This window comes from Coffea eugenioides, chromosome 2 (assembly GCF_003713205.1).
Source record: "Coffea eugenioides isolate CCC68of chromosome 2, Ceug_1.0, whole genome shotgun sequence".
Classification (NCBI taxonomy): domain Eukaryota; kingdom Viridiplantae; phylum Streptophyta; class Magnoliopsida; order Gentianales; family Rubiaceae; genus Coffea; species Coffea eugenioides.
The window spans coordinates 24,750,108-24,854,927 of record NC_040036.1 but is presented as its reverse complement, the minus strand read 5'-3'; the positions used below and the strand labels follow the sequence as shown (position 1 = coordinate 24,854,927).

Sequence of the window (104,820 nt, the reverse complement as noted above, 5' to 3'; positions counted from 1 at the left end):
AATAATTATAAAATATATTATATATAATTATGTATTTAATTATGAGTTTGGGCTGGGTTTGATTTGAGCCCTAATCTCCTATAATAATGTGAGTTGAGTTTTGAGCTTTTAATTTGAGGCCGAACCCGAAAGTCAAAGCCAAAAATCCACATGAGCTGAGTTTGAATTTGCCAAAACTAGGTGACTCAATTGCACCTCTCATTTATACTTTTCTCAAAAATATATATGCAATGTAAAAGGTGATGTCAAAAATGCATGTAGGTAGACTTGTCAAGATTTCCTACCTTACAAATGTTTAGCTCCTTAACAAAATGAAGAAAAGATAATCTATTTTTTTTCCTAGTAGAAGAGGGGTGAGATTTAAGAAGTCCGGAGGGGCAAGGGGATTAGAATCTCGAACCCCTACGTTTTGAAGTATCAATTTTAACCACTGGACCAACACTTTCTCAACTGGAGAAAAGATAATCATTTGGAACTGAATTAATGTACGAGTCATCAGCATCTTTGCTCTATTTAGACTCCCTCGTGATTCATAACTCATAACACCTTCTGCTCAACCTCTAAAATTAGTATAGAGATCACTTTCTTTATGCTGAAACGGTATACATAATACATGCATGCTAGGGCTTGGTATCAATTCAATTGGTATGGTTTTGTCTTAATGTGGGCAAGGTTCACGTAAACAATAGGAATCCAATGGACGTCCATGTAAACTAAAACTCCTTAGGAAAGTAATTGTCATTAGAGATCCATTGTAATTTTGCTCTTTAAACATTGACTACTAGATTGTCACGCGTCTGAATTCGGAAAGTGTTGATTGATAAATACTAACATATTAACTTGCCTTAAATATCTTAGACCTGTTTCATATACGTCTAAAAGTTGTTGGGCCTTACACATATAATCTTGCGTATGAAAAGAAATAGGAGAAAAACAAGCCTTAGGCAAAATCTAAACAATTAGTTTCTCGATTTTCTTTCGTAGTTTTTTAGTCATACAAGTAGTTTAAGCAATTGCGGTTGAAATGTACTAGTAGCTGAATTATTTTGGTCTGGGTCGTTTTGAGTAGAAGTCCCTTGGATCTTAAAAAAAAAGAAGAAGAAGAAGAAGCTCTGGAAATCAATTCTAGGGGGACTAACTGAAAAGCAGCAAACGTATGCTTGCACAGAAAAAAATTGGAGAGACTTGAAAGGCTTTATAGAGCGCCAATAAAAACAAAAGAAAATAGAAAAGATAGGAAAAGGGTTGTAAACTCATGAAGAAGGAGATTAAAATTTTACGTGATCCGAGGAGAAAGAAAGCTAAGCTATTTATAGCCAATAAGCTGGGACATTGTACAGTACTACTGACAACTGAGACAGAAGGCAGCAGAGGAATTTTATTTCTTAAGAAAAGTTTTTGTGTAATTCTGATCGATTGTGTGAGTGAGTGAATGATAAAAAACACAGACACAGAGACTGGGATGGATCCCAACACCTAAAGATGATGGAATAAAGAGAGAGAGAAGAATGCGATGCAAAACAAAGAGAGAGAGCAACGCATGCATTATCCTACGTGCTTTTGCCTGACTCCTCCTGCACTCTACTTTGTACTAGTTACCGCTGAACTCATGCTGCAGCAGCACCAAATAAGCTCGGTCACCCAACTGGAAGCTTTTTCCTGCTATTGTGTTGTCGGGAGTTCCAGTTTTTACCCAGTTTTTCCGGGTTCTAACGTTTCTTTCAGGGAGCTACATTTCCTTTAATTTTTTCTCTTCATCATTTGGAACCAGACCTTGAAATTCTTATATATACCAGTATCACACAAAACACATCCATAAATTTGTCTATTTTGATCATGGGGTATTTTTTTAACTTCGATTTTGCTTCTGTAAAACCGACTACCTAACCTTGTTAACCCAAAAAAAAAAAAGATAAGTTCTTTTGACTATCATACCTCAGCTTTCTTTTACACGACTCCAAGTAAGAAAATCTTGGCATTTGATTAAATGACTTTAACTGAAAACCGCTTGGAACTTTTAAGTAATTAACTTTGCTATCATTTCATGATCAATGAAGAAGAAGCTGAGATCAGTAGCTTTGGCCGGCCGGGGACCATTTCGATCCGTGTGCTGTAAATGTGTAACGGAGAAGTAGGATGATTAACAGATGACTAATGTTAGCTGCCTCAAAGGCTCAAACATCGGAGAGGAGTTGTACTTTTTTACAGCTGCTTTGTGTCAGAGTTGAAGACTACTTTTCGATAGAATTAGTCCTTTCTTGTTTTTTTCCTTCGCTGAATATGGATAGCAGTAATCCAATTTCTTTGAGAGGAGAAAACATATGTTCAAGCATGATTAGTCCTCTAGTATCACATTCAATCATGGACCGAAAACAAAAAACCACATTGATTCTGAATTTTGTTTGTCCCTCGAGTTGGTAAAAATTTTCAGCTGTTTCCAGTTTATTTCGTGATTTCATGTCTGGTGTTCCGAAACATCAAACTATCCACAATCTTTGTGGGTTAAATGGGATCTCTAAAATACCACTTTTGTGGACTTGCAAAATTTTCAAGTCCGGATGAGCTTTACGATGAAGGAGTTCCATGGATAGCCAAATAGCCACCCAGCTACCCGTTCTTTTGTGCAATACAAGTCCGGGTCTAGTTGGAGTACAAGCTCATTTAGTTTTATACCTTAGATGCTTCCTACGGAAAGAGAAGATGAGCAAACAGAATCAAATCTTTGGTTTTATTTTTGGGCAAATTACATTTTAGCCCCTTGTGGTTTTCGCAAAAACCACATAACCCCCCATCGTTCAAAAAGCTATACATAAACCCCCTGTGGTTTGGGTTGAACTGGCAAATAGACGGAAAGCACCCACCGTAACGATTCGTGGGCAAAATGTCCAAATTACCCTAATATAAATACAAAAAGGAAGCAGATGAGTCAGATTCTTCCTTGTTCTGTCTTTGTCGTGAGAAAAGGAGAGAAAAACATGACCACCGAATGAAGGAGAGAAATTTAACCCACAAAGATCTACCATTGAAGACCAAAAAGTAGCTGTGAAAGAGCATCACGAAAGCTGTTGTTGCATCTGGTAAGTTTTTTGACATCATTTTAGCATATAAGATGCACTTGCATGGTTTTTGAACAGAAACTAGCGGGCATTGGAAAGTTAATAAATCAATGATTATTTTGCTTAAGCGTTGATTAATTTAAAATTTTGCTGCTTTGGGACAATCTGTATTATCATATTTAAGCATAGAGTATTTTATCGACTAGAATTGAATTTATGCATTAAGATTAGGGTAAAGAAAATTGCATTCGGGAGTTCTAAAATCACCGGAATTTCAACTAAACATGGGTAGAATACGACTTTGTTAGTTTGAGATTTGTTGATTAGTGTCAGATTTGGGTCAAATGTGGGTGGCTTGATTTTCAATAATATAGAGTGATTTGGCTGCTGATAAAGTTTTGACAATTTGGACATTGAATAATTTTTGCTTGTCGGCTTATTGGCCGTCATGTGGTCCATGGAAGTATGCGATATGCAATATGTCCTTTTCTTAATCAGATTGTATTTTTTTGTAATCATGTGTTTTCATTGAAGTGTGTAATCTATTAAATGTCCTTTTCTTAATCAGATTGTGTTTTTTTTTCTTATCATGTGTTTCACTATTTCTAATGCAGGCTTTTGGAAATTGGCTTTTGATGTGTGCTTTTTTGCTTTAGAACTTAGTCTGAACCTTTACTGCTCCTTATTTGTCTATACTTGAACTCTTGCCGCATAGCTATAATGGTAGTTAAATTAAGGGATAATTTCAGAGCAATGTGGTACATGTTTACAAGCAAGCAGGTTAAAATCCCGCCTGCATAATAACACTGAAACCCGCAAGCGGGATTCTGTGTTTTTTCTATTTCAAGGTTAGCTCGCATGCGGGTTAATGTTATATTTGAGCGCGAGAAGAAAAAATTGGTAATTAGGCTCTTTGGGCATTATAAGTAAATATTTAAATTAATGGCAGTTTTATTACACCAATATTATTGTATTATCATTATTATGATTATTGTATTATTTCTTATGCAAATATAACATTTAATTATTTAAATTTGATTTTATTTTTACAATTTATAAAATTTTTATCACTTATATAATATTTTTAAAACCCTAATACATCTAAATTTGATTTTATTTTTCAAATTTATAAGATTTTTATTTAAAAAAATGGGATACGGATAAGATATCCGGTTGGTTCGATTTGCATAGGTGCATATGAGAATATCCGAATACTCTTTAAACCCGCATGCGGGTTTAAGGAGATTATGGCAACTCTCTGACACACTAGTTACCCGTCCAACTCTCAGGGGAGGTTTCTGAAATTATCCCTTAAATTAATTGAGATACTTTCTTTTGCTTTCCTTTTGAAGGTTTGTCAGATTCAACAATTTTTACCGCTGCTTTTCTCCCACATGAACAAAATAGGTATTGGTACCTTAGATCTTCAGTACTTCCACCAGCACTGCTTGAGCATGACATCTATAGTTTATTGAAAAAAAATTAATAATCCATTCAAGTCATATTTCAGGAAAGGAAAAGACTGCACCTTGATGTTAGAACTCACCTTCAGATTTCCTTCGTTCTCTATCTTGGGTTCCTTCACCAACATTCAGTGCAAAGTCAGCTACAAAGTATTTCGGAAGATGGAAAGAGATGAGGAGCACCCATCTAGGCTTTATTGGGTACGTCAAATTGGTCAGGGGTAATATGGGTATGTTTCCTACTGCTACCAGAAGAACAGGCGCGTTTTGCCCACGAATCGTTACGGTGGATGCTTTCCGTCTATTTGCCAGTTCAACCCAAACCACAGGGGGTTTATGTATAGCTTTTTGAACGATGGGGGGTTATGTGGTTTTTTCGAAAACCACAGGGGGCTAAAATGTAATTTGCCCTTTATTTTTTTAATAAAAAGTAGGCAAAAATATTTGATAATATACAGTTGATCATAACGAGAAATTTGGAGAAAAAGAAAGAAACCCTTGATCATTAACAAGGAATGACACCCATTCCACTGCATTATTTTAAACACAAAGAGGTTCTCCTCTCACGCTTTGGGGCAAATTATCAGTTTCAGAGCCAATCTTTTTGAGGACACACCTGATCCTCGGATAAAAGAGTACCCTCATACCCAAAATGGAAACAAACAACTTTGCGTAAAATTTGCTGAAAGATAAGAGATGGAGAGATGAATGTACAATTTTGGATGTAATAATGATAGCAAAAGACTTGGCAAAATGCGCACAGCTGCTCATGGGTAGCTTCACTTGTCAAAATGGATGTGTAGGGGAGGTCATATTTGGCTGTCTTCATCTGATGATCTCTGATCAAGCTTCATCTGATGATCTCTGATCAAGCAAAGATATGACTCATCAGCACTGGTATGTACATCATCATTTCCAGGTCCTCTACTGTACTTTCCTGAATGTGATGCAAACTCAACCACCATTAATCTGAGTGAAGATATCTGCATTTAATGCAGCCAGCAAGAAAACAAGCAAAAGTTGGATAACCCCAAAAAACAAGGGGAAAAGAAGTTGCAGATGAGCTATTTTAAAGAATCACTGACAAAGCTCTGAATAATGCATGAGAGTTTGTTTAGCTAGTGTGCCAAGTTTATTAACTTTGTTATCTTGAACACAGTACTAAGCAAGCAAGAAACCATTACGCCATGGATTTACATAAAGAATCACCGATGTCTGTGACTGCAGATTTACTTGTGTCAGATTGGTTGTCCCGTGTAAGAAAGCTCCAAAGGAGAAATGGGATTTCAAATTCGGTGGTACACTGCAATTTTGTAACTTGCTGAAGTCATACTACTGTTGCACGGACATTGGTTTGGGTGGGTGATCTGATTACAACCGTTCGATATTTTCCACTGGTCCAAACTCTTGTAACTCAGGGTCACAGTCCTAATTCCAATGTAGATATGGCTCTCTTTTAAGCGTGGTTGGAGGTTTGATCGGATGAATTAAGGCCCTGTGGTTCACTAACTGTGCGATAGACTGGATTTTTCAAGTCATTCTCTGGTTAGAAATTCGGAAAAGATTATCTCACCTCTACAGTTAGATATGCAATTTGATCTCTGCATTTTCAGTCTAGGAAGATGCTACGATCCTTTTTTTTTTTTTTTTTGTCGGTATCATATTTTCACGTTAACATTCGAATTAGCATAAAAATTACCCAAAAAAAAAAGGAAAATATCGAAAGTTTGAACGTATCCATATCCCTATGTTTGATTATACCAACATATCTAAGTGGTACTACATATAAAATCAATCTAAACTTTAAATTTTGTTTATCATTTTCTCTATGCATCCTCGTCAGGAGTATTTAAATCAATCTTAAATATATTATATATTTAATTTCTGAGTTGGAAGTGTGTTCTCATTCAGTGAAAACAAAATTCTCTTCAATCGTCTCTCACCCGGGCCACTCTTCTATGCAGCCTTTACTGTTGTACCAGTAAAATATATTACAGTAAAAGCCAGTCTTCCTCCTCCCTATCAAATAAACTGGGAAGGAAATATGAAATACCTTAACCTAAAGGAAGAAAAAAAAAAAGAAAGGAAAAGGCCCATCAGAAATTCAGAATTGCCCCTTAGAAAGAATCAGATTCATTAATGGCAATACCAGCTCGGAAAAAATAAAAAGACAATAACAACCTTCAAACAGTTCATTCTTTATTTTCTTCAAAAATTTACCCGAAGGATAAAGAAATCCCAAGAATCAAGATCACCATTATATTGTCAAATACTTTAATTAAAAGCAACGGATACTCAGTTCAAAATGTACAGAAAATCGCATATGTAGATGTTAGAACTTGACTTGAAGACCGGGTAATCAAGATCACCATTGGATCTTTGAAAATCAAATCTACTCAAATGCGAGCCTCAATCCTCAATAAAAGAGAACAAAGAAAAAGATAAATGGGTTTTGACCATCTTACCCACATTGAACTGCTATAAACGCAAAACACCAGGCTCGACTTCGGACAAAATTCTTACACTCCAGTGAATTACGATTCTTAAAAAACACGAAATTCTGACCTTACTGAGAACAACAAATAGTATAATGTGCAATTCGAGGTTAACAAGAGATCCGATAACTCCAACAGGCCAGGTTTTTCCAAGAACAGAGCAGTTAAATCATGCACCTTTTTTGGTTTAAAGAACATTGAACTACTCAAGTTGAACAACCTGCTGATTTGATTTGTCCGATTAAAGAAACTTTCACTTGCATGCTAGCATAAACAGAGTTGTCAGCAAGGACTAAACCTATCGAGGAAAAAAAAAACTAATCTAAGAAAAATACCAAAGCTGGCATGATACAGGATATATACAGTCTCTTGAGTCTATTTTTTCAGAAACATCTTCCTGAACTCGTCATTAGATTTAGGCTTCTCATCTCCATCACCCTCTGTTCCCCCAGGCTTTTCACTGGACCAACCCAAGGGCCTCACAGCTCTTGGTACAGCGAATGTGTTTTTCCCTTTTAATTCCACTCTCTCATCCCGACTCTTTTGGCTGTTAACTTGTGCCTGAGATCCACTATGCTCCTTAGGTCTGGAAGCTGAATCTTTTGAGTCGGACTGTCCAGCATTGGCAGATTGATTGTCACCAACCCCTATCATTTCAAGTTCTCAGGTTGTCAAAGAAAATAAAAATGCTAAAAGAAGGCCAAAATGGGCAAGGCTTAATCAATGGGTGAATCAGCATTTGAATAACATGAACCCTGATTTACCATACGAGTACACATATAGCAAGGTGGAATTAAATGATTCCAGCAGAAGACGTAAAGCAAATCATCAGACTGACTTTCACTATAGAAAAGAGACAATAGCAGTGCAATGAAGAACTGTTCTTCCCGTTAAAAACTAGCAAAACAAAGATACAAATTAGTACTTTTCTTCAGTAAATATCAAAGGCAGGCCTTTTATTCCTGATAATCAAACTGAATCTCCTAATTGTTTAGCAAATATCCGAACCGAATTGCTCTGACAAGGTGCCAAAAAAATGTTTATGAATCATATACACCTAGGTAAGACAACAACTGATTCACAAGATCCACAGAGAACTTCTGAAACAAAAATTAATATTACCTAGGGACCAAAAATCACACCAAACCATAAACCGGTAAGATTATACACAATGGATAAGGCAGCAATTTGAGCAGTACAACCAAACACAGCTAAAGACTCATCCAACAAGAGCCATTAACACACTCAAAAGAATTGCACCTTCAACTGGTCAATCAAAATTTTCATAAGTAAAAGTTTTTCATAGTAGGGAACATTTGGTTTCTCGAAGTAAGTAACATGATGAAGGATATTGGCCTTGATAATTTAACAAACAAGAGAAAAGGATTTGTTACCGAGAGAGAGAGAGAGAGAGAGAGAGCTAAAACGCAAAATTTAATTTTATGAACTAAGCACCCTATCACCAGATTACATATTACAAGAAGTATAGGATAGTTCAGGTAAACTTGGATATAAAATTGGCATAAACCTACAACTACCTAACTTTTGCACAAAAGCTCCAGATTCTAGTAACTAAACCTTCTCAACGACTCTTCTGTCTCTAAGCCTCCAATAGTTTTTTAAATAACAGAAAAATAAACAAAAGGCCTCTAGTTTAGGTGGAGAACCAAAGGAAACATCTACTCCACCTGATAGCAAAGTTGATAATTCAGAACACAGAAAAAGGCAGGAGACACAATTAGAAACATGTGTAGCTATATAATCAAAGGTGTCAAAACATAGTGAAAGGACACTGCTGTTGGAACATGAGAATAAAATCATACCATGTTTTGATGTGGATTTAGGTCCAAATGTTCCTTTCTTTTTGCTTTGCTGAGGATCTGACCTAGCAATACTCACTTTCTTACCCAGTAAATTCTTCTTGTTCTTTGCCAAAGCGGCAGCAAGGTGTGCATCATCAGAGAAATCCACATAAGCCAAACCCTAAAAATTGAAGAATAAGCATGAGAAAAAGATGCTTTTCATCCAATAGAATCTCTAGGCACCCAAACATATGATATATTAGAAACCCAAATGTGGAACATGGAAATGGTAAATGTTTTCGTGGACGTCTATTTTTCTCATTTCAAATTTAGAATCATAATATGTGTGTGTGTGTGTGGATAGAGAGAGTGAGATATACCCTTGACTTTCCTGTGAACTTGTCTGTTAATATACGAATAGCAACCACCCCACCAACATCACTGAAAAAGGCACGCAGGTCTTCATATGTTGCCTGAGAGTCATTAACAACCATTAGCATTTACAATAAACACAGCAAAAAGGTTGTGTATGAGTCCACAATGCAAGTCAATAGAAAAATGAAATTCTAAATAAAGGAATGAAAAGCAAGGCAATAGGCAGCTTGCCTGAATACCAATGTTTGAAACAAAGGCAGTGCATTGATCATTGTAATGTTTCGGTTTTCTAGGGGACTGATCATTAGTTTCTCTCTTGCTTGCACTTTCAGGTTTGGTGGAAACTACTTCAACTTTACTTTTTTCAACCGATTCTGCTGCTTCAACTTGATCTTTTTCATTAGTCATCTTCAGGTTCTGAGACATGTTTTTCCGACGCTTTGCAGGAGACTGGTCCTCAGTCAAATCAGAATGCAGTTTTCTCTTTTCTCGTGGAGTCTTTTTCATGGTTTCTCTCTGATCAGATGATCCAGCAGATTTGGTCTCTTGTTGAGTCCTGAATAACTGTAGCTCTTCTAGACGAGGAGTCACCTATTTTTATTTGGGAGGGGTAGGAGTGGAGTTGAGGTGAGAAGGGAGAAAAGATGAGAACATGATTAACACATCTTCCAAGTACTAAAATGTACAAAAATTCAATCTTTCCAAAAGCTAATAATGCATACCTTTTGCACAGCAATATCAAAATCTTCCAAAGAACCATGCTCTCGCTCAAAGCGCAGCCACGAATGGCATATATCCTGAATGATTCTGTTTTTTTAGACAGAGAAGGTATCATACAATTCAAGATGTACCAAAAGTAATCCAAGTAAGAACAGTAAAGTTCGACAGCACTACAGGATCAACTACAGAGCTACACAATGCATTTTCAGTTTACTCAATCTAAAAATTCTTACATTACTAGTTCCAATAATGTTGAGATTCTGGAGCAAAGTTAACGACATCAAGTGAATGAAGGAAATGCTCAGCTTTCAGAAGGCACCAAATAGCCGCGTTCCATCAAAATTGACAAGCATAGAATGCAAAATAAGGTAACAATGATGATGTCAATTAAGAGTTCAAATGTTCAAACCGCAAATCACACTCATCCTGAAAGTTTTAACTCATTTCTCTGTAAGCTTTATAAAACCTATAAGAAATAGAAGTTCTACAAATATCCATTCTACACTAGCGCAATAATAGTAGTGTACAATTATTACTCTATAGACATCACTAGACAGTCAAACCACTTTAAGATAAATCAACAAAGCTTAAATCATGATTAAGGTCAATCAGCTAACATCTAGTTTCTCATTGATCCAAGATCAGGTACAAGTGCCTTGTTCACTGACAACAACTCATCCTTATCTTTCTTACTGATTTTTAAACTCTTCTCTAGCCTTAGTGTCAGCTGGAGTTTTGGACAAGTAGCATGCAAAAGAAGCACTATGTAAACCAAGTAATTTTGAGATAAGTGTTCCAGAACAGTAAATGACAAGCAAATACAGTAATAAGATTAAGGATGAAACCCTTCAATACATTACAGTTTACATGATGTTGACAACAGGGTGTTTTTCCACCCTTCTATTCCAGGACCCTTTCAAATGCTTTGTTCACATATGACACAAGTTGTATAATCAAGATCACCTAGACTCTGTGCAACATAATCACAGTTCATAGAGTAGAAGGATGGGATCGCAAAGATAAGGTATATTACATGCTACTACTTGTAATTATACAAGTACGAGATTAAAATTCACATTTTGCAGCACAAGCATGTACCTCTGAGCCTGTACCAGAGAATTTTTTAGTGTAGCATCTCTTGTAAAGAGATCTAGCTTCATTTATATGACCTTCTGCAACTTCCACAGCTATATAACCCTCCCAAGCTCCTAACATAGAACCACTGCAAAAAAAGCAAGCAGAAAAAAGGGCTAAGTTTAAGCCATTTTATGTGTATGCACGTGTCATGCATGCATGCATGGATGCATGTATGTATGTGTGTATATACATATTTATTTATTTATAGAAAACTTCTTATAAAAAGTCAAAAAAACCTGATTTTAAGCAAGTTCTCCCAGACACCACGAGCTGCAACAATGTCTTTACCCAACTTTGACTCCAGGCGAGCCCAATAACTGTACATCCTTAACAGACTGTCTGTGTTCTTTAGGTGTGGAGACAAGTAATCTGATGCACGCTGGCACAAGCACCAATATAGATGGTTTAACACCAGAGGAGGCACACTTTACCACATATTGATAGTTAAAAAGCCTTAAAATTGAGCATTACGAATATGATGTTCAAGAAACAAACCTTGAATACATCCCTTATCAGATCATAGTTCAAACAGTCCTCTGTTTTACTGGTTGAAGAAATTCTCCGCCTTAATCCATCAACTCTAGTGAGAAACAGATCCAGATACTGCAAAAAAGTGTCCCCTCTCATGTTAACATCACATGCACATTAGTGGAGATCAATTTACAATTGCAGGCACAAACTTTGAAGTGAAAAGAATCAGAATCATCGACCTGATTACAATCTATAGAGGATAATCAGATTAGTCAACAAACTGACACTGGGAAAGCACCAAACATCACAAAAAATGCACATTCTCCAACACCACTACCTAATTGACATTTTCCCTATTTGATAGTTTGATTGTGGAACCAGACGATCAATTAACTCGGATGGTTAGATCATAGGTTAGCAATAACTGACTCTCTACAGAAAATGTAAACTTGCACACATGGTTAGTGATGGACAAATTAATGGTACTCCAGCTAGAAGAATTTTCACCTCATCATAGCTGGAGAATGTACACTGCAGTGACTTCTCAAAAACCTGAAATGCAAGGAATTCAATAGATTAAAATTAGATCATCAGGTGCAATAATCCAATAATAAAGGATAAATTGATATGGATCATTAACAAATTCAAGAAGCATTATTCTAGCAGCAACTTCTTTTTCTTTTGTTTTCTTTTGCTGATTAAACAAGATTCCCACAATAAGAATTCACTCTCAAGTGCAATCTGAACTTTCAAAATCACAAAAGTAGGAAGATGGAATTTTGAAGCCCAAATAAAGATACCTTGTCCGAAGCAACAAAATGACAATAATTAAGAAATGAAAACTAGCAAAGATGCACCAAGATAGAAGCTCCAAGTGTACTTTAAGGACATCTTGAACACATAACGCATATAATGTTGTTAACGTTCAAAAACAAACAAGACATAAACCACCAAATAAGTGTTGCCTTCAAAGAAAGTATTTTTGGCCCAAAAAATTGCTTTCCTGGTGCCATGCATTTGCATATATTAGATGAATATATGAAGTGCACCCATCTGGTATTAATAGACTTCAATATTGAACAAGATATCAAGGCATTCCAGCACCATAGAATCTCAGATACCGAGTCAGAACATTAATAAATTCACTGAAGGGCTATAAGACAATAATAACCACCATACTAAATATCACAAGCAAGAAGAAGGCACTCCCCTCCTCATGTTTTACTGCACATGATGATAAGCACATATGAACTACAGTTTGAAGAAAACTGTATAACACTAGGGCACTATAATGAAGAGATCACTTGATGTCAACCCATTAGTTAAGTATGTAAAAGTAGACAGCATCTAAATATTCCCAATTTTCAGCATAAATGATAATCCAAGGTAGTCAATGCAAAATCCAATCGGATTTTGATGCTAACCAAATGAAAAGGTAAATAACTAATTCTAAGGGCCAAAGCTGGTAATCAGATGAAGAATCCAATAACTATCAACAAATAGATTAATAATGTGAAATTTCATCATTTTAGAAAACATAGCACATCATCAGACTTTAAATAGCAGATACATACAGTGGAAAGCTCTTCCTCAGAAGCATGCACACGTTCAAGGTGTAGCAAGTATCGAACCCATAGTTCACCAACCCAAGGACAATTCCTTGTTGCCCTAGAATAAACAGCCTTCACTGTACTTGACGTCTGAAATAAAGAATTAATCAACTTATAATGCCGGAACTTACCATAGAAAAAACAGAATAAGTAACTTAATGGAAAACCTTAATTGTTTTGTCCAGGTAGCGAGTATAATCAAGCCAGAGATCAGCATATATTGGAAAGTCAGTCATAGCACGTTCATACAAGATTTGAACGCGTGCTGGATCCCCCATTGACTGCTCAAAATTCAAATAGGTCTGCAAGAAACAGAAAACAAGTACGCCATAATTCATTGATTGTATAAGTGGGTTAACTGCCCTAGCAATATGATGTAACTGCACTAGTTATAGCTGCTTTAAATGCATTTAAGTTCAAATATAATAGGTACTTATTTTACAAAGGTTTATAGTTACTAGGTCAACAACAGATCCATTGAGTGCTGAACTAAGCATACTTTGACAAGCTTGAACCATAGCAAGGAAGGTAACAAAAAATGCAGGAAAAGTGAAGAGAAGGTATAATGCCTAGGTATTTTGTGTATTAAATTCACAGCAGTATAGCTTGATACAAGAAGTCAGTAACTAACCAATTTCCACCTAAAAAACCAGCAAACTTCTAACTTAACAACTAAATTTATTTGAAGAATTCTCCAGCTAAAAAAATGTACAAAGGATAGATACTAAAAATGAATGAACAACACGCTGAAGAATGTTGCACACACACACATTTTAGTAAGAACAATATCTTCCTTATTATCATGGACCATGCGATGAACCACCTTATAAGAGCAATTCGAAAAACAAACCAACAACATGTTGAAGAACATTGTACGTACAGACCATGAACTTTTGAAGTCTTTCATCATCAGGGATATCCTTTCTTGCAATCTGTTCTTCAAAATGAGTACGAGCATTCAAGAGATCCAAAGCCTTCTGGTATGCAGACGCAACATTCGAAGGAAGCCCGTCCAAGGAGTTAGGGTCAACTCCAAGAGTGCTCCCTTGTTCTGCTTCCCAAGTTTTGTAAGTAAGAAGAGTTGATCTCAGGTTAGCAAGGGGAACAGACAACTGACGGAAAAATAAGTTCCGAATAAGCTGGACCTGCTTTTCTCTGGACTGCATCAGAACAAAGACATAATGATAACATAATAGACTTGAAATTGCAAAAGAAAACACATCTAAAATGATGTGGTCACTTCAGAAAGAGAAAGAAAATAAGATAGCTAGGTACATGCACTAACGCGTGTGTATCATGTGGGGAGAGAGAGAGAGAGGAAAAGAAAATGTAAATGACCTCAATATCAGTTTCTCCAATGGTTAAAGCAATAGCTTGCTCAAATTCCCTATAGGCCTCATAAATCCTGCTACCTTCAGCAACATGCAGTCCAGCAGCTATTACAGCACGCTCAAAAAGATTTCTGGCCTTTGAGATACCATTAGCGGAACATTCGCGTACCAATGGATCATACTCTTGAACAAAATTTATGTAGTCACACCATAGATCAACAGACTGCAAAGTGAAATCATAATGAGACTAAATCTTAAACAAATCATTGTTCAAGCCAATGGCTCCAGGCTGGAGACAGATTCTGAAATTCAATATTGTGAAATCAATCAAAGATTAGGCAGTCATCCCAGTGCTAACCCTTGGTCTGGTAGTCAAAAAAAAAAAAAAAAATTCAAGCATTCTACATCCCATGTAGTACAACACAATGAGCCTATGAATTTCAACCTTCATAAAGCATCTCCATAATTAATGAATGCAGATAACCAGCTGTAATGATTATAACCAATATAAAGGGAGTGAGAGTACCATCTGAACATCGTCTAAGTAACAAAAGAATACTGGAAAACTTAGATACACTATTCAGCAGAGATATTTCCAATTGCTAATGCCACAAAGTGTTTTCTAGAAAAGTAATATTTATCAATCCATTCTAGAAATAACAGTCCTACATTGAATTGGGGAAAAAAAACTAAAATTTTGATCTCGAGTACAGCATTGGCTATGTTGAAAGCTTGAACCCCTAAAATCCTTTTTACATACATAAAAAATAGTCACAAGTTGAATAGAAATCACCAACCAAATAATCCAACACTCCACGCTCATAAAGCTGCTCAATTGCAGGAAGAGCTTCAGGTCTGCAAAATAATTTAATGAAGAAAGATAGAGTCAAAAAAATTGTCTATAAACACTAAAGAAAGGTAATAGCTGCAATGCATATCAAAAATACATCATGAACAAGAAAAAAGAGATAATCCATCTAATATATCAATTTATGGAATATCTGAAAATATCCTGTCATAGTAGCTTAACCTTCTAGGACCGTAGCTTTGATAAATTTAAATCCCAGGTTGTCCACAGAAGAATAGAAAAGAATGAACCCCCCCCCCCCCCCCAACCAAAAAAAAAAAAAAATTGGAACAGGCAGTCATGATCTGGCAGAAGCAAATACACTCCAGTAACATCAGGTAAAAAATTGATCATCGTATCAGAAATTCCACAAACATCAAATTTCACTAAAGAACTACTTACCCTCACAGAGATATATATATATATATCCAAAAATCACTCTAAAAACAATGCCTATGTACTGATATTTTGAAGCTTAGTGAGAGATATAATCTCTGCAGATGACTGCAGTTGCACCTCAGCAAATTTGCTATATTGGGTGGAGAGGGACAAAAGTAACAAGTAATTGAATTCTTATTGATTGTTAGAAAAAAATGACAATAACCAAACATTTAAAGAAAAAGATGATGAAGAAGAAGGAGAAGGACAATATGAAACAGTTCAATTAATCTTGACTTCTTGGGGCCTCTGGTCATCACTCACATCATTTGTTACTCTTCACAGGAAGTCAGCAAGAAGTATGAGCAAGAGAGATAGGGAAAGAGTGGAAGGGGGGCAGTAGGCATTTGCATGCTTGTGTTTCACAAGGGCATTGGTGAGAGAGAGAGAGAGAGTCAAATCCAGATTTAGGAGTATCTAACCTAAATTTGGCTAGTTGTGAATGTATGCTTAACCAACAGACAAATTGCAGTTCTCATAGATATAAATTGAATTTAAGAGACAAGGCAAGGATGCTAGCTGCTCGGTCAAAAGAGGAACCATGAGACCTCCAATGGAAAATGAATGCATTCCTAAGGATAGCCAGAGAAACTTGAATACATTGCAAGGATACAAAACAGAACAAAGATGTAAAAGGAGAGTTCCAAAGCTTTTAAGATACATGACATTCCAGCTTGAAGTCCTGTATCCATTCCCAAAATGTTTCAGCTAGATTTCCATAATCAATCTATACCTCCCTTGTTCCTTTTTGTTCCCTCCCCAAATGCTGTAATTAGAAACACAATGGGTGGATTAAAATTTAAAAAAACAAAAAAATCTAGAACTGTGTGTGTAGATAAAGTCAAAAGATAGCCAAGAAGTTTCTGATCATGTATCAGATATATTACCCAAACACTTCCTGATAGAGTGATGGTTTAAGTTTGCTGAAAACATATTCTAGCTATGTATAAAAAAATATTACCCAAACACTTGCTAGAAGTTTGATTTAGTTGAATACTACACATAAGGATGCAAAACTTGTCTTTTGATCATTAATATAAATGATCATGTCCACAAAGCAAACCAGAGTGCACGAGTAAATTGGAGATATCAGGGGGAAATATTTGAATACCCTGAGCTAAGAGTAGTCTCATCCCTAGCCCACTCGCGCCACAGCTCAGGACTCAATGGAAACAAGGCACTCATTGCCTCTCTTGCTTGTCTCAGCTTCTCTACATCACCTTGCTTCCTCAGAGCTCTAATGTACTTTTCAACCAAAAAAAAATCACATAGTTACTTATCATCACCAATAAAAACGAAAAAGCATACAATTCAGACAGTTGATAGTAGTAGTAAAATAACAGATATAACGCCAATAATAGACTATTTCCTCTATATTCTTTTCGTAATATTTTCTTTAGCTTGGCTTCAAAATCAAAAAATATTCGACATCATCCGATGCTATGATTGAAGTACTGAAACCACTACAGGAAATGAGAGATGGTAGTAAGTGGTGAGAAGAATACTTGGACATGAGCGTCGTAATTGGACGGGTTGTTGGACAGCTCAGCTTCTAGGGTTTGAATTTGAAGGTTGAGTTGAGCTTCGTCATCGGAATCGGACTCGGTATCAGAGTCGGAGTCGGAGTCGGAATCTTCCTTAGGGTTGTGAGCGTCGGCCATGGATTGGTCGTTGTCGTCGTTGCCATTGATTGAGGTCACTTGTTCGACGGGCTGAGGAGGCAGTTCTTCTGGTAATGACAGCGGTGAATCTCGAGTTTCGTTTTCCGCCATTTTTTGCTCAGTCCTTTTTCTGCAGAAGAAATGGAGCGCTGTTGCAGAACACTGGAAACTCTTTACAGGTGTAGGGGAAAGGGGTTTTCTGTGGTGTCACGAACATGGACGTTTCGACGTCGTTTCCATGGAATTATTATGCGTCTGTTCGAAAGCGAGGGAATTTTAAATTTTAGTCCTCTTCTAATTGGTTCAATTTTAAATTAGTCCCTCGTAAATCACCTATTAACCACTAACATTCCTGGTTCGTGTACTATTCTACTTTTGTCCATTAGATTTAAAGTTGCAACATATTCAAAAGAATTATTACTCCGTTCCGATCCGCTGTTTTTTTGAGGTATTTTTTCAAAAATTTTAAATGTAGCATTTTTTTTTTTCAGATATTATTGATGTCGTTTGGATTGAAGTTTTTGAAAAAATGCGTTTGGATGGAGTGTTTTTGCACCTGTTTTTTGAAAAACTGTTTTTCACATTCCAAATGCTACAGTAATGTGTATTTCAAAAACAACTTCAAAAACACCCATATCCAAACAATATATCAAAAACAACTCCCATAATATATTTCAATTATGTATATTTAATTTGTATATTTTAATAAGTATATTTCAATTTATATATTTTAATTATGTATTTTAATATGTATATTTCAATTATATTTTAATATATTTTAATATGTATATTTCAATTATGTATATTATATATATATTATATTAATATAAATATATTTATTTCAATTATGTATAATATTATATATATTATATCAATTGAAATAAATATTATATATTTATATAAATACATTTATTTATATATAAATTTATAAATATATTTATTCAATTTTGTTTTATAATATATATTAATATGTATATTTCAATTATGTATATTATACATAAATTATATTAATAATAATGTATATTATAATATATACATTTCTAATATTATATATTTATACATACATATTATAAATATTTTATTTTATTTATAATATATTTTTATATATTTATAATATATTTACATAACTATTATATGTTATATAAATTATATATAATATAATGTATAATATATTATACATTTATACATAATATATAAATATTTATGTTTATTTATAATATACATTTATATTATGTATAATATATAATATAATACATTTATACATTTATATTAATATACATAATATTAATTTTACATTTATACATAATATTAATACATGTATACATTTATATGAATTATATTAATACATTTCTACATAATATTAATATATATTTATAATTTATTAATTAATACATTTATATAATATTCATTTATAATTTATACATTTTTAATAATATACACTTATACATTTAAATATACATTTATATTATGTATTATATATATTAATACATTTATACATTTATATTAATATACATAATATTAATTTTACATTTATACATAATATCAATACATATATACATTTATATTAATTATATAAATACATTTCTACATAATATTAATATATATTTATAATATATTAATTTATACATTTATACATTTATATTAATATACATAATATTAATTTTACATTTATACATAATATTAATACATGTATACATTTACATTAATTATATTAATACATTTCTACATAATATTAATATATATTTATAATTTATTAATTTATACATTTATATAATATTCATTTATAATTTATACATTTTTAATAATATACACTTATACATTTAAATATACATTTATATTATGTATTATATATATTAATACATTTATACATTTATATTAATATACATAATATTAATTTTACATTTATACATAATATCAATACAAATATACATTTATATTAATTATATAAATACATTTCTACATAATATTAATATATATTTATAATATATTAATTTATACATTTATAATATTCATTTATAATTTATAAATTTATAATAATATACACTTATAATTTATAATATTCATTTATACATTTATAATAATATACAGTTATACATTTATAAATATATTTATATTATGTATTATATATAATATAATACATTTATATATTTTTATATGAATATATAAATATATTTATTTATAAATATCTATAAATGTATTATAAATGCATAAATGCATATTTATATAAAAATATAAAAATATAAATTATAATTTATACATTTATATAATATTCATTTATAATTTATTCATTTATAATAATATACTTCTATACATTTGTAAATATAAATGGATTATAAATGCATAAATGTATATTTATATAAAAATATAAAAATTATAATATTCTAAAAATACTCAAAAATATGTTTCCAAAATACCTCTAAAAATAATCCAAAAAAATCTACAGTAAAAGTTTTTCATATAGTTTTTGAAAAACAACCCCAAAAACAACTAATCCAAACGGACTTGTTTTTCAGATTCAAAATGCTACAGTGGTGTTTTTGAAAAACAAACCCAAAAACAGCTAATCCAAACGGAGCCCATCATTTTTTAAAAACTCCTGCATTTAGATTGACCTATATTTGAAAAATAATTACACTTTGATGAATAATTTGCACTTGCTGGCAAGCTATTGTTTGCCCTCCAATCATAGACCTGCGTTATAGCGAGGCTTGAAATTACAGATAATTACAATATTGGGTTATCCCCACCTATCAAAAAAAATTTTTTTTCTTGCATAGGCATGTCGTCCTTAACGAACAGTAAAAGTTTGGTGACTTTTTGCACTAAAGCCAATCATTCATAAAAAGAGACCTACTATTGACGTAGTTCATACAGGGAACTTTAATTGACAAATGGTTTATCAAGATTGTAAGAGTCATGAAAAGTTTCTAATCTTGTACAATTCCTGATAATTGCTACCTTATGTAATAAATTGTCATGATTCAAACTGATAAGGGCCAGTAACTTTTGATCGAATGAGCATGTTAGTGTTCTGCTCGTTGATGCGCAAGACCCAGGATAGGGGGCCAATTGCTAGTTCTGTCCATTGAGATTTAGGAGGGAATAAATGAACTGAGGGCTTGTTTGGAAGTGAAGTTTTTGGCCAAGTTTTTTAGCTACTAGTTTTTTAACAACTTTTGCTACAGGAACCCCAAAAAACTTATCAAAATTTTTTACTTACACACTTCAAAATAATACACAAAAAACTTTCCCTTCAACTTTTCTTCTTTTTCCTCCCCACCCAATCGGCCACCACCTCCACCACCGCTTCCGGCACCGGTAACTATTTCGGCCAACTTTTGCCGGCCTTCCTCTTTTTTTTTTTTTTTTTTCTCTCCCTCCCCTCCCCCTTTGACCGATATGTTGGTTTCCAAAATCTCTTTTTTCTTTTTTTTTCTTTCTCCCTCCCCCCTCCCCTCTTTCCCTCTGCCTTTTCCCCTCCCGCAGCTTGGGGAGAAGGAAAATTGCAAAAAAAATAAAAAATAAAAAATTACACTCGGCTGTTGCTGCTTATTCTGCCGGCAAGATAAGGAGAGGAGAGGGAGATGGAACATTGGAAAAAAAAATCATTTCTGTTGCTACAAAACTCATGTGCAAAACTCAGGTGGCGGCAGAGGGAGAGGGAGAGGGAGGGGTGGCGGGGAAGCTTTTGCAGGGGTGGGAGGGGGGTTGCGGGCAGAGGAGGGCGGCGGAGCTTTTTGCAGGGGGGAGGGGTTGCGGGCAGAGGAGAGGGAGGGGAGTTGTTGCAGGGGTGGGGGAGGGATGGCGGGGAGAGGGGAGGAAAGAGGAAAGGGGGAGAGGGGTGGCGGAGGTGGCATTGGTGGAGTTGCTGCTGGGGGTAGCGGAGGTAAATGGGGAAGGGGAGGGGGAAGGAAGAAGAAGAAGAAGAAGAGAGGAAAGAAAAGAAAAAAGGAAAGAAAGAAAGAAAGAAAAAGAAAAAAAAGAAAAGGAAAAAAAAAAATTTCACCCTACAAAAACTTCTACAAAATTTTTTACCTTACAAAAACTTCTATAAAATTTTTTCAAAAACTTCTACAGTGCACTACAGTAAAGTTTTAGATAAATTCTCAAAAAACTCAGGTTCCAAACAAACCCTGGTTTTGAAAAGAAAAAAATCTGAGAAGGTTATGCTACCTAAAGTAAATCCCTCCGGCGGCTCTCGTCCATCATGAAAGTGTAGTTGATAGGGTCCCAATCCGTACCCGTGCCACTTCTCTTAAATGAAATGTACAGTTTGGTTAGACTTTGCAGAGTATAGTACTTCGACCTAATAGTGTTGCGGGAAATGAAATGAAGTGCCTTAAAGTAGTTAGTGACGCACAACTGCAAATCATTTTCTCCCCAAGCCCACTTCGGAAAACAAGTGCTGAGTCCCCTATTTCTTTGCAAAGCTGGCAGCAAGAGCAGAAAACTATGATCAATTAAGTATCCATATATAGGAAAAAAACAGACAAGGTGCAATTACGACATACTCTTCGAAGTACGCCGACTAATAAGGGGCATGTAGTTGCACTAGACTTCTACAGAGGATCACCCCTCAAAGTCAAGTTGGGTAACCAATATAGCAAACCTAATCCTCCAACATGAAAAATAGATGTGAAACATACAATATAGTCAGGTTAGGGGAACAAGTGCTTATGTTCGGAATGTCAAATATAAAAAAAAAAAAAAAGTCAGCAAAGCTGTCCCCGAGCAATTACGACAAAAAATAAGCTAATATGGATGATCCATAGAAAAATAAGGAAAGGGGATTTCATTGTGTAAACTGTGATAGAAGCAAAACAGTGAATTCCTGACGATTATGGAAGGAAGATTTATACAGCAACAAGTTTATGTCTGTATCTAAGCACATAAACATCTTATAGCCAAGATGTTCTCATTTCCTTTGTTGTCAGCAATTAGAGTCACATTAACGACATTTTTCCAAACGAAAGACAGAAGTTAAAACCGTACTAATCCCTGCTGTTCTTATGCAGGTAAACTCATGGAAAGGATAGGATTATTAAACTATATCAACTAACTCAAGCCCTCTAAATAGGAACCAAAAAAAGAAAACTAACAAGCCATGAGCTGTTATCTGAAATTGGCAAACATAAAAATTACACACAAGCGTAAGTTAAGAATATGAATAATTAATGCATAATTAAAGTAATAGCAATCACAACAGTTAACTTTAGACGTGGAACTTGTTATTTAGATTCACTTGCAAATTATATGATCACGATTAACTAATTGGACAACTTCTAAACCTAAGCTTAAACAGTCTTTTGATAGCATTAAACAAATATGTAAGAGTAACTATAGGAAATAAATCACCAATTGGGTTGGAAAGAGCCAAAGTAGAAATATTGATCCAAAATTGAATGGTTTGTGGAGCAATAGTTACATATGTGAAAATGGGCTTGGAGTTCTTTGTCAAATGTGATTTTATTGACTTGAATTTGTAAAGAATAATATTTTAAAAGTGAAGAACGAAAATAAATAGTTGACGAGGCGTTGGGACATTTTGAAAGATTTTCCGTGATAGAAAATATGCACACTTCAATTAAAGAAAGAGTGGTCTATTTGAGAGAAGTCACATTGGCCAGCAGCCAACTTCCAAAGAATTAAGTGGTGGCCTTCATACCCTTCATGGAAATTACTAACAAAATTAGTAAGTATTATATGATTTTTCTTGTAAAATAACTCTAATTTGGATTAAAGATAACAAGTATTGCCCGTACCATGCCACGTGCAAACTGAATACTATTAAAATACTATCGAAAAACAACGTAAAAATAGAGTGGTATGCTTAACAAATTGTGTAGATTGCTTACACTTTTATCACTTGAGTCTTCTTCTTCTTTTTTTTTTCCCTTGATTTTTAATGAACATCAATCAACAAGTTTTATTTGAAATATCCGTAGAGCACTACCATAGTCTTATTTTGTAAGGCATTCCATTCCACCTTTCCTTTCCATGAGGGAAATGGTGCTTTTTTTTTTCACTTTCTTTTTAATGTTTTGGATACAAATGCATGATGGTCTTTTAGCATCTAGATGATCGCGTGGACAAGTTCCAGGTCTCAAGCTCCAACTCTCGCACTGCCTTAATAGTTGTAGCCAAATGCTACCAAGTGGGGCATTGTGGCTGAGTGATGGATGGAGGGCTTACCGAGAGAGGGCTCGGGTTTTTGTATGTGCAACTGTGGGAGACTTCAAGAGAGTTATATATGGTAATATCAACAACTAACACCGATCAAGGGTTGGCAACACAATCGGCTGTACAAATACAAAGCTAAGAAGGCAGCACGCACTTCAGACTCCTCCATACATTTTGCAAACAATTCAAAATTTTGCTCGCTTTTGGGCATTAACCATGGAATTAAGTTTTAGCTGGATAGGAGAGCCATTTTTTGATCCCACTGGCTGTATATAGCTAGAAACGGATAACAGAGTATATAAAGCCTTTCGTCAACTTCCAAAACTTGTAATGAAGCTCTTGCTACAGGCAAGTTGAATTTTTGTCCCCTTATCTTTTAGCCATCCACTACCTGCAGGTTCAGAAAGCACCAAGCCGCTAGTTACTTTGAGATCTCATCGAAACAGGTAATTGTCCAATCACTAATCATTAAGTACATTTTGTAAGAAGTTTAGAATAGAATCACCTCTGGGTTGCGGGAATCAAAGTAATCAGTTGCTTTGGCAAGAACTTCTTGGAACAAATTATCTATTTCTTCCTCAGGAACATTCAGTAGTTTCTGTAAAATCAAAAGTAACAGAGCCACAATCAGTAGAAATATGATCAAGTTGGTAAATTCCTAAAATTTTGAAACTCGAAGCCCCATTTGTTACCAATGCAGTGACGTTTAACAAACTTGACGTATAGCATCTCAATAGAGGAAATCAACAGAATTTGAAGTGGTAACATGTTTTCCTTACCCTGATATGGAAAAAGTCCTGCTTTTGCAACCCATGCATTAGTAAAACAAACTCCTCATTTGTGGATAACGTCAATGGAAGCTTTTCTTCAAAATAGGGTATAGCGATGGCTGGTATTATGTGTAGGACCAGCTGCAATAGGGCAATGAATTCAGAGTTAATTCTCTATTATACACAGTAGCCAAATCGAGAGTCCCAACGTTTAATTGTAAAGCTGTTGCTAAAAATTTGCAAAAGAACTGTTTGATCCCTTCAGGTCTACAGCTCGAGATTAGAATGGGGGGAGGACAGAGGGGAGGGGATCATTGTTTATGATCATATCGAGACTAGAGAGGGTCCATATCAAAACAAGATATAGGTGACTTCTTCCAGTGCAGTACTTAGTCAAACTTAACATGGAAGCCACGAAGATAGCTGACTTCAAAGAAGAGATACAGTTACGTGAAAGTGAGGTGCGATAAAATAAGGAGGGGGATTGGGAAAAGCCAGATGCTTCTTCTTTCTAGCAATTATGTTGGCTTCCTACTTCTTGCAGGTTTACCTAATTATAGTGCAACTCACCTCTCGATTGAAGGGATTTTTGATATAACTGTTAATCCTCTTGTCGTCTAACTCACTCCAAGGTTTTCTTGTTACCAAATGCACATCTTCATGATCAAACTTCAACTTTATGACCCTGGAAATCCCAAAAGTGAGAAAAGCAAAAGAGAGCAATATAACTGGGAAACTTCAAATTGCATAAAAAATCAAGTTTTGGTACTTGCCTCAGTGCAAAAACGTGATCTAGGATGCGCATGGGTGAAAAGGACAAGCAATTGATAAAAATACTGCGAGAATCTGTTAAAAGGGACTCAATTAAGTTCAAGCATCTTAGAGCCAGCTGTAAAAGGGCAAAAGTGAAGTAAAACAGCTTACATCGGAAGAGGTCATTGGGAGTGCAGTCTTTGTTATGGTTGCTTATTTGCAAATCAAAGTCACGAAGAAATCTAAGCATCACACAACGAACCTGAGACTCATCCTTGACTCGAGAATTGAAGACAAAGTGAATAGGTGTTTAGAGAAGATGCACAACAATTTGCTCAAGATTGTAGTTATAATGATGTAGACAGAATCAATAACTCTCACAAGAAATGTAGGAACAGCATTTAGTACCTTTATTTTGCCCACAAACAGCAAAGAGAAGTCCCTTCCAACCCAGCGGCTTAATTCGTTAGAATTAGGTTCAGTGATGATACCAAGATAATGCATCACTTTCCACCTTTTGCTCTGAAGTTGTGTCAAAATCTGCTTTCCAGTTTGCAAAACCTGTGAATAAAGTGACAACATGGATTTCAAAGATTCCGCAGATATGTGAAAGGAGGAAAGATTAAGAATGCTATAATATCTAGAACCAGACCACTTCAGCAGCATCTTGAACCATTTCCCCATTGTAGTATCTGTATATAACATCATATGAGCTGGTATCAATAATTCTCTTTTGATCAAAATAATGAGAATACATTTCTGCATAGATGGAACCAATAATAATAAATTTTATGCAGTAGTTTGAACATCTACAGAATTTGATTTTAGGAAATTGATGTGAAGAATACTGATAATCAGTTGTGAGCATATAGATTTTCAATCTTCTTGGTTTCAAGAATGCATTTGCAGTAAGTAGGACAACAAAATAATCAGAGAATAGCTTAAGAACCTAATCACTTCACCTGTTGACTCTCAATAGCTATTCTTCTTTGCCATCTAAATGAGTTAGTAAATGACCTTGAAAGGTTTACCAATCATTCTGCTTAAACAATCCATACAATTTTTACTAAACTATAATATGTTTCCTGATAAAATATGTCCACCATTGTGACAGGACCAGAGGTCTTATATGCACCGTTATGATAACTAAACCATGCAGAAGGATGGAGAATGAAGGTTAAATGTGGATTGTATTTCTTACTTGGACCATTAAGTTCAAAGCTTCTAGGAGTTAATTAGTTGAAATAAAAGAAACTAAAATTCATTAGAACCACAGGGTTCAAGATTGAACTTCTGAGGCATTTGGTTGCTTTCCGACGCAACAACCACATAGTTAATGAGTTTGGGAAAAAAGATGAGAAACAATGTAAATGCTGGACATAATTTAGTGCCAGCCCATAAAAAGTCAAAGTTGCATACCTTGTTAACAGGCTTAGAGCAACAGATTCATATGCCCCCTGAAGTGATGGATTCTAGTTTAAACATTTACAGCAACTCAATTCTTACTCATGCCTTAGAGTAGAAGGCTTCAAATTGATACTGTAGTGAACAAGGATTACCTCCATCAAATTGCAGATGTGCACAATCCTTGCACCAACCAGTGGAGGTAACCGTTGAAACATCAGGTAGTAATCATTTATTTTCTCACTAACCATCTCATTGCACTCAGGCAAACCAATCTGCCCTTCCAGATAAACCTTCATTGCAGCAATGAAACTATAAATTTAATGTGCATTTACTGAATGCAAAATATCATGAGCAGTAAACATGAAATTAAACATAATCTGAGAACTGCAACAAAATTTCATAAAACAGATGGTTATCAAGAGTTCTTTACAGTTTTAAGTATTCTCAAAGAGGATTCTCATTGCAGTATCTTACTTTCGAGATCTTACATCTAAATGTGTTCCAAGTGCTAATTGAAAACAGTCTTATGATGAAGACCTTCCAATATCAATAGTCTTCCATAAATCAGTTCATGTAATAAAGGATTCAAAAATTGCAAACAGTCAAATCTAGCTTAAGGCGAAGATAATACAGAAGTCCATGTGAAGAGCATGCAACACTTCAATTTTCTGATAAGAATATGACATGAGAACGAAAATACTTATTCAAAGTTCTCGATCACTAAGTCACCTGCATCCAAGAATAATAAATCGTTTGAATTGAATTTGTCAAAAACTTGCAAAGTAGTTATGCTAGTTAAATCATCAATTGCGGAGTGAAGAAGCTCACTTGCAGACAAACAGCAGCCTGCAGGCTAGCTACTGAAGCTCATGGTTAGCAGAATTGTTCAAGTAAAACACAACAAATTGAATTAGGGTTCTCATATAATAATACTATACCTCTCAGTTCTAAGTTACACCATATAATGGATACATTTTTATATGCTGAGATAGTTTCATGTTCAACTTGATAAAATTTTGCAGGCAGAAATTTTTATCTGGTTTTGAAATGCCTAAATTGAGAGCAGAAAAATTTTCGAATGATAACACATTTTTTAAGGGATATATATTCCAAGTCTAGATTTGGCATATATAACAATACCATTCTACCATTCTATGGTACTCCTAATCAATAATGTCTGAACTGAATACAAAGAGTTAGGAGATCTTTGAACCGGTCAATAAACCAGGATTGCAATTAAATGAGTGTTTCCACTGCCCTTTCCCTCCCCCTGTTTTACTTCTTCTGAAATCTTCAATATTTGGTACTAGAATCAATCTTTGTTAAGAAGGTAAACTTTTGGACAAAAGCTAGATAGACAACAAGCCAAAGGCCGAGAAAGGCATATGAACTCAGAATCTCAAATCCTCAATCCCAAAAGGCATGCGTGGAGTCAAGGCGACCAAAATTTTGAGCTAGAAAACATGCATAATATTACGCTGTCTGATTTACAATTATTACAAATTCTAACTTCACCCCCTTCAGGGCTTTTTGCTGTTATTCTTCTGAGGCTGGAAATAGCGGATTTTCTGTGATTTATTTTTTAATGAAAGACAAGACCACAAAAATAAAGTACCTATCTGAAATAAAATCTTAGAAAAGCCAAAAAAAAAGAAGACAGAGAGAGAGTATGTATCTGCTTTAATAATCAAAGCTAGTAAGCAAATGATGAAGACCTGAATGGCACAGTAAACAAATGGTTCATCAGCATTCCAAGTTTCGTTTGGCCCTGCTTGAAGTTCATAACATAACATAAAAGAAGAAACAACATCGGCTTAATATAAACGTGACTAGAATAAATGCTTAATGACATATTAAAGACCAAAAATAACACACATATGCACTGCATCAGATAAGAGCAACCCCCAGAGAGAAAGAGGAAGAGAGAAAATTAGATGAAATTACGTAGGAACTACAATGTACGTACGAACCCATAAGCACGTAAAGCTGGTGCCTCGGGTTACTGGCCATCGAGCTCAACCGCTCTTCAGTGAAAAAATCTCCACTCATTTCAAGCAGAATCTAGTTAAGATCAAAATTATAAAACCAAAAACAAAAAAATCACAGTTACAGCGTTTACTTGATGCATGATCTACTAGTATATCTATCTTTAATTTTTTCCTGCATTTTTATTATCATTATTCCGTATTATCTATCTATTTCACGTCTTAGATGAAAGTAACGAAGCACCTTACCTGAAAGAACTTTGAGTAAGTTTCCTTGTCTTCTAGCAGCGCCGGAATGTCAACAGCAAAAAGTTCGCAGTCTTCAGCTCTAAGTTCAAAGCAGTAAAAACTCATGAACTCCCCACCCCCCACCAAAAAAAAAAAAAAAAGGCAAAAGGATGACGTAATTAAGCTCTCAAGCTCGTTTTTACTCTGAAGAAAAGAAGACGGAGGACATTGACGAACAATAAGCATGAACAATGAAGCATACTACTATTTCCTTCATGAGCACGAAAGAGGAGTATCACAGAAAACGCGGAAAAAAAAAGACGAAAGGCAACAAACATAAAACTCAAGCACTTTCTACGAGAATAAAATATTAAGTATATACTACTATGTATGTACCGAGGAACGTCTGCCATGGCTGCTTCGTTCGAGTAGCAGAGGTGAGGGTTGGAGAAGAAATGTATACTGCGTTTGTGGAGGGAGAAACGGATTTACAGTAGAGAGAGAAAGGGCAGAGAGAAAATGACAGAGAGGGGGCTGTCTTTCTATATAGTGCGAGCGCGCGGGTGGGGGGTGAATTTTATAGTGTGAAGTACATGCATGAAAAAAGAATTAGTAGTCCATTAAATTGCCTACAGCTGAGAAAATTGGTATTGGAAGATTTTGATCAAGTCTGTTGATGCTAGTAGTTTCGCCACGTGTCATAATGCTGAGAAGAAGATATGCGTTAGTTGCAGGTGATTGCGGCCTCCATCGACACATCTGCATGTACGAACAGGAGGAGTGGTGCTAATTGAGTCTAGTGGCCTAAGCGCCTATTTACTTGCCAGGCTATTTATTTACCTAGCATTACTTTTATATTGAAATTTTTTTTGTTTTATTCCTTGGATTGGCATGTATATTAGATATAGGTTAAGCTTTTGACTAGAAATTTTAGGCATGCATTTCAAGCTTATTTTGAATTTGAACTGTCTCTGAAGTTTTAATGAATTTTACAAATTATGAGGTAAGTTGTGTAATTGAAGATAAAGTATTGAATTAGCGTGTGATTAAATAAGCTATTACCACCTCTTTTTGACGAAAGATATAGGTTAAAAATTCTTACGAGGCATGAATAAACGGCGCTTGATAAATGAAGCATTAATATTTAAACAATTTCTGAATTTTTTTAGAAAAATTATTGTAACAATTTGATATATGTAAAATAAAAAAGTAATTGAAAATATGTTCACGGAATTGCTGTCCAAACAAGCATTAAAGAAGACAAGGATTTAAATTTATGTGATTTCATGATAATTGGATCTAAATAATTAACTGGCGCGAGTATGAACCTCATTTTCATGTTCATGGTCACATAAAAAGCAATTTAAGATCTCATTTATGTGAATTGTATGTTTGGATAGAGTATTATTATTTGAAATATTATTTGGAATAATTACTGTATCACTTTTTGTGATGTAATGTATATGAGATAAAAAGTAGTTGGGAATATAAAAGAGTGGATTAGGAAATGTGTTTATGATACAAGCGAAATATAATTTGGAATAATTTAGCCATCCAAGCACATTATAATTTCTCATCCCATGACCAACATTGAGGCAAATGTATGGCAACACCGCACTCTAAAACGCCATTAGGGCTCCAAATTTGAAAATTTCTTTTTGGCACATATCAAAACTCACTAGGGTAACAAAAACTATACAATAATAGTATGAGAAATGCTAATCTTTTGATAATATCATTTCTGAATTCAAGTTACTAGATAATCATAAAGATATTAAAGACATTTTCAGATGACAAATTTTCGCATTTATCCTTTGTTCAAGTTGGCTAAAATCCATGCTGCTTAAACCATCTAAGAATAAATTTCAGCAAAATGGAACTACGATACTATAGTTAGAATTTATTCTTCATCAACCATTACCTTTACTCATGCAAGTAACATAAATCGAACTAGTAATTCACTTGTGTAGTTATGTATAAGATAATGGAAAAATGGCCATTTTCGTCCCTAAACTTTTTTTGTCCGTCAATTTAGTCCCTAACTTTTATTGTTAGCCAATTTAATACATGAATTTAATTTTTGGATCCAATTAAGTCCTTCTACGGCGGCGCCACCACCTAAAAGTAATTTAGCTCCTAATTTAACATTAAACAAAGGCATTTTGGGAACTTTGAATTATCTTCTCTCCACTACAAGCCTCCGCCACCAACCACCCGCCTCCTCCTTCATGATCGGCGATTTTGGAATGCCAGCAACACCAGTAATCCACACTTTGGCAATTTGGCAACCCCAGCGAGGCCCCTGCAATCTCAAGACCCCACCAACGAAGATAAACCACCAGCACCACTGCACCCCAGCAGCTGCCCCTCTCACCACTACCACAGCCACAACCACCACCTCAACTACCCCAAGAAAACCAACCTTCCACCTGCGAAATTTGCATCGAACCCATAATTTCACCAACCCAATTATTCAAAAGCCCAAAAAATGAAAAATGCGGGCCCCATCGATTCTGCAAATTGTCAACCATAACAACTATAGTACCAAAGTTCTTCCATGGCGGTAAAAATCACAAAGCCTCAAGTCTCCAAGAGTGGAATCCCATGTTTGAAATAGAAGCCTAGCCACCTTAGGCATGCATGTTTAGAGTAGAAATAGGAATTCCCTCTTCCAGACTCACTGACACAATAAGACAAAATCAGAGCATCTCAAGGAAGGCTGAAGAGTTAACGAAGGCAGAGGCAGCAACCAAGTTGAGGGAGCAACGGCGACTAGAGGAGAAAGCTAAGGCTCTGGAGGCACTGGAGAGGAAAAAGAGGATTGCAGAGAAAGTGCAAATGAGGGCTGAATTACGAGCACAGAAAGAAGCCGAGCTCAGAGACAAGGTAAGAAATTTTGAATTTCCAATTCATGTGCCTGAGTAAGTGTGCTTTTCTTCACTTGGCTTTCCATCAATGACGTCCGTTTGATTTGTCTAGGAAAGGGAGAAGAGGTTGAGGAAGAAGGGGAGAAAGAAGGCCGGTGGAGCAGAAGTTCCCGATGGAAACGATATTGGGGAATGCACTCCAAAATCTGAAATCGTACCTGGAACAATAAAGGAATCTGAGGTTAAGTACTGTTTTCCTACCATTACCAAAAGATCTCAAAAACCATCAGTTGTGGTGAAGCAAAGCAAGACAAAATCTATCCCTCTGCCACTTAGGAACAGAGGTAAAAGAAAAATGCAGCAGTGGATGTGGATAATTTTGACATGCGTGGTTTTTATTGCTCTGTTCTTGCTGGGAAACATTGGCTTCTTCTCCAATCTTTCAAATTTTAGGCTGCGGAGCCATAGTAATCCCTCCGCCGGTGGATTACTGGTGTTGCTGGTATATCCAAAATTGCCGACCATGAAGGATGAGGCGGGTGGTTGGTGGTGGAGGCAGGCAGCGGAGAGGAGATAATTCAAAGTTCCCAAAATGCCCTTGTTTAATGTTAAATTATGAGCTAAATTACTTTTAGGTGACGGCGCCGCCGTAGAAGGATTTAATTGGATCCGAAAATTAAATTCATGTATTAAATTGGCTAAAAATAAAAGTTAGGGACTAAATTGACGAACAAAAAAAGTTTAGGGACGAAAATGGCTATTTTCCCTAAGATAATTCGAGAAATCTTAGTTCAATGAAGATAAATAGTGTGGTCGTTAACAACTGTTGCATGCATGTCGGATATCCTCTATAGGGTGCAAGCAAGCCAAACTGAGTCAAGATTTGGTCTAATCAATCCAAACCTCAACTTAGTTTTGTGAAACTCTAACTCGAGTTTAAGCTTAACGAGTTCAAAATATAAAACTCGAGTTTGAGCTCAACTCGAATTTAAAAAAATCTTAAAAATATTTATTTTATTTTTGAAAAATAAATAAAATAATAATATTTCTTAACAAATAACAAAATATTAGGAATATATATGTAATTTTACTATTAAAATATATAAATATATATATTTTATCGAGTCGGCTTGCGAGCTAACAAGCTGAATATCTTTGAACTCAAGTTCAATCTCGAATTCGACATGGTCAACTTGAAGTCGACTCAAGCTCGATATTAACCGAGCTTGACTTAAATTACTCATGAACGGTTCGATTCGTTTGCAGCTCAAATCCCGTGACATGAACTAGAGCTCTTTGTTAATATTGCAACAATGGATTACTAAGCCCTCGATCCTCAGATCTTAAATACATTCCACATACCACACTGCTTAACCAGTTGCCTCCGACAAAAAACCTCTACTTAATAATCAGCTGGCAGCTGATGCTGGAACACTTCTCAGAAATTCAGTATGCCAAAATGGAGCCTATTTCTTACACTTCAGAAGCTCTTTCCAGGACCAAGTGTAAAATTGGGTACCTACTGCTTAGCTTTTGGGTAAATTAATCAAAAGAACAATCTTGTAGAAAGAAATAATTTCATCATCAGGCCATTGGATCCAGTTTGGACCCACTGCTGTGACCCCTTTTTCTCTTTTTAGTTTCTCCGGCTTTCCTCTTGCTCCCCGACTTTCCATTCCCGTTTGTGTTAGACTTCACACTTAACAGCGTGCCAGGCGATACTGCAGTGCAGCTTCGTAGAGCATGCTCAAAGTCAGCTTCTCTGTCTACAACAGAATATTGTTGCAGTAAATGTGACTTTGGATCTATGAAGCCAACATTCTCTTGATTCATCTCTTTCTGAAATATGTGTGTAACCAAGACATTAGGCAACCAAATTTCATAATTCGTACTATACATCATTTTGAATGCCAGAATTTACCTATGCACTACTTACCCTTACTCTCTTAGCACCATCTTCTAAATCCTCTTCCATGGAGATGTCATGAGGCAGTAATTCAACCTTATGTAGGGATTGAAGCAGAATAAGTTATAATAATTAAAACAAATTTACACATTTGACAAACCCTAAAAGAAAGTTAAAGGTTGAGGGGAAATACAGCACTTGTTTTCCTATTTTTTGCTTTTTGAGATGTACACTATCAAGAACCTTCTTTTTATGTTTTAACCAAAGGTACACAAATTCCAAACTCAACAAAATCCGTAGTGCAACAACAATCCATACCGCCCCCATTTTTATTAGCATTTTTAGTTTCTTCCATTCGTCAATTAGTTTTATTCACATAAACAAATAGAGCCAAAGATTCCGCCAAACTCTCAAGAAGACAGCCAGAGAATTAACTGCATATTTCATCATCACAGTAATCAAATTCTCTGTTCATCTCCAAAAACTCCGTGTTTCTTCCATCTCCTTTTTAATCAAGTAGATGAACAAAAATTTAACATTGTACTAGAGATGCATCTGCGAGTTTTTTTTCTGCTTCATATGTCACACTGTCTCTACATCCCTCACATACAGTATAAACAGCTTATAACTTCAAGCAGAGTACAGAATAACATCATTAGCAAGCCAAAGCCATTCGTTAATAAGCAATGCACGATTAGCTTCTTAACTTGCCGCAAAGCAAAGACCAATGGAACGTCTTTGAGGACTCAAAAGGAGATATGTAATGCTTCACTACATACAACTGCACCTTCTAGGACTCGATGCAAGCTGCTTACAAGTTTTGCGTCAATGAACACATCAACTATTCTTTCATTCTGGAGGAAATAATGTAAATAGATTTTTCGTTAAAATGGACTAAGCTATTTGGATTTAAAAAAGTCAGACTCGTTAAAAGTTCACTACACCAACCATTGAATGAGTAAGCTGTATTACTACTTGACACTAAATCTCTATATAACACGAACATTAATTTGACCATTGAATGAGTAAGCTGTACTACTACTACTATGACCAAATATTCTACCTCGGAGATGTTTCAAACAATTCCCAAGCATGCTGTCGGTTCAAATAAAACATTGACCAGTAGCAAGACAAAACTACACAATCAGACATCAAGCAAAACTGTTTCTTGAAGCACAAAATAAACTAACTTAAGAAAGGAGATCAAATATATACCTCTTTTTGTTTGGCAAAACTCGTCTGGAACTCCTCAGTGAGGACATGATATAGGTACTTGTGGAATCTTGTCATAACTTTGCGAAACAAAGACAATACTTGCTGCCTTTCTATGTTCATTTTACCCTGCTACGAAAGAAAGATTCATAAAAAAATTGGGTTTATGGACAAAACATGTATGCAGTCAAATAAGATAAATCTTACTGAACTCCTTTTCTAGACCATTAACTTGAACCAAAACGCTGTACCAAATCTATGTAAAGTTTGAAGAAAGTGATTCCAATTGATCTTCGGTTTCATATTTCCTGACCTCAATATAAGTCACGTCATGGAGCTGCAAGCCCATACAAAGCAAGATAGATGCTTGAAGGTAAGATAATGTAACTGGAAGCTGCTCCTGAAAATAGCACTGAGCGAGAAGTGGCACCATATCCCTGACCTGTAAAATGCGAGTATTAAATAGAACATTGATTACTTCACCTAGGTGAAGCTGAAAACTGGTAAGTGAATTCAGATAAAATCATTCGACAATATAACTACTTTCTGATGCTTTCATTTGAATCCAAGAGGGTATAAAGACAAAGATGAGATAAGGAAAAAAAATGCTATATAAGAGGGATTACAATGTTCTTCTTCTATCTTAAACAAGAACTTATGCATATTTTGATGTATCTATGAATCTTCCATCTATAAAACCAATCAGCATAGAACAGTATACTTAATGTGGCAGGAATTACTAAACAAGCAACACAGTACAACAAGATCTGTTTTTTCAATATAACTTAGTAGACATGGAAGAACTGAGATAGCTCTGTTATATGTTGTCATGAGAGAGGATATCAATCAGAAACTCCTGCAGTTGCATTTTCTTTCGCCCTTTGTTTACTGATGGCATTCTCTTTTAACAGCTTAGTCCTTTATGCAGAACAAATTCTTTAGCATAACTTTGTAGACAAGATCTGAACAAATCAAATTGAATGGCTTTGTCTGCAGATGCGACAAGTTTCAATTTTTTTCAATTTTTTTCTTTTTCTCCTAAATGTGGTTTTTTTCAACTTTTCCCATTTGGTATTAGAAAGTTTGAGAGAAAGCAATAGACAATCCAATGAAGAATTCTCCAGCCATGAATATTTCAAGATACATGGATCTTAAAAAATCTGTAAGAAAACCAATGGAGTCTCATTGTCTTATAAATTATAACAGGAGAAGTTAATAACATCAAAGAGTAAAGAATGTTGAATCACCTTTGTATATTCTTTGCGGTTATTGGCATATGCCTCTAACAATTTCAAGTCATCTGCTGATATAATTAATTTCATCAGCATGGAACGTTCACGATTGGAGGACATCAAAGGTTCATGATCCAAGTAGTTGATTTTTGGGTCCAAAATGCTATTCACAAGGACAGTAGGTCAGCGACTAAGCAAAGTGCATGTCAAACTAAATATTTAGTCATATCTACCTCATAGCAAGTTTGTAATCCAGCTCTTGAAAGCACAAAGGTAGGCGTCGCATGAACCTTTGCCTGAAACCTGCAAAATACAATCCATCACGTTATAGTATACCCTTTTTATAGTCAATTGATACCAAAAAACACCCTTAGAATCAGGGGTGTGATGCTCTTGTTGGGTATTTACACTGGTAAAAAGGATGCAGAAAACCAGGAGAACACACACTACTCCCTTCCATTTCATTAGTTTCCAAAGGCTTGAGGACCATGCAACTGTGCTCTCCGGTGATATTATTCTGATCCACAAAGTATCTTAGTCAGATTAGACAAGACAACCAAAATAGAACTAATTAGGAAGTGCCAAAAGATTATTACCGGAGTGTCACAGATATAAAAAGGAACAAAATTATGTTTCTTCCAGAAACGAAAGAGATCACCAGTCAGCCCAAATGAAGCACCAATATAGTCAACTTTTTCAGGCAATCGTTCCTGCAGATGCACGAGGAGAGGAGGAAGATTCTCCCTAGGGGATACCCTTTCCTCCAGCAAGGAAACCTGCAAATATAAGTGCTTATGTAATGGTTGCTTATGCAATGTTTACAAAGAGAAGGCACAGTGAGAGGGTGATATCCCCCCATCCCACCCCAAGGACCTCCAGACATCTTTAAGGAAAAATCAAGCTGACATACAGGGCCCCCGTTCAGCATCCTAGCATGGTTCATGGGGTAACAAAGAAGCAGAAAGGAGGTAAGTTCCAAACCATTGAGCTAGGAAATCTGCTCAATACGATGATCAGTCACCAACAAAATCTGTAACTTGAGATTTTGGCATATACAGTGTGAAGATATATGTTTGTTGTAGGAGGTTCTTCTTCCTCTCTCTCTTTTTTTTTATACTAGTAATTTATTTTGGTGATGGTCATGGGAAAGCAAAAACGGAATGCGATCGCTTTAAAATCGAAACTAATTAATAGAAGGGAATTTTTTGTATTGTACAAAGGGACCAAAAAAGGTAACACCAAATGTAGAGCTCTTGCTTTATGTAGAGTGAGATAAGCTTCACTAGTTCATAGTGTAAAGATAAATGAAAGGCCAACCTTCTCAGCTGCTTCTGTCACCTTCTTTGGTAGCGTTGTCTCCTCTTTCATTTCAATATCTATTTCACTGATATGAGACAACTGCTCCTTCATAATACCTTGCATGCGCAAGCTAGCATAAGTATTTCTACATGGCAGAAGTTGTGCAATTCTATGCAAGTGCCTTAATTAAAAAAGGGGCATCATAATGTATTTCCTGTGGACACACAAATATTTATCTCAGCAGATGCTCCAAATAGTAACATACAAAGTTAAGTTAGATAACCAGCCTTTTCTTTTATTTCACCAAGTCATAATATAAAATTCTCTAACTCTTGATTTCCATTCTGATTACACAAACTCACAATTCTCTGTCAGAATAAATTTTAAAGATGCTAGATTGAATCAATTGTAGTGGTGCTAGATCTAACAATCAGTGTTTAATCGAAAGAAAGCAACCAAGAAATATGCCATCATAAGAGATCAAATTAAGAGATACCTGGCAAAATATTGCATTCAAATCTAAAAGACCACATATTCATATCATAGGACTCATAAACAGTGAATTTCCTTTGTCTAGCACATAGTTCAGAAAAACCGTCCAATGTCAGGCCCTCAGAAGACAATGAACTTGAGGAATAATAGTAACAATAATTGATTAAAATAACACACTAGTAGTGGATGATACAAGTTCAGAGTTCTGTTTCATTTTACCATGGCTTTTGCTTCAACCAAGTCCACTTTAAGGCATCATATGAAACAGGCCAAGAAACAAGCTCAGCTATCAAAAACATTGTCAATGGAAGGGTCATACATCTTATGACAGATCAGCATTAATTAACACATACATTACAAAGTTTTTATCAGTCAATGAAGCTTTCAGTTTCTAAGTAATCTATTTGACAATGATTTCAACTTGTGCTTCTAGCACCGCATTCCAATACTGTATGACTCTTACATAAAATGGTGAACTCCAAAATATTGCGGTTACAGAAATAGAGGAAGCAAAAGCCAGCAACTTATACATCTAAACCAAAATATCAAGTAGTTTTGTGCTATCAAATGGATGATCCTGGAAGCATGAAACCACAGAAAAGAGAAAATTTGGCCACTGGCCTCTCAGAATCTTTTCGTCAAGCTATCACATTTGTTTGGTATTCATATATCACAATGATTGTGTCTTTGAACCACTTTCTTGATGTGTAAAACTCAAATATTAGAGCTATTTTCAGGTGAAACATCTTTGATGTACATTTTTTGCTAAAGAAAAACATATTTTTATGTCCATACATGTAAAAATAAAGTAGCAATAAAATCGGAATAAGGATGGTTTCAGAAAGAAATCTGAAGCCTAAAGCACCATAAGTGTCAAAGTAATCACTTGCCAAAACTTGAAACTGTCAGAGCATCAGGACCAAATTGAACATGGTACATGCAATTTGTGATTTCAAAATGAAGCATTCATTTGCACAAAGAGCATATGTCAAGGTGGTTAAATGAGCACGCATAAGGAGTGAATTCTTGACAGAAATAGGACTGCCGTGGAGCATACAAAAGATATCGCATTACACCAATCAATTGTTAAATTACTCATTGGACAGCATGGTCTCATTTCTTTAGACACCAAGAAGCACAGCAAAAGTTTTGAAAACTAACCTTGTTAACTGATCCAAAGCAGCTGAGCCATAACCATGCTGCCCAACATGAAAAAAAGAAGCCATAAATATATAGTGGGAAAGCAGCAAAAGCACAGGCTCCCTTTAAACAAAACAATGGACCTAGAGAATGGGGGTGAATCACAAAAGTTACGTAGTACCGCCAATGCACTCGGATGGACAGCTATTCTGACAACGCGAACACCTGATAGAGAAGGAAATCCTGTGTCTTCAAACTCTTCACAAAACTTCCATGGTATCTGATCACCAGAAGGAAGACGGCCTTTATGCAAGCATTGCAATGCCGAATCTCGAGAAATTTGTCCTTCAAGGCAGACCTGCAAGAGACAAGCAACAATGATCGCCACCACAACTTGCTGGTGCTCAAGCTGAAGAATAACAAGCATTGGACTTTAGGTATCCAACCAAAAATTCCGCTTGTTAGGTCAACAGAAACCAAAGAAGAATACTCAGACTGGTGATCAGGATGAAGAGGAGTATTCTAGATATTTTTATGGCAAAAGCAATAAATATGGAGCATAAGTTGTTAGGTCTAATACAACTACCATTACTTAATGTTAAAAAAAGGAACAATAAGGATGTACAAGAGGAAAGAATGTGACAACTTCAGAAGCCAATCAGCATCCTACATACTGTACATTTGTGAAACCTCTTGTATTAATGAACATGCAACAAGAACAAGTGAGATGAAACACCAACAAAAAGAACAAACACACTGTTGTAGGTGACAGCCAAAATGGAAAAATGGTTTGGAAATGTCGGAGTAACATTAAGATACATGATTCATTCAGATAGGTTCAAATAGACATGTGATTCAAAGGACTGCCAAGTTTAAAATAAAAGCCAAAGTTCCAAAAGAGTACATCATTAATGAAAGCATTAAATGCCAAACAATTGAGAAGCCTTCAGCTTAAATGTTTGCAATGAGCTGAAAAGTAACTTTATATAGGTTTGTGCATCCAGCTACTTATTGCATGGAAATAGAATATGTTCTTTCAAGTGTCCTTTAAGATTTTGTCTTAAACAATTTTATCTTGTAAATGAAGAGCAGATCTCTGAAGACACAGAAAAACACATCCTATGCATTTGTGCTTACACAAAAGGTACTGTTTACCTAACGTATAAATTGATAAATATTTGCTGTAAATACTGCTTCCTGCTGCAAAGTAAATTTTGAAGGCATAAATGTAATGCTCGTAAAAAGGAAATTGCAAATTAGTATCTGAATGTCATCAGGCAGCTGTATATTCGGAACTTCAGTACTTAAATTGCCCGGCCCAAGGCTATAAGTATAGGAAATTGGAAGAAGAAAAAAAAGCAAGAAAAATTAAGAGGCCCCAAGTAGAAATCTTAGGCATCAAATTAAGTTGGATGAGAATCAGAAGGCTTCACATGCAAGAGATTTATGTGGAGGTAGGTCTCTTGAAATAATAGAGACGTGTCTGGCAGATAGATTCCAAACCTTCTCCTTCAACTAGGGCTTCAACCTTTACCCTTGAAAGATATAACTCAATAATGTAACATAGATAATGAATGAACTTCAGACTACAAGAAAGACCAAACTGCCCAAATTAATGAAATCACAGCAAATTAACAGTATAGCAAGTTATCTAAGTATAAGAATTTGTAATGAAAAACCATATGATGGAAAAGGCAAAAGACTAAATAAATGGTAGGATGAGTCAGAAACATATCTTGTTTATTCTCACACTTTCTGGAAAATCAAGAGGTCAATATATATACAAGATTAGAACCAATCTAGTCCCTAAAATCAAGTTATCAATCTGATCTCCATAATCAAGCTATCAAGTCCATCAATTGAAACACTGGAATCCAGTTATAAAGATCTTACAATCAATCTATTCAGATTCAACTACAACTAAAGTAATACATTGATTTCTTATATTTAAAACGATACTTAAATAAAGATTGTCGAGATAATACTTCTTCTGGCAAAAGTTCTAACATTGACAAGTTATTTCAAACTAATGCATGAGCAAAATTCCAATAAAAGAAAAAAAAATAAATTAGAAGCTTACTTCTATAACACCAATCAAGGATCATAGAGGTACACTCAGAACATCTATAGACTACAGATGCTAACTGACAGATGCAAGTTTTAATTTTGAAGAAAAGATGATGCAAAACCAAACGACTTTGGTGGCAATCTATAGGCTTTAGGCTTCATACCCAAATCCGGGAAAATTATTTCGCATTTCTTTGTGGATTGAATGTTTTCATCGAATTAGAAATACTGTAGCACATGACAGATTGCAAGAACAATTGATTCAAAGGCCATCAATCTACTTTGAAAAACCTTAGCCCTGTTATATTTGCTCAAAATTTTGCAACTTCTCAAATGCCAAATTTCAAATTTTGTAATCAATTATTTCTGCTCAAGTACCAATAGCGAGCCAAAAGATCAGAAAAGAAGAGAAAATTAGGAAAGTGTACTCACCTGAAGTACACAGAAAATGTCAGGGAGAATGTTCTTGGATTCATCAACAGGACCTGTACAAGAATGCAAATGATTCATCTGAGTTACGAAGAGTAGAATTATCAGGAATATTTAGGCCTGGGCACAAACCTAGAAGGACAAACAGGTGATGAGCAGGAGCATCAGCCATCAATTGCAAATCATTTGGAGAATTTTTGTAGTGAGATGCAACAAAGAGAGACATTATTTGCTGTATCAAGAGAGATATGAGGAACAGCGAAAAATAAGTTACAAGTCGTGAGCTCAAAATGAAGTAAATGCAGGTTCATTGAGCAGTCAGGCAGAAGCCAAACAAACTTCTCTGAAAGGCTACTGAAGAATTCCTAGTACCTGCAAGAATATTTCACTTTCTTTGTGGAAGGAAAACAAAGTGTCTCTGTTGACATAATACAACTTGCATTCACTCGGATGGCAAAACCTAAAAGTGCAACAAGAAGGGAAGTCATAAACTATGCAGAAAGAAATATACTCACTCTAGCTCTGAATATGCTAAACCTGCTTATTGGTGGCACAGAACTTGTGGCATCTAAGAAAAGTAAATTATTCAGCCAAGACTCTATAGGATCCCCAGCAGCATATCTGATGGATTCTTTCAGTTCCAACTTCTGAAATTTCCTAACTGCAGCACATATTTGAAACTATATCAAGAAAAGAGTCCATTTACTGAACAATAAAAAGAATGACAAACTACAATAGCTACAAATAAACTCATGACATGACATGAGAGAAATCGCATATAGTGTACAGTTATTTTACCATAAAGATTGACAAATTACGAGATGACAGTCATAAAAAAAGAACATCATTGTAACAGCTGAGTATAGATCCATAAATGACTTTACCTATTTCATGAGGTAGATTGACCATTGACAATCATTACCAACAACATTATTGTTTTAGCTGTGATAGATTCTATAATTACTCAAGACTGCCAACTATAATTACTCTAGACAGCCAAAGAACATCCTGAAGGAACTTGACAAAATATTCTATCCAAAGAAGTGTCCAAATTCTAAAGAAGCTTAAATACAAATATATAACCAAAATTCTCTGTGACCATTTGTATTTCTTCTACTAAGGAGGATAGGATTTTAAGAATAAAATCTTTGTTTCAAAGTTTCTATTTCAAATTGACCAGCACAAGCACTTCAAAGTTCTCTACTTATCTCGTTCAATTGGAGTGGCTTTATTCCTGGATGCAAATTTTGGCAACCTTTTTATGTCCCTAATGTGCTAATGTCTACCAAAAACTGGAAAACTTATTCTGCAATGGCACACAAGTTTTTTATTCAGTTATTGCTTTTGTGACCGAAAGGCACCATAGTAGCTAGGACGACTCACAAGTTCAAACTATCTACTCCTCCTTCAAGGTAGTATGCATGCAATAAATATATTTCACATGAATTGTCCATCTAATTACCCCCTCTTCAACTGATGAGTATGGTTATGCAGCAAGAGGATAGCATACAAATTGCAGGATTTGTTTTGTTAAACTGCAAAAAAGTGAGAGTTTCAAGTGTGCTCTCCTCATACTTAAATAGAAAAAAGTATATGAGGAGTCACAATTTGTTATAGTCCTCTACTATAACACATAATGAATAGGATAAATAAAGACACAAGTAAATTGCATGGCAAGGCTAACATGCTACAAGGAGAGGAATGTAAATAAATTATACCTGAATGACAGTCATTTTTCCCGGCAGCCGATATCTGACTGTTCTTTTCCAAATGACTTAGAAGCTTCAGTGATAAAGAACGGCCAGTGCCTTCATAGCTGCAAGGAAAGTATCAGAATTTATAACCTTCCAAAGCCACTGCAAACTTTATTCGACGACTCCAAAGCATATTTCCTCTAGACAATGGACTAAAGAAATAAAAAAAATTACAGCAAAAAGCCTTTAGAAAGAAGCTGACCACTACATGTGTGTGTGTGCACACGTGCAAGAGAAAGCGAGAGAGAGAGAGAGAGAGAGGAGAAAGGACTAAGATGGCGATACCCATTCACTGTAGATGATAGAAAAACCAAGGAAGGGCCAAGCAAGGATTTGATAACAGGAAGTGGAATAGCAGCTGCTTCATCAATGACCAAAAGCTCAACTTGAGAGAGTTTCTGATGGTCACGAGGCTGGACATACTGTTAAGAAATGCGTTATAACTCATTTTGAACAAACAGTGTCAATTTATCTTGAAATGATGATTTAATGCAATAAAGCCCCAGTACTGCACATGTTGAAAATGAATCTTATGCCTACAGGTTGGATGCAGAAGTTGTCAAAGCATTTACACAGCATCCAAGGCCTTTCACATCTTAACCACAGTCTAGGTCAACCCCAATATCTGTAATATGTCAAGTTGATGTGCTACTAGTAACATGCCAATTATTTATCTTCAGAAGTAGAGGTGTCAATAACAACCAATTATGTTGACCTGCCCACCAATAACCCGCACAAACCCGGCCATTAATTTTAAATGGGTCTAAATGGGTACCCAACTAAATCCATTTAATTGATGGGTAGTAGGTTGATTCAGCTCACCCATTTATACCCATTTAAAAATAATTATACATTTAAACTCAACTTTTAGTGAGTGCTAAGCAAATAAATTTGAATTTTTTATCAATCTAATAACAATAAAATATCATTACTTCTTGTCAAATAACATGCAAAAAAATAGAAAAAATAAGTAGAATTTTAAGTGACTCATAAATGGGTAATTGGGTATACTCATGCCCATTTAGTAAATGGGTATAAATGGGTTGACTCAATTATACCCATTACCTAATTATGACTCGTCCAAACCTGGCCAAATCACCCATTTTGACACCTCTACTCAGAAGCAATGATCTCAAAACCTTTGCGCTTCCTACTTATTCTATGTTTTGAATTTTGAGTGATTTTTTGAAAATATCAGGGAAACTTGAAATTGTGATCACTCAAAGTATGTAACTGAAGCACCCAAAAATATGCAACAAAAAGCACAGGAAATCATCACCTAGTTATTATGAACCACACATTTTGTTCTCTTAAACACAAAATAGAATTTGCAACTTGCATGGCCTGAGAAATGCACTTAATTGATTTATGAAATTACACAAAGAAAGGAAGATAACAATCAAAGACTGCCAATAGTATCTGACAACAGCAAGTTAACAAAAGGAGTAAAAACCCAAACAGTTGTGCACCAGTCCATGAAAGCTGTCTTCTGTACTTAATAATTTTCAGATGTAAAAAACCAATATTGAGATTAACGATTGGTGATTCACCTGAACTGTCTGCCTATGTTGCTTGTAGATGTTTATTTGCACCACAGTTTTTCGGGAATCAGAAGCATCACTTCTTAGAATATCATAATGCAAATGTTCCTGGAGAGAAAAGAGAAGTGCACATTATCATAGAGGTACAACAGCAAATACTTTTAGGTACTGAATTAGCACTTTGTAGCTGCAAAAGACTCAAAAAGAAAGGCACTAACAGAGATTGCTAAAATCTCAAACTATCATTATGATAGTGATGAAACACTTCAAAATCCAGGAGACATAAGAAGACAAAGGTTGGAAACAAGAAAAACTATAGCATGACCATTTTATATCCTTGAATCAGAACATACTTGAACTAGATGAATATTTGTTAAGAAAATTTGCAGCCAGAGGAGTTAACAGAAGCTCTAGCAATATAAGAACTTAAGCTACATTGATGCCAACAGAATTTGTACGACCACATACCTCATATTTGAGTGCACGCAATCCCCTCTGGACAAACTCAAATAAAGAACTCAAATTCTGTGGACTAGGAGCTGTTACAAATATATTTGAGTATCTGAAAGGAAACCAATTGATCCATTCACAAGAAACCAAGTAAACAAAAAGTTGTTTTTTCCTTTTAAAGAAGGAAAGATATATATACAGAATATAAACTAACCCCACAGCAATGGCTCCTGCAATTGCTAATCCCAGAGCGGCTGATTTGCCTCGTCCACGGGATGCTGTCAATGCGACGGTAGTTTGCAGTGTTTTATCCAAAATTGCATCAAGGAAAGTTGATACTGCTTTTGTCTAATTTACATTTTCAAAAGAAAGACCAATTTCATAAGATAAATTGTACAACCATTCTATAGAGTTAGTAGCTAATAACCTTAGTTCATGAGTGGATTTACCTGGTCCAGTGTAGTGCAAATTTTAACTAATGGACCGATGGGAAAGACATCATGCAGCTGCTCCTTAACATTCAACAGATCTTGTCCCTCTATAGATACCAATTGACCCTTCATTCAAAAAAAATAATGAATAAACAATAGATAAATAAATAAGAAAAAAACAGTCAGCTTACAAAGAGATTTCACTCAATGACCAGCAACTTGATCAGTATTCTCGGGATTTAATTTTCAGTTGACATAATCTGCTTTACTGCATTTTGAAATTCAATGAGATCATATGCAATCACTTTTACCTAACAACTAACGGAAACAATATCTGTACCAAAAACCACAACCAATTCAAAGAGAAAATCATGACACCCGGAGGCATGTTTTTCCTTTCCAAAGAATGGCTTTAAAAGGCATAAAATTGTGCCTGTTCACAACTGAGCTCACAATAGAAAGAAGGAAGTAAAAACAACTTCAATTCAATACCACTGTGCTGCAAAGGGTATTTAAGTTCACATGCAGTGGACAAGTACCAATAAGATCTGAGAGCAACTACATTTGGAAACATCCAATTTAATTTCTGATCTGAAAAAGTAGGTAATGTCAAGTTCTTTTGCAAAAGGGGGTGGTCACACTAAGATACAGTTGCTTGTGGCATGAATTGTTGCACAAGGCCCTTATGGTAATCCGTGAAGCATCTGTCAGCACCATTTGGATTGAAGATAAGGAAAGGATACCACTCAGGTGGAAAAGAAAGAAAAGGAGAGATGAGGAAAGTGGATTCCATTAATATTGCTTGGATTACTTGGAACAAAACAATGAAGAGAGCAATATAAATATGGAAGGAAATGAAACAAACTAGGCAGTAAAAGTAAATTAACTAGAAATACGTCTCTGTTCCCTCCATTTTTGTCCAGTTTTGGATGGAAGCCAAACATAAAAGGAAATAACTATAGCAAATCCTTACATTTTCCTACTCAAAAATCAATCCAAACAGAAAGACCAACTCCCTATGATTACTTCCCTTTTTTGCCGTTTTCATTACCGCAAGGCCTCAATCCAAACAATGCCTTAGGTAGAGAACATCAAAGTGTAAACTCCCTCATGCAGTTTTTCTTTTAAGCATTTGAATTAAAAGTTCAAAGACTTTCCATTGTGGTTATGAGAACTTGCATGTAAATGAAATTGAACACAGGCTGATGCAGCAAATAAATTGCTAAAAGAAATCCAATGATAAGGATATCCCCATATTTCCCTAAGCTTCATTATGGAACACCTTAAAAATAAGGGCCTTATTTTGGATTCTGATTGGATCTTTTAAGCTTCTTTGCTCAATTTAGGAGTCCATAGATATACTTCTTCCTAGAGAAGGCTCAGATTTCTTACACTATGTTAAATTCTTGCAAACTAATTGTCTTCTTAAGGTTGTGGGATGTAGTCCTGCCTTAGCTGTAACGCCTAAAGGTTTCTAGCAGTAATTGCTAGAGTATCCTAACTTATTCTTCTTATCAATTGCAGGCTACCAAGAGTTTACTTATCCTATCAGTTCTGGTTTTGATTGATCTTTGTTTATGTGACTTCTGCCTTCATTATTTCTTACTAGTACGAGTTTTAGCCCCAAAAAACTATTCTACAAATCTGCAGCCTACCCAGCCTGGCTTTTATGTTGCGTCACAAACAAAATAAGAGAAAAATTATGATGATGAGATATGTCATTTATCAAGAAAACCAAAAAGCTAGGAAAGAAAAAAATCAAGAAAAATAAAATATAAACTTGCAAAGATGTTCCAATGTCACAGAAGCTCAGATATAAGACAGAAAACCAATGATTGATAAAAAGAAAATTTTTATTTTTACCTCTTTAATTGATGACATATTCATTGACTTCACATGTGATGAAATTGGCAGAATATTCAGTTCGTCGTCCATGACCAAACACGATTTGCATGTGCCAAGAGATAGTAGAAACCGCTCATTGAAACGTGAGACAATGTTATGATGGGCCTCTGTACGAAATCTTTCATGCACATCCTAGGCCACAGAATGAGAAGCTTAAGAGTATTAAACCATTAGCTATCAATTACTAATCACAACACGTTTGTTGAAAAAAAAATTACTAATCACAACAGAAAATAACAGTCCATCTGCTTCTAAAGTAATGGGAAAGATTTTCACATAATCTTTTGTTGAACAAAAAGAGATGAGATAGGAAAAGCTAAGATGTGTAGAATATTAGTTCCTCAAAGCTATTTCTAAATGCAATGTTCCTTGTTCCACAGAACTACCAAATCCACAACATGTTGCCTGTTTTATGCATTCACATATTCTGAATGCAGTCAGTGATGCATAATGCGTTCTATGAATACTATTAGATCCAATTAAAGATCAAAGAATCCGTGCCAGTTTCTCCAAATCTGAGTATGTGTAAAGCTGTAACATTTAAAAGACATCAGCTTTCCTTGATTAAATATGTTCCCTGACTAACTTTGGGCCATACATCCTCATATTTGGATCAAAAAATGCACAAACCCAATGGATGACTCCATACTGCCTATTCAATTACCACAATGGCTCATCTTTACAGTCACGAATAAAGGAATAGTCCAAAAGAAACCCAAATAGACAGCTGTGGATTTCAAGCATCCAAGATTTTATATTTTCCATGCATCTATTTAGGAGCTTTTGCAAGATGGCTAACATGTTTAGTTGAATAAAATGGAAAGATTAAGGAGAAGACTACAGACCATAACCATCGTGTACAAAGAGCTAAGAGAAGAGAGCGAACGAAGCAGCAAGATAACCAAACCACCTCCTTCAACTGTCTCTATGCTTCTTGCAAGGATGTTTGGAGTGAGGGCTTCAAAATCCTGATTCCAAAAATGCAAAATTTGAAAAATCTAATAGATAATACATAGAAGATTATCAAAGCATATTGGTGAATCTCTAGACAGACAAATCACTAAATAACTCACCTGTAATATGCACATTCCATATGTATTTCCAAGAATCCTATCTGAGTCTCTGTACAAGCAGAATGAGACCCCACCACTTTCGATGAAAAGTGAAAATGGATCTACTTTCTCAGGATCAAGAAGTCCTCTTTGCATTAGCTTCTTAACTTGCTTCGCACGTTTTTTCTTGTGGCTGGATAACAAGAAGTCGCAAGCAGCAAAATAAGCGCTCATTTCTTTCCAAGAGTTCATAAAGTGAGCCATTTATTTGAAGATTTGTCATCATCTACTATTAGAATGCAATGTATAGTTCGATAGCTATGAACCTAAGCACCGGTAGATGACACAAGACAGGCAAGTCCAAAAGCAATTAAATTTGAGCGTGAACCAAGTCGACAATGAACATCTTCTGAGCCTAAAATTAGCCAAACTAACATTGAATAATGTCCACAGACAAAATAAAAATACCTGCTAAGCTCGAGTTTGTCCTTGTAACACCACAAAACGGTTGGTCTAGATTTAATTACAGCTTTACTTAACAGATAGTGTAAATTAACAATCTGCAACCAAAAAAAAAAAAAGAAATTAGAGAATTAGACCACAAAAATAAGCATAAAAAGCCAATATCACTAGTGCTGAAAAACAGACCTGGTCACGAGATTTATCACCGATTATTACAAACATAGACCGGTGCCTCATCCTTACTCCATTTTCAATCAAACTCCTAATCCGCTCATCCACTTTTTTCCTCATATTGAAACCTTCAATCAATCATCAACAAGTTAAAAAAATCCGCCGCATCATTATATAGATTTTTCCACAATATATAAGATGAAATATGTAACAAACCCTCTTTTAGGACTTCTTCGAACTGGTGAAATTTCGGAATACAAACTTATACAGGAAAAAAAAAAGAGAAGAAACTTCAGAGTAGAATGCTTCACCGCCGGAGGAATCAGAAGAGAGGGCTCTCGCCTGCTGAGGGGAAGAGAGAGCGCCGCAATGTGTGAACTGCGTGAGAAGTTTTGGCGCTCGGAGGGAAGAGAGCTAATCAGCACAAGGCAATGGGCTTACGTAAAGGATTATATAGTTTACTCCCGAGGCAAAAGATTTGGGGGGAATTACACTTTTAGTCCCCAAAATTGGGGCACTACACTAAAGTGCACTCTAATGTTTGAATGTAAACAAATTATGTCCCACAGTTTTTAATTTTGGTCAAAGGATGACAATTGAAAAAAGTACTATTATGCATGATGTTTCCAACGCCAACCAGAAAAGAATAATTAGGCAATTACCGATCGCAAGAGTTGGATAGAACCGTAAAAGTCATTTGAATGGATTACAAACTCGTAACAATATTGTCGTCGAATATTAATCTCAAATTAAATTGCACCTCACCTATAATTGCACTCCATTTTTTTTAATGGACTTATTTATTATGATCTATTTTTTTTATTACTATCAATAAACAATTAAACATAAAAAGAAATTATAAAAGTTTTAAAATACTTTGCCTCTCCCTTTCGAGGATTTTGTGCAAAAGCTCAAGCTAATGAACCCTGAGAAAAGGGAAACAAAAGCTTGATAAACAACAGCTTGATGATTAAAGGTGATCAATACGGCATTTTTGGTAAGTTCAACAGACGAGTTGAGAGGGAGAGCTAGGTGATCGGCAGTTTTTTTCTTTTCTTTTTTGGGTGTTTGGGGGCGGGGAACAAGGAAGGTAAAGAACATGAATGGAGATCGTATAGCAGCATCAAAATCTTCATCCATCCACAGCAAAGAAATTCAAAAACACCATGATGAGATTAGCGTAAAGCTATTAACTTTATTTCATGATCGGTAAATTACAAACACGTTACATTTTCAACATACAAACACCCAATTACGCGATCTACTATTCAGCTTTCCAGTTGATAACCCGAGAACACTCGAAGGCAACCAGAAAACCAGCAAGTTCACGAAACGCCAGTTACTATGATATTTTTGGCGCTGACATGATTACATCTCATCCCTTTTGGCCTTAACATCCACGCCAGTATTGCTCCCGGCTTCCTCAGCGATACTGATCACCTTAGGCTGCTTCTTTTTCTCCTCAGCCAACTTTGGCACAACAATTTCCAGCACCCCATTTTCAAGATGGGCTTGCACCTTATCCAAGTCAGCATTGCCAGGCAGCCTAAACTGCCTCCAGAACTTGCCAACAGTCCTCTCAGCCCTGTGCCATTTATCCCCTTCAACTTCCTCTTCAGTTTTCCTCTCTCCGCTCACCCTCAAAACCCTGTTGTCTTCCACCTCAATCTTGACCTCCTCCTTCTTAATCCCTGGAACGTCTAGCGAGATCACGTGCTCCTTCGCCGTCTCCTTCCAGTCAGCGCGTGCCAAGGCCAGCGTTTCCACCCCTTTGGGGACGGTTAAAGGGCTGTGCTCCAAGATTCTAAAAGGGTCTTCGTTTGGAAGCATCATGTCCCAGAAAGAACGGGGAGAATAGGGCATCAATGCCTCGGCTTGCTCGGGCAAAAGGGCTGCAACTGCCGCTAAAACCAGCAAGCTCATAAAGACGAACCTCGTAGCCTTAACCATTTCTTGATTTGATAGTTAGTACGAGCGACGGAATGAATAGCCTCGGAGCTGGAAAATGGAAACAGGGGAATGGTTGTGGGAATTAGCTAAGAATGAGAATGATAAGGAGGGCTGCTGAAACCAAGTATGAACGTTTGATTGATAGAGAATGTTTTAGGATATTTCACGCTTCGCTGGAATTGGTGTTTATATATAGGTGACGAGGAAAAAGTTTGAAGGTGGTTCTGGAGGATTCTGCGTCACTTGTGGTGCTTTGGGATCCCGGGGGTTAGCAGGCTGTAGTAGTGATGTATGGTCGGTTCTACAAGTTTCTGGAGGGATGAGGAAAATATGATACAGTAACACTTTAAATAATTATCTGGAACCTTCGGGTCAGAGAACAACTGTAATAAGTAAAATTCGACAATTCACTGTTGTTGATCCCTACACTTTTTGTGTAATTTCTTCTATTACGTACGTGCACATACATCGACTATACTCAGTATGAGATGGCGAAGAAGTAATGCGACGTGATACTCTACAGGTCATACATAATTTAGCTCGAATATATGATTAACTTTTCTCGATTGCAATTTGCATATATATAGATTATTGTCAATACATTTCTACTATATTGGTCAATTATAGGCATTTTCCAAAGGAAATAAATGTCTGCACTTGCAATGAAAGTTTATCTTAAAAAGAAATTGCCTACAAGGTAAAGATTAAGCACATTATTAATACACGTGCAGAAAGGATTATAAGTTAGATGGTACGATGATACGAATAGAGAAAATGTAAATAAAAAGTTTCAAACCTCACTTAATACCAAAAAAAGATTAAAAAAATTATAAATGCATGTGAAGGAAAAGTTGAATTGAATGATAAGATGAGAGAAATAATAATAAAAAGTTTTAAGTTCAAAATCTTCCACTTACAGGAAAGCAAAAAAAAAAAAAAAAGAGAGAGAAAGTTGATGATGCACAGTATTTTGTTAAGAGAGATTATAGTCCCTAAGTACTATATTGGCCAATTATGGGCATTTTCTCACGGAATAATGTCTGTAATAGCAACAAAGTTTATCTTAAACATGTGTCTTCTGGGTAAAGATTAGGCAAGTTGTACAATAAATAGCTAGAGAGGTATTTGACAAGCACAATGAGGAAATGCAAATATTTCTGGAAATAACCCAATTCAATTCAAGATAACCATGGATGGAATCTCTCTTCGATAAAACTTTTGTAGTATCACCTCGCAAAATTGGTTCGCTTAAGTTTCTTATCCAGCAGAAACACGAGATTGTGTCTTTACAAAGAAATCGAGACTGGAGCAGAATCATAATGGAGATGAATGAGACACCTTTCATCATTATGTTCGAGACAAAATATATTGTCATCCAGCGAGCCCAACTTCATAACCGTGGGAACAATCTAGAAACATGCGCATGAAGGATAAAGAAAAAGAGAAAGAAAGGCAGCCTCAAACAGCGAGACGTGTATTAAGAGCATATTTTTATCTCAAAGCTTCACAACCACCAAGTTGTGAAAATGTGAAGAAGCAATGGCAAGATTGTATGCATCTCAATTACCAAAAGCTTTTTGGAATTTGATAACGCAGTTCAATGCGCGCTCAAATTCACCATCTTCCAAGGCAATTGTGAACCGACAATAACCAGGAATTCCCGTCCAAGAAGCACTATTAATGCACAAACCAGTGCACCTAAGCATAGCTTCTCTAATATTTGAGTCATCAAGCTTGGCTTCCCAGGCAGCTGAATTTTCACTGACCTTGATGGATTTACCAAGATAGGCAGATGGCTTTGCTACCATAGAAAGACCTGCATGAGCTTCTAGTACCTCCCAACCACAATTTTGAAGGGTCTGATAAATTTATCACAATCAAAAGAAATTAGCATCAAGTCATGGTTCATATAACATTGAAACTACAAAGCAAATAATAGAAGTTCAGCATATGGAAAACATGGACCTTACAAACTAGACATACTGTGTCTAAAAATAGTCAAAGTCCGACGGAAAAAAACTCAAAAAGTAGTGGAGACAGGCTATAGAATAGTTTACAATTGATGGTCATTCCATCTGTAAACATTTTTCTACCTAAATTTACCCTGCACCTTTTTTTGAAACAATGAAAGTGATTGGCCTTTTTGAACAAATTGTGTACCACATTACTAATAGTAAATTTTGTCAGAGTCAATGGCACAGCGGTAGGTATACAACTAAATTCAAGATCATCATGCAATCTATTGTTGCTGGATATGCATTTTCACAAATGATAGGTGACAATGCATTTGATGCTATCTTACTTTGGAAGCTGAACAATTAGGGCCAAAGAAATCATTAGAAATTCAGAGTCGAATTAAACAATAAAGGCGAGTACTGGAACCATTTCAAAAGAATCATGGAATCAGTGGAAGATCTTATTTAACAGAAATATTTACCTCTTTGAAGCGCTCATATCTGGTTTCCATAACCTTTTCCTGCCCACCAACACAATTCAGTAGGCTTCCTCCTGTTTGCTCTCTGAGATCCAACAACTTCTTGACTGCGTATTTAATAGTACTGTGTGGTTTGCTTAACCCAGGAAAGCTATTAAAAGCATCAATCAAAGAAGGCTGATTCAGAAGTAGAAAACCAAAATTCAGTCCTCCAGTAAGCATCTTCAGAAACAATCCCCCCAGCAATGAAACACAAAAAGATGGTTTGGCAGATGAAGTTAGTGCTGCTAAAGTAGACTTCAATTCCCAGCCACCCCAGCCATCGTTATATTCGACACCCGAAAATGATGTATCAATTATCACCCTAGCCCCAAACTTTGCACAGACTGATAATATATCTTTCATCTCTCCATTACTATAAAGTAATCCAGTGGGATTGATAGTTGGTCCAGAAATATAGATCCAAGGTTTATTCACAGTCTCAAACACTCTAGCAAGAGTATTTTCTGTCAATTTATAGCCTACTTCAGAACTGGTTGGGATATTTAGAATATTTGCTCTCGAGAACTTTGCAGCAGCGACATAATTCCCGTTTGATCCAACTGGGAAGCACAAGGTTCCACCTTCTTGAAGGCAGCAAAGGACCAACTTATTGAAAAGAGCTAGAGGACGGTCAGCATACAAAAACTCTGTGCTGCCATCTGTTGGGAAACCATAACTGCTGCCAACAAATTGAGTTACCCCCCTTGTTACCTCAGTCTCTGACTCTACAATGTTCTGTCTTGAGAAACTCTCGAAGATAGCAGCCTTTACTGCATTTGGAATTGGCAAAAAGCTTTGATCCACGTCCATGTGGATCAAAGAAGAGTTGTCTGCTTCAGTGATAGACAACTCAGCGTGATCAAGGACAGATATCGCTGCACTTGAAAAGCCAATCATCTCACTTGCTTTCCCCTTTTGAGCTCCTCTCTAAAATCAAGTGTACAGGGTCAATTGATTAGTAGACATACCTCAAGTGTTCTGGAAAGCTTTGCTTAGGAATTCCAATGCCACAAATAATCAACAAGGGGATATTGGTAAACATTCAGAGCATCATACAATTTTTAACCCAAATTCTATAATAGACAGGCAAGTAATTCCGACTTCCCACGAATAAATGATAGACAAACAGCATTTTAAGAAGTTCTGAAGTACCCAAGGGTACAATCAAATCAGGTAAAACTGGAATTATGGATTCATACAAGTAATCAACAAGGGGATATTGGTAAACCGTCAGAGCATCATATGATTTTCAACCCATATCTGTATTAAACAGGGAAGCAATTCCCATTAATAAATAATAGACAAACTACATATTAGAAGTTTTGATATAACACGGTGCAACCAAATCAGGTAAAACTGGGATTATAATTTCATATTATGCACTTTTTGGACATCCATAAACAAATATGGAATGGATGAACAATAAGAAACACAAAATCCCAAAAACAAAAAAAAAAGAAGGGTAAAAAAGTTCCATTTCATGTTCAGCTTTTAACAGATGTCACCTAATAAAGACAAATTCTTTTCAGCAAACTGCTCCATCTGGGTAGATGGAGTATGTGAACACATTATCTGGCAGAAAGACGAGAGAAGAAATAAACAAGTATCAAGGTTTTGCATCGTTGTACATTTCTTACACCTAACATTCTAGTGATGCACACATGTCCACATACAAAAGATTACACATAAAAGATGCGTAGGAAAACCATAAATGCTTAAAGGAACTAAATGTCACTAGCAATTCATACATATTTGAGGGTTATGTTTATATCCATATCAGGCATGTCTTTTCTTCATATGTATATATATATATATACACAATACATATATATACACAATATATATACACATGCATGTATATATATTTAAAAAGCAACATGAAATAAACGGCAATTCCACAGTAGTACCACTATAATATTTTTAGCTAAAATATTTTCCTCCAATCAAATGGCATTTTCTTATGCCAAAGCCAACTATCAACGAACAAGGTAGAATCTAGACAGTTGCATTGGCCAAAAAGGGGAGACAAGTGGGTTCATAATGCTTATAACCTTGTCAAGCCTCAATTCGGAGAACCCCACAGGAAAGTGCTCTTGAACAAGCAGAAGGAAGGCAAGTAGAGATCATTCACTAACCTCTACTGCAGGATGTCTATCTGCAAGCTGAAATGCTAGAAGCTCATGGAAGAGGCAGCCGTAATAGTATTGACTAATTAGTGCAGTACTCCCTTGTAAAAGTTCCAGAGTCTTGGACAATGCTTTAAGAACTGTTTCTTCTTCTGATATCACAAAAGCGACTTCAAGATCAGAATAAACCTGGAACAAATTATATGGTCGGATATTAGAGAAAAAAGTCGATCTTGCAATCCGTCGAGGCACTAGACAGGTCAATTCTCTGGAAGATGATAAAATACATAAAAGAATGACATGCACACCCGGTTTTTCAATAGGCCACAAACAATTGCTGCATGTGAAGGAAGAGGAGATCCAGCAAGATACTTTACGACCCCATTGGAACTAGGGAGGCTAGATAGCTCAAAGTGGTCTGATATGTCTATAAAAAGACGAGATCCAGTTTCTCTAGTAGTATCCAAAAGGTGTTCAAAGGCAGAACTAGTAACAGACTCAAATTCAGCTATGCCAGTGACTACCACCTGGGGCTTCAATTTCTTTATTAACTCTACCATCAAATCCGACTGGCGAGGAGCTTCAATCACAGTGATCACCTCCTCCGAGTTCTTACAGGTTTCTGCAGTCTGCAAAGAGCCAAATACCTGGAAAGTTAATAGAAGAGCCCAACAAGAGATTTTGAATCCAACTGGGACTAAACTGCTCTGCTTCCCACTAGCCAAAGTATCAAGGACACAGTACGCAATAAAAGGAAAGATTGCCAACTCAAAGAATTGTCAACCATATTTGTCAGCAAACACTTCTTTATTTACATAATGGCAACATAGCTTCCATAATGTATTACAATAATCCTTCATGCCTATAGCATCAGAGACTGCAGAGAAGGAGAAAAAGATGGGGGGAAAAAGAGAGGGGGTGGAAGAGAGAGAGGACCTCATGTTTCCTTTACTTTAGATACGCGTCAGGGAAAAGAATTCTAGAAAAACGTAAAGTAAGCTAACCAAAGCCATGTGTTACTAGACATGTCTAGTAAATTTCTTGGAAATGCCAATAATTATTGAATCTAATTTTATAATCTTTCATATTTAGTTTGTAAAATCTCTAGTCAGGTACTAGATTCAAACTTAAAATAATAGCTCCATTGCTTAAATCCAATCATGATCAATTCAAGTCCAGATGACAGCCTAAATAATCAAGGTGATCATATGCAAGTGTATTGTCAACGAAACCATACCTCAACTTTCAATGACGTTAACCATTGCCTAGGCAGGTTTTGCGTCAGATGTTCATCCACAATGGCAAGACGAGGTGAGAACAATCGAAGAACATTCTCAATTGCCACAGTCCTTGAAGGAAATACAACAACATTCTAAAATGCATTTGAGAAAATCAGATTAGAAAATGCACATTATTTTACATGAAATGGCAAATAAGATTCTTGCAGAATAAACTGTTAACATAAGCTATTGCTGATAGGCAAGAAACACCAAGAACTGTAAGCATGCTTGCACAATTTTAGCAGAAGAAACACATGGCAGTTCAGAAAAGTGACGCTTCTAAAGGTAGTCAGATTCACGTGAAAACAACATGCCCAACACATAAATTAGGATAGAAATTGGGCAAGGTGAATGAGGATATAGCTAATTGAGCAAGAATGGAGAAGTTAAAGATCTGTAATACATTAGTATAAAGAATCCCTATAGTTGTCGTCGATAAAAACCACCTTCTTGGGGTTTGGCTAGTTTATTGTTCTAGAGAAATGCTTCCTTTTGAGTGATAATGCCTAGTCAAAAACAAATTATTGTGTGGTAAATGATCTGATAACTTCTCTTTCCCTAAAAAAACTCACACTCATTTCCGGAATAATAAAACAGTACACTAGAAGTAACCAAGTCAAGAGAGTACGTCCATTATTAAATAATCAGCATTGAACATAATTCTGAGCTTGACTATGTTTTATCAAGTTATCATTACCACAGACTTAGGGTATAGTAGTACAAGAATAAAGTTTTACATAGAAAGAAATTTTATCATATGCATCTGTTATTCTCTTATTTAACTGGGTCTGATACTTAAACGGAAGACCTCTGCTTATCGATCTACCAGATTCATAACATGTCTTCAGTCAAACATGTATTTCAAAGGTAGATGTACATTTGCAGCCACACATATCTTTTCAAATTCATGTATATGATGATTATTCTTCATAAAAGTGAAACTTTCCGTAGGTTTATGCCACAAAGGATCTCTCTTGCTCTTATCTTAACTAGGTCTAGAACCGGGACCCATGCACATCACAATGAAATTTAGCAGTCAAAGGAGTTCAGTCTATTTATTGTAGGAAAAAAATTTTTAAGGATGAAAAAGAAATTTTATATATCAGATACAAATAAAAATCTTCAGTAGAATGTTTCCTTACATCAGCACTGAGGGGAATATGATGGTAGGTTTTCATAAACCCCGCAATGAGACTTCGGAACTGTTTGCTTCCTGCTGGTGGCTCATAAGGCAAAAATGAGTTCTCTTTAAGAACACTAGCAAGGTAAGCTAGGAAGGGAATTTTCTCATCTGCAACAGAATCATCTTCAAAGGACAAATCTAAGGAGTTGCTGATGTCATGGAACCCATTTTTGAGAAACTCAAAGATCTTTTTTACCTGTCAGATAAGCTAAATCAGCATCCCTTTATTTATGCTAACACATAAACTGGCCTATCAGCTTGATGCATTAGATATTGAACTTCTACAGTACGATGTAATACCTGACTTGGTTGACGGAGTTGACAACTATAGACTGATAATGCATGTGAAATACGACCACCAGCTTTTCCATAGGCCCATGCAGTTCTAGCACAAATTGGCTGATCGCCACCAAGGCCCATGAAAAATTCAAATCGATGCGGACTACTCTTTTCAATTTCAACTAAAGCTGATATATCTGTGTCAGCAGCCTGCAGAGAAAGGCTTCAAAAGGTGTGCAATTTCCTCAGTATCATGCTTGACAGGAAAAGGTACATACCTGAAGAATTTTCGTTTGCCAAAGCTTGGTAAGACAGAGACCACGGCGCTCAAATAAGCGCTTACAAACAGCATGTCCAGGACGACCTCCCATATTGAAAATCATAATCCCCATAGGTTTTATGACATCAATTCCTTCTTCAACTGCCCTTGCAATCAGCCCCAAACCAAACTGATCTTCCACAAAACCCTAAGGACAAGCAAAAACTGTTTTAAGAAAATCAGAGTAGCAACTTTCTCCAGACCAGAAGAACAAACTACACATTATTTGTCATAGCAGCCCTGCGAGAACTAGTAGTATAGTGTCAAAAAATAAGATAAAGAGTACATTAAAGCCTAAGCACATCATTAAAACTTCTAAATAACTGTTGTAATATAGGGATTAAAATTGCATTAGTGAAGTTTGATAGAAATGGTTTCTGGTACAGTTCTCTGATTGAACAGAAGAACAAAATATCAATCTTATATCTGATTCATCTGGAGATAGGACATCTACCAGATAAAATGGAACCAAGATATCTAATATAACTTGCAATCAGACACATCTCCAAAAATATAAGCTTAGAGGAGCAGAAATCACTCCAAACTCGTAATTCAAACTATACAGGAGCTATCCAAATTAACCAGACAAGGTTATGATACTTCAAAAAAAGGAAAGCAAAATTGTTCTGCCTAGCTATTTATCTAATTTGACCACTTTAACATGTTAGCAATTCAGTCACAAATTCTCAAAATAGAATTTATGTCAAAAACAAAGGAATACAAGATGAATCTCGAGTGAACCCATGCCCAAATCAGAAGGCTAACAACTTAAGAACTCCTGAATAGATTGAAGAACTACCACATTTTCCTTGATCCCCTAAGACAGACAAAATGCTTAAGGACTGAAAGATCTCATGAGTATTCCTAAGATTACTATTTTCAAGATAACATTAGAACAAGCAGAACAATCCATAAGCACCACTGGACAACTATCTAAGCTTGAACTCTCCAAATCACATGCCAGGGAATGAAATCAAATATCCACCAACTCGGGTTTTCATACCAACCTGTAGTGCACAATAGTTGCTTAATGAATACAGAAATTCTTCACTTGCATATTCAGTAATCATCTTGGACATAGCATCTGGATTAGGGTTAAGAATCTGCATCAGAAACCAAAAGAGAAAGAGAATTATATGTTTTGCACTCAACTCATAAAATGATGCAAAGCAACACAATGATTCAAACATTATCAGTTCTGAAGACTTCAAAGCAACTCACAGTAAAGGAATGTACCTGTGGTATGCACCCAACAATTCTTTCCAGCTCTATCTTATGATCTTTGCAGTAAGACAGCAAGTCAGATTCATAAAATTCTACCCTATCAAGCAGAGTTTTATTCTCCTCATCGTAAATTGGTTCGCCGTTGTCATCCAATGCATTTAGATAAAGATTTATCCAAGCCACTTTTACTGCCCTTGGATTTATATCAAGACCATATACCTGTAAAAATGTAATTTAGAAACATTGTGAAACTAAATTTGATCAAAATGATTGACTCTAGGAGCCATGAAAGATAAGTAAACACATGCCACTAGTATTTGTATTTTATATCATTCCCTGATGTGATGGTTCATATTCATTTAAGAAAGAAGAACCACAGACCTTCAAAGGTGACCACTTCTCAGCAATAGCTATGGATATCCATCCGTTTCCACAACCAAGCTCAGCTACTGTCCTGTCTTTGAAGATGGAATCAGGATGCCTGTTCAGCCCCTCATAAAAAGTAAAGGACCAATCCTCTGGGATAAAGATACTGGGTATGACCATCATTGTCAGCTTCTTTCTCACCTGGAAACCTGCAGCAGAGAAAATAATTGTTTAATCCAGCATATGTATTTAAAGGCATTTTTATCAATTCAATTGCTGGTTTCCTATGTTTCAGAATGAAGTCAAAGGATTATATCCTCAGTGTAATAAGCCTTGTCCTAAAAGCTTGTCCTTGACCAGGAGTTGCTTAATGAATTTTGAGGAAAAATTCTTTGTAGACCAAAAAAAAAGCATGCACAACTTTTATATGTGTATAGCTTTTGGCACACATATTCTAAGGCAAAACATGAAAGATGAATACAATGCTCAAAAATGTAGAATGAGTTTTTCTTATTTGACCCAATAACATGATTAATTGAAGTTTGAAATGTAAATCATATAACTTGAATTAAGCAGCACATGTTAAATTATTCCTGTCTAAAAAGATGTCCAATTTGATGTGCAAAGTTGTATACTACAACAAGCCCAATAAGATGAACTGTGCAAAACCTTCTCAGGACCTGTTATCCTGCTCAAGACAAAACTCATGCCACTGCACCACACATCAAAGGCTTCAGTGGCTTAAACTTCAGCTAACTATCTTTCTCTATAATTTTACCCACCCAGAATGTATTCTGCACCTTTCTTCTTATTATCCTGCGATTGCTTCCTTGTTCTGGTAAAAATAAGAAGGGCAGTTGGAATTCATTTGGTAAGGCTAGCATATCAAATTTCCAATACTTCCCTTCTTGCTGATCATCTCTTACCCCTCCTACTAAATGAACCAAAATATATTACAATAATTAGAAAGGACCATGGACCTGAACTAGTGTTTTAGCATTTTCTTATCTTAAAAGGCCTTTGTGGCATCCTTTTGGTGTCTTTATTTATGAGGGAACCAATGTCAATAAAACCAGGGTTGTGCAAATTGAAGCCACTGAAATATCTTAGATAAACCATAAAAAACAGAATGTAAAGATTCATGGAAAGCAAGATGAATGCAGTGTGGGGAAAAAAAAAAAGCATGATCTTCCTTAAACAGGTGTAGCTTAGATGTTCTAATCCAGAAGGCTGAGACTCGTCTAAGTAGCATTAGCCATGTGACAAAACCATTATAATTGCAATCTAGATAAATGTAAATTATTTTTTAACTCTTCTTCTCCCTAGTTCTGCCAAGCAGATAATTAACTTGTTACCCCTTGTAATTTTCAAAAGAAAAAAAAAAGGCTCTAAATAAATCACTTCTGGGGGCTGCACAATTTGGGAACTGTGCGACTCTGTTACTTTCTGAATAAAACAATAGCTGGCCAGAACAAAATGGAGTAGCATAATAGCATCCAAGCAGAATTGGAGTCTTTTTTTTTCTTTTATTCTGTTTTTGGTATATATGAGCAGTTAATATCAGGCTGGGTACTTTTATTGATATTCCAAAAAGGAAGGGTGAATAGCCTACTTAAATCACAGTGTATACAGCGATTTAGCTTAAGATCAAAGCTTACTTTGTCTTTTACTCCGACATAACTATTCAACCACTCAACCACTACATCCTGTAAACAATCAAATCATAACCAATCCTTTAGAGTGAGAACCCCAGCCCGCTCCCAAACCACCCCCCCCCCCCCTGCATCACCCTCCCCCAGAAAAAAATAAAAAAAGAAGCTACCATACAATCAAGCTAGAGACTACGTTATGATGTTAAACTATACATCATCCAGAAAAAGTTGAACACCACGTCATCAAACTCACGCCTAGCCAATAAAACTCAGTCGCCGTCACACCTACGAAGTTCATTTCTCAATATTTATGAATGGATATCGCATTTCCTTCATTACTTTCCAAAATAATAATTAAAAAAAGCTTGTTATTAACATGAAAAACACGGAATGCTATCAAATACGGGATTGTATATGGAAATGGGGAACGACCTTCAGATTGTTCGAGATAAATATCTTCAATCCGGAAATGGTAACTCTGGAGACATTTCTCAGCCGCTTCTTTACTGTCGAACCGTTTATGGAGATCCGACAAGAAAATCCGAGCATCTTTCCGGGTTTCAGGATCCTCCAGCCGCTCCAGAAGTGATCGGAAAGCGCTGTAGGCGGCGTCACCTGACTGCTCGCACTGATCAAGGAACTCATCCATGGATTTCTTACTCGCCATTGCCATTGCGCTTTGCAAGGCGCCGCCCGTTCGGTCAAATGTCTCACTGACTGGGGTGTGTGTGCGTGTGGGGAAAAATGGGAGCTGAAGAAGAGTGGGGAACGAATAAGTACTTGTAGTTGTAGTGCTGCTACTGGAAAAGGAAAGCGAAGAGGCGCAAATAGTAATGAAATAAAGTGAAAAAATGAAAAAGAAAAAGGTACGGAGGATACATATTTCCTGCTTAGTTTTGGGGCGGGGAATAAATTAATTTCCAGATATTTGACTTTTTTGGTGTAAAGGTGACCGACCGACTTTTATTTCTTATAGTATGAATCCCAACGTGGGACTTGAAGTTAGTGAGAGGAACAAAAAGTCTGGACTCTGGAGATTTTTTATGATATTTGGTTGTTAAGGAAATATCTAGTGAGCAATCACCTTATGGTCCACTGGAGAAAAAATAATTGTATATGGAGTGTAGTTTATTTGATTGGAGTAGGGAAGGTGAGGGAATATAGAATGGAATGGCAACAATCCATGTATCATCTTGAGACAAAATAAAATTATTACTAGTCTATAATAATTTTATTTGTTTATTTAGGGCACATTGAATACTAAGTATTAGCACAAGAGAAAATGTATTTAGGAAGTTCATTATTTTTTTTTGATAAATAATATCGCTATTAAAAAATTAGGAAAGAAAAGAAAATTTTTGTTACTTGGGGAAATACTTAATTCTTTTTCTTTATTAGTATAGTAAGGCAATGATTCATGAATCAATGGAAGTGAGTATATTTTGCTAAAATTGTATGCTAGGTCGTTTTGAGTTAAAGATGATTTATACTCATCAAACTATATGCTGCAAAAAGGATTAGTTAATCATCTAATTTTCTAACAATCATAGATACGTGCACGAAAACATCTTGTCAAAACGAAGTTGGCCGAAACCATGCATAACCATATGTACGTGCAGGGAAGCATATTGTCAAAATACAATTGATTGAAACCATGCATAGGGTTGGCCATTCATGCAATTCATATTGAAAAATCTGATCATTGCTGAATCATCAATCATCAATTATACAATTAATCCAAAACGCCAAAGCCAAAAAAAAAAAAAAAAAGAGAAAAACCCAAAACAGATTATGAAAAAAAAAGGTAAAAGAACACAACTAATCAATAAAAAAATAAAAAATAAATGGAAATTAAGGTGAGAAACGTAGATATGGATAAGGAGCTCACGAGAAGGTGTTCGGAGCCTAGAAATCTCGAAGATTAAGGCGTCGTTGACAATTGGACCTTGGGTTCCCAATTATAATACTTTTCTAAAAAAATATAAAAAAGACATATTTTGATATGCATAAAGAGTCTTACAATTCCAATTATCAATTACCTGATTTCTATTTTCACCTAAAGATTATTCACAAAGATTTGCAATTTTGCTTGCACGCATCATTAATTTCGATAGACGCAATAATTAAGGTATCCAATGCACATTAGTAATAGCAATTGTCCCCTCTTTCTCTCTTTAAGTGAGAGGTGTCGAACTTAAAATTTCTCATTTGCAAACTTCTATTCTACCATCCAACCCATCTCTCTCCCACTCCCAATTGTCCTTTCTCATTAACTTCTCGAAAAACTTTTAATATTCAAATTAAGAGACTATTTACCGAACACAGGAATAAGAATTATGTACAAATTCAATTAATTAAACTTAGTAGCACAATTTAATCTATAATCTGAGATGGTTTTTATAACTTTCAAAATACCTATTTCCTAATATTTGACGTAGCTTAATGATGGTTTCTTCTTTTTCGCTAATATTTGATGTAGCTTAACGATGATTTATTCATAAATCCTTGAGAATCAACTTGAGACATCAAAGTAATGAGGTGTAATATTCTGGCAAAAACACAAGTAATTGTCAATGCTTGAGCAGTTGGAAAAGATCCTTTGCTTTGGAGGAAGCCAAAGGGATTTCAGCCAGCTAAATTCTACACTACCAAAATAGATAAAAAGGAGACAAAGGACATATACTGGACCTTTGTTCTTATACTAGGGATAATTTCATAAACCTCCCATGAGATTTTGACAATTTCACTTAACACTTCTAAGGTTTCAAAAATTACACATATCTCCCTTGCTCATTTAAAATGACAACACTAATCTTAACATTCTAATAAATCTCTCTTGCATGCCATGCCTATACAAAAGTATGGGTTTTATAAACTTTTGTTTCTTTTTCCTTCTTATTAATTTCTCTTATATTTCATCTAAAATTTCGAAATAACTATCAATGTTGTCCCTAATCTCTATCTGATTAAACATTTAACTAGTAACATTTTTGATAACTTTTGAACTCCTTTATTCTTTGTATCAAAATCAACAATAACTTAAAAACAAATGATCCAAATTCACTATCAAACTATAGTAGTTTTACCACTGAACTAGTCCATAAACTTTAAAAAAAATCAAGATAATATTTTCTTCTCTATCTTAAAAAGGATCCATATCCCCAATAAAAGCATTATAAAAACTAGCCTATTATAGCAATAGATTTATTATTATATTTAATTATTAAACAACAAATATTGACACGAAAAACTTGATACTCATTCCTTTTGTAATTATGCCAAATTACTTTACAAATGTTTAGAAGAATAAATTAAACTTTATAAGACAAGGATATTTTAGAATATTCATTAAATTTTTTACACTACTTTAAGGTTTGGTTATAAAAGCGTCAAATCAAGGGATGTAAGTGTAAATTTTAAATTTTTGATGGAGCTAAGTGAAATAGTTAAAAATATCAAGGAGATTTCTGAAATTATACCTTTATAGTACTATAGTCTTTCGTTTAGAGAAGACAAAAGCAAACTTTCAGTTATGGATATTTTCGTACAGGAATCTGCAGAACACAAACAATTGCGCTGAAAGATTTAAAGCTCCCATATCTCGATCTCATTTCCCGAGGTGCGGTTATTGTCTTGTCCCTCAATATTTTGCCTATTTAGTCCTTCAACCCTTTTTTTTTTTTGTTTGCGTAATAAATAATCAAATACGTAGGAGTATATAAATTTTGGGCGCCAACTAAACCGAGAGGTAATTTTGAAATCAAACAACAACTATGGACTCTGATTAATTATTCTCGCTATTTATTCAATAACATTTTCAACCAATACTAATGTAATATAATGGGTTTGAATGCACAACGAATCATTAGTCTAAAATGTTACAGAAAAAGAAGCGCTAACTTTCTTTTTTTTTTATGATATGTGCGTATATGACTTGAACATGTGTTACACAAAATTGCAGAAAAGTGTATACAAAATTAAAGAAAAAGTTAGACATATTTTACCTGTCCGCCGTTATTGGAGCAAGAATATCCTGACATCTTGCAATGTCGTTCACAATTCTTGGCCGGCGTTTTCTCAAATCATTTTTGCAACAAGCAAATAGTGGTAGGACATGGCAGTCATCTCCGTTACCTCATGACACCACCGCAGTAGGTGGTTTCAACCTACCACGAGTGATTGTCTTTAGTGATTTTTAATCGAGTTAACTTTTTATACACGGATAATGTAGTGACTTTTTTATAAAATAAATTACATATAATTCTCTTGTGATTTTGTATAATGTCAGATGATTTTCTTAAGGTTTCAAAATAGTCATATATAATCTTGTATAGATTTATGTAAGATTGAAAATGGAAGAAATGCACAGTCAATAACAGTAATTATATGAGATGCGCTCCAAAAGTGCCATGTAATAATACACAAAACTATAATTTAAATTTGAATTCATATTATATAGTATATAAGAAAAATTGTACACTAAATTTAATTTCTATCCGTGGACAATTGTTGGATGTAATAATTGTAATTTGTGCAGCATCCTTTAGGAGTTTCAAATTGTATAGTCACAATTTTGTATTAGAAAGTGGCCAGATAGCATGACTTGCTCTCATCATCGCTTTAGTTCTCTTTGTAGTGACGCCTAATGATGCTTTCATGCTCTCTTTAGTGGTCCAAAATTCTAAAGATGGAAGCGCCTTTATTAGCTAAAACGAAACGGTATTAGGAATTTTATAAAAAAATTATGTCAATTGAACAATAAACAAAAAAAAAAAAGATAGTTTGTGATACATTTTGATGTACTTGCCATGCACTTTGATTTTCTTGGCAGAGTTCGTAGTGTTTTTTTTTTTAAAAATTTTTTCGGGTTGATGAAGAACGTAGAGATTTTTTTCAACGAGTGGTCTAGTTTATATATTTTTGAGGAGACATTCATCGCATTTTTTTTTTTTTCCTTCAGTGGGGTATCCAACTGCATTGGCAACCGACTAGTCCTCCACTGGGCCCTGACCCCGCACCACCAAGAAGGAGCCTAATGAGTTGATCCCACAGCCAGCCGATCTGCACCTGGGGTGCATTTATCGCACTGTTAGAGTACAGATTTTTTTACGTAAGTATACTAGGTTTTGATGAATACAGGTATCATTAGTGTTCAAGAGTTCTCAACTCTTTGGACTAGGACCGTTTGAAAAAAAAAAAAAAAATTCCCCTAGGCTCATCCATGATCCATGCCCGAACCTTTCCAGGCTGATTTCTAGGACCCAATGAACCAAGCAGTTTGGATTCAAAGAATCGTTTGGGGCCTTTAAAGAAATTACAAAACGAGGCCCGGGAATATATGAGTTCCGTGTAGAACTGGAATTCATAGCCTCATACTGCTTTTCCTCGTGCCTTCGCTCTTCTTTATAACTGCTATTCGGTGCTTATTCACATACCACTATGTCCAAAATTCATCCCAATTCACCTCCCCTTTCAAATCCCCAAAAAAGGGAAAAAAAAAAACAAGTGAGTTTTCTCCAATTGCAGAATTTGGTAAAAGGGTTTGTTCTCCAGTTGAATAGTCTCTGCGAATTTTGATTGATTCACGCTTCAATCGGTACCCTCTGTTTCTTTAATTTCATTCTCATCGATAAAGAATGATCATGGCATTTGAATTCTCAGTGATTTTGGTTTTTAATTTTTGTAGAAGCTAATTAGCTGTGAAATTGAATTGGGTTGCTTGTGTTTTGTGTTACTACTTGAAAACTGAAGCTGATTTGAATATTTGAGGTATTTTGAGTTGCATGCAACAATCTCTGACATGGAATGAAAGGTTTAAATTAAGTTAGACTAGTTTAAAATGTCAGCAGGGTGAAAGAAAGCTTCAGAAAATAGAGGGGGAAACGGGAATTCCAATGAAACAGTAGTTCATGGGTAAATATCGTAAAGATTAATCATTTTGTTTGTGGGATTATTGATTCTTGGTATTTGAGCTTTCCCCATGGTGCTGACAGCTAGGAAAAGTTAAAACTGAGAAGAAGGGACCAAAAAAAAAGGAAAAAATGAAAAGAAAAGAAAAGAAAAGAGAGAGCTAAATGATTTTATGGCGGTCAAACTGCCCAGATTTGAAGCATGCATGCCCTGTTTTATGGCGGTCAAACTCCAGGAGTATATACATCAGCTTTGGACTTACTACCACATACTTTTGGGGTTCAAAGTGAATGGTTAAATTCCAGCATTTTAATTCTCTTTTAGATTTATGTATAGAAACTTGATTGTTGTTATTAAGTTTAGAATTAATTAAATGGTGCAAATTAATTGATTTTTACATGCTTTTCACGTCTGTTTTGTGTTGCCTTGATGTATTCAAATAGCTGCATTAGCGTCTTGATCTCCTCTGTGAACTCCTCCTTACTGGATAATTTTCAAGTTTTTCGTTGGAGTCTGGCTCGTTTGTATTTGCATATAGTTTGTTTGCGTGAGAATTTCTATTGTTCTGATTATATGGGCATTTGGGTGGCCGTCAGTCTAGCTTCATCTTTTTGATGCTATAGAAATACATATGTTCAATTGGTTGCTTGTTGTCAAACAAGAATGAGCTGCCAGTGTTGTTGACAATGGGTTGAATTTATACTTTCTTTTCTGAAAATCTCAAGGGCCTTGTACTAATTTGGGCTAATATATCTTCCTCTAGGTAGGTAAGACGCCTTAAATCTGGAGAATGGCCCTGACTGGAAAGAAAAGGAAAAGGCGACTCGAGCAGCTCCCTGGTACTGGAAAAAAGAGTGGCTGGAACTGGATTGAGCAGTCGGAATTTGAAACAGCAGCAGTGACCCTCTTTGTAAATTTTCCTATACTTGAACTCCCTGTCAACCTAATTTATGATATACTTTCCAGACTTCCATTGAGGAGCATTTGCTGTTGTAGACTAGTGTGCAAAACATTCCTTGAACTCCTCGCACAACCTTATTTTGCCCAACTGCACCTAGCAAAGACTTCTCTCACCACAGTTAGCTTGGCTCTTCAGAAGAATATATTCCAGCAGGGGCTTCTTTGCTTCCATTTGCTCGACATTGATGAGGTCTCCAAAGGTGCCCCTTGTAGCACGGCCTGTCATCATGACATTTGTCGTGCTCGCAGTCCATCCCATCCTTGTCGTTCGTTAACTACGCAGAATGCTGATTTCTACTTTTCTGCAAGGGAAGCTGTTATAGTTGGATCATGTAATGGGCTGCTCTGTCTATATTATGCGTTACAAAACGCTTATGTCATTTTAAATCCTATTCTGGGCGAATATGTGGTTTCCGGTTGTCTGCCTTCATCAACACCGGCCTATACATACATGAACCATTCCGGATTTGGCTTCTGCCCAGGCACTAGGCAGTATAAGATTGTTCGATTCATGTGTGTAACATATGTTGTTGGTTCCTTAGTATTCACACCTGAAACAGAAGTAATGGTAGAGATACATACACTGGGCTCGACGTCCTGGAGAAAGATATACAATGTTCCTTGTCCCAAGATTCAGGGATCATTTGATCCTCTTCTAAATGGCTGTTTTCATTGGATTACTACTAGTTGCAATCCTTCTGACTTAATTTGTTCACTGGATTTGGAGAAAGAATGCTTCAAGCATCTTCCAACACCGCGTCACTTTAGTCAATCGTATGTCAACAAAATCTCCTGGATTACGGTAGGCATACTAGGAGGATGTCTCTGTCTTTGCTATGTTTACGAGGATAATCTTTTCGAGGCTTGGGTAATGAAAGATTATGGTGTGAAGGAATCATGGACGAAAGATTTCAGCATCACCATAAACTTCTATTCTGGCTTGCGCTTGGAACATTTGAACCGCCCCATCAAATTCCTGAGCAACGGGGATCTGTGGCTTGTCTCCGACAATTCTGTAGTTTCATACAGTCCTCGAGCAGGAACTTTCAAAGATTTTAAGGTCCTGGAGCCCTGGGTCACCGAAGTTGTTGTCCACATTCCGAGTTTCATATCCCTCAAGCATGCATTACAGGGCAATAATTTGGAGGTGAAATATCTGGGAAGGGCGAGGCCGGCAAAGATATCAGTGATTTGATGTCCTTCATCCCCCGGTTCGGTTGAAGAATTAAATCAATACTCAGAATATCTCCATGACAATATGCTCAAAGTCACTATCAGTGATCTAATGCTTGCTACCGTTTCTTATTAGAATCAATCAACGGGTCATCAAAGGTAGATTGGCATCTTGGCAAAATGTATGTAATATAGCCAATAGAAGAGGGTGGTGAATTTGGAGTTCTTTATAGATTAGATTAGATTTGATTTGATAATTAATTATTGAGAAATTTTATTTTATGATAGCGATGATGAGATCTTAAGTAATTTATCTTGGCTTTGTGACTTTAAAGCTAAAGAAATTGGAACTAGAAGTGTCCATTTATCCAAGGATAAAAGTCTTTTTTTTTTTTTTTTTTGGTGTTGAAAGTTCTCACATTATCAAGAGCTTAACACAACTGCGCCTGGACCAAGAGGCGGAAAGTTTTCTGAAGTTTTGAGTTCAGGGGTAAGGGATGGTGGCAATGTGATTGTGAACCACAGTTCCAATCCACAATTTTCCGTTCAACTCTCTCACTTCACTGACTAGCTTCATCACTTTGCCTTTTCTGTCTTCAAGAACATCCACAATCTCTCCTTTCTCGTTGAAGAGTGAGATCACGGTGTACATCTTCATCCCAACCATCCTGGCCAAGTACCGCATTGGAATCGGTAACCTGAAATATACGTTTCTCATCCAGGGATTTCGAATCAGAGTCTCCTGTACCTTCGTTCGACAACAATCTATTGCCACCCAGAATTCCCCTTTCTCATTTATCCTCACGTTATCTGGGAATCCGGGAAGGTCTGCAACAAGCTCCCTGCTGCCTGATTTTGGACCCTCCAGCCACAGTTTCATTAGCCTGTCATGCACGAAGTGTTAATGAGTTTGTAGGGTTTCAGTTACAGGAAGGGAAATTTTACATACAAGAATTTTAGTGGCCTTACTAACCTGGAATTGGTTGTTTCAGTGTAGAGGAGAAAGGTATGGTCTTTAGATAATTGGACTCCGTTAGCGAATGCCAGGCCATCCAAGACCACATGAGTTGTTCCAGTTGGAGGATCATATCTTAGGAGTCGACCGGTAGATTCTCCTTCCAGTAGTATGAAGAAATGCTTTCTGCATTCAGCAGGGTGTTTAGTGTTCAATCACATTTAAACAACAAAAAGTTCATTTAGTGCACATACAAATTATAGTCATCTTTTATTTAGTTAAAACAAAAAAAAAAAATTGCTGGATCTGCTGAACTTACACTCTATTGTATCTTGTACTGGTGTCAGTGAAGAAAATGGATCCATTTTTATGGATGTCGAGATCGTTGGCAAATAGAATGGGCTTGCCTCCCACCTGAGTTGACAAAGGAGTGGCAATTCCTCCTTCAGGCCCCACTACCAGGAGACCAAAGTAAGCATCTGCAATGTATAGCTTCCCAGTTTGTTTATCAAACCTTAAGCCAAGGGGTCGGCCACATTTTGGCTCATCCTTCCATTGCTTGCTGCTTGTTGAATCTTTTCCTTTAGCACAGAGTTTCTCAGTCCTTTCAAGTGAAGGTCAAAAATTAGCACTTAGCAGGGACAAATCCTAAATTAATTAGTTAAAACTAATTAGCATAATCAGGTATGTTATTTGCAGAGGTCAATCCTTGATCATATTACTCCTGCTCAGATGATAATCTTGACATGAACTAGCAGTTCATATTTGCACTGTTAAGCATTAAACTAAATGTATAGAGAACTGATGGTCAAGCTTGAAGAAAGAAACATGTTTCCTAGGTTCTTTTGCTGCAGTATTATTATCTAGTGTGACTTAGTCAATGCTGCAGATGTTACCATAAAGCTTACCAGTTACGAGTTACTAATGCAAATGTTTCCCATCCTGCATCTTTCCCCATCCACCTTACAATGCGTCCATCAGCCAGACCAGTGTAAGGGCCACGACCCAGGATATCGAACTCCAAAGACTCGGGTCCAAAAATTTCATCTACAAATTCCAGATTCCCCTCTCCTAGCCGGCTCCTGTTGTCTCTAGGCCAACTCTCCAGGACTTGCTTGTATGGTGCAACATCATTTTTCACAGGCCTAAAATCAATCCCTCCTACAGGACTTAAATCAAAAGGGTCCATCACTAGGAACCCTACAGCCAGAACAAGGAACAGCAGATAAGGATGCTGCAAAAGCAGCTCATCTCTGAGTTGGATTCGCTTCTCCATGTTGAAACAGGATCGATAAATTTGACTATGTGTGTATGTGTGTTTTGTCTGCAGGAAAGGAGGAAGAAGGGTTATGAGGGTTAAATCATGAATGACGATGATATTCAATTTTCCTATGAATGCATGCTTTATCTGTGAAAGCATATCGGTTTAGGGATAGGTTGCTGGTTGTTGATCATGTCCTTGGCATTGGTTGTTGAAACTTTTTGTAGTCAGTACAACAGCAGAGGTAATCTTTCTTTTCTGGGGAAAATTCCAGCCCATTCTTTAATCATCCTGCCCTACTGTCTATTATTTCACATTTCTCATTGGTGTTGAAGTGATCAGCAAACAGCTTTATTTAAAGGTAAATGAAGGGGTTCTCTATCGCATAACCATGAGACTGACAAGCCAGATTCATCCACAATTCATTATTTGGCTGTCACAACTTAATTGAGGAGGAAACAACTGATAATACCCTTTTAACATTTTTATTATATATGATACCCTTTGGATTTTCCAACTATATATTCTGAGTTCAAAATATATAAAAAAGAGTCAAACATAAAAAAAATGCCCAAAGATTAATCCACTAATTGTAAGCTCTTAACAAGGTTATCAACATCCTCTACATCTTCAGCATTTTGGCCTGCCAGATAAACATGGTTGCCTGACAAAGCGCCTTTCTTTGCCAAGTTATTAGCAACCAAGTTTGCTCCTTCATAAATATGATAAATGACTGTGTGGAACTCCCTGAGCAAGTCAAGTGCTCTGCTCAGAGATTCATGAACTTCTTCTGGAATTTCGTGTTGGCGTTTGTTAGCCCATTGAATGACCCGAATATCATCTCCCTCCACGATCAAATTTCTTGTAACCTTAGGGATCTTTAACAGCTCTGTCAGTCCAAACATCAATGCCTCAACACAGGCAGTAGTTTGATCCACTTTGCCAAGAGCACCTCTATATATCAGTATAGGTTCCTTAGAGTCATTGTGACAAATGCCACCAAAACCACCAAGATTGTCTCCATTATTAGAATTTCTTCCTCCAAAATTCAGCTTTATCCATCCCCTTGGAGGTGGGCTCCAAGAACACCGGTACCTACGGGGACCTCGATATGCTCCATTCAGACCAGACCAATCCTCTTTGGGTGCATCTTCTGTAAAAGGTTCCCTGAAATACTCTTCTGTACACCTGTAAAAAAACATATTTATAAATACCGTTGTTAGCATCATGAGGCTAGAGTAATACTCAGATGTAAGAGCAACTCGAAACCACAAATATTCACCAAGGTTTAGAACAACAGAAATCAGTTCATGTCTTAGGGTCAGGTTTATTCATTGTTACACTCTTATCAACTCCAGATGGAAAAGGACCGCCAAAGATTCATAAGAGGATAGCCAGTTTTTATGTGTAGAGCAACAACTCTGATGCAATATTAATTAGATTGAGCAACTAATTATGGATTATTTCTGAAAGCAAATTAAACTGCTTAAAAGGATGACGATACTTACTTGTGCTCCCAGTAGAAGTCAGTAGGCTCAGTCATGTCTAGCTCCCTTCGACGTTCTAACCGAATTTTTGAGAGTTCCCCATCCTCATCTATTCCAAACAGAAATTTGCGTTTATAATCAAATCTTGCAAATACAAGTGCAAGTTCATTCCTTGAAACCAAAGAAAGAAGAGGAGAAATACCTGGTATGAGCGTCTCCATATCAAGTTGAGAATCTACCTCAAAAAAGTGGAAAGCGAAGTTGTCAAAGATGCCATCATAGACACTACCATAATTTAGTTCTATGAATATTTCCTTCGTGTGGTTCTGGATGGCATATATAAAATCAACTGGGCAACCAAAAAATTTAATTTTGGAATTTTTGACCGTTCGGCATCGACTACTACTTTTTGAATCAAAACTGACGCCCAAAATAATGAGCTGATTGATCCGAGATGGGCACCAATTCGCCCCCAGCAATTCACCCACCATATCGATTTCGGCATGGGGCATGTAAAAGAGTGTGGGTTTCTCAACTTTCCTTCTGCACCTTTCGTTGAGTGATAGAACTTCACATCCTAATTCTTTCAAGACAAGAACGTCTGCAGGGGAGAAAACGGGATCGTACACTTGTATCCTCTCAATCCACCAGCAAAAATCTTGTTTCAGTAGCAAGGCAATGGCTAGTTGATGGTGAGGAGAGAAATTAAACTCCAAGCCACCTAAACCATAGATAACCATCTCCAACTGAGAATGATTAGGCCCCAAGACCCGCTTGAGTTGGCTCTGGAATGCATCTCCTTTAATCTGCTCGGTTAAATTGGCGTAAAATTTTGATTCTTTGACTTGTTCCATAGCAATTCTGATCTCCTTCAACAACCTCTGGGCTTCATCCTCGACCGAAAGGTGGTCGTACAATGACCTAGTTGCCTTGTCAACTTCATCATCAATTTCCTTCGGTTCGAAGGATCTGATTTCATCTCCAGCAAAATCAACCCCTTCAGTTGACATTTAATTTATTGCTAGACGTACACCAAGTAAAGCTGCTGGCACCACAATTGTCAGAAGTTGCAGTCCCGCCAATGAACTAAATATGATCAGCAAAATACAAAGTAAATCTACAGAGTTAATCAAGTAAATATAAAGACTTAATCTTTAGCAGGGAGGAATCCGAAAGTTGGGAGGTTTTGTTTCCATTATTCACTTAGGAGTCGGAGTTTTCTGACTTTGTTTGGCAAACTAAGGGAAAAAAAAAAAACCTTACGATTCACAAAAAATGCTAGATACATTAATGTGCAAACTGGTATTCGATATCAATTTTTCAGTTGATTATTATTTCCTCTGTTTGATTATCATTTTATGTGATTTTGGCAAAGCTGGTATCTAACCATGCAGCATTGTTTGCAACGCAAGAAAGAAGTGGAAAAAGTCTACTTCCGTCGCCTTTCAAATTAGGGTTAGAAGCATTAAACCCCTTAAATTTTATCCACCCTTAGTTGCAGTTTGCTCCCCTCAACTCAATAAATAGGCACTTTGTTCCCCTATTTTATGTTTCAGGACAAAAGTATCCATTCCATAATAAATGTTACTTTATTTCATTTTTTTCTCCTTTTTTGTCTTTTTCTACTTGTCTTTCTTCCCATCTCTCATGTAATCCAATAATTTCTGTTCTTTGCAAATATTATCCATACGTTAATTTTAATCTTTTTAAACTTATTCTTTATTTATTTCTATCTTTCTTGCTTTTATATATTGAAAATAATAATTATCATAGGGTCTGTGCCATGACAAAGTATGTTATCTATGCACATAAAGTATTTCAAATATTATTTAAATCAACACATCTAGAGTTTAGAATACAATAATTTTTAATAACAATAGTAAAAAATTCAAATCATAATAACATAACAGTTAATAAACTATATAAAAAAAGAAACTAAAAATATCAGTTATTTTATTTTTTTGAGAGATACCTTTATATATTAAGTAATTTAAAATTTTAGTTTACTAATATCTTTTTAAATAGTCGAATTGCTAGAAATATACATTTTTTGATTATGACAGATATATACGAGTTTTTTACGCTATATAGTTTGTCTTGAATTTTCTAATAGTATAAATGGAAAAAGCAAGAATGAAATTGTAAGTTAGTCCTTAAATTATTTTTCTAAAGCCAAAATAGTCCTTAAACTTTATTGTGAGTTAGTTTAGTTCCTCAATTATTTTTATGAAGCTATAGTCCTCAAACTTTATTATGAGCCAATTTAGTCCCTCAGCTATTTTACTTAAGCTGAAATAGTCCCTCACCTTTATTTACGTGGCTAATTTGGTCTTTATTTGGCTTATTCATCCAATTTATCAATCTTTTGCACTAACAACCGGGGGCAAAATAAGAAATTCAGTTATTACCCTTATTAAAATAATAGAAAAATAGATATTTGTCAAAAAAATTAAAAACAAAATTGAATCATATAGAGAACAAATAAAATTATAGAGCTTCTTATGGATAAAAAAAAGGAGTTGATGCAAAAAATTTCATGATCCAACATAGTCCATTAAATGGATAAAAGAGAAAATCACACAACAACAGTATGTAAAAAGTTGGAAAAAATGTGTTGTTATTATGATTACTTTTTAAAAAACAAAGTTGAAAAGAAGCTCAACTTTTTTTATTTCGATATGATTCAATTTTGTTGTCAATTTTTTAGCAAATATCAGTTTTTTATTGTTCTAATAAGGGCTATGATTGGGTTTCTTATCATGTCATTGGTTGTCAGTGCCAAAAGTTGATGAATTGGACAGATTAGCTAAATAACGACCAAATTAGCCACGTAAACATAGGTGAGGAACTATTTCGCCTTAAGAAAATAGTTATGCTGTTAAATTGACTCATAATAAAGTTCAAGGATATTTCAGCTTTTTAAAAATAGTTGAGCGACTAAATTGATTCAAAAGAAGTTTAGGGACTATTTTGACTTTAATACAATAGTTTAGGGACTAAATTGATGTTTTGCTTAAAAAAAAAAAGCCTTCAAAAAGTTACAATCCAAACAAAACCTTAATGCACACATGCAAGCCAGAAAGAGCAGGAGATTCCCGCATCTTTGTAGCTTGGTTCGCTCACGAGCTCGACTTGTCCAAAAGTTCTGATTCTCCTGTACCAACCCCGACCTGTAAAACCGTAAGTCGATAATTTTAGCTGTGAAAGGGGTCCTCGAGGAGCATATGCCTGCCTAAAATAATCCCAAAATTTCATTTCCTGCTAGATTCCTGTACTCCTACACTCTCTTACCTTTTGTCTTCTTTTTTTTTTTTTGGCTCAAAATGTCACTTTCATTAGATAATTAGCTGAGTGGTAACATATACACTTGTGTACAAAGGGAGCAACTGCTGCGTCAGAGCTGTGTACCTCTGGCAAGCCATTTTAATTTCAACATTTCTTTCTTTTTGTCTCTCTCTTTCTCTGTCTCTTGGCGGCTGAGGGGAGAGGCAGCTGAAAGAAAGCTTCAATCTTTGAAGGAGAGAAAAAATGTCAACTATCCAATCCAGACTGCCACTCTCTTGCTTTGCTTCCTTTTCTTCATCTTCCCCAGTATTCTTGGGAAGTGCTAACCTCATTTTCAAGAGATCAGTTCGCTTGTTTTCAGCTACTTCAACTCCCGACCAATTCGGGAAACATTCATTTCTCCTCAAGAATTTCAATTCGTTGCAAAATTCAAGGTTGGCCCATTTGAGAATTACTTGCGCTGCAATATCAGGAGAGTTTGACAAGGTGAAAAGTTCAATTTTTTGTTGGTATTTGCTCATTTCTATGATTTCTTTTTGTTGTGGAAAATAAAAGTGATCAATCTTGTAATTTCAGAGCCCTGATATAGTAGTTAAAGAGAAATGTGTCTCTGTGATTCTGCTTGCTGGAGGAACGGGGAAAAGAATGGGTGTAAGTCTTCCTTATATTATCTGGCTTGCAATTTGCTAGTAGATTAATGTCAGTTACAGAATATACACCTAAATCCTAGGCCAACCATTTGCACTGATACTTTCTTGAGCTTTTGGTTTAGTTGGAATTGGGGAATTACTGGATTTTGTGAAAGTTATTAGGTTAGTGTCGTCTAGCAATTTCCTTCATTGACACCCTCACAAAATCTTAGTTTTGACATCTGTCCATTGGAAATCCAGGATAAGGGATGTTTACTCTATAATGATTTTCAGCGCTTTGCATCATTGGCTCGTGATGGATTTTCAGCGCTTTGCATTAATGATTTTCACTGTCAGATGATGGATTTAATCTCTTTTGTGTGAATAGGCTAGCATGCCAAAGCAGTATCTTCCACTTCTAGGCCAACCTATCGCATTGTACAGGTAAACAGCTACCGCTCCAACTCAAGCCTGATAGCTATGAAAGCCAATGAGTCAGAATGAGGTCTGTTGAGATCTTCTGAAAAAAGGAACCAAAATTCCTCTTTGAAAATTTACAAAATTGAAGTCATTAAAATAAACTATATGAGTTTATTAGAATTTCTGAGCCCTACATTATTTGTTTTATTTGCAAGGTTGACAGAGCTATATTTCTGGGCCCGTTAAGAATTTCAGAGAAAATATCCTTGTTTATCCTCTCCATTTTTATGAGTAGTTTAAGTCCATCCCACTTTTAAGTTTCTGTCCATAACAGGGAGATCTGATCTAATTCCAATCTGCAACCATGCCAATGTTAAAGCAAGATTTCACTTGCATATATTCTTACTAGTATCTGATCGTTTAGAGTCTAAACATCAGTGTACTCAACTCTTAGTGGAATTATCTTCTAGATGAAACCTGTTGTGGTTGGGTTCACATTCATTAAGAAAAAGAAAGAACTTCATCTCAGAGTCAGAGTAAATATTTCCCATGGTTGTTTGCTGTTCTTGGCTAACCTTCACTCTCTGAGTTGTTTATTGGATGACTTGCATTTTAGTTTCTTTACCTTCTGCGCTCTGCCTGAAGTAAGGGAAATTGTTGTGGTATGCGATCCTTCTTATCAAGATATCTTTGAAGGTATGTAGACCTTCGTCTGTTTAGTTATTCTCTCTTACTGATATAACAGTTAATTAGTCTAAATTCCTTACCTCAGATGCAAAAGAGAAGATCCACGTGGATATGAAGTTTGCATTGCCTGGAAAGGAGAGACAGGACTCTGTGTATAGTGGCCTACAGGTACAGATATGGTATCTTGGTCTAATAGAATATGTTGTCAAAGGGCACTCAAATGAACTATATATGCTGTATCACGTTTCGAAGGTTTTTGTGCAAAACTCGTTACAATGATTGATTGTGATTAAAAGTGGTTGATGTTCTTCGTGATCTTTTAACTTTGGGTTGCTTATACCTTTTTCCTAGGGTCGATGTAAGAAAGTTTCATCTCAACTCAATGTTCCCATTGATGGTTTTGCTTCTTAGTACAAAAGAATTTTACATATTGAAGACCACATGAAAACTTGCTCATTTCGATTTCACTTATTCCATCTTTTTCACTTTGAAGTTACAGCACACATCTGCTTTTACACAACAAGAAAATATACTGATATTTATATATTACAGTGTAAATACTATCTGAGTTCCTTGTCAGAGGCTCTTTGGGTCCTAGAAGATATTTATATCAGTCTTATTCTCCATATAGTACTTGTCCTTAGGAACGTAATGGAAGTTCTCCTATGCGATTCATCTGCATGCTAATATTGAAACTATGGTCATCAACTTTCCAGTAGATGTGTGGGTACTTGTCTCTAGTCAAGCATCCTTTGGTATTGACCTTTTGCAATTGAATAGAAGACAAGTTGACTTTTAGTTCTTAACCCCAAAATTCATGATTACCCGATGCAATGCTTGCTGATTCCAAATGTGGCACTTCATCTGCAATTCTTCATGCTCCTATGAAATTCACAGCAATGGTTATCTATCTTATTCATACATGGCTATTTTTGCTTAGGCAGTTGATTCAAGTACAGAACTTGTTTGCATCCATGATTCTGCGAGACCTCTGGTATTAGCTGAGGATGTAGGGAAGGTATTGTCATCATCTAAACTTATCTCTTCTTTCTATTAATTGAATGTCTGGACAATATTAGTTTCACATTTGAATAGAATTTCATCTTTTTTTGTTTTTGGTGTATTTGTGTATATCTTATCAAGCTCCAAAAGCTTATCTGATGTTCTTCCATTCTTTTATATTCTTCACTTCTTTTATCTGTTATACTTGTTTAACCTTTTCTCTGTGATTTGAAACTAATCATGCTGTTTGTCCTAGCTGGTTATGTGCATCAGGAAGTTGTAATATTCCTATATTCAGTCTTCTATTTTCTATGTAAAATGTAAAACTCAGAAACTTAAAATATTGGATCTAATGCTAGTTAGACATGAGCATATTATGGGGAGATTTTTGTTGTCATCTGCATATTAAATGTAGGATGCTATCCTTCCATATTCTATTTTTGCCCTGGCTTATTTTCTAGAATCTACCCTCCTAAATATTAAATGCTCAAAGAAACAGCCTTGCAATACTCCATTTACTCTTTCGGTGGCATCATGGCAGGTTCTAAAGGATGCTTTGAGGGTTGGAGCTGCTGTACTTGGTGTACCCTCTAAGGCCACAATCAAAGAGGTACATATGTTTCATGATAGTTGATTCTATCCCAGTTTGACGTCAGCAATGTCTACTTAGGCCATTTTAGAGAGTAATGACTGGTATGAAATGACCAGAGGCAGAACTTTGTGTCTGGATGAAAGAAGTGATCCAAAGTACTTCTCTGCTTTTATTCTGGCTGAATAATAATTCTTAGCTTTATAGTGCTTTTTAAGGTTTCTGAGCAATTTGGCTTATACAGTACGTGATTTTGGATTATTCAGTTGATTGAACCCCAAATTGTGAGCACATGTATTCCATACCGAGGAAGATGAGTTATTGTTAAGTCTCAAATTGCTTGTTTCAGAGCTTCTTTCCTAGTAGTGAAGGTGCAATGGTAGTAAGTCAACACCATGATGCATGGATTGCTCTCTACTGACTTAGCTGGTCGAGGCAAAATTAGTCATTACATTTCACTGGTCTTACATTTCACTGGTCAATGTTTAATCAAGGAGAACAGATTCCAATCAAGCCCTCCAAAACAATTGTCTATTAAACCGTTAAAAGATCAAATTATTCAAGTTGGCCTTCAAATTATAGTCTCATACTAGTTGAGTCCTTTCACAAGTCACAACTAATTCGTTGAATTTCATCCTTGAACTTTCAAACTCTTCCACTTTACCCTTCTATTTTTGTAAAAACTCTGCATGCATGACTGCTAGCAGAAGGGTGATTATTGGAACATATTTCAACATTTGAAGGATTAAACTGAAAAGATAAACATTAGAAGGACTGAGTTGATGGCTATAGTGAATTTGGCATCCTTGTTTGGGTTGGGTGGGGGGGAGAGGGGGGGATGACACTTTCAATTTGGAGGACCAGATTGACAAAGACTGAATTTTGCTTGACTGGTACATCTGCTTATATTGCAAGGTTTAACTGAGTTTAAAACTTATAGAAGTATGCCATTCAAGTGAAGACAATCTAATCACATCCACCGCATAAGTGGTACTCATTTATCGTAAAGAACTAAGTGGAACTACAAGCATGAAAATGTGTATTTGATGAAACAGTTTAGCACTTTTTGGGATGTGAAGTATGTGAGGTAAACAAATAGAAAGGTGGCTTTATATTCAATTTGGAGATGGATTGCCTTTTTATATTAAAGAATAACTCTTCTTCCCCATAATATATTCCGACCACAATGACCTATCTTCATGCATAAAAATACTAGATTATCTAGCAGAAAAGATTAAAAATCACTACAAATCTCCCTTATATCTGTCTATTGCAATTTCTGGATTATTATATGATGTTTTTTTGAACCTTCCACATTTACAAAAGAATTGTGGACTATAAACGACATCTTTCATGACAATGATGGATACTGAATGAGTGGAATTGGGATATGGCTGGAATATGATGAAATAGAGCCACTTTGAGGTTCTCTCTGAAATGAGACATGGAAGTGAGTCAAGTGTGTGGGACTCTGAAATGAGGAGGGAATTGAGTTAAGTGAGTGGGACTCCTACACTCTAGTTTACTGACTAGCTAGCTTGCCTAAAGCCCTAATCTGATAGAAAGAGTTTTCATGCTGGCTTGAGATGCTAGTACTTGAATTGTTTAAAAGATTTCTGCTCTTTCTCTATGCTTATGGTATCTGACAGGTCTCCCATTCATTGTGCAGGCTGATAGTAAATATTTTGTTGTCAAGACTCTAGACAGGAAAACATTATGGGAAATGCAGACTCCACAGGTCTGCCATTGGAAGCATATTTATCTTATTTCTTTATGCTATGATACCTTAAAAAAGTTTCCTGGTTTATCATGATAGGGATAGATAGATAGGACATAAACATTTTTAGCCATATACATGGTCGATGAAATATCCATAAAACTTCTTCTACAGGTTATCAAGCCTGACTTGCTTAGAAAGGGTTTTGAGCTTGTTAACAGGTAATCAATATTTTGGTGGCTAAACATTAGTTATTTTCTGTCTTCTTAATTTTAAATATTGTTATGTTATGTTTTAATGGACTTCCATTTTCCTCCAGGGAGGGCCTTGAGGTCACTGATGATGTATCCATAGTGGAGCACCTAAAACATCCTGTTTATATTACTGAGGGATCCTACACAAATATCAAGGTAATGAAACTATGATTGTTTCATTTTTCCCCAAAAGGCAAGCCCATGAACTCCCACTATTCTGTTTCAGCATATCCGATATCTTGGTATTCCTAACATTCCTGGTTATAAGCATATCACATGCCTGGATGCTAATATATTGCTGCCATGTAATTGTTCCTAGTCGTCTGACTTACTAAGAATTACATGTCAACTCCTCAGAGATCTTTATGAACGTGCAGGTTACCACGCCGGATGACTTGTTGCTTGCAGAAAGAATACTGAAGCCTACCTCTCCAAAGCCATCCTAGCAAATATCTCTCCCCCGAGCCTCAACCTTTTGTATCCTACTCTCGATCTCAGCCTTGAGACCAAGAAAGGCATCTCTTTGTAGCTTTATGCGGCATAGGTCTCTCGAGAAATGGGCAAGTGTTGATGGTTAATCGTAGTTTGTTTCCCAGTTTTGCAGAAAATCGAATAGCAACTCATTCCTTTGTGCATTATTACAAATCAAACCTCTCTGGAAGAGGCAGTTTTCTATTACAATACCATGCTAGCAAATAAAAGCAAGTTTGCCACTACAGCACTACTGTAGGTTCATCTCTTCCAGCCTGATCTGGGGCTTCGTTTGTAATTCTTGTGATAATGAGCTATTGTGAGTTCAATAACTGTTGCAGCGTCATTTAATGGAATTCCATTACTGGAGTTTTCCATGCTCCTCATTTGCTTCTTGTGGTTGTACATTTGTTTGTCAAACGAATTAAGGCTTTCATGCCATCTGGGGTCTGTAGTTTCTCTTATTCCTTTTATTGTTTGACTATCTTTTCATTCAATGGCAGGCTTTGGTGGGGTGGGAGGTCAAGGTTCAAACTTTGCCTCCCACTATCTGCCACTATATGTGGTCTGCCATTTTAAAATAGTTCCAAACGCGTATCGGATAAGGGAAAAAAAAAAAGTACAACCATTTGGTTGAAGCAATTTAAAGGGTATCATGCAGCATTTTAACAATTGAAATTCGTAAAATTGAAGTATGCATCTTCACTTGAAAAAGTGAAGGAAAACATATACAAATTTTATTTTTGTCTGCCAATTATGAGCTGACTAGAATTTTTTCCCTTTTGTTTTTTTTCCATCAAGCTAATTGGACACAAAAGCAATTATGATAAATCCTCACAAGTGACTAAGGTTCATTTTGTTTTAGGGGTGCATCAAATAAGAAAAATTGAAAAGTTGCTTTGGAGGGTTCAGATATTTATAATCCAACATTACCCTACTATAATTGAAATTGTTGGAACTATGATGAAGACATGACAAATCTATGGATACACTTTATGAAATTCAATAAATCTTATTGTGTTTTTAAACGCGGTAAATTTAAATCTGTGTATCTAAACTAAGTGATTAATCCCAAGTAGGCAGCAATCTTAGCATCGATAAATATTTTTCTCTCTTTCTCTCTCCCTGTTTAAAAAAGAATAACGGTATATACATAAAGAACTTGGTATTCAGTAGGCCTCCCACTTTAAAAAAAAAAAAAAAACACAACTTGGTACACATTTTTTTTTGTTAAGAAAAATCTACAATTTGTGTATCGATTAGTCTCAATTTGGTACACACTGGCTGCTTAGCATCCAGAAAATATCAAATTATCTCATCTTATATTAAAAAAAAGGTTATTATCAGTTTACCCCCTTAAACTATATCATTATTATCAGTTTACCCCCTAACGTTATCTTTTAGTTACTTCACCCCTATAAGTAATTCGACTCAACATGTTAATAAATTTTGGACAAAAATATCCTTTTATTTTATAGCATTACTACGTTGTTATTATCACTTTATTCATTTGAATTATAGTGATACAATCATTTTAGTTCCTAACATTATTTAGGCATTTTACCTCATCATTAATCTAACTAGTATGATCAAAAAATTTTAAATATATTTACCCTTTTTATATATAATTAAAAATAAAAAGTTAGAATGGTTATTCTTCCTTTTTTTTCACTTTAAGAGATCGAAAAACATAAAAATAAAAGAATTTTCTCAAATTTCTTTTTTTCGCACTTATTAATACTAGGAAAAGAAAAAGAGATAGGAAAGAAGGAAACAAAAAATTAGATTTTGCAAAAAAATAAAATAAAGAAAAGTCTAACATTATCGTATTATTTTAAGATTGTCGGGATTAGAATTGAAATTTGGTGGTAAACAAAAAAGTGAAATAATTTTAAAATAATAAAAGTATTTAATTCTTTCTTATTTGTAATTTTTAAAAAAAGAATTGAGTTCTCTCTCTCCCCCTCCCCCTCTCCATCTTTCTATTTTTTTCAATATTAATAAGATTGTCAAGAAGAAAAAAATTAATACTTTGACTTTTTTTCTTGATATTAAAAAGGAGAAGAGTCACTCTAAATTTTTTATTATTTTTATTATGCAAAGACAATGGTATTTTCTTCTAAAGTTTTTTAACTTGCTAAGTTGGTTTAATGGTAGGATAAATTATCTAAAAAATAACTCTATGGGGTAAATTAATAATGAGACTATATTTTTTGAGGGTAAAGTGATAATAATTTTAAGGGTTAAACATGTCTTTTCACTTTAATTAACAAATTCCGTTAAGTTTGACCGTTAGTCTTGGGGGTAAAGTGACTAAAAGATAACGTTATGGGGGAAATTGATAGTAGCACCAAACGTTTAGGGGGTAAAGTGATAATAACCCTTAAAAAAAAAAACCTGACTCGGATACACTTAAATTTAAAAAGTTTTTAAAAAACCCGACCCGGACAGGACATTGGGCCGATGTGAAGTTTTTAGAAACTTTCCTCGATCAATCTGTAACCTCGGAGTCCCTGTCTTCCTTCCCTCTCCTTCAGCCATCGCCCACCGCGACCGCCCCACCTGTCTCTCTTCTCTTCTCTTCTCTTTCTATAAAATAATAAAAAAAGGTGCGGCCAAGCTAAAGACGGTCATCGCTTCTTGCGTCAATTTCTGTTTTCTTTCTCTAAAACCTCACTCACACGCACTACACGCAGTCTACACAGTCTCAGTCTGATGCCTGCAAACTGTTACGCATTGTACTGGTAGGGTTTAACAGCTCCGGGAAACAATCCAAACCGATCAATTCCGCATATTTTATCTATACAACCACAGCGCAAGCCTGCGTTTTCTGCCTTTTTTTATTTTTGGCCGCTGATACTCAAGGTAGGCGTTCATTTCCTTTTATGTTCGCTTTCACTTAAAACTTATGAATGCGTTTTTTTTTTTTTTTGGTTCATAGTTCAGCTCGTCCTTGTGATTATCGATTGGTTTTTAGGGCAATGGTTGAGAATTCATAGAAGCTGTTTACTGATCTTTTTACTATTCTTACCATCCATCAAGTGTTTGTTTTTACGTTCCTTAAGAAGCATAATTTTCTTCTGTTGTTGTTGATTATATGCTAATTTATGTGTTTTGAAGACTTCTGAAACTGTGGTTAATGGTTAATTATGTTTTGTGGGTCATATGCTATTGTACGTGGGGCAGTCTTTGCTTACAATGCTAGATGAAGGGATATACAGAACCCTCTTGTCTAGTTCTTTGCTTGATAACAGAATGAGGTCTCTGAACATTTAATTTGAGTTAAATTTTATTTTTCATGGACAAACCGTTGGTCTATCTAAATTTATTTACCTTGTGGATTTTGGTTAGTGATTTGTTAAAGTCATGTTGACTGGCGTCGGGCGGGCAATGGGTAGTCTATGAGTCTCTATTAAGACCCATGGGGCATATCCGATACAATGATAGTTTTAAAGCAAGGGCCCTAATTTGAGAGAAGCAGTAGTTAAAAGATGTGATATGCTATTTGGAATAAGATATAGATTGCATTAAATACATGCTAAGTTGAAGCTGAATAGCACAACAACATCCTTAATGCGGCAGTTTCAAGACAACAAATCCAAATTATATTTACTCAATCTGGTATAGACTTTCAATATTTTGGAAACTTCTGTGGACTGAAAGGTGTAAATGGCAATTATGTTCTTTATGGAGTTCTTTTCATACGGCGGGGAAGAGCCGAAAAAGTAAATCCAAATCGAAATAAAAGGAATTGTTTTAGTTTTAGTATTCAACAGGGAATCACTTTTAAAATATTAATCATGAGTACTTAAAGGATTTTAAGGGCAGAGGCCTCCCGGGCTATGTTGACATGTCTGGGATGGTTGTGTTTGATCTTTTTCTTACTGTGGGTTATATGGATTTTACATGGTGCAAATTCCAGACCTCATAATGATCGTACATTTAAATTTTGTATGCTCAATTATTACTGTAATTCTAAAGGCACGCAAGTGAAAAATTTTAATCTAAAAAGAGTTGGTTGTGTGATTAAAGGATCTTGTTGGACTGCTTCCATGATGTCAGCTTTTAGATTAGATACATACGACTCTCCATGTACATTGGGACTTATCCATATATACACTTGCCTGTCACTTGGTTATTCAATACTTTCAGCTCAGCCTCTATTTCAGTTGGTTTATTTTGACATTAATGACTTCCATCTCCTTTATCTAAAATAGTTTAGTTTTGGTACTGTTTTTAATCTTTAATTATCTGGATAATGGTTCATGCTGTTTACAATTAGTAAATATGTGGTTCTAACCCCTGCAGCCATTTGCTTGTTTCTTCTTTGATTTTTTTGATCTTCTAAGGGTTTCGTTCTGCAGGTTAATCTTATTTCCGGGATTATAGTTCATCAGGTTCCTTAAAATGGCGGCGAATCTCACCATAACTGGCATACTTGAAAAGGTAACTAGTCAGTCTGTTTTCTTGTATGTTCAAATTCTAGGCCCCTCTACTTTCCATCTTCCAAAAGGTGGTCCGTTCTTTCCATCTGTATCTATGTGTCTGATTTCGCTGTGGGTTTCTCCTTTCAAAGTTTCGCTGGATATTGCTTGCTTACTTGATATATTGGTGCAGATGACTGGGAAGGATAAGGATTTCAGATACATGGCAACATCTGATTTGCTAAATGAATTAAACAAGGAGGGATTTAAACTTGATGTTGAGCTAGAGGGGAAGTTGTCAAATATTGTTCTGCAGCAGCTTGATGATGTGGCTGGTGATGTCTCTGGATTAGCTGTAAAATGGTAATTCTGCAGCTAGTAATATTTGCAAAATTTGCACCTTCTCCCATTACAAGACTTTTTGTTTTGTGCAATGCATTTGTTGAGATAGCTTTTTTGAGAAATGAACAAAAGAATTTCTTTATTTGTCTGGCAGTCGACAACTTCTAATTTCTGTTCTTTGGATTTGAGTGGCGGTTGTATCTACAGCTAGATGCATGAGGTTTCTATGTGCTAGCAATGATTTAGGTCTTTGAGCCTTTATATATACCATGATTTTAATTACATATGAACATTGTGACTTTGCGTAGTAATAGCGTGTTCCGAATTTCTGGAAATTTCAAAGAAACAATTGGCTTTAAGAATCGGGTTGCTAAATTGCTGGCTTACTGGGAAACTTAGTGGAGAATGAGAAATTGGAAACTGGACATTCATCTGAGCTTCTTTGGTTGAACTTATTTTGTTTCATATACATTGTAGTTAATTGGTGAGCGGGTTTGTTCATAGGAACTCACCATTACCAGGCAAAAGTACTATCCTGCCTCCTACTCCTTCAGTAATTTCATGCGGATCCGCAATTGCAAAGGCATAAGCATTAGAGAGATACTTTGATTGATGAGTTCTTGATTTATATATAAAAGATCAAGAGAAAACCTTGAATATGGGATGACTTGGCAGTGGCCCCAACGTTCTATGAGTTGAAACTTAAACAAAAGGCAAGTTGTAATAATCAAACAGGAGTCAGAGCACATCTGAAAGTGCTAATAACCCTAGGTTAGAATATTTATCTAAGTGGAATTCTATGGACTTCGAGGAACAGTGGCAAATGGGGAAGTGAATGATGGTAGAATTTATAGGCTAACTAGCCAAAGGAGATAATTAATTCTTCAACTGCCAAAAAGCTGCTCTGAACTCTCAAGGGTAAATGTTATAATTGGATAGTTCATCAGGAATCTTCCTGCACCCACAGAATGTTGCTATTGTCCTAAAGCTTTTTTTGAGGCAGAAAGCAATGCCATAATGTTTTCTCATCTCAGCCAATTATTTTTTTGATTACATATTTCTGCTTGTAATTGCCAATAAGTTGCAAAAAGTTCATCCATAACCTAAGATGGGGAATGAGGTTCATCTCTCTTTAATTTGACCATTTACATATATTCAATGGTCATAATGTTTAGTTTCATCCTTATCATTACATTCAGTCAAGTATTTTAAACATATTAATTTCACAGTGATAGATTGTTAATCCATGCTTAATTCATTTTCTCTCAATTCTGGAACATTGGATTGCTTTTCCAATCTACAGTGGAGGATTCTGGTAGTTCTCTCAATAGTCTATCTTCTTTGCAACATTTTTTTCGCTTTTCGATGGATGAGAGAGGCTGAGTTAAAGTACTTGTTGGCAAGCGTTGTTATTTCTTTGTTTTGGTTTGCTTTGACTGTTGTGAGATGAGAGTACCCTCATGTGTTGCAACACCGATTTTGTTTCATGACGGGTTACTGTTGTGGCTGTTTTCTGATTGCTTTTCATTCATCGAGTCAAAGTACTTATTGGCATGTGCCATCTTTTCATTGCATTTGTTTAGTTTGACTCTTATGAGACTAGGTTACATTGTGTTGCAGCATTGATGATGTTTAATGATGGGTTACTGTTGTGGTTGCTTTCTGATTGTTTTTCATTTATTGTGTTGATCTTAACTTTCAGCCTTGCTCCTTTGGTTAAGAAAATCCATGAGCAACAAGTGTTGGATATGACTAATAAGCTTTGTGATAAGCTGCTTAATTTAAAAGACCAGCATCGTGATATTGCTAGCATAGCTATGAAGACAATTGTTGCCGAAGTTCCTTCACTTTCTGTTGCACAGTCTGTTCTTGTGTCCATTACTCCGAAGTTGATTCAAGGGATCACTGGCACTGTAAGTTTCTGAGAACAGATTGTTCCAAAATCATAGATGTTTTTCTTTAAACTTTTAATCAGGATCTGTGAAGATTAATGCACTTGTGTACATGTATTATTTGGTAAACAATATTACAGTTCTAAATCAAAGTGATATCCTGGATATGTATTTATTTATTTTGCATAATTGGCTTCAAACCAGTGACCAACTTCAATGTGGAATAGTATTTCTAAGTCACTCAAAATCTTTCTCTGAATTTAGCAAAATGGGAGCTACTTCACTTCCTTGACTTCCAGATTCAAGAACAAACTGAATTTCTTGATTTGTTAGTCATGTTTTCCATGCATTGAGAGAGATAATTCCTGTTTGTGTTATAGAAGTTGTTGAATGGCACCTCATTTTACTTTGAATGAGCAAGAGTGCACATTTCCTCTTTCTACCGTTTTGGTTTCACTCTCAAGTTAAACATTTTGGTTGTCTACGGATATTGCAGTCAAGTTAAACTTTTTGGAAGAGATTTTCTTGAAATTAATATAATTTAGCTACTTTGTTGCGAAATAAATACATTAAAATGTGGACCTAGTGGTCAAGAAAGGGCTGAATTCACTTGTCCCCTATATCCTTTACTGCTCTGTCCTTCTCTTCTTGCATTTGTAATTTTCTTTTTCAAATGAAAATGGATTGTACACTCATATATTGACTTGCATGGAATGCCTTCTACTTATAAATTCTTTTTCTTTTTCCCATTATTGTTATATCCTTTATTTGCTTGTCCAGGGAATGAGCACAGAAATAAAATGTGAATGTCTTGACATTTTATGTGATGTTCTTCACAAATATGGGAATTTGATGGCTTCAGACCATGAGCCACTGTTAGGTGCATTACTACCTCAGTTAAGTTCCAATCAAGCCACAGTTAGGAAGAAGACTGTCTCATGTATTGGTAAGGACAAATATACTCAAATTGAGAAGTTTGCATGTTCTGTAAATGCTTCTTTGATTGGTAAGAAAATCCCCATGAGACTTTTGATGGAGTATTCTGATTGTGATCTGTGTCTTCCTTCAGCATCTTTGGCTTCAAGCTTGTCAGATGACTTGCTGGCAAAAGCTACTGGCGAAGTTGTTCGGCTTTTGAAAAATAGGGCTTCAAAATCTGAAATGGCACGAACAAACATTCAGATGAGCGGGGCCTTAAGGTTTGTTTTTAGATGTGGCTTTCATGCTTCTTAATTTTACTCACATTTGGAGGCTTTCCTTTTGGATCTAAACTTTTATTGCAGTCAGTCCACTTGTTGGATGTGGATGACATAGTTTTGCCAGTAGGTATTGAAAGATTTTTATTGACTTATCAAGTTGTGTGAGGGAAAGGAAAACTAATTTCTGACCCCACGTATTCTTAGTCAGAGCTATGTCTTTGATTAATAAAGGTTATTTTTTCAAAGTACAAAATGAGTATATACTGGCTGAAAATAAGAAATGAAAAATGCAATATTTCAATTCATGGGAGAAGAAACATTTCCCAACTTTGGTCTCATTGAGATGAACATTTGTATTCTGCCTTGGTTACTCTTTCTCATGCTATCCTTTAAAATTCATCAAAATACATAATAGAATTTATTTTATGTTGTATTTTCTGTAAGCCAGGAAACATGGGTTAAAGTTGTGTGTAAGATTTTGCATCATGAAAGGAGCATGGTTAAAAAGCCTCCGAACGAGGTTGACGTGTTGCTAGTCTGATTGCAATAGCATTTGAGAATAGTTTTTCTCTCTATGATGCTTTGTACGGGCTCATGAGATTGTTCAACATTTCTATAGCTTTTTCTTGGTGTCTCATTATTGTCTTTTCTGTATTTATTCATTGAGAAATCCTGATTTGACTGATCATGAACCTTTTATCTCTAGCCGAGCTGTTGGCTATCGTTTTGGTCCCCACCTTGGAGATACTGTTCCAGTTCTAATAAACTATTGCACAAGTGCATCAGAGAATGATGAGGAGCTTCGCGAATATAGCTTGCAGGTATTTCATTTGTTAATTAGAGTTTTTTTCCCTTTGTTAATATTATGTATTGGCTTCTCTGCTTTAATGCACTCTAAGATATTGAATTATTGTTCCTAGGCATTGGAGAGTTTTTTACTAAGGTGCCCTAGAGATATTTCTTCTTACTGTGATGAAATTCTCCACCTTACATTGGAGTTTCTTAGTTATGATCCAAATTTCACTGATAACATGGAGGAAGATACTGATGATGAAAGTCATGAGGAGGAAGAAGATGAGTATGTTCTCAGTTAATATTGGTTTGCTTATTCCTTTATTGATCTGTCTATTATAGAGTTTCAGCTGACTTCTCATTTTTTATTGTATATTAGTGAGAGTGAAAATGAGTATACGGATGACGAAGATGTCAGCTGGAAAGTCCGTAGGGCTGCAGCCAAGTGCTTGGCGGGACTAATTGTTTCTCGCCCTGAGCTGCTTGGAAAGCTATATGAAGAGGTACATAACGGGCAACTCTGATTTTTCGTACTCTTCTATTTCTTCCATGAACATTATTGCTTTGACATTATTGTGAAATTACTTTGCTTTCAATATGTGAAAGATTAGGTTGGATCCCATTTTACCAAAAGTTCTCTTGTCCAGTGGTTCCCTTCCCCCCCCCCCCCCAACACACACACACACCACCACCACCACAAACAAAAAAAGGGTTTACATGACAATAGAGAATAAGTTAGTCATCCTTTTAATTTTCATGATTAACTGTTGAAAAAGCATTTAGGTCAACATTAAGAAGTAATGAGTTACAATATCTACAGTCTTAAGGTATATTAAGCTATTCTAAAACCAATTTGCATATACCAAGAAAGGCTGTCTCAGCTTTTTGTTTGCAGGTTTTCAATTTCTGTGTCAGTTTTGATTTGTCACATAATTAGGGATTTCATGCTGACAATTGATGGAGGATTTATCTTTTCCTTGGAAAGGGTGATAAACTTTTGCTGCTGGTTAAATGCATGTAAATGAAATGAATTCATGCATTGCATTTATTACTTTTACAGTTCAAGTTTATTTCTTGTGCAGGCTTGTCCAAAATTAATTGACCGATTTAAGGAAAGGGAAGAAAATGTCAAGGTAATGCCACTGAATGTTTTGGATTTCTTTTAAATCTTCCTGTTGTAAAGCATCTGATTATCTTTTTCACAGATGGATGTGTTCAATACTTTCATTGCGTTGCTGCGACAAACTGGAAATGTTACGAAAGGGCAGATGGAGTTTGATGAATCAAGGCAAGATTTTCTTATTACCTAGTTAAACTGCTGACCTGTAAAGCTTGGGACCTTGTGAGTTCTAGTTATTGCTGGAGATAATCTTGTATCAATTTGTATAGATAGCTTCTATTGCTTTTCTCTGTTTTTTTTTCTTTTGTTGGGGGGGGGGATGTTGAGGGGGTTAATTTGTTAAATAGAAAATGATAACAAGCAATTTCTTAGAGCTTATCATTGCCATGCATCCATGGATTGAAATCTGTTCTCTATGATATTCTCAATTTGCTTCTGTCTAGTGCATCTGGTGCATTGACAATAGTTGAAGAGATATATGGGCAAGTTTCGTACCGGGTGCGGTTAGGTTTATTATTTTTTTTCACCTTGTTTAGGCATGCTTTTACTGTGCTGGTGTTGGCACTTTTCTGTTCAAATTTGCACTTTAGAAAGCAACAAGATGTATCTAGCCACATTTGTGGAAAATCCTTATCTTTGGATTTTACTGTTTGTTGTGTTGCATCTCCCATCAATACCAAAGTAGTCTAAAGCTTCCCTGCTGATTGTGATTATGACCAATTTGTTGTGGCATTCAGCTGTTTTCTGCTCAATGTTGGGTTTTTCTCTATTTTAACGATGTATCTTGCAGTCCTAGATGGTTATTGAAGCAAGAAGTGCCTAAAATTGTTCGGTCCATCAATAAGCAATTAAGAGAGAAATCTGTCAAAACAAAGGTTGACTTCTATAACCTTACAGTTGTGCTGTTATATTTGTCTTGATTCAGGGACTTGTTTTATTTTGTCTCCAAGTGTTATCATCTGAAGTGATAAAGGTTCATTTTTTGTTCTACGACCTTCTTATAGTGTTTCCTCTGCAGGTTGGTGCATTTTTAGTTTTGAAAGAACTGGTGGTGGTCTTGCCTGATTGCCTTGCTGAGCACATTGGATCTCTTATACCTGGATTTGAGAAAGCATTATGTGTGAGTTTTATTTATTCATATGTGAAACAAAATTCTTATTATCTTGATGTTGTTTATAAAAAACTAATCTGGTATTTTACTGGTTTTTTTAAATTTTTAAAAAAATTTATCAGGATAAGTCCTCTACTTCAAATTTGAAGATTGAAGCTCTTACTTTTACAAGATTAATTTTGGCTTCTCATGCACCTCCTGTTTTCCATCCTTATATTAAGGTATTGTCTTATAACTCATTCTACCTTCTAAACTTTTCAAGAATGTCAAATTGTTCGTCAAGTGTTGTGCAATCAAGTACTTGAATAACATTTTAAGCAATCAGATGCAATCTTCATCCTTGCTGTTTGAAATGTTGGCTGGTTTTCATTGTTTAATATCACATTCCTGTAAGGAGTGATGTTAGGTCATTTCTTTTTGGTTGCCCAAAATCCACTGAGCCATTTTTTCTTGACTCTTGTTTCCTGCTTTGGGTTGCACTAGATATTGTAGCTTATACATGTGATATATCAAGGAAAAATGTAAACACATTGGAACTCTCCAGCTTATACCCCTGAAACTAATCCAGAACTACAAGCTTGTACATTTACTGAAAGATTGAGACATACCTTTTAGTTTGTGGATATGGTAAGTATTATTATGTCTTCCAACATGTCAGGTACTTAGAATAAGGTTTTCTTCGATGTTGGTTGTGTTAATTTACCATTTTACTCATTTTTAGATTAGTTTTTCTAGATTATATCTAGAAAAGCTTTAGCTTGTATAGCTATACACCGAATGACTGGCAAAAGTGTTACATGCTCCTCTCATTTGTTTTCATTTGCCTAGAAGTGAGAAAGGTAAAGAAATTGCAGAAGCGGTTGATGTGTATGACATGAAGTAAATGTAATTTTTTTGGTTATTTTCTTATGTGCAGTTAATTTTCATAATTAAAAACCTCTAAGAGCAAATCAATGACGGTGAAATTGCAGAAGCAGTTGACGTGTATGACATGAAGTAAATGTTGTTTATTTTCTTATGTACAGTTAATTTTAATAATTAAAAACCTCTAAGAGGAAATCAATGATGGTCTTGTATTGTATTATATAAGCTTCTTTGCAATAGAAACCTTTTCTGAGGTTAAAGAGAAATGAAAAAAATACTGAATGAAGATGAGATGGACAATTCTGGGTTCATTGCTCTTTTTTTTAATGAATAAAAAATGTTTATATGTTTATAATGTTCTTTTCATGTTTTATAATTCTTAGAGATGCATTATACCATGTATGATATCCTCTAGTTGAACCGTTGACGTCCCAAAAAGTTTGGTTCTGGCTTCCCCATTTTATTTTCAGGCCATATCAGCTCCTGTTATATCCGCTGTGGGTGAGCGATACTATAAAGTTACAGCTGAAGCACTCAGAGTATGTGGAGAACTTGTTCGTGTTGTGAGGCCAAATATTGAGGTTAGATTGTGTCTACTTCGTGCATCTCTTATTTCAGGTTACTTTGTCAGATGCTAATGGGATACCCTTTTCAGGGTTCTGGTTTTGATTTCAAACCCTATGTTCATCCAATATATAATGCTATCATGGCCCGTTTGGCAAATCAAGATCAGGATCAGGTTTGCAACATTTGTATCCATAATTTTCTTTCTTCCAGCTCAATACAACTTTGGAGTGTCTCATCATTCTTCCTTTGCAGGAGGTTAAGGAAAGTGCCATTACATGTATGGGGCTTGTTGTTTCAACGTTTGGTGATTATCTCAGAGGGGAGTTACCAGCATGCCTTCCTGTGCTTGTGGATCGAATGGGGAATGAGATAACTCGGCTAACTGCTGTGAAGGTTGGTTTAGTTTCTAGAATACATTGACTAGAAAAGAACCTCTTAAGAAAGTTGGTATGGGTACTTGATAATGATTTTTTTTTTCAATGATAAAACTGTTGTTGAGTGGCTGTCATTAGGCTTCTTATGACTCCCCTCATTTTTTTGTCTTATTGGCTTGATATTTGATTGAAGTAAAGTGGCAACTGATTTTAGAGATTATCCAACCACTTTTCCCCCATGATTTTGAATTGGAGAATAGCTGCATCACATTTCTGTTGTAAATGCTTTTTCCACTATCATGATAAACTATTTCTTGGTCATCTTGTTACCATCTAATGGTGGCATGTTTCTGTAGTCAAGAGTTTAGTTGATGATTTGTCAACCATTTAAGCTATATAATATTGATTTGTGGAATTCCTGTTATGTCTTAGTGGCAGAGAAAATTTGGCTTTTAGGTTCATAATTTTACCTCTGCAGATCTAAATTTTGACATTGTTGTGTCATTTTCTTTTACATTGCCCATCCTTTCCTGAAATCTTGCAGAAAAATGTTATTGCTGGTGGTATGGTAGCCCTATCTTCTCTTCTATTTTTTGTATTCTTGTTATTGGCAAGTGGAGAAGAGTTGATAGTGGGTGGTAATATTTTTCCTCTCACTATGTTGACATAGTAGTAATAGTGTTAGACATTGGATACTTTCAGAACTTACTGCTTAACTACTTTTACATGTGTAGAAGCTTTAATGTATTGTCTCTCCAGGCATTTGCTGTCATTGCTGCTTCTCCACTGCATCTTGACCTATCTTGTGTTTTAGAGCATGTAATTTCAGAGTTGACCGCATTCTTAAGAAAGGTGAGAAAATTTGTCATTTAACAAGTAATTTTGTCTTTTCCATTTTTTTTAATCAAGATGATATAATACCTTTGAAGAAATGTCTGATCTCCTTTACTTGCTTATGGATAGGCCAATCGCGCACTAAGACAGGCAACACTTGGGACTTTAAACACCCTGATAGTTGCTTATGGTGATAAAATCGGTTCGGCTGCTTGCGAAGTCATTGTCGTAGAACTCTCTACTTTGATAAGGTTTCTTGCTAGTATTTTGTGTTAAACTGCATTTTGTACCTGTGTATCTGTTTATGAGTTTTCAATGTCATGGTCTAATTAATGAAAAAGTTCTGATGGTGCTTTTCTTGAACTCCAGTGACTTCGACTTGCATATGACAGCACTAGCCCTGGAACTTTGTTGTACCTTAATGTCTGACAGCAGATCAACCCCTAATGTGGGTTTGACTGTCAGAAATAAAGTTCTTCCTCAAGCATTAACTTTGGTGAAAAGCTCCTTGCTTCAGGGACAGGCACTTCTTGTACGTTGCACATTTTGTACTCTATAAAATGGTTGATGTACAGCAGTCTTCTTTGCATTAACTTCCTTTTTATCAAACCTGCAGGCTTTGCGTAATTTTTTTGCTGCATTGGTTTACTCAGCAAATACAAGCTTTGATGCATTACTGGAATCTCTTCTTTCAACTGCCAAACCATCTCCACAGGCTGGTGGTGTTGCAAAGCAGGCTTTATTTTCCATTGCTCAGTGTGTAGCCGTTCTTTGCCTTGCTGCAGGTGATAAGAAATGTTCATCTACCGTTAACATGCTGACGGACATTTTGAAAGATGACAGCAGCACAAGTTCGGTAAGCCTAGCCTAGACTAGAAAAACTTTTATGCCTTATTTTCCGTATGATTTTTGCTTGCTTAGATTAATATCATATAAAAATTACAAGTGATAAAGCTATTCATATCATATCTCAATGTTCTTGGAAAAGTTTATCTTGCGGTGAAAATTAGTTTTTAGCTGAATTTGTTTCTGATAACCTTCATGCTATTCTTAAAGGTTTATATGTTTTTATTGGTCTGATATTATTGTTCACCGAATTTAGCTGATGCTAGGTGCTTTAGAGAAGGTTTTGCTAGTATGCTAAGTGCTTGCAATTAGGCATGATATTGTTGTATCTGCTAAGAAATTGAAAGTGGTTTCTACATAGATTGCAGACATTTGTTACTTGTATAGCTTTGCACTCAAGTGCCACCTTGAAGGGCTTCCATCTGTGGTTTACATTATCATGCATGCGTCGGTCTGCATATCTATACACTATATAAATGGAGAGCAATGGCAGTTGGTGTAAACATTTTTGTCGTTTTTTGACCTTCCAATTTTATCCTTAGAAAAACTAACTTTTACTCTAATCACATTTGCCAACATTGCACTCATAACTGTAAATATTGTAACCACCAAAATTATTTATTATCATAACTTGAAGTTTGTTAATAAATAATTTATATAAAATTTATGTGTAAAAAAAATATATATATATTCATGGAAAATAATAATTATTTCTAAATTGCATGCACATTGTGTGTCAGTGTGTGTCTTTTAACACAAGTGGAATTTATTTATTTGTACTTTTTGGTGGTAAGTTGGGAATTACTTGTGTTTTAAGCTTTGTGATAAGCTGAATCAAGTATGAGAGTGGCAATTTAACATATATATATATATATTTTTTTTTTTTTGAGCTCCTTTTCCTTTGTTATCATTTTGTGACATTGTTTTATTTTCCATTTTTCTAGGCCAAACAACATCTTGCGTTGCTTTGCTTGGGAGAGATTGGGAGGAGAAAGGATCTAAGCTCACATGTTCAGATCGAGAGTATTATCATTGAATCATTCCAATCTCCTTTTGAAGAGATCAAATCAGCTGCCTCTTATGCTCTTGGGAATATTGCTGTTGGTAATCTACAAAAATATCTGCCATTTATCTTGGACAAGATTGATAATCAACAGAAGAAACAATATCTACTATTACACTCATTGAAGGAGGTATGCCATTGATATGGAGTTCTCTCATGATATTCTTTTTAATTGCTTGATCTTTTATTACTTTCTAAAACTTGTGAAATGAATCCTTCCTTAAGGTCATTGTAAGACAGTCAGTGGACAGATCAGACTTTCAGGAATCAAGTGTTGAGAAGATACTTAATCTGCTCTTTAACCACTGTGAAAGTGAGGAAGAGGGTGTTCGCAATGTTGTAGCTGAGTGTCTGGGAAAAATTGCCCTCATTGAACCCCAAAAACTTGTTCCTGCTCTCAAGGTAGCGCTACACACAATATGCTTCGTTGATCTCTTTTTATATGGCTAGCACAGTTTCTTTTGTACAATTGATAACAACCCAACAATCAACATGTTTTTCCTTTCTTTAGGACCGTACCACTTATCCAGCTGCATTTACCCGAGCAACGGTTGTCATTGGTGTAAAATATGCTATAGTTGAGCGTCCAGGGAAGATAGATGCAATTCTGCAGTCTGAAATTTCATCTTTCCTGATGCTCATAAAGGATCAAGATCGGGTAATTTCCCTTTCAATATGCAAAGTTGTATATATTATCGCTTATGATGTCTTAAGCTTTCCAGTTCTGCTTATAATGGTTTGGAGATCTTTTGTATTTGGCTTCTTTTGCTGTACATGATACATGAATGCTCAACTTAATTTTATGTAATTTCAACTTGAATGTTTAAAGGTGATAAGTCCCTTTTCTGGTGCTTTATTGCACTGCAGAAGATGATAATTATATTCTCAATTAGTGATTGCCAATTTTTAATCAAATTGCTCTCCCTTTTCTTTGTACTTTTATTTAGACTCAAGGGTTACTCCAACTAGCTGATCACTACCTGCTGCTGCAGTCCTTTGCTGACCGGTCTTATATCCTGAATGGTTTTTGATATGGGTATATTAGTTTATCGTGAAAACAGTTTGTTCAGAACTGATGGTGCTGAATTTATTGTAGTTTAGACCGTCAGTTTATACCATCAAAATTCTGTTCCCAGGATGGTATATATTATGTGAGAATAGCTTTAGATCTTCTGTTTTCTGATGGAAATTTCATTTAATCATTTCATGCTATGTTTTGACCCTTCTGGTCTAAAAGTATCCAGAGTAAGCTAACATGGACTTTAATTTGAGGTAGACTTGATTGGCCTACGTTCCTTCTTCTCTTTCTCTCTCTCTCTCTCTCTGGTTTTTTTGGGGGTGCTTTTGGGGGGGGGGGGGAGATACTCTAGCTTTCTATATTTTTTTCCCCTTGGGTTGTTTCATTGATCTTGTTCTCTCTAACTGTTGTGCAGCATGTTAGGCGTGCAGCTGTTTTGGCCTTGAGTACAGCAGCCCATAATAAGCCAAACTTGATAAAGGGTCTTTTACCTGAACTTTTGCCACTACTATATGACCAGACGATAATTAAGGTAAGTAAATGTACACAGTTATTGAATTCTAATTCTTTGGAGTTTGTTAAAGGTGGAGAAAGGAACCAGTTGAAAGTTACCCAATTTTATTTCTCTAGAGCGTGAGTGTTGGGAGGATTTGGTTGGATAGTAGCATCTCTTTTGACTTTAGTCTATTTAATGCTGGCAATCTAAGTTTTACTGTTTATTTGTGTGATTGAATTGATGGTAATGAATGGCCAGTTAAACTGGTAGTTAAGGTCCAAGTCCTTGTTCATGTAAAGCACAGCCCATGCCCACTTAAAATTTCAAGAACAATTAAGTAAACCATACTTTCGCATAAAATCAATAGGAGTCAAAGGAGAATATATGCCCACTTATGTATATTACTAAAAATAAGAGTAAATCTTAACCCTATCACTAAATACTAATTAGTTAACTTAACTATAACTGTACTTGGACGTAAAATTTTAATGGAAGTTGATACGTTGGAGTTTAGCTTAACAATTAAATTTGAAGTTCTTATATATTTCAATGTTGTTTAAGAATTGAAATTATAAGTTAGGGCTTAGAATTATGAACGGTTTTTTTTTTTATATCATGTTTGTTTGAGTTGATTGAATTTTATTGGAAAAACATATAAGATATTATTTTGTTATAACAATTTTTTAGAGAAAATTAAAATATTTTAACTGATTATCGATATTTCGGATATTACCAAATTACCGGTTCTTTGATCCAATTTATCAAACTAAGGTTTGGACGATGATCGGATATTGGTCTTAAAAAATCAATTTTCAAATTACCAAATTTTTTTTACCGAATTCCCGATTATTGGCCAATGAGCACCCATAAACATAAGGGCTAGACTTATTTGACTTGGCATGAATAAAAGGCAAAAGGGAAAAAAAAAAAACGATGTGCAGTGGCAAGAATAGCAATGTGCAAGAAATGTTATTGTAAGTAACAATAGCGAAATTGTAATTAGAGTTTAATTGAAATTTATCAGGGTTGAAATCTATTATTAGTCCATTAAGCCTAATCTAAGAGTCATGGTTTAGACAGCACATCCACCCAACCAGATAATAAGTAAATTAATTATAAGTTAATTAAGTTAAGATTAACCCTTTGGGCCTCAAAGAACTAAATAAAGGTCACATTCTTTTTTTCCTTTCTTTTGGGTAAAGGCCACCGTTAAGGGCCAAACAGTTATAATATGACAATACAATTTATTCGTTAGGCTGAAATCTTTTGAGTTCATTGGGCCCATTAACAAAGACCAACAAAAGCAATGAAGGATATCATTGTTCTGAATATAGAGATGTACCACTTGTTGCATCAATAGAAAGCCATGTGTCGAAAAGAAGGCAAAACGCTAAACCCCCCATTCTTCATATATACAAGGTAGACTTTAACGTCTACGTGCAAAATATGAGAAAAATGAAGCATAGGCTTGTACACCACTTAATGCATGACTCCATAGTTCTACTCTATGTTGCTCTGGTTAAAGCTAGTGTTGCATGTCATGTGCTGGACTACCCATGTTTTTCAGTTCCTCAACATGTCTTTGTTACAAGTTTTGACTATCTATACCTTGGAATCTGTGGAATCTTTTTTCAGAGGAAGGGAGGGTAAAGGTTGCTGTTTGTAAGTTCATAATTGTTCTGCTGACAGTTTGTGAAATTTATCTATTGCCCTTATAGTTGACTCATAAGTGTGCACACATAACTTTGGCATCTGCAGAGTTGCATTGGATAAATCAAAACCCATTTCTGTGGCTAATTGGTACATTATCTTGTAAAGCAGAAAGTCTTTAACAGTTGATCTTGATAGCAAATCTAATTAGGAACCTTTTTATAAAGCTATTTTAACTTGAGTGGGCATTAGACATCACCAAATTTTTAATTTCTTTTATGAGTTGAGAATAATTTATGTTAACTTGTTTCTCCTCTTTGTTGGCAGCAAGAACTGATTAGAACAGTTGATCTGGGTCCCTTCAAGCACACAGTAGATGATGGGCTTGAATTGAGAAAAGCAGCTTTTGAATGTGTTGACACTTTGTTGGACAGTTGTCTTGATCAAGTGAATCCATCATCTTTTATTGTTCCTTACCTCAAATCTGGTTTGGAAGGTAAGTTATTTTCTGAAATTTAGCATCTTATGCTTGCCTTTTTCAACTCTTAGGCACTGTATCTCATTGCCTTTGTTGTGTGTATCAAGCATTGTTCTGATCCTTATTCTGCTTGTCTTTCACTAAATTAATTGTGGTTTTTGGGCTTCATAGATCATTATGATGTTAAAATGCCTTGTCATCTTATCCTCTCAAAACTTGCGGATAAGTGCCCCTCTGCCGTATTAGCAGGTATTTCAATCTGAATATTGATTGTTGATCTTTTAGCTGATTATTTTTTTATTCATCAACTAACTCTGTTGGCTTCCAGTTTTGGATTCTTTGGTGGATCCCTTGCAAAAAACTGTTAGTTTCAGGCCAAAACAGGATGCAGTCAAGCAAGAAGTTGATCGTAATGAAGACATGGTTAGGAGTGCCCTTCGAGCAATTGCATCATTGAACCGCATAAGGTATGTTTATTTTTTTTCCCCTTCCCCCTCATTTGGGAGTTTCACACAGATAATTGTTCTTTTCGTTTCCTTCACAACTTTAGCTTACTTGATTGACTTTCTTAAATTAACACAAGCAAGCGCCTGGGTTTGTCCTCCTTGGAAATTGTCATTTCATTTTTCTTTTTAAAATTTTGTCTCAAAAAGTAGATGAATTGTGGCTGGGGCCAGTATCTTGCGTTGGCAGTTATTAGAATATCTTGTAAGAGAGGAGTTTGGCTTTTCTGGTTTATCAGCTTGAAATTTGAGTAGATAGATATCTTTTATGACAATGAAGTATGACTGGAAGCCAAGTTTTGTATATATATGTATGTTATTTGTATCACTTTGCTAGCAAAATTTATCAAAGTAAACAAATGGTTGACTTTTTGTTTGTAATAATGCGCTTGATCATTTCCATTGCTTGGTGGCCATCTAAATTTTTAGTTTTAGGTGGAGGTCAGTAATACTTGTGATGGTTTGCAAAGTACTGCGAGCTTCACCTTTCTGCATGCAAATAGCTCGTCTTACAACCCACCTATGGCTCATTAGAGTGTGCCTTTCATGCCTCACGCCTTGCTTCTAAGAACTGTTTCGCTTCACACTATTGAAACAAGCTACACTTGGTGCCTCGCCAAACTTTCAGTGCTTCTGTGCATGAGCTTCTGGCATTCTAATGGTCTCATGTTTCCTGTCAAGCAATAATGACAATGGCAGTTCCTGTCGAAGCAATAATGGGAATGCCAGTTTTTATGGATGTTCTCCTCTTTCCTATAAATTTAAATTATTAGCTTTTGACTCGTGTTACTTTGTCTTTTGTTTTGCAGTGGAGGAGACTGCAGCCACAAGTTCAAAAATCTCATGAATGAAATTGGAAAATCTCAAACACTATGGGACAATTATTGTTCTATTCGAAACGAGTGAGAATTTTTTAAACCCACCTCTGAGGTTCATGCTGAACTGAAGAAAATGATCGTTGCTTGATTTCTCCGGGAGAGCCTTTTACAAGTTATACCGTTGGAATATCGATGGGTGCAGAATACAAGCTAGATGGGGTTTGTGGAGAATGGTATGGTACAATTCGCTCTCTTTTTGGGGAAAAGGCTGATTTGGTTGACATTGTATAGTCATAGCACTAGTTTTTCCATTCTTTCGCTGCTTTACATTTTCTTCTTTATTGGGTTTTCCCCCCAGTATCTGTGCACTAGGTTATCACTTTCCTCTTCCAACCCCTAAATTGTTGTAAAATTCAGCTGGGTTGCTAGTTTTTGCAAGAAATTTGCCCCCAGGAACCTGACTTCCGAGCACAGGAAAAATTGGCCGCTGTTAATCCTTGGCATATTACGAAATTTTGCTCGAGTTATGTGAGGATCATTGCTTTTCCCTTGAGTCTGTGTCAGTGCTACCACGTTGGCTCAGTAAGATATCCCACATAGGGACTCCTCGCACGACCCAGATCTCTGGCATCTGATTTGATTAGATGCGAGCTCCATACTATTCATCAGCTATTCAACTTAGAAACAGAATTTGAAGACTGGGAATTTTGAAGCTATTCACACGTCAGTCACTGCCCACACTCTTTCTTATTGGAATTGTTGAAGTTTGGTTTGTCAGTTCTTAGTGACGTGTGATCCATTGCGTCTTAGTAGCATATGCAGCATGTATTGTTGATCTCTCTGGATTAGCTGTGTAATCAATTTAATCGTTTGGTTTAGACAGAAGATAAAACAATGGTTGCTGCTCCTGTTTCTCAGTTCTCTTTCCCGGTAGTGTCATGAAAGGATAACCGTAGTGGTTTGAGAACGCTAAAGCCTATTCTTCACCTTTTAGTCCAACTCTGGTCGGGAATGGATTTTCTGAGAAGATAGTCCCTTCATCATCTCTTACAGCCACCTAATGTTGACAATATTTTTACTCGTGCCCGTCTCACTCATCGTATAAGATTTCAACCTTCCTCAAACAAACTTTCTATATATATATATATATAAAAGATTTCTACCTAATCCAGTTTCTTCAAATTCTTATCCTTTCCTGCGTTGGCATGGGCAATTATTAGTTTGTAATTCCAAATATTTGGACTGCTTTTAGAAACTTAAACAGTTGCCGAGTAGCCAAGTTCACCAACTATGCATTCAAAAAAAGAACTTTAAGTTGAAATAACCTTTTCCTCAGCTGGCAGCAATACTTTTTGTTTTTCTATATTTTTTCTGTATTCAACAGTGACTCTTCGCCGGCTCTTTGCTCTACTAGGAAAATAATTTTAAAAAATTTAAAAATAAAAATTGCATTACTCTAATATTTTTACCAGTTGAGTTGGGTGACTATTGCCAACTCTTTATTCATTTCAAACCCAAAATGGATAATTCAACTGCAACCGTCGAATAAATTTCCCTATATTGTTTATGGGAACAAATTGACACGTCCAATTTTTTCTTTTTTTTTTTTTTTTTTTTTGGGACAACGGTAACAAT

The 104,820-nt window shown here is 35.6% G+C and overlaps 10 protein-coding genes and 1 pseudogene across 11 annotated transcripts; 3 read left to right on the top strand and 8 right to left on the bottom strand.

The window, feature by feature from the left end:
- Positions 1 to 7,024: 7,024 nt before the first annotated feature.
- On the bottom strand, positions 7,025 to 17,598 carry LOC113762339 (squamous cell carcinoma antigen recognized by T-cells 3). Its single transcript, XM_027305738.1, has 16 exons — positions 17,251 to 17,598; positions 16,857 to 16,990; positions 15,258 to 15,315; positions 14,468 to 14,683; positions 14,014 to 14,289; positions 13,297 to 13,431; positions 13,094 to 13,219; positions 12,027 to 12,071; positions 11,544 to 11,651; positions 11,285 to 11,427; positions 11,010 to 11,133; positions 9,914 to 9,988; positions 9,423 to 9,782; positions 9,197 to 9,289; positions 8,838 to 8,997; positions 7,025 to 7,661 (listed from the first exon to the last, which is right to left on the bottom strand). The coding sequence occupies exons 1-16, from the start codon at positions 17,515 to 17,517 to the stop codon at positions 7,390 to 7,392; spliced, it is 2,592 nt and encodes an 863-aa protein (XP_027161539.1). The 5' UTR covers positions 17,518 to 17,598; the 3' UTR covers positions 7,025 to 7,389.
- A 6,098-nt stretch (positions 17,599 to 23,696) lies between these two features.
- Positions 23,697 to 28,855, bottom strand: LOC113759312 (RNA cytidine acetyltransferase 2-like). The gene is made up of 13 exons (XM_027301878.1): positions 28,751 to 28,855; positions 28,487 to 28,577; positions 28,232 to 28,284; positions 26,669 to 26,806; positions 26,529 to 26,581; positions 25,762 to 25,918; positions 25,518 to 25,670; positions 25,281 to 25,383; positions 25,130 to 25,202; positions 24,927 to 25,041; positions 24,366 to 24,497; positions 24,092 to 24,184; positions 23,697 to 23,977 (listed from the first exon to the last, which is right to left on the bottom strand). Exons 1-13 carry the CDS (start codon positions 28,853 to 28,855, stop codon positions 23,963 to 23,965), a joined length of 1,281 nt encoding a protein of 426 aa, XP_027157679.1. The 3' UTR covers positions 23,697 to 23,962.
- Positions 28,856 to 32,929: 4,074 nt separating this feature from the next.
- On the bottom strand, positions 32,930 to 49,259 carry LOC113763140 (annotated as a pseudogene).
- Positions 49,260 to 50,312: 1,053 nt separating this feature from the next.
- LOC113761832 (22.0 kDa class IV heat shock protein-like) lies at positions 50,313 to 51,310 on the bottom strand. Its single transcript, XM_027304982.1, has one exon. It carries the CDS (start codon positions 51,087 to 51,089, stop codon positions 50,508 to 50,510), a length of 582 nt encoding a protein of 193 aa, XP_027160783.1. The 5' UTR covers positions 51,090 to 51,310; the 3' UTR covers positions 50,313 to 50,507.
- Positions 51,311 to 52,266: 956 nt separating this feature from the next.
- Positions 52,267 to 62,773, bottom strand: LOC113763370 (methionine S-methyltransferase). Its single transcript, XM_027307144.1, has 12 exons — positions 62,427 to 62,773; positions 60,358 to 60,551; positions 59,989 to 60,195; positions 59,760 to 59,855; positions 58,712 to 58,900; positions 58,455 to 58,643; positions 58,114 to 58,350; positions 56,929 to 57,063; positions 56,000 to 56,320; positions 55,701 to 55,880; positions 53,527 to 54,492; positions 52,267 to 52,948 (listed from the first exon to the last, which is right to left on the bottom strand). The coding sequence occupies exons 1-12, from the start codon at positions 62,665 to 62,667 to the stop codon at positions 52,649 to 52,651; spliced, it is 3,255 nt and encodes a 1,084-aa protein (XP_027162945.1). The 5' UTR covers positions 62,668 to 62,773; the 3' UTR covers positions 52,267 to 52,648.
- A 4,596-nt stretch (positions 62,774 to 67,369) lies between these two features.
- On the top strand, positions 67,370 to 70,432 carry LOC113759411 (F-box protein At3g07870-like). 2 transcript variants are annotated; one of them, XM_027301985.1, is made up of 2 exons: positions 67,370 to 67,590; positions 68,672 to 70,432. In XM_027301985.1, the coding sequence occupies exon 2, from the start codon at positions 68,695 to 68,697 to the stop codon at positions 70,057 to 70,059; it is 1,365 nt and encodes a 454-aa protein (XP_027157786.1). In that variant the 5' UTR covers positions 67,370 to 67,590; positions 68,672 to 68,694; the 3' UTR covers positions 70,060 to 70,432. The 2 variants fall into 2 exon arrangements, with proteins under 2 accessions (XP_027157786.1, XP_027157785.1); XM_027301984.1 differs by having other exon boundaries at positions 68,668 to 70,432.
- Positions 70,433 to 70,521: 89 nt separating this feature from the next.
- Positions 70,522 to 72,268, bottom strand: LOC113760519 (protein STRICTOSIDINE SYNTHASE-LIKE 13). The gene is made up of 4 exons (XM_027303133.1): positions 71,901 to 72,268; positions 71,312 to 71,596; positions 71,011 to 71,178; positions 70,522 to 70,921 (listed from the first exon to the last, which is right to left on the bottom strand). Exons 1-4 carry the CDS (start codon positions 72,266 to 72,268, stop codon positions 70,522 to 70,524), a joined length of 1,221 nt encoding a protein of 406 aa, XP_027158934.1.
- Positions 72,269 to 72,768: 500 nt separating this feature from the next.
- Positions 72,769 to 74,184, bottom strand: LOC113764186. Its single transcript, XM_027308273.1, has 3 exons — positions 73,943 to 74,184; positions 73,762 to 73,849; positions 72,769 to 73,441 (listed from the first exon to the last, which is right to left on the bottom strand). Exons 1-3 carry the CDS (start codon positions 73,959 to 73,961, stop codon positions 72,832 to 72,834), a joined length of 717 nt encoding a protein of 238 aa, XP_027164074.1. The 5' UTR covers positions 73,962 to 74,184; the 3' UTR covers positions 72,769 to 72,831.
- LOC113759311 (protein SENSITIVITY TO RED LIGHT REDUCED 1-like) lies at positions 73,963 to 74,750 on the bottom strand. Its single transcript, XM_027301877.1, has 2 exons — positions 74,290 to 74,750; positions 73,963 to 73,975 (listed from the first exon to the last, which is right to left on the bottom strand). Exons 1-2 carry the CDS (start codon positions 74,748 to 74,750, stop codon positions 73,963 to 73,965), a joined length of 474 nt encoding a protein of 157 aa, XP_027157678.1.
- A 2,387-nt stretch (positions 74,751 to 77,137) lies between these two features.
- On the top strand, positions 77,138 to 83,186 carry LOC113761973 (2-C-methyl-D-erythritol 4-phosphate cytidylyltransferase, chloroplastic). The gene is made up of 11 exons (XM_027305187.1): positions 77,138 to 77,511; positions 77,602 to 77,676; positions 78,043 to 78,098; positions 78,691 to 78,770; positions 78,847 to 78,929; positions 79,702 to 79,779; positions 80,305 to 80,373; positions 82,022 to 82,090; positions 82,244 to 82,290; positions 82,389 to 82,479; positions 82,701 to 83,186. The coding sequence occupies exons 1-11, from the start codon at positions 77,269 to 77,271 to the stop codon at positions 82,767 to 82,769; spliced, it is 960 nt and encodes a 319-aa protein (XP_027160988.1). The 5' UTR covers positions 77,138 to 77,268; the 3' UTR covers positions 82,770 to 83,186.
- A 2,133-nt stretch (positions 83,187 to 85,319) lies between these two features.
- Positions 85,320 to 104,102, top strand: LOC113761131 (cullin-associated NEDD8-dissociated protein 1). Its single transcript, XM_027303986.1, has 29 exons — positions 85,320 to 85,659; positions 87,159 to 87,240; positions 87,412 to 87,581; positions 89,263 to 89,473; positions 90,233 to 90,398; positions 90,522 to 90,651; positions 91,358 to 91,472; positions 91,572 to 91,729; positions 91,823 to 91,946; positions 92,526 to 92,576; positions 92,649 to 92,731; positions 93,354 to 93,438; positions 93,582 to 93,683; positions 93,797 to 93,895; positions 95,009 to 95,119; positions 95,194 to 95,277; positions 95,358 to 95,498; positions 96,239 to 96,331; positions 96,443 to 96,564; positions 96,683 to 96,845; positions 96,930 to 97,169; positions 98,104 to 98,352; positions 98,448 to 98,624; positions 98,734 to 98,880; positions 99,656 to 99,772; positions 101,714 to 101,882; positions 102,036 to 102,113; positions 102,193 to 102,331; positions 103,177 to 104,102. The coding sequence occupies exons 2-29, from the start codon at positions 87,202 to 87,204 to the stop codon at positions 103,271 to 103,273; spliced, it is 3,660 nt and encodes a 1,219-aa protein (XP_027159787.1). The 5' UTR covers positions 85,320 to 85,659; positions 87,159 to 87,201; the 3' UTR covers positions 103,274 to 104,102.
- The last annotated feature ends 718 nt before the right edge of the window (positions 104,103 to 104,820 follow it).

Bases quoted from the DNA above. Each gene is read 5' to 3' on its own strand.
- LOC113759312 (XM_027301878.1), bottom strand. From the start codon at position 28,855: ATGAGTTTTTACTGCTTTGAACTTAGAGCTGAAGACTGCGAACTTTTT. The intron at 28,578-28,750 runs GTAAGGTGCTTC...GATCTTAACTAG, and splicing joins CTTACTCAAAGTTCTTTCAG to ATTCTGCTTGAAATGAGTGG. The intron at 25,919-26,528 runs GTATGCAACTTT...CAAATTCTGTAG, and splicing joins GCTCTAAGCCTGTTAACAAG to ATGTTCAAACTACTGCATAA.
- LOC113762339 (XM_027305738.1), bottom strand. From the start codon at position 17,517: ATGGCGGAAAACGAAACTCGAGATTCACCGCTGTCATTACCAGAAGAA. The intron at 12,072-13,093 runs GTATGTATCTGC...CTTGCATTTCAG, and splicing joins CTGAGGAAGAGCTTTCCACT to GTTTTTGAGAAGTCACTGCA. The intron at 7,662-8,837 runs GTATGATTTTAT...TTGAAATGATAG, and splicing joins TAAATCCACATCAAAACATG to GGGTTGGTGACAATCAATCT.
- LOC113759311 (XM_027301877.1), bottom strand. From the start codon at position 74,750: ATGTCAACTGAAGGGGTTGATTTTGCTGGAGATGAAATCAGATCCTTC.
- LOC113763370 (XM_027307144.1), bottom strand. From the start codon at position 62,667: ATGGCAATGGCGAGTAAGAAATCCATGGATGAGTTCCTTGATCAGTGC. The intron at 59,856-59,988 runs GTACATTCCTTT...TTTCTGATGCAG, and splicing joins TTGTTGGGTGCATACCACAG to ATTCTTAACCCTAATCCAGA. The intron at 54,493-55,700 runs GTTAGTGAATGA...ACTTGATTTTAG, and splicing joins ATAGACATCCTGCAGTAGAG to AGAGGAGCTCAAAAGGGGAA.
- LOC113761832 (XM_027304982.1), bottom strand. From the start codon at position 51,089: ATGGTTAAGGCTACGAGGTTCGTCTTTATGAGCTTGCTGGTTTTAGCG.
- LOC113761131 (XM_027303986.1), top strand. From the start codon at position 87,202: ATGGCGGCGAATCTCACCATAACTGGCATACTTGAAAAG. The intron at 96,846-96,929 runs GTACGTTGCACA...TCAAACCTGCAG, and splicing joins TTCAGGGACAGGCACTTCTT to GCTTTGCGTAATTTTTTTGC. The intron at 102,332-103,176 runs GTATGTTTATTT...TTTGTTTTGCAG, and splicing joins GCATCATTGAACCGCATAAG to TGGAGGAGACTGCAGCCACA.
- LOC113761973 (XM_027305187.1), top strand. From the start codon at position 77,269: ATGTCAACTATCCAATCCAGACTGCCACTCTCTTGCTTTGCTTCCTTT. The intron at 77,677-78,042 runs GTAAGTCTTCCT...TTGTGTGAATAG, and splicing joins GAACGGGGAAAAGAATGGGT to GCTAGCATGCCAAAGCAGTA. The intron at 78,099-78,690 runs GTAAACAGCTAC...CTTGCATTTTAG, and splicing joins CAACCTATCGCATTGTACAG to TTTCTTTACCTTCTGCGCTC.
- LOC113760519 (XM_027303133.1), bottom strand. From the start codon at position 72,268: ATGGAGAAGCGAATCCAACTCAGAGATGAGCTGCTTTTGCAGCATCCT. The intron at 71,597-71,900 runs GTAAGCTTTATG...TTCACTTGAAAG, and splicing joins GCATTAGTAACTCGTAACTG to GACTGAGAAACTCTGTGCTA. The intron at 71,179-71,311 runs GTAAGTTCAGCA...TGCTGAATGCAG, and splicing joins AGTACAAGATACAATAGAGT to AAAGCATTTCTTCATACTAC.
- LOC113759411 (XM_027301985.1), top strand. From the start codon at position 68,695: ATGGCCCTGACTGGAAAGAAAAGGAAAAGGCGACTCGAGCAGCTCCCT.
- LOC113764186 (XM_027308273.1), bottom strand. The intron at 73,442-73,761 runs GTAAGTATCGTC...GTTTTTTTACAG, and splicing joins GACTTCTACTGGGAGCACAA to GTGTACAGAAGAGTATTTCA.